General features: G+C 42.3%; 1 protein-coding gene across 1 annotated transcript; it reads right to left on the bottom strand.

The window, feature by feature from the left end:
* Positions 1 to 57584: 57584 nt before the first annotated feature.
* Positions 57585 to 120847, bottom strand: FNDC1 (fibronectin type III domain containing 1). The gene is made up of 20 exons (XM_090135549.1): positions 120719 to 120847; positions 95674 to 95877; positions 93743 to 93841; positions 92491 to 92605; positions 91997 to 92184; positions 91606 to 91713; positions 89408 to 89596; positions 86200 to 87993; positions 85349 to 85464; positions 83413 to 83524; positions 82102 to 82473; positions 77574 to 77642; positions 75575 to 75727; positions 72634 to 72864; positions 71284 to 71392; positions 64321 to 64400; positions 62401 to 62430; positions 60053 to 60214; positions 59083 to 59205; positions 57585 to 57798 (listed from the first exon to the last, which is right to left on the bottom strand). The coding sequence occupies exons 1-20, from the start codon at positions 120807 to 120809 to the stop codon at positions 57683 to 57685; spliced, it is 4461 nt and encodes a 1486-aa protein (XP_089991675.1). The 5' UTR covers positions 120810 to 120847; the 3' UTR covers positions 57585 to 57682.
* Positions 120848 to 133668: the final 12821 nt, after the last annotated feature.

Below are 133668 nucleotides of genomic sequence, written 5' to 3' on the forward strand. Positions count from 1 at the left end.
TTAACTCTTGTGAAAACATGGAGCACAGGCTATTTTTCATTCTTGCTGCTTGGAAACATCTTGGACAAAACCTCTTTAATTTAGACAGCATCTCCATTCCTGAGGAATCCTGTGACAAGGAGGACCATCTCTCTTGCTCTCATGAGACCAGAGGCTAGGAACAATGTTTTAAAGATTTAGACTGTCATCTGTTCAATCAAATATCTATTCGTTCTTTTGTATCTCTACAGTGACCACAGCAAACCTCAGAGGTGTGGAGATTTTTCCAGATTAGCAGCTTCAAGTGTGATTCCTTCCTTTCTGCTGTGCTTCATTCTCCTTTAGCTTAGGGGCACAACATCTTACCGAAGCAGACTTGTCAAAGCTGATCATTCTTATCTTGTTCCAACAAATATGTAACACAACCATTCTCCCACCATTTTGTTAATTCTAGTTCTGGTATTAGTATAAAATGAAAACTAAAAACTGTAGCTTTTTCAAAGAAGAAATCACCAGAAAGTTTACTCTAGGGATTCTTGAAACAGCCTAAGAGAAATTGAGTCTATTTCTTGACTGAACTGTGCAGTACTTAATTAGGAAAAGACATTAGGAAGAACTTTGCAGCATTATGGACAGTAAAGCAGATAGAACAGATTTCCTGGTAAGCCCATACATTTTCCATCAATGTAGGAAGAAGTTACACAAAAAGCAGTCAGCAATTACGCAGTTCTTCCTACTCAAGGGTAGGGCAATAGAGTGGATGGTCATTCTGTTCTCTGTCTGCAAGAGGACAAATGTTCAGCCAGAAACAAATAGGACAGCAATTTCATGTGTTGTTCTCATCAATGATCTCATTGCTGAAAAGGTCCTGAATAATCAAGAGGATTATTTAAATGACTGTTAAACATAACTTTTAAGTAGCTGAGCTAAGTCAGTAAGTATTCATTTAAGGTTGCTAGTTGCACTTTGTGTGATGAAATCCTCAGGGATACTTTGCTCACATGCTTAATTAGGCACCCTAAATGCTAAATAGGCTTTTGAGTGCCTTGAGTCAAAAATCATGCGGCATGGAGAGGTTAGAAGGGTGTTAGGGCCATATTTTATTAAGTGAGCCCAAAGTTTATGTAAGTGGCCAGCTAGTCTGAGGCAGCAATTCATCAGGTTTTCCCTTTGCCTCTCTCCTATATCCTTATGTGAGGAAAAAAAAAAAAAAAAGCTGATGTGATCCAGATGGGTTGAACAGGCTAGGCAGATTATCCCTTTGGATGCTGCTTGCCTTCTTTTACTTCTCGGTCAAAAAATCAACTGGCACACCCTGTCACATGCAGAAAAGAAGGCAAATGTATGTAGGGCAGTTATATTTGAACATTTTTTCCGAAACAAAAATATGCACAGTAGGTGACTTTTGTAGGTAAACATGATGATTGAATATTAACAACGATACCTAGAAAAGTAAAGTTCCATGAATTGCTATTATCTTAAATATAAAATATAAAAAATAGCTTTAAAAATATTTTTAGGTAGCTCATTTTCTATTTCCTTTGTTCAATCCTTCATCAAAGTGATGCACAATCTGAGAAGGCTGCTGCCTAAAAGAATCTTTGCGTGCAAATTTCTTATGGGCCCACAGTTCAGATTTTATCTTACTTCATGTGCTATTTAAGCTGCTTTCTGGAACTAAGCATTTTTTCTTATATCACCTCTAAGAAATGTTGATCAACTAGAAAGACAGACATTCCTTTTTTATTATTTATACACCGACAAAAGTAATGCCTTTAACTTAGGGGCAAGAAACCAGCTGTTGACTTTTCCTGATGAAGCAAACCCAGCTACTGACATTTTTTTTTTTTAAAGTGCCAGTAGAATCACAGAACTATCATGATTTGCACTGATTAAGCTGTTATCTACTTCACAAAGTCTGGTTTAGACAATTGAACTTTCAGCTGACCAACCTCTGTAGCTTTTGATGGAGCTACAGCATTTCACAGCAGTAAGGGACGTAAAAGAAATCCAGCAAACACTTTGTGCTTGTATTTGAAGGCCTGCCTTACAATGGGTTAAGCCCTGAGAACCTGAGGTTCTTCAGCATTACTTGAGTAGGTGTGTTTGTCCGGATCCACACCACATCACATTGCTGGGTATGGGCAGAGAGGTTCCTCCACTCCTCCTACAAGGCTGCCTCAACAGACTGTAGAAAAATTAAATCATGGACTGCTCGAGTTAAACACTGGGAGCAGTGGATCACTGAACAATCTGTGCAAGGGCTCTGGAGACACGCTAACACTGCAGAGCTGGGATGTTTTCTCCAGGAAAGGGCCTGGACAGCATAGCTGAGCACCATCAACTTGCACAGCCATGAGGTAGCTCTTCAGAGTTCAGCCCTGAGCAACATTCAGGGCCTCATATGGGCAAGGAGGGACTGTCAGGTCTTAAACACATCTTTAGTCACGTGAACAATCCCACTGACTTGCAGTTAGCATACATGGAGGTGCTAACTACATGGAAACCCACATAGCCCTGTTGAACTTACTGCAGTTCAGCTTGCAGCATACTGCTTTCCAAGCAATGAGATAGGAGGGGAAATAGTGCATCACTGATGCTGTTACTAGTTAATATCATAACTTATCATAACTTGGCTGGCTTCAGCATCACACACCAGTTGTATCGCCCTGCCTGCACACTCAGCAGTTTACAGGAGTGTTGCTGAAACAAGGAATCAATGTGGTGATTTTGTTTAAAACAAGCCTGCTGGCTAGAGCAAAAGCTGATCTCTCCTCTCCAGCATTTGTCTTTCAGCTGGAGGGAACCATGCCAATCAGTATGTTGTAGATTATTCAGATCCTGGCAGGAAAAGTCAAAATCAAAAGGCAAGTGAATGGGGGCGGGAAGGAAAGGCTTTGAATCAAACGTACTCTTTATTCTTTTTATTGGGTGCCAAGAGCTCTGAGTGATGTGTGTGGAAGCTGTAAGCACTTGAAACCCTCTCCTGAGAGTCATCCAGACCATTCTCTAGGCCCTGTGATAGGATAAGTGGGAGTCTCATCCCCTCCCTTATATACCTGAAGCTAATTATCTAAACCCAAGTCAGTCACCTTGAGTCTACTGGTAAGAAAAACCTCCTTCATGTGCAGTTCTTCTTGCCTTAGAATATCTGGATGCCCACTGGCTATAGAAGGAGGGTTGGGTGCCTTCATCAATTTCAAGCCACTGAACTTTGAAATGTCTGAAGTTAATATGAAAATTCCCTAATTAAATTCTGAAAGAAAAATATGAGTAAACACACTGGATGAGACCCAGAATCCACCTACTCAGATGGACTATCGCATGCCTCACTCCAACAGTAGGTGGCTGGAAAGGACACAGAAGTAGAAGACTATAGAATACTTGCAGGCATTAGTAATTTCTTATTTGGGGATTTCATACCACCAAAGAGCCTCAGTCTAATTTTTTATTTTTATTTTTTTGGAGGAATTAAAACCAGTAACTGCCAGCCCAAGATAGAAACTTTTTCATTCCAACTTTGCTTTCAAATATCTATATGCAACATCAATTCAGAGGTTTCACGCGCTGAACACTGCCTGCTAGAAATATTTGGGCTCACGAATGTCTGCAAACTGCCTAATTTAATGGAGATACATCACATGTGGAGATTTTCTTGTGTAGGTACAGATGTAAGCTAGTAAATGGACATTTAGTATTGCCTAAACTTGTGTTACTTTATGTTTCCTTCTGCATCTCATCTGCACCCCCTGTGCCACTCTATCACAGTGTGGGTCTCCTGTAGTTCTGCATTGTATCTATGAGCCCTGTGCAGTTTTCTCACATGCCTCGTAGCATCTCTGATGGCATTAGAAGATGTGTTTTGGCAACTGAAACCTGCTGCTGGTTAGCTGAAATATCAAGGTGCTGATTGCCATTTCAGCTCCATGAGTTATAATGGGACCTTAAAAGCATGGTGCATATGGAGAGACTTTCACTACAAACTAGATCCTATTGCAGCTGCCCACCACTTTCTCCTCTGTTTGGTGAATGTGATGCAATAATGAGAATGCTAAAGCCCATCTCTCCTTTTAGCTTCTTTGATTTTTAATGTTAACTAGGAAATTAAGATAAAAGTTGCACAGTTAAAAACAACAGCAAACAGAAAGATGTGTAGCAAAAAAAGGCTTCAAATAGTAATGTTAGCTTGACTAGGCTGCTTAGTAAGGTCACTTCCTTTCAATGCACAGATGCACCCCTATTCGTGCTAATTTAAATCTTGCATGATCCCTGTCTTTCCTGTCCAGTTTAATAAATAACTCCATATTTTAATGCTTACATACAAAGCACATTTATCAGCTGTGCACTGCAGTTTTCACACTGCATGACTTCCACACTGGTGTTTCAAGCTTTGCACTTTCTAGTGTGAGGAGATTTCAACTCCTTCACCTAATTTCTGTGCTAATACTTTCAATGGGTATGAGAGATATCTACTGTACCACATTCCTCTGTGTCTGCAATGCTTCTCCATGTCATAGAGTCTGAGGGCTGAAGCCAGCAGAGATAGGAGGCAGCCAGCATCTCCTTGAGGTCCAGTCCTGAGCACAGTTATTCCCAGACTGCACTCTCAGCAGTTCTATTTTCCTCTTCCATCATGTGGGGAGGTGGATCAGCTGGGACCCTGCGAGTGGCAAATTTCCTGTCCTAGCTTCCAGTCTGCCTCCCAGAACCGACATGATCCATCACAGTGCTAGCACCTCTTGGCCCACAGTAGCATGAAGGAAGCCCTACAGATTTGATTCTTACATATCTAAAGGACAACTGAGCTGCTAGTTCCAGTTATATGACCCCCACCATCCAAAAAGCTCAGTTAAAAGGGTGAACATTTTCCTCTTATTACCTGCAAGAGTCAATACTGAAAGTGTAGGTTTGCTTGCCAGAACTCCTTAAATTTTAGTTCAAAGCCAGACATGGGCTTTATTTTTCTTTATTTACCAAATATTCTTGGAATTTACCTTTTCATTTACCAGTTTTTTTTTTTTATTTTTTTTATTTTTTATTTTATCTTCCTCTCCTTTTCATCCTTGTGAAGGTTCTAAAGTCTAGTTTTATTGGTTAGGATCTAGAATCCATATTTTTTGTTGGATGACATTTCTTCTAGTTGGTATTATACTCAGGAGGATCATTTAAAGGTAGATCATTCAATGCAACAGAGCATGCCCTCTGACACAGAAGGTAATGTGTCAAGTTCCCAAAGAGAACTGCCAGAGTAGCACAAGCTGATGCTCTGTTTATCTGAGAGCGCTTCTTTTTCGTAAAGCTGAGGATGTTTGTGTGCATCATAAATATATGCATGTTATAAACATTCAGACATCTGCTGTGAAAAACACAAGTACATTGAAAGTGATCCCAATACATTCAGGATTCTGTTTCCATATCATCCCAGAGTCCTCAAAAAACAAGGACCTCTATACAACACTCTTCTGCAATATCCAGACTTGATGTCTGGAACTGAGAAGTTGATCCACCATGATCATTCCAACATACTAATTAATTAGCCTCCATTGAACAAAAAACAACAATTCTTTTAACTTCACAGGCTCACTCATCTGGAGCTCTCTCTCATCTTGTTTAAGTCTTCTTGCCAAGAGTCATGGGGAAAACTGTTGGAGTCCAAAAATATTATCCCAAAACAAAAACAATCTTGTATTTCCAACATTCCAAATCCCCCCAGAAGACCCAGCTAGCCAACCAACAATATTTGTAAAATTGTCATTACAAAATTAAACAAATCATGTTAATTTTTCATTTTTGGTCCTTCACAAGTAGGAAGGTTAGAGTGAGGGGTGGAGATGGAGTATCTACATGCAAAGGAGGAGAGGGAGAAAGAAATGTAGGTCATATGTCTGGAAACATTTTCTCGCTCTTTCAGTGAGATGTGTCAAAGAAGCCTTTCCAAGACAGAGAGCAGCAGAGGGATTTCATCTGTGAAGGGCCTTCTCCAGTGTGATGCTGGTGGAAAGCAGGGTTCTCCGTGTGTGGGCTGACTGCCTTCCCATACCCAACTTTCCCAGGTGGGATGTATCAGTGGGGTTCCCAGGGCTCAGCTGAAGTGGGGGACGCAGCCATAAAAATAGCATGACATTTACTGGCACACTCCATGGATGGCAGCAGTGTTGCTCTCTGTGGCATTGCATCAGTACTGGTTGTGCTACCAGCCCTACCAAGCCTGACCTCATGTGGGATGTCTGCACCTCCTTTGGCCAGAAGCACTTGGAAACCCAGCTCAGCCAGCACGGCTGGCACTGAGCTGAAAATAAGGCCAGCAGTAACACTGAGGTCTGTACCACCAGCCCTATGAGCACATCTGCACCTCTGTCTCTAGAGCACTCCTTGCCTTTCAGGATGTCAACTGCCAAAATGCAGTACTAATTCCAGGTGGCCCCATGCAGTCAGAGCTCATAGAGCTAGGGCAGACACACCAGTAGAGGATGTGATGCAGACAGCTCACCAGCAATGCAGGGGATAGCCCAGACCCAGTCAAAAGAAAACAAGAGTTGGAGAGTTTGGATGGACTCCAGATGCCTCGCTGCCACTGCATGGCATTCTCAACAAGGGCTGCATCAAAAGCAGGACAGCAGCCCTTCTCTCCTTGCATAACACAGAACAGACTGCACTGCCTGCTTTCTTTGCAGGAGCTAACTCAAGGCAACAATCTCAAGCAAGCATGGGGCTTACTACTTCTGATTATGGGGACTTCATGTACATTGATAGAGTGAGGGTAGATCCATTTCACCTAACAGCTGCACAAGCAGGTCAGGCTGCCTTTACACCTTGAGAAAAGGACTCCATTTAGCTTCCAAAATAGATTTGCTCTGTGCAAATGCAAGGTGGAGCAGGATGAAACCAGCTCCTGAAGTCCAGCTTTTCAGACCTCTTCTCCTGAAAAGTTGTAATTTACACACATTGATCTATATTACACTGAATCCAGTCACTCCGCTTTCAGCCAGCACAGATTCCAAGCGGAGGAAATTAGTTGCAACACCATAATCCAACATACACAACCTTTGCCCTTTCTTATTCTCAACCACTTAAGATTTTATAGACTATTATTTCAAACTAAGCATAGAGGAGCAGGAAAATGGGTGTCATTTCAAGTACACAAGATCAGAAAAGCAATAAAAGAAACCTCTTGCAGACCTTACTATTGTCTACAAGTAGATGCATATTTTTCTGAATTGAAGGTGACTGTTCATAAAAACAAATTTGTTTATGTGTGATCTCTAAGAAAACCATTGCCAGATATTTAATAGAAGCTACATATCTAGGATCGCCTTTCCTTCTTCCCTCTCACTTAGAAACATCTGTGATTTCCTCGGTTTGAGCTGCTGGCCTACAAAGTAATCTCAAAAAAATAAGTCCCCTTTACAATCCACCTACTTTTGCTATATGTGCATTATTATCTGAACACGAGTAGCTACTGTAGTAATCATGAAGTGCACTTGGAGATTAATTATTTTTAAAAAACACATCTTGTTAAAAGTGTACAGTAAATATTTGTGGAAATGTTTGCATTCTCATTTTTCCAAGTATAAATAAATTGGGTCAAAAGAGGCTATTGCATTAGCAGCCGGCAAGCTGCTGACTTAATCCATCTTGTCTGCAGAGCTCAGAGGGCAAGGACAGACACCAGACACTGACAGGCTTCCCCCTCAAACTGCTGTGATCTCATGTGCAAAATGCACACCCACAGATACAACCTTTGTGAAAGTTACATTTTGCTAACAGGCCTTCACAGAATGGCCAGGGTTGGAAGGGACCTCAAGGATCATGAATCTCCAACTCCCCTGCCACATGCAGGGCCACCAACCTCCACATTTAACAATAGACCAGGCTGCTCAGGGCCCCAAACAATCTGGCCTTGAACACCTCTAGGGACAGGGCATCCACAACCTCTCTGGGCAGCCTGTTTCAGCACCTCACCACTCTCTCTGTAAAGAACTTCCCCCTGACACCCAACTTAAATCTCCCCTCCCTCAACTTAAAACCATTTCCCCTTATCTAGAATTATCTACTCTTTCAAGGCGTCGATTCCCCTCCTGTTTGTAGGCTCCCTTTAGGTACTGAAAGGCTGCAATGAGGTCACCCAACAGACTTCTTTTCTCCAGGCTGAACAAGCCCAGCTCCCTCAGCCTGTCTTCGTAGGGGAGGTGCACCAGTCCACTGGACATCTTTGTGGCTCTTCTCCAGACCCTCTCCAACAGCTCCCTGTCTTTTTTGTACTGGGGGCTCCAGACCTGGACACAGTACTCCAGATGGGGCCTCACAAGAGCAGAGTAGAGGGGGACAATCACCTCCCTGTCCCTGGCCACCCCTCTTACTGATCTTGCCTGATCTCCTGAGACGAGCTAAGGACTGTGCTGGAATTTAATATGCACATTCTGCATCCAGCTCCTCTTCTCCACAGAATTGCACGGGATCACAGAATGGCTTGGGTTCCAACCCCCTGCCACCCACCAGATCAGGCTGCCAGGGACCCATCCAACCTGTCCTTGGACACTTCCAGAGATGTGTTCCAGAGATCCACAACCTCTCTGGGCAACCTTTTTCACTGTCTCACCAGCCTCTGAGCAAAGAATTTCTCCCTAAGAGCCCAGATCTCCTCTCTTTTAGTTTGAAGTCATTCCCCCTGTCTTATCACTATTAGACCATGTAAAGAGTCAGTCCCCCTCCTATTGGTAAACTCCCTTCAAGTACTGGAAGGCTGTAATGAGGTCTCCTCAGAGCCTTCTCTCCTTCAAGCTAAACAAGTCCAACTCCCTCAACCCTTCTTCATAGGAGAGCTGCTCCAGCCCTCTGCTCATCTTCATGGCTTCCTCTGGACCCACTCTAACAGCTCTGCATCCTTCCTTTACTGGAGGCCCAGATCTGGACTCAGTACTCCAGATGGGGATACTCAAGCCAAGGCCAAATAGCACTGAAGTCATTATTGCCAAGCGTGGCCCAGTGTCTCCTCAGTCCTCTTGTACCTCCTCACTCCTACTGAACTCTGTGGTTTGGCCATTTTAAGCTCCATTCCCAAAACTAAAGTAATTTAGATCAAGCAAAGCAAGAATGCTATGTATCTGAGCACCTGACATACTGCACAGTACAACAGTGTCCAACTTAATTCCCAGACTGGCTGCTAGTAATGAAGTTAATTAGCCAGTCTGTTATAGACAGAGCGTAGTTAAAGGGTCAGAGCAGTATACATAAAAGTATTGATGGAGAACAACATCAAGGCTTGTTTTAGTATTTGCCAAGAAAGTAGAGACAAATTTAAAGTGGTTTGAAACCCTGTGTGCTGTGAGAGGACAGATGGCTGAATCTAGCTCTCCAGGTCTAAAGCTATTGTGAGTGTCTGGATGTTAGCATGATCCTGCTGCCATGGGACAGCCTGCATCAGAGCTGTAAGAAGTCTCAGCATTGTCTTACAGCTAGGTGGTTCTTCCCTCTGCCAGAGGAGCTCTCTTCCCAGCAGCCAGCATCTGATAATTCCAGTCTTTAATCTTATCTTTGCAGATTAATGGCATCTGTAAACCAGAATTTGAAATGCCCATCCCAAAGACAGGCACCTCGAGGGCCTTATTTGTTCACAATGGTTTATTTAGATCTGCTGCTATAGGAGCAATGCTAATCTTGTTCTTCCTTTGTTCTCACCTGATATCACATTACACGCTCACCAAATAACAAAAGCTTCCAAGCAGCCATGCCAGACATACCCATCCCACTGGCCTGGCCAAAACCAGACAATGTTATATGTTCAGTATGGAAAGTAGTTGGCTTATTCTTAATTCTATATCTCAAAACAATTATAGATACCAAAATGGACATAATGTGAGATTATTTCTCTAGATTTTTCAATATGCTTAGGTTCTTCTAGTTTATTAATAAGCCAGTTCAACAGCATTCCAAAATGTTGTTGTTCATCATTTCTCTCTCTTCATAGAGAAAGATTTCCATAGAACTTTTCTGGGTACTATTTTATTAGAATAAAGCCTCAGGGTATCTCTGAGGACCTCACTTGCTTTCCTTTCCTACTGTCTAGGATCTCACAGATTTCAGACTTGATTAGCTCTTGTATCTCTGAGAATGCAAATAAAACACCCTCCAGCTTGCCTGCACTGACTTCCTTTCATTGTGATAATTCTTTGGAATGTGATTTTCTTTTTTCTTCCTTACCTTATATCCTAGGAAGCAGGTTTAAATAAGTTTTCTTGACTTTCCTTTTTTAAGTTTTTATTGGCTTTATAATGTATTTCAAAAGCCACATGTCCAGGTATGTTTGTGGCAATGCTATAGATCTTGCCCATTACATATTAACATAGCAGATGACCAAACTGGCATTGGGAGAACTTTGTTGAAAAAAATATATGTATTTTTCCCATTTTGTAAGTTTATGGTTTCACAGGTCCATTGAAGATCTTAACTCAGCAAGTGTTTGCAGTACTAGTTCTGGCATGGGAAGTTCAGAAAAACCATTCCAGTGAGACTTCATGCCAAAACAGCAGAAATACTGCACATGGTTTTCATTCCTTAGAGCTTTCTTGTTCACACCCAAAGGCTCTTGCAAGAACAATTGTCTCTGAGGTTGACAAGTTTCTTCAAGTTTGGTCTTAAAAATTACATCTGACTTCAACCTTCAAGCAGGAAAAATCTATTTCAATAATCAGATCTATGGCACTGGTGGATTCTCTAGAGATTACTTTCCCCGGAAAAGGAAGCTATGTCTAACTTAGGCTGGTTTGAAAACCATTAACAGCACTTTTCATATGCATTGCATGTGTTTTTATTCTGTGGGGAATTTTAAGGATACTCAGGCAGACCAATTACAGCTGTGTCCCTGGAAAAATGGCAGGAAGGAAACAATTATTTTGCCAAATTAAAAGGGTAATATATGCATGTTATGATAGAAATAATGCTTTGCAGCTTAATGTCCTCTTAATGGACACCATACTTCAGCTCTCTTAGCTGATAAGGCATATATAGCTAGGCTTTTGTCTTCCCTCAAAGAGTACAACTATCTTATAGATAATACACAACTATCTTATTTTCTACAGGGCTTCACAGCATCTCATCAGTAGAAAAAAGCAAGCTCAACTAAGTCCTGTTGAGTTCTCACATCTATTAGCAAAAGATTCCTACAGAATTCTCATTTAAATGACACTTTTCTTGGAAGTACCCACACACAAATACTTTTGCCCAGTAAAGGATTGGGTTTTGCTACCTCTGTAATTGCACAAAAAAAAAAAAAAAAAATTGATACTCAGTGACCAGTATTTATTTTTGTATCTTTCAGAGTTCTCACCAACAAAGATAAATAGAACAGATTTACTTAGTTTGTGCCTTTAGGTTTTTCTCACATAATAAGGCAAGTAGAAAACACATGCACACCCACACATACACTCTAAAATTGTCTATTCTTTTGGCTCTCTATTGTTCTTATTGTCCTTACACAGGTAACACAGTAAGTACTGTGAAAAAACTCACAAGCCATATTACGAGATCTGACCCGTTGTGCAAACACTATAGGCTGCAAGGATCCCATACTACAGAGTGCTGTGCAACTTCCTCCTACCACCAGGGTCAGAAGATAAAAACTCCCAGAATTAGGCAACAGCCTCACAGATCTATAAATACTGTGTAATGCAACAGAAAGCACAGCAAAGACAGCAGAGCAGTGAGGCCCAAGGCTGCAGCAAGCAAGGACTTGTTCAAACGCAACAACCACAGGCACAGAAATAAAGGAAAAAAGCTGCTTACCTTCAGAAGGCCTCAGGTAAGCAAAGATCTCAGAAAAATACCCTTGCCTCCACTGCCAACCCTTAAATGAGGCCTGGGAAGGGGTGGAGCGAGGATCTACCCCTTCCGGTCACTGAGGTACATTGCATGCACCTGAGCTCCCCTATGTTGGCCCTGCCTTCCCACCAAGTGTTCAATCACTGTCTCAGGCATTTCCACTACTTGGCATTTCCACTACATACTGTAACAGAAGTTTTATTTCTCACTGGATAAGCAGAAATATTACACCTATCCTGAAATGAGGATTCTGCTCTGAATGGAGGCATAGCCTTGCCCAGAGCTGCTTCCTCCCATGCTGGCTCAGAATCCTTCTTGGCACCTTCCTGCAGATCCAGGCCCCATATCTCATGTCAGCATGAAGATAGCACAAGGCTGGTTCCATCTATAGCCATGGCACAACAGGAGCTAGGAGAGCAAACAGCATTACAGTACCAAGGGCTGGAGAACACGTGCTGGGTGCAATGATCCCACACTGTTTATGCCCCTATCCCCAGTACCCTATCCAAATTTGCCAGCAGATGACACTTATTGTATATTGGACTTGTCCACAACCCATGGTGTACATGTTCCAAAATGCAGTGAACAGCAATGGGACATGCTCTGTCCCTGGGTGCTTCATGAGATGTTACCTTTAACTAATGGGTAGGAGCTACAATTTCAGCTAGGTCTGTACTCAGAGGAAAACTGCAAAGATAGTGGCCAGAAACATCCCTCAGTGACAGGATTGTTGCATGGGCTGCAGGGAGGCTGGGGCAGACTGAGGACAGGGAACTTTCAGATACTCCTTAGGCACTGGGGCAGGAGGTGGGCTGTGTGCGCTGCTTGGGTCACAGCTGTGGGCTGCACCACTGCCTGCAGGCCCTGAAGTCCTACCAACATTGCCCTTTAGAGAACCTTGCCAGGATTGTACGCTTTTCATCTTCACATTACTACTGCTGGCTTTGGTTTTATGCTTCACAGTTTGGAGCCTGCAGCTATCTCCCACCGTATCTGCAGCACTACAGCTTGGATAGTTGCTTTTGCCACTGTTTTGCATCATTGTTTCACTGGTTCCAGAGGAATGTAAAATGTAGCTGAAAAAGCATTTCTGTAAAACCATGTATCCATCTCCTTTGCTAAGGGCAGGATCAACTCCATCTACTTCTGACCTCTCATTCTGGAGATTTCACATCCTTCCTAGAGAATCCGTTTCAGTGTCTGCTGGCCTTTGCTGAGAAAACATTTCCTAATGTCTAACTAACCTCAAACCTCTTGTCCTTCAGTTTCCTTCAGTACTCTCAATCCTACTTGGAGGAAGCAGATGAAAGAGCAAATTCTCTTCCTCCTTGCAGTTTTAGATGTCTAGATACAGTTATTATTTTTCCTCTCAGTTTTTTCCTCTGACAAGACTCCTACCTTTCTTTTAACCTTCCTCAATTCTTCATGCCTTACAACAATTCTGGCTATTCATCCCAATAAAACATCTATTTTTTTTTTTTCTGCAACTGTCTGACACTGTTGATTCAGTCTATCACCATGTCTAATCCCCAGGTCTTCTTCTAAAGACCTACAGTCTTGCCAAATTATTACATCTTGTATTGAACCAGACATTTTTTTCCTATCCAAGCATGGCACTTCGCACTTTGTTTGCTGAGTTTTTCCCACATCATTTCAGACCTCTGCTTCAGCTTGTCTCTCTTTCAGCATTCTGGAAATTTGGCAGCAAATCCAATTTAATAAGCAGACTCTATTTCATCTTTACAGTCACTGAAACAGTGAATAGTGCTGTCGCTGAGTGTCCAGCTTGGTACCCAACATCCAATGTGATGCTGCCTCTGTAACAGCTACTCTTTTATTCAGTTTTCCAGCTGGTTTTGTATCCACTTTTTTCCTCCTTCCCAAATTCTCTTATAAGGATAACTTGCAAAATACTGGGACAAAACTTTACAAAGTAAAGATATATTAGATCTCTGCTTCTCCCTGATTCTTCATCTTTAATGAGACGAAGGGATGAAATGATTTGCCATTGAGTTATGTGAGTTAACTGTTCTTCAGCTCTTTTCATCTTCTAGGAATCTGAACATAAAATATTTGATGATTTTCAGGTCTTTCTCTGGATAACTAAAATATGCTGTTCAGTTTGTCATTCCCTCAATATTGTTCTCTAAGGGAAGGTCACTATTTTTTCCTCAGTCTCCAGGAACACAGACTGTCTCCCTCAGGCTCTGTAAGCTTGGTGTATCTCTGTCTTGCCTCATAGATTTCTCCAGATCGGGTCTGTGGCCTTATGTGCAACATAATCATTCTTGTTGGGATTCTCCTTGCCATTTGGAAGACTCATATAGGCTAGATTTATTCTCATCCTGGATGCTGTAGTTGCACTCCCATATATGACCCAGCTTCTGAAGATGGAAGACTTAATACCCTCAAATATACTAAAATACACATAGAGATGGCAGCCAGACTATAATGATAATTTCTGAACTTGCGATCCATTTTCATTTCTTTCTTCAGGGTTAAAAAAAAAAAGTCACGATTTTAACATATTCTGATACTGAATTCTGTTTCAAATCCCAACACTCCTGTGCTGCTATTTGCTCTTCTAAGGTGTTTCAAGTGTTTCTGCAAGTATCAATGTCTCATTTATTTCCCTGTCTTGCTGACTGTATAGAAAAGAGCTTTCCAAAAGAGCTTTCCTTTCATTTTCTTTAAACTGATTGCCCTTCTCAAATATCACCTTTGCAACTGGAATCAAGTATTGCTTTCATTGCATTCATGCTTTCAATTTTTTATTTTATTTTATTTTTTATTATTATTTTTTTTTAATCTTGAAAATCAGCCTTCCTGGTGCTCTGAGCATCACATACTGTCTATTCCTATCTGCCTCTTCTTTTGTCTATTCATCACAACCACATCCTTGCTGTGGGGTTCACCAGACTATTGGCTACCAGCAGCTTCATATACCATATGCTGTCAGACAGTGCAAGGGAATTTCCATCTTGCAAAAACTGAACTGGCTTTTTACTGAGACAAAAGTTTCCTGAAATGCTATGATCAAGCTAGCATTCTGAGCAAGTACATGCAAGCTGACTTCCTCGCTTCCCTATAAAATAACTCCATCTTGTCCCACCCTTGAAGATTCCATGCAAGCTATTTTGTTCAAGAATGATGGAGTCCAGAAAGCCCGGTGCAAGCTCTTTCCAGCCTGGGGAGGCTTCAGTTTGCTGTCCCTTGATTTGAACCAGCTCCTCTGGTATCCTATTCCGTGACTTGGTCCACGGAGGTGGTTGAGAGTGCATACAGACCCAAGACAGTCCTAATAAATCATATTATTTGCTGTGGAAACACTTGATGGCTGTGCAGACAACTACAAAGGAAGAGTATGGATTTGGTGCCTAAGTAAATAGCCCTCTTAAATATTTCACTCACTCAATTCCTTGGGCAGCTCGGTCTCAGCAGTGAGCAGTTTTACAGCCACTTCATAAGGGAGGAGGACGGGAAGCATTAATTAAACTATCTCCTTTTGGCAGCACAGCCCCTGTCACTCAACCTAATGGGGAAGTCTGGTGCCAAGAGGGAAGGCGCACTCAGAGTACAGGATCTGCAGCACTCCCTGAGGATGCATAGTCTCCAAAAATACCTTCTGGGGACAGACTGTACCTGAGTTCTGTTCAGCCCTTATTCTCCTCTCCCTGCCCATATGGGGAGGAAGCAGGTGCTGGAGCTGTAAAAAGGATGAAGTTCTTTAACATGTGTGCACACTTCCAGCTGTCTGGGCAAGAGCTTTGTGCAGTTATATTTTTGTCCTGGCTCTTCAATCTCACAATTATTTTGTATCATTTACAATACATCCAGCCTTACAGTTTTGCTTGGGGAGCATTTCTCTCAAGGAGCCATGGACAAGCTGGACAACATTGATCAGTTTTCCAAGTGCTGGTGTTCCACTCATACTCTCCAAGCTGCCGAAAGCCTGCTCTTGAATTAGCCAGGCCTTGAATTAGCCACAGCACCAGTAGTCATGGAGATGGTTTGACTGGGGACTGATGGAGCCAGCTCTCTGCACAGAGAGCTGCTGGGCCTCTCTAGGGATGCAGGTCAGCAGCACTTTAACAGGATTTGACTGAAGGGTGTTTGTACCTGAGATCATAACTAACATCCGTTATGGATGACAGCCTTCCCACAGGAATTTCTGTTCAGACTTTCCTTCATTCACTGTTTCTGCCTGGGAAGCTTGGGCTTTTGTCTTCAGTGTTACCCACTGAACCAGAACCACTGCACTCCTGTGAAGGAATATGCCCCCTTTCAATCACCAGTTCTCCCACTGACACATGGCTTATCTGAGCCTGCTATGCAGCCAAGCCTTGGACCCAGAAATAGTCAGTTAAGTTCATTTATCTGACTTATTTTGTAATCCTTTTTCAAAAATACTGTGTGTGATGGTTTTTCTTTTGCTTGCCTCCAGGTTTTTGAGCCTTCAAGACTGTTTTACTGGTCTGCATTTTTTCTGGATCATTTTCTAAAGGAGATCAAGGCTAGCATTCCTTGCTGTCATGGGACTGCGTATTGAAGAAATGTCACTGGATACCACACTAAAACTGTGACTGCTCTTTCTGCTTCCTACATTCATTTTCCACTGTGGAGTTGAGAGAAACACTTGTGGAAGTCTAGCTGCGTTCTTCTAGTCACCTGAGACCTCTGATATTTGTCATCATTAGCACAATAGAAAACCTGAATAAAGTTGGCACAAAGGAAAATCTTTTTTCTGAGATCGGCACCCCAGCTAACCTATCTAATTTACTGCATCTGGCTTGCCCATAAAAACACAAGACAAAGACATTTCCAGCATTTCAGTAACAAACTCATCCAAAAAGCACCAGCTAATTCTTACTTTATGAGACATTAGCTTGTCCATGACTATTTCAACACACCCTATCATTCCAACAGTTTGTAAAGCCTGGTCAACACCCCTGATTCCCTGAATGACTTCTGCTTTAATCCTCTTAGAGCAGGAATGCTGGCTTTATTTCTTGGCTCCAGTCACAGACTCTGTGGTTTTAGAGATATTTGAGTACCAATATTGGTTTTCTCTTTAACTGTTGATGCTTTCCAAAGACTGTATATGCAGTTAAACTGCCATTAAATGCCATATTTTTCAAATCTGTCTTGCTCATTACAGTATGAGATACAAGCTGAAACTGTAATCTGTATTAGAAGGCTGCGTGTCTTCTGGTATTGGGTAATGGAGCATTCTGAAGATATTTCCATGTTGCCAAAAACAACAATAAAATCAAGAGACAGCGTGTCGCATTTCCCTTATAGACAGATCCAGCTGTTCTCAAGTGCCTGGAAAATCACAAGGGTGATCAACCACAATAGTTAGTTCATCAACACTACTCATTTGGCTGCCAGAACCAGCTGATCTGAACCTTCAGTAGCTCCATTTTATAGGCAGTGGCCTTAACTGTCTTGAGAGTGCAGACTTTTTCTCCCATCTAACCTGAGCTTGTCTTGCATGAAAACATGGACAAGAAGGAATGAGCACCCACTCATTTTGTCCTGGCCTGACAGCTGCCTATGGGCAGCCCCAGATAGAAGTCCTTTTGGATTTTCCTGATGAAGAGCAACACGTGGTGGGCTGAGATTTGCTTGAGCCCTGAGCTGCAAGGAGTCAAGTAGTGCATGTGCTGTTCATACTCCTATGAAAGGACAGCTGAGTTTACACTGTGCACTTTCTTCAAGGCATATCCAAAACTGCAATTGAGATGGGTGTTCTCATCTCTGACCTGAATTTGAGTCTTAACCCATACCTAAATGCCATTTTTCTCCAGGGGCAGACCTTTCAAAATGCTTTTGTTTCAAAGATTGCCATGAATTGTGGCAGCACAAATAAACCGGAGAGTCCTTCTCCCCTCCTACACCAAGGCTCTTGTCAGTAATATTTTTTGTCTTACAGTGATTTTGCAGTCATTCAACACCCTGATTCCTATCCTGGTTGAGTGATCTAACCTGTGCAGAGCAAGTGATGCAGCCTGCTTTGACCCAGAGAAGGTCTCATTAAAGCAAATCTTCCATGCACAAGGTGAGGATACTCCTTCTTAATCTCAGTACCTACTTTGCAACCAGCTCTGAATTTCCTCGATATGGCAGATCTGTATGATATCGTTAGCATTATTTGGATATGCTGCAATTTCATGCTCTTAGAATTCTTCCTTCACCAATAAGATATCAAACAGCAGGAAGAGACAAGAAAAATAGCATGCTTTCCACACCCTTGAGTAAAGACAATGCTAGATAAATTCAAGCATAGTTAGCAGCACATCAAGGAAAAGCATATGTGTTGGAGCTTTTTAAAAGAAGCTAGTTCTTCATTTAGATTCAATTAGAGTTGGAAATCAATTCAGTCTAAACATTTTAGTTATGAATATAGTCCCTTAATGCCAGAAATTGCCTGTAAACAGATCATGACTTCTCCTGAAATACTATTAGCTGCATGTTTTCCACCAGTAAACATCTGTCTGTGACTAGCTCACAAGCTGTTCACCACAACGATTTGTTCACGTATTTGAGCTACATGATTAGTTAGTATAAGCCATATTGTATTGCTTGTCTTTTCAGCCACATCTGAATGTCTACAGAAGCAGCTTCAGCACAATGCTTATTGAAAATTCCACATTTATATGATCATTCACCACTGTCTTGCTGTCAAAAATAGAGGATCTGTCCCTTTCCTCTTCAGATTAGTCACCAGATTTATGCAAAAATAAATAAATCATAATACATTTAAGGATTTTCAAAATTCTTCACTAGGTTCTGGTTTCTGCTTAATTTGCCATACCTTTGTTAACAACACGTGCTACCTGTCATTTAAAGGCTTTGAGTCATGGATCCTGTACTGAAAGCTTTTATGAAGCATACACTTGTTGTTCTGGACCTTTCAAGTGCCACAAGCAGAAGCTGAAGGAATTTGGTTATAAAGCCATTATGACCTTGCAGTATGAATGAGCCCCAGTTATGTTTCAGAAATTGTGCTGCACATTTCAGTGAAGTGTTATGTAATTATCATCCTTTCTGGCTGTTTTTTTCTCAAGCAGATCTCATCTACTTTTGTAGTATAAGATCAGCCTTTGTTGTCAGTATAACTAGACTTGCTTTCAATAATTATGATTGAAATACATGATTTTACAGTCTGAAGGCAAGAAAGCATATTATTTCCTAAGTGGGAGAACTGAAAACAAATACTCATGTTGAGATGCGATGCAATTCAGGAAGGAACTGAGATAGATTCAGTCCAAATATTTTTGAAAACCTCACCCAGGCTTTTACAGTGTTATTTTATATTGTTCCAGTTTACTCACAAACATAGAATCATAGAATCATTAAGGTTGGAAAAGACCTCTAAGATCTTCTAGACCAAGCATTCACCTACCACCAATATTGCCCACTAAATCATGTTCCTTAGTACCACATCCATACATTTTTAGAACACCTCCAGGCATTCAACCACCTCCGTGAGCAGCACATTTTAGTGCCTGATGACTCTTTCGGAGGAGAAATTTTTCCTAATATCCAACCTGAATCTCTCCTGGTGCAACTTGAGCCCATTCCATCTTGTCCTACTGCTAGTTACCTGAGAGAAGAGGCTGACCCCCCACCTCACCACAACCTCCATGAAACAGCTTTTTGGCAATGACACAAATTTCAGGACCTCATGACCTAGAAAACAAACTGTTGAGCATTGTTAAATACTGCCTTTGAGGACTATGTAAGTTTCATGTTGAAATCTGCTGTCCTGGTTACCTAGTCTTCTTTAAACACCTATTTTTGACTTATATATGGTGCTACTAAGTCCTGCAAGTATTCAGATAGGACTTTTGGATGGTTTTGTTGGCTTTCTTTACCTCAAGTTCCTAGAATTACCAGTACTGCAGGCTTGGATTTCTCTGACCTTGCAAGTCTGTGTTCTGAAAACAAGAGTTTAATTTGGTTTTTAGGGGACAGAACTGTGACCATTCCAACCCACTAAAGTTAATGGGACAGTTAATAATAAGTGAAGGACTTGGCCCAGAACCTGCCTAATCGACAAGTTGTTTCAGGAAGAAGGTAGCTCATGTTTAAAGGCATTGTCAGCAGAATCATAGAGAGGCAGGAATCTCCCATTACAGTTATTCCAGAAAATGTATATGCCAATATTTGAGTATAAATTGGGTCTCCAGCTTCTTTAAAACTAAGTAATTAGGAGTGACCATTAGTAAAATTTCTGTTTGAAATATTAGCAATTTTATTTTGGAAGTTTTCATTTCAGCAATTCTGTGAGAAAGAGCCTGGGTCAGTTTACATTTACAAATTTGGAGCAAATCCTGGTGAACTCTGCTGAGACACATTTAGTAGTCTCCAATAGCAGATCTTGATGCTTTGCCTAGAGACATACTTTTTTATTTTGCTTTGTTTTTATTTTATTTTATTTTGTCTAAGTCTCCCTCCCATTCCCTCCACACCCATGATGGTAGTGGGCTGAGTCATTTTGAGAAGTCTGGATGTAAATTATTAGAAGTTTCTGTTCTTCATCTTCTGAAAGTTTTGCCAAGGTGTGTTGGCAGCCTGAAAACCCTAGCAAAGTCACGGCCAAATCAAAGGCCATCCAGCCATTTAAATTCACACTGCTGTCTAAGCTCAGCAAACTGCAAGTGTCAGGGAGTATTTTCCACCTAGAAGCCCACAGCAGTCCAAATTGCTTCTGGCAGAGAGCCCAGCGAGCTTATGGAGAGCACAAAAACAGGGAAAATATGAGGACTGAGATACCTTTATGTCACATGGCATAATACACCATTACAGGTCACTTACATATTTTCAGGGCTGGAGAAGGAGAACAGTCCCCATGAGTCTGGGGAGACGTAAGGGGTTCTGGGCTGAGTTGCGAGGGGCAGCAGCCTAGCCCCTAGCAGCTCTGCTGTTCTTCAGCCTTGTGCTCCACCATCTTAGGGACCATGAGCAAGACAAGCCTCCCCATTGAGCAAGATGTACAGTGAAATGGCTTTTGTGGTGAGCTGGGTAAATACGCTGTGCTGGAATGACTCAGAGCACATGTCATCTGTGGCACTGAAAATTGTGTTTACTGAGAAATGTCGTCCAAACCAGCATCCTTCTGGAGAGAAGTGCCTGGTTTGGAAGGACACTTGCAGTAAGCTTGGGATATCACACAAGAATGTGTCATGATACTCTCTGATCTTCTTCTCTTGAAGTGATGAAGCAGCCAGGATCTGTTTTTTATTAGTTTTGTGGTGCATGCATCATTCTGTCCCCTCCTGCCCTTTTGACAGGTGCTTCACCAGCATCTGTGGTTTTAGCCACAGAGCACTCAGACCCCTTAATCAAAAGACAACAGATACTCCTGTGCTCTTTAAATAAATCAAGCATCAGCATGATGTCCATGGTGCCTAGGTTGTTAACAAAACAATTAAACAGCTTAAAACAGTGAAATGATAAAAACCATCGGCATAATGTTATCAAGAGCCAACTGCCTCAGACTAATCTATCTTCTTCCGCTGAAGGGATAATTCTCCTGGAGAATAATGGAGAAGCTTGAGTTCTTGTCATTCTCTAGCCCAATTTTCTTATGCTAAACCAATCAAAACTGTCCAAGTGGAACCGCTCATACGTGGATATCTAACCATGTGCAAGCAACAGTTATCTGTGTCATGCCGTCCACCTCAGCAGGAATGTCCTGCAAAATCCAGAGGTCTACTCCATATCTTTCTCTTACGTGCAGTTTGAATCTGAGCATAGAGAAAACTTCTGTGAAACTTATTAGCAAGACAGAAATATAGGAGAGAACAGACATCAAATGGAATTATTTTAATAAGTCAGAGAGATGGTACCAAAAGTGTACTATTTTCTCTCTCTTTATGCTTTGTTTTATTTTGTTTGCACATAGCTGTTTGACCTTTCTCTATGACATTCCTGTCTGGCTGACTGTTTTCCTTTTTATGTCTGTGCTTGCAGATCTTCTCATTCCTCTTTTACCAGTTTCCTTCATAGTTGAAAGCGGAGGACAAGAAGAAATTTGCAGCAAAGGAAGTTTCAGATCAATATGAGGGAAGACTGTGACTTCTGGGATGAGGAAATACTGCTTTCTGGAAAGGAGAGACGATCGACTCCCCTCCACAAGAAGCTTTGAAAAGCAATGTGAGAAGCACCTTTTAGATTTGGTCTCAAAGTTCTGAACCAGACATGACTGAGGACTCTTCCAGCCCTGTGTTCCTAAGGTTAGCTTTAGGAGATGTGTCTCTTGAAGATACTATATACTTGAAGAGCTGTAAAATTTAAAAAATGTATAGCTAGGTTTTGTTGTAAAATACAACATTTCCAGTCTCCCCCCAGTCATAGGCACATTATGTGTACGCTTTTGAATTCTCCTTCACGCAATCCTCCTGTCACATCTGCTTGAGCAGAGCCCCACTGCACTGTCACAGCCCTTGTGGGAGCTCTGCTGGGACAACCCAGTCAACACCAGCTTCAGAAGCTGGGAACTAATTAGCCCCAAAACAAATGCTACAAATAGCATGATTTCCTGCATGTAACATGGTGCCTGGCTAAATTAAGGGCTTTCAAGTGCTGCACTACACTCTGGGAGAATGGTGTTTCCTGGGCATGTTCAAATAAGTATTTATGTTCACAGTGCAAGAAAATAGCCTTTAGAAGCATTATAAATCTCTGTATTCCTACAATTAACAAAAAACTCATTTATGCCTTAGAATCTTATGGATCTGTGAAGAAAAACAACTCCATCCCAGCTGAAACTAAGACAGCTTTCCATTAGCAAAATTCTCAAGAGGCCTTTTAAAAATGAGAACAAACTAACTGAAGGAAAGCATATCAGGTCAATCTCACTTATTAAAAATAAGTTTTCCTTAGAAAACGTAAAATCTCAAATACTCCTATACAATCCATTTTGGTATATGAGGATGCTTGCTCATTCATTCATGCTTAAGTTTTTCAAATAAACAAAAAGCTTAGCAGCAACCTAAAATGATCTAATTTGATGGCATTTCTTTCCTGGTCTGCCAGCACAACACTTCAAAAGGCCTATCCCTCCAGGGGTGTGTCTGAGGCTGACTGGATGTGCAAAGGGACTTGTCAGGAGGCAACAAGCGATCATCATGCCTAGTTCTCAGCTCAGTGCTGAGGATAGGTTTCCATAGCTGGAGCCACACCAAAAATGCTGAAGGAATGGTTTTCAAGAGACTGTATGGGATGTGTCAATCTTCCAGTAACTGTTAACTAAGTTGTCGTGGGAGATACTAACACAGCTTCTTGGCAAACTTGGCCAGCATGGATTGGTTGTGGTGCCATAGGCATCCCCTGCCTTTTCAGACTGCAGCAGTGCCTCTGCTCCTGCCCAGCTAAGGCCCACCAGTAATGGATACGGTGGTTCATGTGCACTGTTTGCCATCCACTTATCTTAATTTTGGGAGCCCCACATGCTCGTCTCCACCAGACTGTGATTTTTTACAAGATGGCACCATAAAGGACACTTAGAAGAAAAGCCAAACCCTGTGTGTCCTGGACAGGGGAGTAAGTTGTACAGCTTTCTTCTGAAACAACTGCCTTTTGCCCTTTCCTTTCTCTCTGTGGTTCTTTGCAGAAGGACAGCACGGGATTATCATTAAAAGGAAGGTATTTCTATTACCCATCTAAGCCACCTCCAGTATATCTTTATATTCCACCCCAGCTGCACCCTTTCTCTCTGTTATCTTTCTGGTATCAGCAAATGGAAATATTTAGAGATGACTGTGGCTGGACCCGATACAGAAGCTGGCTTATTTTAGCTGGGCTGCTCTAATTCTGTGGTTCGACACTGGCAGCCAGCCAGAGAGACAGAAAATGAGCATTATTATTTCCAAATGAATTCCCAAGAGTGCATTCAATTAGAAAGGTTGTTTTTTGACCTTTTGCAGGCTTCATTAAAACCCCTATCACTTTTCCAGAGAAAACAATTTTGAAAACAGATGGGACTAAATGAAAAATCTATGCTTGCAATGCCACGTGGCTGAAAATGAGCAGTCTTGAACGATCTCTGCTGTGTACCACAATGTGCAATTAAAAGGATGCATATAAAGCTTTTATACTCTGAAGTGCAAAGATTTGCCTATAATCTGCTGGGAATCGCCTCACAAGACAATAACATACACTCTATTAATGGAGCTGGTATGGAGTTTTGCATGTGGACTATAAAGTGACTCAGAAGCTGGGAGCTTGTGGAGGCTGGTATTAATCAGTATGTGATGATACAGAGCAAGAAAAAATACAGGAAAGAACTACTTCTTAGAAACAGCTTTCAAAAATACATAGGAAAACTCTGAGGAAAAAAAAAAAAAAAAAAAAAGCAGGAAATATGTTTGGGAAAGACCCAAGAAAGTCATCTAGTCATCTCAGGTGCCTAAACTCTAAGAAATGCTAGAGAGTTGGATGGTTGTTGGTCAGTCGTGCAGGACACTGTAACTAGCTGTAGAAGAGCTTTGGGTGTCAGAGCAGGACCAAAACAGTGTTATTCTTTGTTGAATTCAGAGCAATCATGCTAGGTGAACACTGCACAGAGTAGGGCTGCCAGGTCTTGCTGAGCAAGCTCAGAAGTTCAGTACAGCTTTGCAATAAAAACAGTGGGTTGTCCAGCTATCTTCAAAAAACAGTTTGGCCTTTGGCCACAAAAGGAGCATGCTGGTGCTTTTGTCGTTAAGACCACTTAGTATAGGCCCTCTGCCACTGAGCTTTGCCATTTTATTTTAGTACATGCACAGAGAGGGACCCAAGTGTTCAGCATCACAACTTACTAACAGTTCATTGGTATTTCCTCCAAAATTATTCCTATCCCTTCCTCTTTCAGAAATACTTCCTGATACCTATGCCCCTGGTTGGCATTCACACCGCACAGGAGAAGGGACCACCTGCTATCCATAGCAGGAGTGGTGACTTTGCTTCACCACAGGTGACAGGGCTCTGCATGACACTGCTGGGGGCTGTGAGCACCAGGTAGGTGAATCACTCCTGTCCTGCTGGGGAGAAAGGGAAGAGTTTGTCTGGTCTGCGAAGAGAGCATATGCTTAACTGTATGGAGAACATAAGAATCATTTTCCTTATACCCAGCTGCTTGCTTTGTTTCTCTGGAAATAGACTTTAAGAATCATTACTGTCCATATGATGGGCAGCAATGTGGATAAGCTGAGTTTTGTCTGGAATAAGATTAAAAAGGGCTATTTTACTATGCCAGTTGTAGTCTATTTATGCTGGCTAAGAAGCATTTAACAATTATTTTGTCACAACCAATGTTTGGTCATTCAGGCACATGACTTGACATTTGCAGCTGCGTATATGACTAAATGTAAATTCGAAATATTAATAAATAAATCAAAGACCACGCCTTCCTATGGAAAAAGACACCTCTTAACACTGGCATTATTAAAGATCTTTATTTAATGTGTGAACATTTGAAAATCATATCCTGACCTATGACATTTTCTTACAAATAATTCCTAGTTCTTCTTGACTGGGGATGACGGGACAGAGGGAAGAAGTATTTGAACCTGCTTCTGCCAAGTTGACATTGCAAAATTAGGCTTATTATGCTCATAATAATTTCCTGCTACAGCTTAGTATCACCCTGTAGTCTTTCTATTAAAAGGAAATAAACAACAATAACAAACATAAGGTTATAATTTATAACATCAGTGAAATCTGCTCCTCTGGAGATGCCACAGGCACGCGCTTCCTTCCCTAGCTTTGCAAGAGCTCAGAGACTGCCTGCCCCTCCTATCTGGCTGCACAGTGCTGACACAGAGCTGCCTAGGAGCGTGTTGCAGTGCTGTCAGCCCCCATGTGGCTCACTGCCAGAAGGCCCTGGGAGGAAAAGTGCTTTGTGTTGTGTCCCAACCTAGGTTTCCAAGAGGTTCCATAGCAAGAGTGCCTATACTCCTATGGGTTTACTACAGGGAGAAAAAATCTGCAGCTGGAAAGAGCAGCTCTAGTAAGAGACCCTTGCTGTCCTCCGTGTATATCTATCTCTAGACTTAGCACCTTTCTCCACAACTCTTTGGAGCATATGCCTCATTAGGCCTTTCTGAGTCAGAAGCCATCTAGCAAGGCAGGAAATTTGAAGAGAGGAACCAGAATATGCAGCAAGGCTTTAGATTAGAGGGTGCTGGGCCAGTATTAAAATTTTCACTACTAAGTGACTTCCCATTCTGTCCCCATTTCTTTGCAGAGCAATATGTTTAACAGTTTAAGATGGAGCATGAGCCACCACAGAGCATGAGAAGGAAGCTGCTTGCTATTACTTGGAATTAACAATTGAAAGAGGGAGAAGATTGAAGGAGTTTCCAGAGGAAATGTGAATTGCTTCTTGTTAGATTCAATTCCCCTCTGCTGCAAGAAGCTCCCTCTGAGGTAAGCAATGTCCCTCACCCATGGCTGAAGCTGTTTCCAGCACCACACTTTTCTGCAGGCTTTAGAAAGCCTATCCCAGTCTTTTCTGGGATGTAGCATGTTTAACCAGCAGAGATCCAAAGTTACTTTAAGAAGCGTTATACAAAGAGGAGAAAAGCTTTTCTTCTATGCATCTAGCCATCCTGCTTCTGTTTACATTGGCCAAGGCTTTGGAGGAATACCTAAAACCTGAGGTTTGTAAATGCATCAAGTCCAACATGAGCAACATAATGTAATTAACACTTTGTGCCAGTGTTCCCCCTCTACACGCTTCTTCCACATGATCCAGAAGCTTTGAGACAACTGTTGTAATATTTTTTTTTTTTAATGGATGACAGCTTACATGGCAATGATACTACACTCTTTATTAAATCCCTGAAGCTGGCCTGTTGCTTGCTGTTAATTCATTTAGTGACTCTCGTCTTGAACTGAAACAGATGGAATTAGCACAAATCTGGTGTTGTTAAGGTTCAGCACTTGGCAAACAAAGGTGCTTTGTTGCTAGGAAAGCAATTTCTAATAGCACATTTTTAAAATAGAAATTAATGCTTTACCCTTTGCTTGTGTGATCCAGTGTCATGTGCCTCTAGAAATTCATTTCTCTTCTTGGAGCAAAAAATTCCACTCCTTGAGTCCAAATTTTCCTGTCTGCTTGGGAGCTATGAGCATACAGTACACAGGAAAAAGTAAGGCTTATCCAGAAACAAGTTACTTCTCAGCGTTAAGAGCTGGATATTGTCTTCATGTTGAAGCACCTCTGTAAAACAAGCAGCCTTTGTTAGCAAAGAATTCAGGCCCGTGTCTCTAATCCATGGGATTCTTGCTGGGATAATTACTGGCCCATAATCAAATGTGGCCAACATAACATTCTTGTGTGGAGAAGTGGAAGAAGTCATGTTACTGTACTCAGGGACATTTGGAAAATGACCATGAAGCAGGCATGGATCAAGTCATAGAATCACGGAATCATAGAATCACAAATCTCGTTATGCTGTCTGCAGTGAAGCTGATGGAGGGCCATGACAGAGGTAGGACAGTGCTCTGTGTGCACTAGCTATGCTGAGGAGAGATCAGGCTGCATTGGCAGTGTCCTGGCTAGCACAGCTATGCCAAGGGCCTGCATCTGCCTGCTCCAGCAGTGGGTGCTTCAAATCCATGGCAGGAGCAGTACCCTGCTGCTGCTGTATGTCCTGGGCTGGTATGGCAGCTAGCAGAAGCTGGGAGAGCTGAGGGGGAGCTGCAGGGTGAGGCAAGGGAAGGGAAAGCTGTGTGGACCTGTGCAGGAGGGCGAGGAGAAGTCTGGAGCCAGACAGGGGAGCAGGCTGAGAAGAAAGTTGCAATGAAGACTCTGTAGGAGAAGAGAGGGTGCCCAAGAAAGGGGGTCAGTTTGGCAAGCAATATAAAGAACCTTTATTTTCCTGTCCAATTACTGGCTGCTTTTATAGTCCAAAATTAACTGCTGTAGTCCAAAACAATTATTTGCTTCATTAAAACCATGGGAAAATGAGCTGTCAGACTGAAGAGCTGTCAGGCCTTTCATCTATGGAGAGAGTGAAAGGCTGCAAGCTGCTGTGAGCCACGCTAAAGGCAGCCCCAGCAAAGGAGCAAGGCTTTCCTCTGGCAATGGGATGGTGTCCGTGCTGGAACGGCAAAGCCAGGTGGATTTGTGCCCAAAGTAGGCAACAGCTTAAGCTTCAAGAGCCACCAAGTAGGCAGGTTTGGGAACAGCTGCGTGAGCAGGCACTGCTGCTGCTCCTGGGCCCTCTTGGGGATGGGGCTCCCATATAACCTAGCAATGTCTGGCAAAGCCATGTCAGACAGCCTCCATTTTAGACATGGCACTCCTCCTCATGGAAACCATCCTCCAGATGCTCTGATTTCCTCCAGCTTGACAGTGTCACTGGCTGGGCAATGACAGGCTTCTAAAGAGCATAAGAACAGCTTTATGTAATTTGGGGGTGTGAAGGGGATGTGAGGACACATACTCTGCACCAAGAGTAACTGAGATATATGGCTCAACACATTGAAATGAGCATGCCATCGTTCAACTGGTCTCACATCAGCCAGATGGCAGGCTTGCACCTGCCAGACGAAATGCTGAAGAGTGCATGCTCAGTACAATACTTGTGATCGACATGGCATGGAGGACTCCTTACAGTCAGACCACAGGCCATCAATTCCATCTCCTCTTTCTTTCAAGTGTTAAACTTGTATACTTCCTCCTCTCTGGGACATGAAATAGAGCTTGAAGAATATTTAATGCTTAAAAAATTTGTGCAGCCGTGTTCTATTTAAGACAGCAGCTTTACATGGAAAATGTGTTGTTTTTTCCGATATGTTAACTTTTCACAGCTCCGCTTGCCAGCTGTGGATCCTTGCTTTCAAGCAACTGATGAGCCTCAGCATCTGTTCTTCTGGGCATCCAGGCCTCTTGCAGATCCTTTAAAAGCAAAGCCATGAAATATTCTTTTCATAAATTGACTGGATGACTGAATTGACTTTTCATAAACTCTGGATGTCTTCCAGAGTTGGAATGAATTAGTGAAATAGGCTCTCAATATATTGTTGACATACTATTGCAAGAAGAGGATTTTGAGGACTCATCTTTAAAGCTAATACAACCATCTCCTATACTAATCTGAGCAGCAGAGGACTCCCAGGCACTGGCATGGGAGTGGAGAAGTCAGTCCTCCCAACAAATGGAAAATTCAAAAACCAGTTTTGAATATGGCTGAGCCTATCTGCTCTTTATGTCCAAGTTACAACATGGTCTCCTTACGTGGAAAACAGACCAAACATTTAAAAAGGAAAAAGTGTATGCAAAATCTCTGATTAAAACTCTCATGGCATTTTTTTTTCAGCTAGCAACACCAGACCCGTATGTTTTTTGGCCAACAAGAAGAGTATTCAGCAGATGTCTGTGAATCAAGCCAAAGTTTTGTGACAAAGATTGTCACTTCTTTGCTGTCCAGCCAAGTTTTGGCTATGGAACATTTCAATAGTTTCGGCAATCAGTGACTCTCACACTTACCTTATCCATCACAGCTAATATCCAGGTAGGCAGTAGGGCCCAGACAGAGAAGAACGCCTTTTCCAAAGGTTCTCTGAAGGAGGGCTCATCATTTCTTATGGATAGATGAGCTGAAAGTTCTCCCAAGAGATGCACAGAGCTCCACATTTTTATCACTGCTGAGATGATGTGGAGAAGATGCCCTTTTTCATGCTAATGACAAGCCTGGGAAAGAAAAGTGCGGCTGGCACATTCGATGACTGAATGTGTTGCCAGTGACTGCAAAGTGGCTTTCATTATATCTTTTGCTGTGTCAGAGTTGTCTGCACATTCTGGGCCACAGTCACTTTAGGGACACAAGGAATTGTAAACTTTTATGTTGGAAATTGAGACAACCCCAATGTCTGTCTGTACTCTCATCCCCATGCACATCTCCTTCCCCTCCACCCGAACCTGTATCAAAATGGGAAATTATCAGAAATGAATTATAACTGTTTTCAGTGTATCTATCCCTTGGCCTAAACACAAGTCCATTAATCAAGATCTTTGTTTTTCTTTTTTTCCTTTTTCATCAAGTTAGTCTTCCACAAACATTTTGTCTCTCTCCATTTTTCCCTCTTTAATCATGGTGGTGACAACAGCCCTCAGACAAATGTGTTCACAGACTAGAACTGGACTGGTATCTGGAGATCCTCCTTGCTGCAGACAATTGTATGACTTCACCCACAGTAGCCAGCAAGGAGTTGCCAATGGGTGTTCTGTTGCACATATTGGCCAGGCAGCTCCTGCCTCACTCCTGGCACCCAGAGAGACCTCACACAACTCCATCCTCCAGTTTTCAAACTTGAAGGCAGAAGAAGGGCAACTTCAGTTGTTTTATAAACTGCTTCCTTACAGCTTTGGAAACAGGAGAAGTGCCTAGGTCTACTCCATCATTTCTCTGCTGTTGCACTAACTGAGGACATGGATGGTACCTCTGATCTTGTGTTCTGCTTTTCTGAGGCACATGCTCATTTTTGTGGCATCTGTTTTTTGTGTCTGAAGGCCTGGAGTTTGCAGTGCCCGTTGCTCAACAGTGCTTGGCCAGATGCGTGTTTTAACAGATATCACACAAATGCAGAAAACAAAGGGTAATAAATTATTGGTGAATCATGTCACAGTGTACTCTTTCTAGTACTAGTTGCAATGCTGCATGTGCTGTGTAGGAACAGAAGATAGCAGAGAACAAAAACTCCCTGCAGATGTGTACTACAAAGAAAGCCAAATCTGAGATGCAGCTTTACACAATCTCTCTCTTTTACTTCCATTACAAGCTTTTAAGTAACAAGAGAAACATATGTGCTTCCACCTGATAAGCTTGTTGTAGGGCTTTAAAATGGCCACCACTGAGCTGTAGAGGGACAGAACAAACACAGTTAATTGGGGCATTATAAAAGAGACATTTTTCTCTGCTCTGTTTTCCCACAGGAAAGGCGCTGCACATGAGGAATAAAGAAAAGCTGAAACTATGCACAAACAGATAAAGAAATAAATCCAAGGGAAACAGGTGCCTGGAATCAAAGAACTTTAGAGAGGACCGTGTGGTTTTTGACAGCACTGCCACCCACCAATGTGCAGAATCATCAGCTCCACCCACAAGGTCAGCCAACAGCGCTAACAAGTAGTTTCGCTATTAGGAACACAGCTCTCATGTAGAAGAGGTCAGATCCCAGTGTGAAATTCCTTGATAGCATGCTGTGATCAAAGTGAATATCTATATAAAAACGTGCATAATTCCAAATTGTTGTACAGGTCAGCATGTACAACTGCTGATACGCTTTTTCTGGTGCCCTTGGAACAAAATTTAATTAATAATTCAAAAGATCACTGCCATTTCCAGTCTGATCTCCTCAGAATTTTCTTCTCATATTAAAAAAAAATAAAGTGAAAATCTTGTCCACATGGTTGTTGGAGAGGTCCCAGCAGTAAGGAACTTGTCTGCTGTGTCCTTGTTTCTTGTAATTACAACGCTTTCTGGGACCTCAGACTTCAGTGTGAGGTCCCTAGTGAGCTTTGCACAGAAAGGAGTAGTATTATATTCACATACTAGCAAACATATTTTGTATCAGTCACATCAATCTCTTCCAAAAAGCAGAAGGTGGACAATGGGGAAGAAGCTGAAGGAATTGATATGGAGTGTGTTTACCCCACAGCCCACAGGGACATGGAGATGGCTGAGATGTTGCTGCTGGCTTCACTCTACCCAAGCCACACATCTGCAAAGCAGTCTGTGGGGAACTTCGTGCTGCAATGGCTGTACTATTTCTTGTACTTAGGTCACGTAGTTCAAGACAGGTTTATCCGTGCTATTCTGCAATCTGTTGTGTAAATGTTACCCTGGAAATCTGATTTCCCAATTAAGGAGGACAAAACTGAAAGCTAAATTTCTGAAACCTTCTCCTAGCTATATTTAGTTCTGCATTAGCTTTGCAAAAACTCAATTGAAACTTCAGTCACACACTACCATCCCCCTAAAGGAAAGAAATAAAACCAAGACAGAAGCTATCCCTTAAAATTTTTGTTCCATTAGAGGTTTAGCGGGGCTAGGTCTTGCTTGTGAAATGTAGCAGTCTGCCAGTGGGGGGATAGCTCACTTGTCACCACCTCCTCCTCCATGATGGTGGAACATTTATTAGGATCAGGAAAATTCAATTAATATCAAGATATGTATTTTTTTCCTCTGTGTTAATTTCCGGTTCTCCTTTCATGTGAAAGACTACCTGGACCAAGCACAGTGCCTGGTTGTCCTGCTATGCCTTTCCACATAATTGTAAAACATAATGAAACCAGAAGCTATTCAGGGAAGATTTTTATCAACCAGAATGAAAGGTTTACTGTGGAGAGACTCCAACAGAAATTTCCTTTTTCTCACCACAATTTTATATGGGATTAAAATCATATTCATCAGCCCTTTTGTAAATGTTTTTCACTGACATTACAGCTGCCAATTTCTGATGTTTTCACATATAAAATCTCGTTAAACATCTTGATCAATTACCAAGCATAAAAATTTCCCCATGATTCCATCTGTGTTGTAAGAAGCGGTGTATTTTACCAAGTTCTGGATATTTCTGTTTACCATAGCCATCTGTTTGACATAGCTCTCTCAAATTTGAGTCACAGTGGTTTGTTTGCTTCTTCGTTGGATGGCAGTCTGACCGCAATCGAGACTTTTTTGTTTGTTGCCCCATTGGTGCATGTGAGGACTAACAGTGCTTGTACAGATATGTGAAAAATCAGGGTTTGAAAAGAATGACAGACGAGTGAGGGTCCATCTAAGACTGCAGCACAGTATGTCCTCTGTACAGTGCTTGTGCACTAGATGGTTCACATGCAAGATTTCCCTCTCTGGTTCATCTTGTGAAAATGATCCTCTGTAGTCTGTCACTTCAGTGTGGGGACTAGTGTGTTGCTTCTAGGGAACAAGAATCCTAGAAAACATACTGTAATGGAAGCAAATGTTACAACAGTGAGTGAATGGCACATGTGTACACACTGGCCGTCTGGCCCCTCAACTCTGGTTCTCACCCACACCTGCAGTACCCTCAAGGTACTGTGGAAATTTGCACATGCATCCCAGTCTCTATTACCCTGTACAGGGTCTAGCCAGTCCAACTGCCAGTTTCCCCCACTATCCCACAAATCCACACAGGGCTTGTCACTGCAGAGCTTCTCCCTCCATACCTGACAGCTAAGAATACTCAGAGATAAAGGGTTTTACCTTACCTAAGTCACATGTCAGATTCAAAATCTCCTAAAACACATTGAAAAAAATAAGCGTTTAGAGAGGAGATGTTTTATTTCTGTGCAGAGCACAGGGTGGGTAATTTCCACAAGTTGAGTGCATCCAACTCATCACACTATCTGCTACTTAAAATCCAGAAGTTCTTAATACACACCTATCTAATACATGGGGCACACCTATTACATATTCATGAGATTACTGTGGTTACAAGGTTACACAAACATATTTGAAACTTCTATGCTTGTGTGGAGGGTCTCCACTTCCTTCAGTGATCATGTGGGGAGGTGTCCCCGTGCTCATTTTGTCCGTATTTGGGCATGCACAGGTTTTCTAAGGACACCTGGTTTCCACCTCATTTCTACTGATTGGTTACTGTTTTGGATTTGAGCCCCCATTTAGAGAATGTTGCTCTTCTTCTAGAAGCCTTGTGGTTAGGGAGGACATTTATCACAGATAAGCAATATATACAGAAACTACAGCAAGTACCTTAAATAGACAAAATTGTGGACCTTCAAGGACATTGCTCTAATTATCTTGTGCAGAACTACACATGGAAATCATAAGCAGCAAAAATGGCAAATAATTGTTTTTCAGACATCAAAGACACAATGAGTTCAGTATGTCCTACCTGGCTTTAATCTGAGACCTAAATTAAACTGACACTTCAAGGTCTGACCCAGCATGGCCTCTGTCTCATCCCACTCAGTGGGTTGTGAGTAAGGTGAATCTTACGAATCCCTCTGAATAGGACAGTCCCTACTCTCTGGGGATCATTGCCAAAGCAGCGGGGTCAGACAGTGATCAATACAAGGCAGTTTATTGAGATTTCTAACAACTAATCAACTACTTTGAGGCAAAATCAGTCAATTTTCCAGCAATTAGCAACCACTTTAAAGCAAATTTAGGCAATGCTTACTTGAAGAAGAGTAAGTGGAAGAAAACCTGGAGAAAAGAGAAGAGAGAGAAACAGAGGCAGAGAGATTTAGAGGTAGAGACTCTGCCTGAAGCCAGCATTGTCTTGAGTCTGGGATCTTTGGATGGTGGTCAACAAAGGCAAAGGTGCATGTTCACTCTTATATAGTCTAGTTGGTCCAAGACATCCCTTTGAGTTGGCATTTCACTTGTGTCTAGATTTGAGAGTATTTGATGAGGATCTTTGGTGATCGTGCACCCCCTCCTCCCTTTTCTGATGTTTATCTGCTGTGAGCAGCCATGAGAGGAACAGAAACAGTCTATCACTCTGCCCATGCAGAGTGATGTTCCATAGATCTTACAGCTTCCAACTTGTGTTGTTAAGGCTCCATTCTTTCATTTGCTGATACTTATTAAGGCTAACTGACAGTCATTAAGGCAAGTTCCATTCTGTCTAGTTGTTTGAGTCAATAAGTTGCAACAAGATCGTTGAAAGGCTCAGACAGCCTCACTATGCAAACTCAGAGTGCTCTTTCAAGGTATTAAGATCCCATAAGAGCTAAATCCTGGCATGAAAGAGTTTTGCAGTGTGGAAAAGAGCATGAACTGACCTAGTATAATGATGCACTTCTCTGAATGAATAATAGCTTAAACAGGTTTCCAGGGTAATTCTAACAGCTTACCTTCCATACTTTGGACTGAATTTGCAGAAATCCAATTACTACATCAATTTTCACCACGTTGCTTCCTTCTGCCACATCCACTGCAATTCTTCCTGTTCACAGTATCATGCCAACAGGTAACACATTTACTGTATCATCTCTTCCAGACCTAGGCAAACTCTTGCTGGTCCTTGAAAGACTATTCCCCAACGAACTCCTGTATATAATGGCTAGGAAGGGAGATTTCCATTAATCAAGCCAGTTCTGTTACTTGGCAGCTCATGCCAAGAAACAGCTTTGCAGTAAGTAACTGTGAATGATTCTGACTTGCTGCATGCTGAGTACTGGGCAGTAGCTTAACTGCCATCATCTCCTGCAATGTCTTTTGCAGTCAGGCTTCAGTCTGCATTGCCTCTTGCCAAGAAGTCCTCTTAGTGGCTCACCCTCTTGAAGGAGAGCAAGCAGCTATATATTCAGACCTGTGCTGTCTGATATGCAAGTTCTCTGGTCTGCTGGCAATTCTGGTACTTTGGGATGCATTTTCACCTTGAAGTGCACCAGAAGTACCTAATTCTTGTGAGAGGAAATCTCAAGAAAAGAAAAAGAAATACAGTTCTTGGGAAACTTCACATAGAGATTTTAGATTTCTATGCCCCCTTCTGGGACTGTATCCTCCAGTAACTGAGAGCTATTCCGTTCCTCCTGTCTTTAGACACTTCAGGGCCAGTAACAAACAGCAAGCAGAGCAGCTCCTCATGCATAGCAGTGAGACACACTGTCACAACCAGCTTATTCCATTGAAGTTTGGACAAAACAACAAATAGAAGAAAATGCAATGGGACCAGATCTCTGAATCCATGAGTGGTTTATTGTTTTCTGGCATTGTATATTCAGATGTGACCTCAAATTTTTGACCATTAGATGTAAACCAGAAGAATAGAAAAACGCCTAGCGATGTTACAAGAGCAGTTCAAAAGCAGTGAAGAAGGTTGTCATGATTATGTGTGGTCATAAACAGCCCAGAATTGAGCAGGATCACTCCCTGCTATATATAATAACCTTCTGAAGGAGAAATTAATTTGGCTTTTACTTCTTTACAGATACCTTCCTTCTCTGTGGACTCAGAACCCTCTATTACTTTTTGTCAGTTTTCCAAACATGAAAATAAATATTTTTGATCTTTAAATATGAATCTTGAAAGGCATGGAGCAAACAAATAGCTGGAGAATGTAGCATGAACATCTGCATGTATAGGTTCAGACATCATGGAAGAGGCTGGGGAATCGAATGTTGCTTCTGCATTAGAACAAGATAAGAATTTTCTTAATTTCATGGCCTCTGCTACCATTTGTGTCCCTTCTTAGAACTAATAGTTCTTTTCAGGAGTCTTTCTACTTCACTGGGGTTCTCTGATAGTTTTCATTACTTATCCTCTAGATAAACCTTCCCCAACAACACATACTCAGTAAATAAGTAATATATACATATATATATCCATTGAGAATAGGTAGATGGAATAAGTTATAAGCATGAGGACTGCAGCTCCTGTTTGTCCAGCCATCTGAAAAACTTCTGGGTCTTCACTTGAAGGTAAGCTAGATGTAATAAATACCTTTACAAATTAGAAATCTCATTGATGTGGGAAGACTACTAGTTTTTGGTGCTGGACAGACAGGACCTGAGTAATAGAGAATTAAAGGAGAAGTTAAATAATTGACAACATATATATATAAGCTAGCAACAACTTATGTATAGCCATAAATAACTTATGTATAGCGTGAAAATGTTATACTTTGTCATGCACATTGCAAGAATATCCTGCACAAATTAAAAGGATGAGTCAGGACATGCCTTAGGGAATTTCTGAAGGAGATATTGAGGAAGGCCTTAGGACAGCTACTGATCCCTATTATCCTGCACCTTTCAAAGTCTGAGGAATATCTGTCCTTTTCCCTCTTTCTCTGTGTTCCCCTTTCTGCCCTGTAAAGGCTGGGAGCAATGTGGAGGGTAGCAAAAAAATGATGTCCCAGCTGTGAAACTGGACTGCCCATCTGATTCCTTGTGCTGCAAAGGCAGTATTTATCTTCTCCCTTTCCAAGTAGACCCAGAGCGTGAGGTCATCAAAGATGCCTGACATGACCAATGAGACCTATGAAGGCACCCTGAGGGCATGGGATTGTCACCATGCTCTCCATCCCAGTCACCAGCTACTCACCGCTGTGTCCAAACTCAGGCTTCTACAGTAGAGATAGCAATGGTGCACATGGACATCAAGGACGTACCACCACTGCGGAGCAGGAAATGTAGGAGGTAGTGTTCAGATTGACCAGCTACAGAACCGTTTAAGCCTTCGTGTCCTGGCTGGTCATTTCTCCAAGGCTCCTGCTCACTCTCCAGTTGCTTGGAGCAACTCAGAGGAAGTTGACCACAGTCTGAACAGGCAAAAGCTTCACTTGAAGGTTTCACATTCATCAGTGTCCTGTTTCTTGTAGCACAGGAGTAGAAAGAACAGAAAGATCTGCATTTTTTACTGGCAGAAGAATGGGGATGATGTTTCTTGAATGCAGAAATAGTTATGAGTACAGTTATGATTTTGAAGAAAAAGATAATGAGCTACAGAACTGCTAATTACTGTTAGGTCTCATCTTCTTTTTGGCTGATTTGAGTTTTTTCCATTAACTAGAAGAGATAGGCTTAGTTCCTCCAGCATTGACATATCTGTAATCAAGATTATTATTACTATTATTATTATTATTATTATTATTATTAATGAAATAGTAATAAACACCTCTGAGCCAGTAGCTCTTCATGGGATACATTCTGCCATTACTGTCCTCATCTTTTCAGAAGGGCAGAATAGCAGAATATTATGATAAAGATTGGGGTGGGCTGCCCTTGCTTTCCCAGTCACAAAACTTTCCCGATTTAACATGCTATCCCCTCAAACTAAACTATTTTTTTTTCCTTTTGTGTGTGTGTGGAAGAAAAATATTCATTTGATTGATGGCATAACTCAGGCTCCATCAAAATTAAAGCCATAAATTCCCCATAGCAGCCAAAACCACTGAGCAAGGGAGTCTGGCTTGGAAGAATTTAGAGGAGAAATATTTTGGGAACTCAAAGGTGAGATGCCTGGAAGGTGCTTATAATGTGGTGCAATTCAATGAGAGTCTTCTGGCTGTGATGAGTTGTGCTCCAGAGAGGAAGAGCTAGAGAATCATTGTTTCTGATAGGCAAGTCAATAAAATTGAAATTTGTTAGTTTTACATATCAGTTTAAGATACAGTCCTAAAGCCAAGGAGCCCTATCTTGTGATGAGCTCCAAAAATCTTACATATCACTAAAATCCATTAGATATCTGCTTTTCCCCAAGAACTAAGGTCCTTTCTATGCATGGAGAGGTCCACGCTGTCTTACCAGTTTTTTCTCACGTTATAAAGTAGCCAGTAAACAGGAGCAGAGCATACAGAGAACACCCATCTCCTCACCAAGTGACTATCTGGGACATGGCTGAAAGGGACAGGAGGCAATACCAGTCTTTTAAGAAGGATCGGTCTGGCCAGAAGCAAACTGGGATAGGTCAGGCATGAAATGAGACTCAGGACCATGAGTACTCCAGCTGTCTTAGCTGACACGTACAGACAAGTACATATGGCTCATATGGCTTTAAGTCAAAACCTCACTTGCACGTACCTTCTACATGGAGTGGGAGACAGTTCAGTAGAGAGTGCAGGTCCTCGGGGCCTCTGCAGAAGCAGCCAGCAGCAGCCTGGCCCCAGCACCATGCCATGGGTAGAGTCCCCACCACTTTGTCTACTCCCATGTGTCACTGAGGAGCTGTTGGTGCACAAAACTCCCACACTCTTGTAGCATCACAGTGCAAAAAAAGGAAGTCTGGGTATAGCTGGAATATTTGGTCACTCCAGCATGCCAAGGACTTACTTTCTAACATTTATAATGGCATTTCCGTTTGAAAGGTTTGGGAAGTTATTTGAGAAAGAAAACAGAAAAGAATTTGGAAACATTTTTAAAAGGTCAAAATCAAAATAAACGTTTGGAAAATAAAGAATCTGCTCACCCAGTCTGAAATGTTCATTTCCTTTGGATTTGCAGTGCATAATTTCTTTTTTTTTCAAGGGCTTCAACATTTCTTCTTTTCTGGTCAGAAAAGAATGTCAGATTCTGACAGTTCCTGTGGGGCTGGAGGAACCTCTCCCACCCGGCCCTTCTGTGTGTGCAGTGTTCATATGAGAAATGGGCCCTTGGACTGTACACCAGCTGAGCAATTTGCTTCCAAAAGGAAACCACCAGAGTAGAAAAAGATGTTGAGAACAAAAGTTATTGTTTAATGTGATAAAGGAAATCAGTGTTGAAAACAGCTTCCACTGCATGCCATCTCCTACAGCTTTGTCATCTAGAAACAAAGATCCCACTCTCTCTCCTCTGCAGACTTGACCTAAAGCTTATCTTTCTCCTGGTTGTGTGTCACTTGAACTCTATGAATTTTATGCTCCCTGCAGTCTCTCTCTGACTTTGCTTGGCAGATCCACGGGCAGGATACTTTTGTTACACATTTTCCAAAGCACAGCAGGCTACTGCTCCCTGATGCAGGCACTATACCAGTACAGATAATAAACAAAGAGGAACGTGCCAAGCCATACAAGAATTAGAACTTTGAAGTTTTCCCTCTTTTCTGCTTTTCTCATTGCAATTTTAATGTAGCCATTGAGAAGTCAATATATTTCACCCTTGCTGCTCACTAAATATTCTCAGATCAGCAGAGACGTAGAGCTGTTGAACACACTAAAAGCAAGAATGAGAAACTGTTTGCCAAACAGATGTAGAACATTATTACTAGTTTCTTGTTTTTCATCATTCCTCCTCAGTCAAGAAAAAAAAAACAACAATAATTGAAGTCTGAAACTGGAAACAAACCTAACAGCATTTGGATTCTAAAGTAAAAAGAGAAATGCAAAATCGGCAGTTGTCCTCTAGCCTTCACGTGTTTATTGTCCTTGGTGTTATTTTTAAAAGATCTCTATGTCAAAAGTTATCTTCTGACAAGAGGGGATTTCTGAGGCATTGCTGGTGCCCTCTCCATAGCTCAGTGAAGGGAGTAGGTTGAGAACACTGTGATATCCCTGAGTATCACACACAGGGCTGTTGGTAAGTACAGACTCAATTATCCTAAATGCAACAGTGCCATGTCAAATGCTGTTCTCCCACTGTAGTGCAGGTTTCCAAATTCCCAGCAATGCTCCTCATGCACTTGGGATGCCACCACGCACAATTTCAGGACTCTTTTGATTTTCTTTGTCTTACAAGACCTTCTAAATCTATTCCCTATGTGATGGGGTTTCAGAGCTGCATCAAATGCCTAACATTCCCAGAAGCAGGGATCCCTTGTGCCCATCACTGGCACATCAGATGACCCTACAAGCTATTAGCTTTACTCAAAACGTGTGATCTCAAAACAATAAACATAGGGCTCTTTGTGCTTGGCCAGCCCCTCATACCCCTAGTCATTCATTTTGGATCATCAAGCTCTGATATCCAAGCAACAAAAAATGGACTGAAGAGAAATCGGCTTTGGCTTTGCAGTGATCTCACAGCAGCTGCTGAGAGGCTGTGCCCATGTAAGCTCACAGTTCCCAACCTGCAGCCTGAGTTCTCCCCAGGTGTGGGAAAGGGTCTGAGGGCAAGATGCCCCAGCTGGACCACGTTCATCACATGGTCAGCATTTCTCTAGGCCTGGATAAGGACCAGGCCCTGAACTCTTCTGAGTTCACTTTTGTAACCAATTTAAAGTTTCGTGGCTGTACACTGCTCCCTCATGTTGATGCTAAAGGCAAGTAGCACTCAAGCGAAATCTTATCCAGCCAAAGGTGAAGGAAAACCTCCTACTAACTTCACTATGGTAAGGCTTCACGCTTCATTTCTGTGGTCGAAGCATTTCTATGGTCTTCTTATCAAGTAGAGGGCCCCTAGCCAAGGGTGGATCACCTCAGGAACACTGAGCAGCTCGAAGGTCTCAAAGTGGATTGGAAATATCTTCAAATGCTGTGCACTTGCCCAGGGATGCCACAAGAGGTTCTGCAAATAGCAGCACAATGAGGAGCCAGAAGAGACTGCCAGAGGTGGAGGTGGTTTGGGAAGAGAATAGAGGAAGATGAGGCAAAGACTTTTCTCTAAACTGTGTGAAAGTTCAGCTTGAAAGTGGGTGAAAGTTGAGTGCTGTGCTGCCTTTATCCAAACCAGATTTCCTAACTACTTGTATCCATGTGCAGAATTATGTTTTTCGTTACCGTTTCCTTGCTTCCCTTTTGCTTTTTGCAGTTATCCTGAAGAATATTGAGGTATTTTTAAAATTTTGAGTTTCATCACCAAGGTGGGTTTTGGGGAAGGTCACATCTTTGCCTGCATCCACAAGCAGTGTGGTGCAGTTAGAGCAGATCTCTGAAGTGAGTTGGTGCTGAAGACCAAGCCTCAACCATACAGCTGCTCAGAGCTCCGTTTAGTCCAGCTCCAGCCTGGCTGGGTGCCCATGAGGACCACATGCACCAAGAGTGCTGCTGGGCATCACCTCTCCTCATGGGCTTGCCTAACAGAAGCCCAGCTGGAGCTCCTTGAGACCAGTCTACAGCACAAATCTCAATGGGTTGTACCTGGGGAAAGGCATGATCATTTCATGATTTGATGTAAACTGCAACAATTAGACAGGTTAAGGACTAGCTAAACTCTTGTTCTGATTTCTCTCCATTGTGCTTGTTGCCTCTGTTCAAGAGTGGATACTCAACAATGAGAAGAGTTCAAGACATTCATCTTGAATAACCAAAGTCTTTTAGTGGAGCCGTGAAGATATAACTTCTGGGCTTAAGTGGGAAATTTATTGAATAGAAAACAAATATTCCATGTTCTGATCCTGCAAATGACCATGAGTCAGTAGATCTGAGAAGGCTGCTCATGCACATAACTGTTTGCAGAACTGGGTCCTCAAAAAGGATCTTCATAGTAATGATCAACAAATAATGGATAGAGGTCCAGTGCAGAAATTTGGATGCTTATTATACTTATGTAAACCTTTTGGATTGACATCACTTGGCTGCAAATACACAGCCTAAGACAGCGGAAAGTGTTGTAGCACTTCCACTATTAGTCAGACCCCTGAAGAGCAGAGAGCATCATGGAGAAGAAAAAACACTGGAAATGAAATAAACCAAACTTTGCTGAAATGGCAATAAAAGCTTGTTGCAGATGGAAAGAATATGATATATTACCAGAAATTATTAGCCTTTCCAGGTCCATCCCAGCCAACACTTCGGCATGTTTGTAAGTTGAATGCTCTCATCTTCTGAATTTGAATGTGTCACTGTTCCAGATCCTGAGCACGGTCATGCTGCTGCCAGCATCGTACCAACTGGTGGCATCTGTCCTACCATGCTTCCAGGACACTGTGGCAGCTGACCTGCAGCTGGTGCATGTTTCACAGTCAGAACCATGACCATAGGTACAAAGCATATAAGGAAGAAATCACAGATCTAAACAGGCAGTTCAGCTTAATGAAGGAATACAGTATTTTCCTTTGACTCTCAATGACTTCATAAAGCCACCATTTCACTATGAGCCTGTATTTCCTTATCACTTTCTCAGTGCAGTTTTGGATACAGCTCCATCATGACAAAGAACTCTGTAGTGCATCTGGAAATGGGACCCCTTGCAAGGGAGCATATGGGCCCCTTACAGCAGCACAGTCGAGGAATCCTAGGAGAGTGATGCAGTTCCCTTAAGTGCCAGAAATTTCATAGACCATATCATGTGTATTGGCTGTGTGGTTGTACAAAAACCTGTAAAGAAGTTAAAGATTCAGGCTGCGAGCACTACGGACTTTGGTCTGGTGCTCACAGAGAGAAGGTGCCTGCCCAGCAGCCTCTTCATGGATTTAGCTGTTTGGTCAGATAAATCACTGTTTCGTTATTGGTTTTTGTGGTTTGACATATTTTACGTATTTTTAAAACAGGTTTCTACATCCCTCTGTTTCCCCCCTCCTCAGCTCACGACAGGAAACAAAACGCAAGTACTGAAGCTGAAGGCTATTTAGTCTGATACAATTATGCTCTCAGGTCTACCAGGATAAAATTAGTGACTAATTTAAGTACAAGCAGAGTATGGACCATTCTCTCTACCATTTCTGCCCAAACACAGTAGAGAAGGCCAGAGGGACCACTGCCTGAGCAGGAGCACAGCCAGCAGAATAAGGGAAGTAACCACTCCTCCTCAGTACTCAATAGCCCGCATCCAAAATACTGTCCCATTTTGGATAGTCCAGTAAAATAAAGAGATTAGTAATCTGAAGAAATTTCAGTGGAGGGTCATGGCCAGAGCTGAAATACTTTTCTTATGAGGTTGAGGGGCTTTCTGCAGAACAGTTTTGCGGAGAAAGAAGATGGAGCCAGGTGCACTATGGGAGAATGAGAGACATCAGGCATAAGTTGAAATAAAAGCGATCCAGGTTGGATTTAAGGAGAAGCCTTTTTACCCTTCAGAGAGTCAGGCAGGGAAAGAAGTTGCCCGGAGAGGTTGTGCAGTTTGGGAGTTTTGGGAGTTTTCAAGATCAGACTGGGCAGCCTGCTCTGACCTCAGCACTGCTCCTGCTTTGAGCACATGGCTGGGTTAGAGACTTCTTGAGGTCTCTGCAAGTCTGAATTTTCCTCTGATCCTATGACAAGGGAAGCCTGGTATTTCAAGTAATTCCCCAAGGCAAACCTGACCTCTGAACCTCCTGTAGAATGTATTTCATCATTCTGTCAATGGACTGACTGATATACAATAAGCTGACTAAGTTTATTGTAATGTATCAGTAAATATTTTTGGGCTTGTGAATGTCTGTTATTTTCCATTCTTTATGAAACAAAGTGGAGAATTTGTCTATTGCTAAGACTTGGAGACAGTTGGAGGAGCCCTTCTTTTCATGTCTACCCAACGCTTCTACATTAAAGCAATATCTATTTCAGGTACAGCAGCAAAACTTTTATGACTATTCTAGGGAGATCATTCTGAATTGATAATTCAGAATGGATAATTACTAATTACTAATTAATAACATCAACTGTTCTACAACCACCATCAGTGAGAATGACTTAAAAGAAATATTATCTTCCAACATCCCTTCATTGAGACGTTTTTGGAAATAGTTAGCTATTAAGACATTAGAGATTCACAAACATTGTAGATGTTAAAAGGTATATTAGATTGCCCACTACTTGGTAATTAAATGTAAAATTAATTTGGCCCAGACACATTGATGCATAATAATCTATTTGATTGATTTCCTAACTCTACCATAGGGTTCCTTTTTATTACACTTAGTTTTATTGAATTAAATTTCCTGGTACTGAAGCAAAAGAGAAAAATAAGAGCTGTTAGTTGTTAGTATCTGATTTAATTTTGTTCTGCCTATTGTAAACATAACTAAAGTATCTCCTTTAGAATTGCTGAAGGTCTTCTTTAGATGTAGAAGTGTGTACAAGAATAGAAGTATGGTACAGAAGTCTGAGAGTCAGGAACAGAATCATCTACATAATGTAGGAATCTATAGAAGCGACAAGGAAGCAGTCTGAGAGGAAGCCAGTATGAGACGGGCCTTAGTTGACTTTTTCAGATATTTTAAGAGAGCCAGCTGCAGCTCTCCTTTGGACACTTTATCATTATGTTAATTTTTTTTCTTCCAGTTTATACAAGATGCCAAAGCAGTTCTTCCGTTGGTTGCATAGAGATATTTCCAAGATCCTTGAATTTATAAAATCACAAAGCTTGGACATTCTTGCAAGAAAAATATATCTAAAAACATTGCCAAAACTGTGTCCCGTACCATCAGGCAACACAGAGAGGACTAGTTAAATAAATGTGATCATATTTGAACTGACAAGTCAACAGAAGGGGTGAAATGTGCCCACCACTAGTTTTTTTGTCTTTTGCAGTCTTATAGATATCCTAGGTATGAAGCAAGTTATCTTCTGTTCTGACCTCTGGAAGCATCAGGAACAGCTCTGAGGTGATTTACATGCATTTTGACAAATTATTGTGATGCACTCAACCCTGTAGAGTTCACCCCTAGAGAAGGACTCCATCACCCAGTAGAAATGACACCTTGGTCTGCAGAGTGCTTTTTGTGGGCTTAGTCAAAACTGGTAGTTGGTGCACTACTGACAGCTTGACACTACTATAAACAGAAGATGGGGTAATTTTGTTTTTGGGGTAATTTTGTTTTATTTATTTCAAATTTTTCCCACATCTTATGTTATTGATAAGAAAGCTGAATTATCTCTGTAGTTCTCACTGGAGTCTGCATCAAGTATAATGCTCTTTCATGGGGGATTTGGAACATTTATGATCTATTATTTGATGACTGAAAATGGATTGTTCCTCTTCTGCTACAGATGTGATTTGAAATTAGACTGGAAAGGTTGCTGAGTGTAATGCTATAAAGGAATAATTATAGCAACATCTTTGGCTACAGCAAACAAGAATAAGCCCAAATGCAGCAGCCGCAGATACAGAAATGAAGGAAAAAAAGCTGCTCACCTTTTGAAGGTCTCAGGTAGGCAGGGATCTCTAGCAAGATGCTCTCACTGCCACTGCCAACCCTTAAATGAGGTGTAGGAAGGGGTGGATCCTGGCTCCACCCCTTCCAGTCACTCAGGTACATTGCATGCACCTGAGCTCCTCTGGGTTGGTTCTGCCTTCCCACTAGTTGCTCCATCACTGTTTCAGACCATGACGTAGCATTTCCACTACACTGAGCACTGAAGAATTCAGAATTAGTTCATATTTTCCATGTTCCTGCCTGATCTGAAGATCACGTTCACTGTATTAATTTGTCTTAGACCACATTCAATTAAAAATCAGAAAGTCTAAAGGACACTGCAGGCACCTTTAAGGCATCCGGCCTTCCAAGGAGTTATTTCGTTCTCAGCAAGAGAAACAAACATTCCTCTCCCCAATCCTGAAGGACACATTGCATTCTAAAAGAATGCGTTCAGACAGCTCAGCATTTTGCTATCATAGAATGCTAACTTCATATCAGGTCTTTTGTATCTAGTGGATTCCTAAGTGAGACTTACAGGGGGTGGGAATGCTTGGGCTCTTCAGGGTGTTTAATGTGGGTCTACATTTCAATGGCATTCTAGCTTCTGTGTTATATCCATGAAGTGGAAAATGTACAACAGTAGTAGAACCTTTATACTTCAGAAAATCTACCCATGCTTCCAGAAGCTAACAGAGATCTGAGTAGGATGTCTTAATTGAAAAGAGAAGTGATGAGGCTTGAAAATCACAGGATTAGAGCTGCCCAGTACTGGTTTGTTTTGCGCAGCTGGCCATGGTCTGGATGACAAATGTAGGAAACTGCCTTAAACTTTCTAGCTTTGTTAGATCTTCAGCTTTTCACTCTCAACCCTTTCTTATACTTCATAGGTTTGAGAAAACACTTCAAAGTGTGGATGAGTGGCAGTGCTCCAGAACTGGCAGTACCAGGTGCTGTGTATTTTGGAATGCCTTTTCAGCACAAGCTGAATAATTAAACCACTGAAACTCTGAACCAAACTGATGACTTTTCATTTCCCAAGGACTTTGGAAATGGCAGGGCTTAGAAACATAACTGTTAAAATTTATTTTCGGTTTAAAATTTCCAAACACTTTTGCAGTGCTCTTTGGGAAAAAAATAAAGTCATTCAGACACTTCAGTTTTTAAAGCTTTATTGGTAGTGGGGAAAAAGGAGTGAATATTGGCATATGAATAATGTGTGGATTACAACAAGGGTAAATACAAATTGTTTAAAGTGTTTTTTTTTCTTATTTTCAACTCACTGTACTTTTGTCCTCTTTCCAGCTCAGCAGAACTTTTAGGCAGCTCAGATGTTTCCTCAGAGACCCATAAAAGCTCTACAGCCCAGAGCAAGCTCCATAAAATAAGCAAAATCTCCCAGTGTAATATTCTGTCTCCCTCCCACTCAGCAATTAACTCTTCCTCTCACTTACATACAAGTCAGCTTCCCACACACTTAATGCCAACTTTCCTGCTACTCGTTTTTCACACCAACCTCAGGAGAAGGGGAAGGGATTTTTAACCATCCTCTTCTTTGATTATTCTGTGTCCTTCTCATCTTTGGGTCTCTCCTGGGACATCTGCAGTCTGATACTGACTTGTCTTGATTTTCTTGGCCATAGAACACTCAAATCTACATCCTTTCAAGGACTTCTCAGATAAGAACATATCTTATCCAACCTACGTGCTCTATTCTCTCTGACTATCACCTATGCTGCTGATTTAGAAATAAGTGAACACTCTGGTTCCTGAAATCAATATTCAGGTGAAGGTCTCTGCATTCATTTGGCAGTGCCTTTGCCTAGCTCCAGGAATACAAAAGGTTATAGTTAAACTCCAGCTAACTCTCACATTTCCCTGTGATCCAGCCCCAACCCTTTTTTCTAGCTCCCATCCCTCCTTTGCTCTTGATGGCAGACCTGCAACACACCTCTTTGAACACATTAGCCTTTTCAATCTTTTTTTTTTTTTTGCCACTTTTATGTTCTGGAGGATGAGGAATGACTTCTCCTCTTCATTTCACTTTCCTACAATTCTAATTACTTAATGGCTGAGTTTGTTCAGAAAAAGTACAGTGCAGTTTGTTTTAAAGACCATGTGCAAGAGCAAAATATAAAATGTTGGTAACTGCAGCACTTATAAGATGAAGTTCCCCTTTTAGCATGTTCATGTGAAGTATTCATCACATAACATCACAAAAAAACATTTGACACTGACTAATTGTTTTCAGAAACAGCGAAGTCTCTTCTGTAGCTGGCTTTCAGTCCCTCTGCAGCTGGCTAGCTACTGCTGGTTTCACAGGGACAAACTGGATGAATAAATGGATGTGTCTGAATGCGGCCTATTTACACTCAGTATAAAAATCTAAAAGCTTTGGGAGACAAATCTCAGAAATCAAGACATGTTCAGATGTGGATGCACCACTCCTTGAGATACTGTCTGAAGTTCAAGACTGGGTTAAGCATCCCATGTTGACACAGCCAACACATGGAATATCCGCACAGCAAGGGAGCCAAATGTGAACCTGGCACCGCTCATCAGCTTCTCTGTGGTTGTTCCAGAAATTAAGATCCCTATTTCCTACCTAAGTGGAAGAATTGTGATTCATCTAGGATTTGACTGTCTCTATCCAACCATATCTGTGCATTACGCCATGTTTATTTCCTGCTAGATCTACTCAGATCTTGGAAAAGAATCACATGACAGTTCAGCATCATAACACACAAACCAACATAACAGTAGCCAAATGAACTTTTCTCATAAAATAGGATAAGACGTAGATAATGTGCATGAAAAGGCACAAGAACTGTGTGAGTAGAACAGACTCCTGAAAATCAGTCAGAACTGGAGGAAACAGCTTATGTGGGAAGCCTTTACATGCCCTTACATGGTAGCATTCATTCTTTCTAAAAGACAGATTTTCTTGTGGTCACTTCTAACCCTAAAAATTATGAGTTTCAGAGGTGAAGCACAACAGAGGCATCTCTACTGATACACCACGTTGGCATATTGACATGGCTACTCTGCCTTACTGGCAGCACATGGAGGCAGAAACTACAATGCAAACCCAAACACAATCATTTAGTTTATTGCATCTGTAAACAGTTTGTTGTCCAATTTTATACACCAATTCAAACTCAAGACCACTAAATGTTCTTCTCCTGAGGCTGACAGCTGATGTGAAACCATAATTCCAACCCTGTTCTAAGGGAAGCAAGTTCTCCTAATTAATGCCCTATTTCTACAGGAAACCTCAGATTTCAGAAGGCATATTTTGCGTTTTCAAGAAGTGAAAACATCTTCTGCTATCATCTAGGGAAGGAGGTGGAGATTATGCAGCTCTTCTGGAGCTTTCAGCTCCAGGCTCTTTCTGTGACTGTTAGCAGATGGCTGACCTACACTCCATGTCTCTAGGAGCCTGTGATTCTGGCTGTTAGTTGAATCCCTGCTGAAGGAATACAGATGTGTGTGAAACATGCAGATCCTGTACCGGAGTGGCTTCTCGGAAACATTTCAGGATTAGTGGCAATTAGAAAAACAAAAGTTGTGGAAAAGACACAAGAAGATTGAAAACAAGATCCAATACTAAGTAGTTTTGCTTGTAACTGGACTTTGCAAACAATGCACCAGTCTACCCGGAGAGGTGAGACTGAAAGAAACCCATAGACAGATTTTGATCCACTCTGAAGGATTCCCAGAATCATTAAGTCCATCCCTGTGAAGCATCTTAAAGTGATGGAGATTCTAGGTGATCCCTTTTATACTTCTCCAATTGCATAAAGCAACATTAAGACAGATATAGTATTTGCTGGGTGATTCTCTGATATAGGAAACCACCCAGCCATTAACATGATTGCAGTCTCCTTTGCTGTAATTCCTTGGTAATGTGAGATCCAAGAGGACCAAAGTAGGCTATGCTTTGTGTATTCTTATTCAATGAAATGCCAAAGTTGGATGTAGAAAGACCTCAGGTCTGGCTGCGTATTAAAGACATATATTGCCATCATAAAGGGACAAAAGAAGGAGTGATGACAAAGTCAGCAAAAAAATGGAGGTCAGCTGGCTATCATACTAACTCTTGTCTTTTTCTCTGTTTGGAAAGCAAATGAATGTCACATTTAATTTGGCTTTTAGCAGCGGATAGTCATAGAAAAATGAACATTTACCTTATAGAAGCATAATGCCTTCTAACAAAAATGGAGGCAACAAATAAAGCCTTGAATAGAGAGAAGAAGCTACTCATTTTAAGCTATAAAAGTTATAAAAATCCCAATATTTATATACTCTAGACATGAATCTACATTACAGTATTTTTACTTATTTAAAGAAAATAATTTTCATAAGCTTGAAGCTCTTACTTGGTGCTGTGATACCTCAGATAAACAGAATGTTTGTGTAAATGAAAATGTGGATGACAAGAATGGAAAACTGCAGTTAGGCACCAGGATGATAGGAATGCCCCTCAGCTTGGAGAAACTAGACACTTGTCTCCAGCAGCTTGCTTTTGCTATGACAGAGCAAAGATCTCTGAATCAGTGCTTGCATTGGCAGCCTGTGGTTCAGCCCTTCCTTTTTGCAGAGAAAGCCAAAGGCTTAGGAATCTCAGAAGTCTAAGGGATTGCAAAAAGAGCATCGAATTTTGATGACTTAGCTGTTTGGAATCACTGATAGTTGCAAGGGACACTGCGCAACCTCTTGAGAATGCCATAGCAGGCGGACCACTGAAAGATTCCCAGATGTTTTCAGAATTTTCCAAGGTCTTTCAACTTGAACATAGGTTGCATGTGCACTAGTCACCCTCCCTCTGTTGGCAGCTAGCTTATCTTTCCATTGTCTAAGGAGGATAGTTTTCCTCTTGCTGCTGTGGTTCTAAGGCAGGTCCAATAACCTTGCAAAGTCTGCAGAAATACATGGAGGTGGATCTTGCAGTAAACACAACTGGAAAATGGCTGGCCAGTTCTATGGATAGCTCAAAGAAACTCTGACCTAACCTGGATCATCTCAGTGCCAAAAGCAAGTGGGAAAACTGGGTATCAGAAATCTCACTGTTTCCTGCCAGTGGAAGATTTCCCATCACCTTGGAAGTCATGTCATGCTTGTCAGAAAGACCAGTTCTGAGCCTTTGCAGGCTGAGGAGTAGTAGAGTATCTGACAGGAGACCTGGCAGGCTACATGGATGCTCTGTGCAGGAGCCTGGGCTGTTGCAGGACAGCAGAAAAGTTTACTAGTGTACAGTATTGAAAAGAAAACAGAGCCAGAAAGTACTAAAAAAATTAATTGCAGAGATAAAAATAACCCATTAACTTCACAACTTATAATGTACAGACATATCCCCATTCCGAACAGTTGTTTTGTCAGATGATGCTGCCTAAAGGCAGTACTGATGGTATTATTCATTGTATAGGTTGCACTTTTCTCACATTCAGAGGGGGGGAATGGTAACATTCACAGCTTGGAATCATTTTCTCTTGTTTGTTCACTGCTGATTAGCAGTATAAACTGAATAGGACCTCTGCTGACTTGTGTTTACATACTCTGCTGTTGGGGTAGAGAACACAAACACACACACATCTACCCTTTGCAGCCTGTGGACCTCTTGTCCATGTGCTGGTGCTTTTAGGCAGCTCTTCCTAAAAGGGTGACCATATCACATGGGTTTGGGTTCTGACCCTGCCCTACCATGAGGGGCAGGACTGTCAGCATATGCCTATGGAAGCCTGGAGATACAAGGGGTGCAGCTCTGCAGATGGCCTCTCCCTTTCTCAAGGCTGTCCCAACCAGAAAGCAGAACCAGGAACTTCTGAGGAGCCATTTGGAATAGCCCCTTCCTTCCTCACCACAGCCTATTCAGGAATGCCAGCCTTCCAAGTCTGATGGCACCCATGGCATGGGGGAAGGAGCTGATCTGATGGTGCCTGATTGTTCTGCATGGGCTTGAAACATGCACAGAATGTCCTACACTGTAAGGAGACCTATGGATTGTGTAGGAATTGTTCACCCAAGGCAAGTTTTGCAATGTGGACCAGGCCCAACAGGGGCCAGAATGAAGGCAGAAAGGCCGGGTTGTATGGAGGAATGGGGAAGCTTTGATCCAAGGTCATGTCCAGTCTTTTATCACCTCCATTTAATTCCCTCTTGATGCCACTTGCCATAGTGAAGGTAGGAATGCTGCTACTGGGAGGTTTGGGGGACTTGCAGAGTTGTAGCATTAGCATCTCCTCTATTTATGGATGAAGTAACGGGTGGGCAAGGCAGGTTAAGCATCTGCTAGAAGATATCAAGTGGGACAATATCCATGGCTGCAAGGAGGGGAAGCACTGTGAAGCATTTTTGGACATACTTCACAACATAATTTTAGGACACAGTACTTCACTTATCTCCAAGAATATCCAGTTTCAAAAGGAAGAGGTCAAGGGGGGGGGAAATTACAAGGTTAATGATGTAGGATCAGAAAAAGCTTATGGGGGTTTTATTAACAGTTTAAATAAATACAGTCTATGCTTTTAATGGATGAAGAGGACCTGCAGCTCAGGGAACAAAGACAGCTCCAAAACGATGAACTGTTGAAAGCCATTCACTAAGCAGAAACACCACTGCGATCATATTTCAGAAGAGTTTGAAAGCACATTTTCCCTCCTAGAAATGGCCAGAGATGTTTTTGCTTCTACTGCAAGATAAACTGGTTCTTGCTGCCTACAGTACTCCAGGGAAAAATCACAGTGATGGCAATTTTAAGAGCAACATCTCCTGAGAAAACATGGCAAGAGCACACTGTCTATTTGCACTTTGGTTCTGCTTATAACCTTCCAGTACTGTAGATGTAACAGATCATAAATTTTGTGAGGAGTGGGCAATCTTTTTGAGATATTGTCTCTAAGGGCTGGGAATGGACTTTATTACACCTGAATCAAAACCAGGGTCCTATTAATACTGTTTTCTTGCTATGTATGTGCAATGCTGAATGTACATGCCATCTGCAATGCTTTCGCTCATCTCTCTTGTAGGGAGCTGCTGCAAGACCTGGCCAAATAGCATCTCCTGCCATCTAGAGGCTTATTGCACACGTGTGAGGGTATCACTAACACATATCACCTGCTTCCCAGAGGCAGTTGTGAGCTTGCACAGATGATATTTGGAGAAGCAGGTGCAGGAACTACTCATAGTGAGCAAGCCAAACTCAGAAATTCTTCACAGGAGTCTACAAGACTTCTCTCTTTCCTTCTATTCTGTCACAGCCTTCCTTACAAGCACTTAAGCCTTTATCTGGGAGCCACTTTGCAACTTACATTTACAAAAAAAAGATCAACAAAAAGTTTTTGTTTTTTTCTTTAATTAACAGTGTTGATTTCCTAAAAGAAAATAAATATGACATTATGGTCCTGTAGACAGATTTAAAGGCACTGGTTTTCCATAGCAAGGAAACATTTCCTAGCACACCTCTACGGAATGACAAAGCTACATTAAGCCAGTTACAAGAACCTTCAGGTTTGGAGTTCCCTTCACCTCTTTGGGCTGCTGCTCCTATGCCTGATCACACTCACACTAAAAATAGTTTCTTAAAACTTCACTGAACTTTCCCACATTGCAGTTTGTTTCTGTTGTCCTCTTTCCTTTCACAGTGTGCCTCTGACAAAAGTGTGGATCTACTTTACAACCTCATTAGGATGTTAGAGATATCAGTTAGATCCACCTCCCTGCCAAGCTTTCCCACCCCAAGACCAAATAACTGAAGTAGTCAGCATCTCCTGTATATCCTGTGCGTATTCTGCACTGAGTTCTCCTTCCCACCATAGCCATCCTTTTCACCAACAGTTATGCTGCAGTGGGTGTGGCAATGTGGCACAAGTCCTGTAGGAGTGCTCCTGACTATGAGACACAGAAGCACAATGAGAAAGGAAGCTGAAATACAAGGCATGGCTTTATTTTCAAATGTTGCCAGCTCTGACCCCTCAGACAGGCTGGCTGCTTTCCAGGAGTGGGATTTTTTAGACAGTTGCTGATGTCAGCTTCAGCTTGGGGGGAAGCAGAGCCACGCTGCTGCAGCACTGACCTCATTCCCTTTTGTATTTACCTCATTCTCTTCTGCTGGAGGAAGGCAGTTCTTCACAAGGAGAAGATATCTGCCAGGCTGCAGAAAAGGACATGGGCTTAGGGGATAGAAAACCATGAAGCTTCTTGTAGGGAGAAACCACAAGGAGTATTCTACATTGTTCATTGGGCTGGGTTACCTCCTGCCAAGGCCTTCAATTATCTTTCCAAGTGACGCCCAATGCTTCCTTCATCACCAAAGAGCTCTTCTGTTTGCATCCTGTGTCTGCATGCTGGGCTTTGGCTGCCCCCAAGAACTCTTGGCTTTTCTCACATGCTGACAATTGTTCCTGTTGCCTTCAAGGCAAAAATCCCAATTCTCACAAAAAAATACGGTGCAGCAAGCACAGATTAGAATCTGGAACTGACCAGGGTCAGACAATGCTTCAAGCAACTTCTCTGCCTGTCTCTTCCTCCCCACCCCTTCCCTGCTGTGTTTTCCTCCCTTTATTTGCTAGCTCTATAGAATTCCCCACCAGGCAGGACCCTTGCATCCTCCACCCTAGAGAGACTTGGACAAGAGACAGTGCCTGAAAAGTGTGTGAGAATATTCTCTCTGCAGGGATCCTCCCTCTTTTCCATTCCATTCCCTCAAGGATTGCTTAGAGGAGAAGAAAGGGTTGGTGCAACACCACTCAGAGCCTGTGAATGGACGTGGTATTCACCGGTCTGACGCCAAGGGCTTGGAGACCAGATGAAGACATGGATTTGCCAGTGGGAGGGGCATGGGAGAAGAGATGGAGGGAAAAACCCATCCCTCGTCCTTTAGCAACATCCAGAGCAATACAACATCCCTTTACAGATAGTGAAGTCACAAAGCTGTACAGATATTTTGATAGTGTAAGTTTTTACCTGGCACATGGGCACATCATCTGTAGGCTGCTTGTTCTGTGAAGCCTCAGGACCAGTGTGTCATAGGGACAGTGGGGAAAGGAGGCAGCAAAAGGGTCAGGGCACTGCCAGAGCCTGAGAAAGAGGACCTGGATGAGAAGTGGCTTTCCTGATTCATGTGTCTTCAGTTTCCTCCTTCTGATCTCACCACCTTGTAGATGAACAATGAGCAGTGTGCAGAAATACTATCATCCAGAAATAGTATTGTCTCTTCAGAGAACTACTTATTATCATAGTAATGTGTTACCTTGTTCATGGCACAAAGCATGCAAATGCATTGATCAGATCAACTCACACAGCACAGACAATTCATCCTGACCCTAAGATGAAGGGAACATATTGCATACTACAACTGCCTAAAGAAAGGTTGTGGCGAGGTGGGGGTCAGCCTCTTCTCCCATGTAACTAATAATAAGACTACAGGGAATGGCCTCTATTTGTGCCAGGGGAGATTCAGGTTGGACATTAGGAAATACTACTTTTCTGAAAGAGTGGTCAGGCACTGGAATGGGCTGCTTGGGGAGTTCATGGAGTCACTGTCCCTGGAGGTGTTCAAGAAATGTTTAGGTGTTGTACCAAGGGAAATGTTGGTGATAGATGGACGGTTGGACTGGATGGTCTTAGAGGTCTTTTCCAACCTTGGTGATTCTGTGATACCGTTGCATCTCATGTGTTTTTCTCTTGTATCCTGCTGCTGACTTTGTCCTGGCTGGCTTAGCCTCGTCAAAGATTTGCATTGGAGAGTAACAATGGGCAACGCCCTCCACCCTTTCTCCCTAGCACTTCCCAATTCTTTCTCAGCTGAGGCTGTGGGAAAAAAAAATTACACCCTGAGCTCTTCACTCTGAGTGGGACATCCCTGAATGGGACTGCCCCACCTCAGGAATATTTCCAGCAGAGGATGAAGGAAACAGATCTCTGTAGGTGAGGAAATCAAAACCTACCCCATGGTCTCTGAGGGTGAAAATGCAGAATGCATTGACCGTAGAAGAGAACACTGATCTTCAAACAGTAAGCCGGACCATGACTGGTGAAACCAGGCCCTTCCAAGTCAGTGGCACATTCCATTCACTCATACTGAACACTGGGCTCTAGGCCAAGGCATGATTTTGATTTAATAACAGAAAAACTATGTTTTATTATGGAATGTCTGCCTTAGAATCATGAAAAGTCACTGAATAATTTATATTGGAATGGATCTCTGCACTACTCATATTCAATCTGTTGTTCACACGGACCCCAAGTCCTCTTTAGGAGAGTTGCCGTCTAAAAAGTAAGCCCCAGCCCATGCTGCCGCAAGGAGATATTCCATCCCACACACCAGACTTCATTTCCCTTTGCTGAACTGAGACTCCTGTCAGCTCATTTCTCCAGTCTGCTAAGGTCTCTCTGAACAGCAATTCAGCTCTCCAATGTGTCATCCACTTCCCAGCCCCAGTTTAATATCAGCTGCAAGGTTTTTGATGGTGCATTCCCTCCCATCATCCAGGTCATTAGACTGTATGCTCCCAGTCCTGGCCTCGAAGGGGTTGTGCCTATTATCACCTGTTGTTGGGACTTTTTGATCACAACCCTTTGAGTTTAGTCCCTTGGAAAAAATCAATACTTCTCCCAAGAAAGACTTCAAAGAAGTAAATAATTTGTTACACTGTCAGGTTGCTTGACACAGCTGACCAGAAAGGATGGAATAGAAATGGAACGATTTATCATAGGTTTATTAGGGAAAGAAGGTATATTTCAAGACCATGTATTTGGCACTGTATGGAAGCAAATGTATCTGAGAACAATTAAAATGTTAAAACTCAAATCATCATGAAAAATAAAATGTTCTCTAATCACTTCAGTTCCTCTTCTCCCCGTACAATTTACAATAACTACTGGAAGGAACTCAAAAGGTATTAGTGCTATACTAAATGTAAGCTGGAAGGAAATCTGGGCTGTCAGAGCAGTGGAGACTTACTAATATGAGCAAAGATATTGAGGTGTTACAAGGAAATGGTAAGACTACAAAAGTTATTTGGTAAACCATTAGTGCTAGATTGCCCAGGACTACTCGAATTTTACATTATTACAAGCCTACAAATGCCTGCTAAAAATAATTATAGCTTTCAGTCATGTCAGCTTTTGCTTTCTGATCTGGGTGGAAGAGATTTTGGTAGCATTTTAAAGGAAGTGTATCCCGATTTGTCTTAGGATGGATCAGAGGCAGAGGAGTTTCCTGGTACTGGAGTCCTGTAATGGCTTGATGGCTTTGGCTTCCTTTTGGAAGACAAATAAGAACAGTTTCCCATTTGCAAGTTACCTGTCCCATGCCTTCACAAAGTGAAGTGAAAGATAAGGAAGGAACAAAGAAATAAATAACATACTCATTTGACAAAAATTGATTGAAGAAAGGTTGCACTAAACCTGTCCTTATCTCAGCCTACAAGCTTATTTTTTCATTGTATTTTTTCTCCCATACCATTGAGGAGGGAGAATGAGAGAGTGGTGTGGTGAAGCTTAGCTAGTTACTGGTGTTAAACGACCACAACTGTAGAGCACAGAAAGTTTAACTGATGCTGATAAACTGCTGGTTAAGTGTTTCCGCTGGAATATACATTGCCACTCTAATATGGACAGAGGAGTAGATTCCTCTTGAACATCCAGTCCATAGGTTGCCAAGGAAATGGGACACGGGTGTTTGATCAATAATTCGTATATCAGATCAAGAGCACTCACAAGAAGAATACAGATCTTTCCTTGGTTAATATATTGTTCATAGCAGTATCTCAAAGAATTAACAGCACCTTTTACATAAAAATTCCAAATATATTTATCTAGTGAACAAGAAAATCTCAGCATCTCTAAGCAGTACTTCTGCAGATGTACAGTACTGTATTTATATAGATATACATAGATATATATATCAAAGTGAATTTACACTGTGACCTGGTGATTAGTCCAGTAGCGAGTGAACCCACAAGAACCCACAGATAAGTCTTCAGGAAAATATACTGCCTTGGGTGGGTGGCCAGCTACAAGGCATGACTGCATAGGAGAGCCCTGGCAGCACCCGCTGCTGGCAGCGAGGGACAGTTTAGCATTCCATTCAGCAAGCACAGCATGCTTAGGTCATTCCTGCAAGATATAAGAAACTTCCATATTTTCACGGCTAACACAGTTCTACTTTTCACAGGTCGCACATGTTGCAACCACCTCTCTCTGCCTTAATGATCCAGAGGAGGAAGGTAGGACACCAAACCTAGATCCTGTCCATGCTTCCAAGTGGAAGTCAAACAGTACCAAAGATTTAGGCTCGTGAAGGTAAGACCATGTCTGGTTTCGCAGAGGTTTCTTGAGCAGATGGTCTTCACTGGTCACTCGTTTTCTTAATTTGTGATGTTTGTTTTTTTTTTTTTTTCCTTTTCTGACTCAGCTGCTCACAGTCCTCTGGTAGAAATCATTTGAAAATCGTGGTCAGCCTGTCCTGCCTAAGACTGCTACCATTTCCCTGGGATGGGCACACCGCACTCATACCAGCCCACATAGTAGTAGGGAGTTGTATATCCAATGCGTCCAAACGATACAGGCTCCTGGCGGTACTGGCGGTAATACCCTGTTGGGAAAAGACACAGGAATCTAACAGAAGTGACAGACACAGTGGGAGTCAATCCTGCAGTCCAAATTAAAGCATACAAGCTGCCTGCTAGTGAGCTTTATCAAAAGGCTATTTGTTAGGCCTGGTATTTGGCCTAGGTCTTTGTTGAATGATTTAACTCTGGTCTTTTATATTTCCTGAGTTTTGATCAGTTTTATTGTTCAAAATCTTTTCAACTATTGTGTAATGCTGTGGTCTGCCAAAGAGCTTCTGCATTTCACTCCAAAGGTGGCTGTATTTCAGCAGCTTTTATGAAGTTTGCAGACCAGTTTAAATATATGAAGTACTCTAGGGCAAAAAATACCATCAAATCGTATTATCTCATCGGGCTCAAGAGACTATCAATAAACATTAGCTTTTCACAAAATAAAAAGGTATCATTTCATGCAGTAAATATGAATTTAAGCCCTTTCTGCCCCATCTGATAGACTTCTTCATCTGTAGAAAGAATGCAACTGCTTAATGCGTTAGGGGAGGCTCAGCATTCTTCTCTGCATAGCTTGTGCACTGGAACATCTGAAACACTGATATGCTGTGCCAATAACGTAATTCCTGTGTGCTCTTTATCTCAGTCTCCTAGACCTACTAATACACAATTCTTCATTCTCCTTCTGAACACAGAAATGCAATACTTCTCAGGAATATATAAATATCAGTGAGTACTTCAGTTTCTTCCTGGTAACACCACCATGAATATAAACAAATAGCATGGAAACTATTAAAGCCAGCTGAATAGTTTATATTAACTGATTTTTTTTTGAAAGGACTGGCTGAATTTCATGATTGGTTTTCTTTTGTGGAGTAAGACATCAGTCTGTTGGCTGCGTTAGTTGAGCAGTGTCTCAGAGGAACTCTCTCAAGGTGAGAATTTTCACTTGGAAAGAAGTTTCTACCAGGCCAGAATAAAAGTGCTGCAGACTGACCTGACACACTCCTATGTGTTTTGTACTGAATGAATTGGTCAGAAACCATTTGCAGAACAGTCTGTTGAGTTGTAGCTGTCTATTGTGTTAAGTGGAAGAGTTTCTGCCCTTTGATTCAATAAAGCATGTCTTCAAATTGGGAAAAAAAGATTTCATAAGACTATAGAATTTCTTTTTCTGCTTTTGTAATCTGTTCCTGTAAATTATTTGCATTACATGCCCTTCTTTCTCTTTCTTCCTGTGCAATGCTCCCTACCCCTGAACCCTATAGATAGAGTGACAGGCACTTGGCCAGCATCCCACTCCCACACTGCCGTACCTCGGATGGTGGGCAGGGCTTCAATGTACGACTGAGGTCCTGTTCTTCCATCCAGGTGTGAATCCACAAACTGGCAGTGGTCTTCACCCCTTCCCCAGCTATCCCCAATGCTATAGAAGGTATCTGAAGAATAATAGAGAAACATTATTTGATTCAGCATTATTTTTGTTTGGGATGCTCTTCTACCACTGTGGAAACAGATGTAAAAGAAATATAGTTAACACGCAACATCACCTGTGAACAAACAGTGGCAGAAAAGAGAGAAAATCTACTTTCACATTACAGAAATAGAAATTATGGAAAACAAAAATGTTTTATAACTCAGTAAGGACCATTCTCCATTTTACATGTTTATGGACACATTGCACCAATGATGATGGATACAGAGAATTTCACTACAATACATGTAACACAACAGCAGCCACTGAGATGATCCCAGTACCCCAGATCAAAACAGGGAAAGTTTGGTTCATTATCTCTCAGCGAACAGATCCATACTGTTAACCCTTGGGAGTACCACTTACTCAGCCACTGTGATACCAGCTGCCTTCTCCTCCATTCCTATCTGAATCTGCCCTGGAGATTTCAAGGGCGTATTGCTCTGTTTGGCCATGTGCATCCAGCGACCATCTGCACATGGGGCAGGCATGAATCTTCCCAGGAAGACGTGTGGGGAGCAGAACATTGCTTTCAAGGGATAAAGCACAATGTCTTTACAATACAACTGTGTGTACACTTTTCAAGTGAAACTCTCTCCTGTTCTCTGTCCTCTGTCTCAAGAGCTCTGCTTAAAAGCTAGTGCTATTGTAGGAACAAAATGCAGAAGCAAGGCAGCCTGGCTATCATACTGGACCTTCCCGAGAGGACTCTCAGATAACCACCATACAAGACTCAGTGAGAAGTAAAGAAAGAGAGAAGCCAGAGACAATATCAAGTAATCATACAGCAGGAAAATAATCTCAGTGCCTACCTTTCAGGTCATCGCTGAGGTAAATCTTGTACCTTAAGGAGTTACAAAGAACCACTCCTACAAACTTGCGATACCAAGTTCGCTTCACATACTGCTTGCCACTACAATCTGAATAGGTGGGGTCATATTTGAAAGTGAATGGGATCCAGATAGGCTCACCACCTTGAAGTAAAAAAATATCAACATTAAGGACAGACATCATCAGTCTTAAGTAAACATTCCCACTGATTTTATTAAGAGACTTCTCTACCTACAGATTCTTAGTTTCTTTTCTGAACAAAGCCTGATGGTAGTTCTGACAGTGAAGCTGCCTAAATAGTCATTTGCGTTTTAACACAATGTACAAAGCTTAACTCCTTTGTTAAACAGATATTAAAAATTCTGTGGTGGCTAACAGCCTGTGATGTGAAGCAAAATCTTTTTTTGTTATTGTCTTAAAAAGATGAAATTGGAAACCTACTTTTCTATTTTGTTTTCTCACATTACATCAAAACAGTGGAGGTTCCAATAAAAGACAAGCGAGTCCTTTCGTGGGGAACTCTGCACAAAGCACTGTAGCAACAGTTTAATTATATCACAAAAGATTAAATATTCTATTGGATTGCTTAAATGTTTGCTTTATAACTTATTGAAATGTTTCTTGCATTAATGGGTACAGAATGAGATAAAGAAGTTCCAATGAGGTAATTGGCATTCTTCTCTCTACCTACAGAGCAGAGCCCTGTTTTTACTGTGCCGTTTTGAGGTCGAAGGTATTTCCATTAGTCATTCTTCCTCCTTTTCTCTAGGCACATGATTTAAATCCTGCAAACACGTGCAGGTGAGAAGCAACCACTGATCAGTAACCCTCAAAACCCCACCAGTATGAAGACAAATGTAACTGGACTGACTTTATGCATTTAGTCACATGGCAAAAGGATTGCAGGATTTTGGCCATAGATTTTTCTTTAGAACAAAGTATTATCTATTTCTTGAATGCAATGCTATTGCTGTGAATAGTCCACTTTCACCCATCACTTTTGCTCACTTCCTGTTAGAGATGAATATTAAATTGTTCTCTAAGAGCTTAATTCTCAGCTCTTTGTGCCCACAGTTCCCAAACCTCTGCTCTGGTAGATCTCTTCCTGGTTTATCTATCTCTACCATTGCAACAACATGAATCTTAGAATCAAAGAAGAGCGTGGGTTGAAAAAGACCACAATGATCATCTAATTTCAACCTCCCTGCTATGTGCAGGGTCACCAACCAGCAGACCAGGCTGCACAGAGCCACATCCAGCCTGGCCTTGAATGTCTCCAGGGATGGGGCATCCACAGCCTCCTTGGGCAACCTGTTCCAGTGCATCACCACCCTCCTAATATCTAACCTAAACCTCCTTGTCTCAGTTTAACACCATTCCCCCTTTTCCTATCACTTCCACCCTCGTAAACAGCCATTCCCCTTCTATTACCTTCCAAAAATCTCCCTTCCATTAACAGACCCACAAAATAAGAGACAGCAAAAAAACCTGGAGGTGACCAGGAGTATGGGAAGTCCACTATTCTTAGAAGCCTCCCATACTGGCTGCCAGAGACACAGCATATCTGTACATCATCAGAGACGCGTGGGCGGACATGTAAAAAACAGGCTAGCAAGCATAATCAAAATAGGAGAAAGGGACATGCTAGACATTGTATGAACAATGTACTTGAAAAGCCCCAGGACTAACCATTTAAACTGCTTAGGAAAGCTGACAGAGTGTAATAGCTGTGAAGGCCTTTTTCCTGCTTCCCTTACAAGAGCATGCACTACCTGGGGTTACACATCAGCAACGCTGTTCCTAGCACCAAAATACAAGCTCTTCTGATTATAGGCTGAATGTGCAATAAGCCACAAAGGATGCAAAGTAATAGGCTTGAAAACAGCAAGCAAGCTCAGCAACTTCATGGCATGTCCCTGTCATACAGTTCATTTATAAATCCTGGAATTTGTTATTATTTATAAGAGTATGACAAACAGTGCAGATGATCACAATAGCTACAGATTGGAAAAACTGGTTACGCTGTCCAAGCTATGCTCAGGCAGCTAAAGGACACAAAGAAGCAATACAGTTTAGTGCTTTTTACTAAGCAATGAAGGCTGACTCACCAGGCAGAAGGTGGGCCCAAATAAAGCTCATAATCTAACAAAACTTAGAATGTGTTTCTTTTCAAAGAGTATGGGGTCCTAAAACTAGCACAGTGAACTATTTCCCTCTCCTGCTTAAAACTGCAAATTCAGCTGTCTGTTGGGATGCTTCTCTAATATGTATATTCAGTTTTTCATAAATGTCATGCCCTTAAAGAAAAAAAAAAAGGGAAAAGACTTACCAGGTGGTCTGACAATAAGGAGGGGATTATCTAGAAGAAGGAAACAAATACAAAAGGAATCTCAGTATTTTATTCCAAATCTTGTTTTATCATATGAAACGTACAGTATCTCTCAAGAAATCAAAGATTAAGAGTAACTTCCATTAGTTATGCTGTGAGTGTGGGATTTATGTCTCACTGATTTGCAGAGCTAAAATGTATGACTAACACATACAGACCTAACTTCCAAAGGGAAAGGTAACTTACCTTTGGCATGCAAACCTTAGTCTCAGACATTTATCATGTTTAGCATGTTGTTTAGTGGTATTCATTAACATACGAAATTTGTCATTTTAACTTCTCACGTCACAATGGTAGATTTTCAAGAGCCAACTGGACAGTGCCGAGCTCTGTCCAACACATCAGGAGCTTCTGCTTGCTTGAAATTCTTTCTTAACATAAGGAGGATGGAATAGGTGTGGAATAAGGATAACACATCAACAGTATCTAATAAGTGAACTTCTTCTTGTTCATTACAATGCCGTTTCTGTTGTTTCTTAACTGGCTCTTATTATACACAAAGTACCTGAAGAAAAAGTATGGCTCTTATATACTTATTGGGGAAAATAAACTCTAGGGATTTTACAGTTTGATTAAAGAAAACAATTGTTTTCTTTTCTCTTCAGTACATTACTGAAGGTAAAATGTGATGCTTTCAGTAAGCTACTTAATCCTGTGATAGCATTCTTTATGGGATACTCTCATCAGCTCAAACCTTCCAATTGTACTCAAACAGCACTTAGAACCAGTAGTTTCTCACTCTCTTTTGATCTATTCAATCACTGTAACTATACCATTTGGCTTTAGTTTTAGCAACTGCTTTTGTATTTGTGCCAGCTGGAAAGCCATCTTTGGCCACATGACAAGTGCAGGAACAGTGCTGCAAATAAAACTTCAATGGATTTAACTTTTTACATAAAGTTCATAAGGTGGCTGATTTTGGTTGGAAAAACTAGGCATTCAGAACTGCATACTGGCAGTTAGCTAATCAGCAGAACTTCCTACAAGGCACAGCATGCTGTATTTGCCCAGTGCCAGACCTCTTGGGATTTATATTTGAGCTTCTGCTACTCCTTTAAAAAAAAAAACAAAAAACTCTGAACATGTTTTGCAGGACCATTTACTATTCTTGCATCTTTGTCTCCTTTCTATGTAGGCTTACTTTCCATAGTTCTTAATGGCTCTACTGATGTGAGCACTACAGGTTGAAGCTAAATGAGCAAAATCGGAGACCACATAAACCCCATGTTGTCAAAAGGGCAAAATTCGTAAGAGACAACTGACCCATTGCTCAAGTAAAGATTAAAGAATTTGCACTTTATTTTTCAGTGGAATCGTTGGCTTTTGGCTCAATGGAAGAAGAAATGGGTAAAAATAGCTCACTGAACACACTATTTTTAGAAGGGGGTGTTCCTCTTGAGCACACTATTAGCCCTGTGAAAGAGAAGCATGCTTTGTCAAAAAAGGAACAGAGAACTTTGCCCATTTGATGGAACAATTGTTTCCTATATTTCTTCCAGAGACAGCCACTTCCAACTGCTCAGCTGTTCACAATTAGGAAACCAACTCACCAAATGTTTGGTCAATCAGTGACATTAAACTTCCCATTGCTTCTGTATTTTGGAACATTAGTAATCTTTTGTATTTTAAATTTAACTTCCTGTTCCCCATAATCTTTCACATCACTTATATTTTCTTAGCGGCATTATGACTGTGTATTAAGTTCCTAGCTTTACTGAAAACAAATAATTAACCTTAAAAACTCTCAAAGTAGTAATTTCAGGATAATCACCATTACTACCATGTTTGTTTCAGTAACAGCCCTCCCACATCTTTTCTTATGAATTCAGTTCTGTGATGAAAATAAAAAGCAGAACGTACCAGACTCTGTGATAAATGAGACTGAAGAGCTAACAGGTCCATAACCAAAGGGGTTCTTTGCTTGGACTTTAAAATAATATCTGAAACACAATGAGAAGAAAAATAAGATTGAACCATTGATTTCACTGCAATGACTAAATTAGAAATAATATTAAAATAGGGAGACAATCAAACCAACACAATTCCAGTGAGTTTGAGTGCCCTTTCTATTGTATTATAGCATTGTAGAAAGGCTTGGGTAGGAAGGAACATTAAAGACACTCAGTTCCAGCCTTCTGCCATGGACAGGGAAGCCACCCACCAGATCAGGCTGCCCAGGGCCCCATCCAACCTGGCCTTGAATGCCTCCAGCAATGGGGCATCCATAACCTCTCTGGCCAACCCATTCCAGCCCCTCACCACTCTTTGAATAAAGGATTTCTTCCTAATATCTAACATAAATTTCCTCTATTTTACTTTATAACCAATCCCCCTTGTCCTATCACTATCTACCTCTGTAAAAAGTCTATTTCCCTCTTGTTTGTAATCTCCCTTTATAAAAAAGACTTGGACTTGGATACTCAGCCAGACTATGAGCTGGCTGTTACATACAAATTTCATCTTTTTGTAATTCTCTTTTATTTTTATCATCTTCATAATTACATCCACTTTATAAGAAACAACCAATAGCAGTAGGCTACAAGAAAAAGATGGCAAGGAAATAAATTCTGACCTCAGGAACCTTTATCTGGATTAGTTCCTAGGAAAGTAGCGGTATAAGCTGCAAAACTAAAACTGTATCAGGTTTATACAAGATCAGAAGCTAAGCTTTTGACCTTTCTCCACAAACTCTAGCAGCATCGAGATTATTTAAATCACATGCTTAAATTAAAGCACATGACTAGCCACTAGAACTCCATTCTTTGCCTGACAGAAACAAAATTATTATTCTGACTCAGGGAGAAGAATGCGTAAGCATATTTTTTACTTCATTTCCAAATATCATGATTTTTATTTGCTACCTACCCTGACATTTATTTTTAGGTTTTTATCCAGATCAGCAGAAACAAACAAGAGTGGAAGATTATTGTAAAAATTTCCAGCCCAACATTTTTAAGTGCCTGTGTAGGTCTCCCTTTCTTGTGCGCTTGCTCAATTACACTCTTGTAAATAAATTAGTAAAAAAAAAATTTAAAAAATCTCTGTAATATCCACACAGCCTAGAGCTAGCTTTTCATCCAAAAGCAGACATTTTCAAAACCACACTGTGTGACCCGCAATATTGGGCAAGCACTTACTCACAGGAATAGGTGCCACCAAGCATTGATGGGCAATGTCCCATCCAAGTAGCAGGTCTGAAAGCAAGCCCCATGAAAAGCATCAGGCTGCTCATGGTGGCAAAGGTCATCCCATCCTGCACAGAAACCCTTCAGCACTGCTGTGCTTGCATGGCCCAGCAATGGGGTCCACTGGGCTAAGACAGAAAGCTTCACAGCAGTTGTGGTCTGCCATCCCCTGGAGGTTTCTGCCACCAGGCACAGTCTATGTACAAAGTACAGACGCCATCTACATCAAAAGCTTTGCTCCCCTTCCTTCACTTCTGTGCATAAGAAATGGCAATAGTCCCTGCAATGGAAGTGTGTAACATGTGGCTTAGTGATGAGTAAGATGCTCATGCAAGCTAGCTGGAAGCAAGCAAATTCAACACCATCCAGCTGCAGGAACCTTGCTTTTTCCAGCGAGGAGTAAGGGGGCAGCAGGAATGGGAGTATTCAGGAACATTCCTGAATGTACACAAAGGGCTCGCAGTTTTCTTTTAAAAGACATACACACCATGGCAAAATGAAACCACATTAAATAGTGAAATTTAGCAAGGCTGTTTTTTTTTTTATAATTTCCAGCATAATTCTGATAAAAGTCTTGTCCTATGGTTTCAACTGTTGGCCTTGATGTCCTGACAACAGCTTGCGAGTGTTCAGTGTGGCTGGGGAAGGACAGGGAGGCAAAATCCTCCTCCATGCCCCTGTACCTTGGATCAGAGCATGAAGCAGAGGACTGCTTTAATTCCTAAGTTATCATTGTTTCCAAGGGACACTTGCACCAGTGGCCACACTCCATTCACACCTCCTTTGTCACTCACACCTCTATGATCAGGTGTCCTACTGTGCACATCCAAAATACATGATTGTTGGGGTAGCCTGATTCACTGTCTGGAAAAACATGTGATGAAGTTATGAGTACATTTCTCTTCACTAAATTGGAAAATTAGTTCCTAAGCCTTTAAATATAGAGGAAGACTTTCATAGTGCCAGAAAGAAAGCCAGGACTCATGACTTGCTGACCTGTGATTTAAGCATAGACCATGCTATGCTTGCTGTATTGAGTGCATCAATAAAATAATGAAGTCAGGATATATTTATTTCTCAGACATGACAAATAAAGAAGAAATTGCCAAAGTCTTTCTAGGCCAGGTGTCTGACATTTTCATTAGTCAGGATCTTATTTGCATTACAGTTGATGGATTTGCCAGGAAGTCTCAAATCAGTATCTCAACTGTTCTTCATCACATAAATACATGACAAAAAACTGTAGTGTGGAAGTTGATTGTGCTTTTATTACACTTTGCTCAGCCAGACTTGTAATAAATTGTTACCAATAAGCATATAAGAGTCTCCACTGAAAGAAATGCAATACTGTGTGTTTTTAACACATACATGAAGCCTTTTTTTGCTAAAAAATAAACCTCCTTTGAGATTTCGTATACCACATCTACTGACATGTAAAGAAGGCATTTAATAAACTGCAACAGAGCAATGAATGTGTGATATTTATGTTCATTTGACTATTCTTATCCATACCTGCCACTTGGAGCAAAATGATTTTATGACTTAATTCCAAGTGTCTCCCTCCTGCTGAAAATTAATTGCTGGAACTTGTAGCTACAAAGCATCACTCAGCAGAAGAGTTAGGGAAGCAGCCGTTGTTAGAAAGATTAATCATTCACAAATCTCTTCCCAGCTCCCACCAGCAGCAGCCTGAGATGATGGGACATGTAGGCTGTACCACATGCATCCCCACATGCAACACCACAGCTGCATGTCAGCAAGGGGTAAAAGGGACTGTGGCTGCTGATACCCCCTCAGTGCTGGAGGAGGGTGATGGTGGTTGTGCAGAGGCAATGTGGGGAACAGGGCCTACTCCTGTCAGGGAGGAACAGGCATGTGCACCTGACCTGGCTGCAAGGAGGAGACCCACATGCGGTGCTGTCACCACCAGAAAATGGCTCAGCACCACATATATCATGAGTATGTATACTAAATACATAATAATTCACTGGAGTAGGGCTGGAAGAGGGGTTTCCTGCATGGTTGTGGTCAGGTAGGCATGCATCAACAAGTCTACCGCTTGCTTGAGAAGAGGGCTTCATCCACATCTTACCTCTTTTGTGCTGCTCTGGTGACACAGAGCAGCCAGTTGTGGCTGATGCTTTGTTTAATGGAGATAGAGAAAGGAAACAGAAATTTTCAGCCCATTTGGCCCTCAGAGCCAGAAGGTCTCGCAATTGCTCTGTTTGCAATTGTGAGGCCTGAGTCTGAGAGCCTCCTGTGACATGCTCTGCAAAACACTAGAAGTAATAGCAGACATTCTGGGGTCAAAAAACCCCTGAAGGGAATAGAAACCACGTAGAAAGGGAAGGTTTGAAAATAAGCAGCAGAAGAGGTTGTTGGACATCACAGGGTACCTAATTCCTACTGTAAGGTACTGCACGGCTTTCCTGCAGAAACACAGAAAAGCCTAGCCATAGTCAAAAAGGAGTTTGAAATGTTTATGAAGAGAATAATGTAACTGAAAGAGATTGGATTTAGTGGCAAGTGAACGCTCTCCAGCCCTTTTCATTGCCCTTCTTCTGCGATGGCGGAGAATTAAGCTTAGGAAAGGAACATTGTCAAGACTGCCACTTTAAAGATTTAAGATTTAAAGTAACTTTAGCACCTATCTTCCTCTATCACCAGGAAGCAACTCCTGTACTCACCAAAGCTGACCAGAGTTTTGCAAATGGGAAGAACTTCTACTTCTCAACTGGAGGCCAGGCCAGGCCTCCAAAGAAAGCTTATCGCGTGGGCTAAATTTAGACTTCAGTTTTGTTTATAAAACCTGAACACCAGGCAGACATTTTCCAGGACATGTTGACAGCTTCAAGTCTTCTCTGGAGCTGACTTCTGACATAATACTAACCCCTTTCTGGTATTCTGCGCGCACCACAGATTGTACCACCAATAACCCTGCAAGGAACACCCACCACTCCGTAGCATCTGCATATAGCAATCTGACTTAATCAGAGATATCTCACACTATGCATTCCTAAGGCAAACACAACATTTTTAGACCAACTTCAGATACCACGCCATGTTTTCTTAATTAGGATGAGGTTCTTTCCCAATGGTTAGGGAGTTATTTTTAAGACTGAAAATATGCAGTCAATTCAGCCTGTGGATGTAGAGAATGTGAATGAGATTGGCTGATACGCACAAATTTTCTCTTATAAAGAACCCTACTTCTTCACCACAGACCCCACACAACGCCTTTCTTTCTTTCATACAGTATCCAGCAGAGGCCAATGGATTACCCTGCTCTTCAGAAATAACAGATGGATTTTGTTTGAATCTCTCTGCTTTGAAAAAGCCTTCATATTCAACAAAGAGTCCGTTTTGCGGGTATGCAAAAACCTTGCTATTTTTATAAAAATTCATTCTACTACTTGGATCTTCTGAAGCCTGGAGTTCACATACGTCTCAGCAGACATATCGCTGTTTGGCAGCTCAATTCCCACTGATTCCTCTGCTCAGAGCATGGCGGGGGCTCTATGGGATTTTCACTGCAATTGCTCATTTAGTGACAGAAAACTTTTGAGGTTTTGGGCACAAGAAAGACCTATAGTAGACATTTGATATTGTCCTTAGGACAGCAGGAGAAGGAGGCTTGAATGAAAGACTTTAAGAGGATGAGGAGCTGGGGCTAGAAGGTGGAAAGGCCAGAGAAACAAATGATGGAAGATCTTTCATAGGGAAAGCTGGGGCACAAGGGCAGTGCCTTCCTGGCCTGCACATGGCATAGTGAGAGTTGAGGAGTTGGGGAGAAACTATGGAAAACTGGTGAAAAGGATAAGGGCTGGGGATGTAAAGGAGTCTGGGGTGTGGAGGCAGGTACTAGAGGCAAGAAGAGAGAAGTTTAAGGAAGTGATGTCCTCCTGGAATGAAAATGTACACACAAAGGCAGGAGGGTCTGCATCTGCTTCTCTCACTATCTAAGAACAGAGTTTAGGTCATCTCAGATGTCATCTGTCTTGTTCTAACAGGTGAAATTTCTGGAAATCTCACTGTGCCCCACACCTTCCTCAATATTTTTATAAATGTTTTATATTAAGGGCACTAGCAGATGCAGAACATCCAGTTGTAGTTCTCTGCTGTACACATAATCCTGCTTTAATGCACCACGCGCATCTCATAAGGACTTGATTAAGACTTCTAGATAAATAACCCTTAATATAGGTGTAACATATTTAAGCAATTTAGATATACCCTTATTTCTTGAACACATTCCTGCAACAGTCAACAAGGATACTGCAAACTCTTCACAGCGCATTTCACAGCTGTTTCCTGCTCAGCATTACTCTATTGCTGACAAGGAATCTTGTACCTTAATATTGTCCCTGGGAGCTACAATAAGAGAATTGGCAATAGTTGGGCAAAATCACTCTGAAAAGCACTGTGCCATTGTCAGAAAAAATGCCAACTCACTTTTGAGACCCAAATACTACACTGCACTGACTTTTCCTAAATAAGTTAATTAATTGTTCAGATAAATGTTCAGATATCTCTTCTACGTTTTCCAAGTTGAGATTGATGGTTTTAGCAATTAACCAGAACCTTGAATAATATGAGAAGTTATACAGCAATTAAAACAAGTGGGATGTAAAACCTTACTCTCAATGCTTTTAACCCTCATACATAAACCATTTTGGAACAAAAATATCCTTTAAGGAACACTGTTTCTCTCTTCTATGCTGCTGTGGCTGTTCTAGAAATGACTGGTCTGATTTATACTTTCTCATCAAGTGAGGCATGCTAGTCCCCAGGTTCAATCCCAGTGCATCTCCCATGCTATCAAATACACGAGCAGCACATGACACCAGTGCTTAAGAGACTGTAGTCATAATAAAGTGAAGAATCATCATCTAGCAAACAGCAACAACAGAAGTCTTTCAGACTCAGAATGTGAGAGAATGGGATTGAGACATTGTGTATCTGTCAAAATCATGATTTTAATATATTCCCTCTGTGCCCGTTCACTTCCCACCCAATCACCATAAACTATTCCAACATCATGAACAGCAAGCATTCTTGTTTTTGTGAGATTTTTTGCAAGATAAAGAGCTACAGCTCCTGCCAAACTGACTTCTGAGCAAGTGTCATGGCCTCTTTATACCGTGAAGCCTTCTCTACTGACACAACTGATGTAAGCAGACAGCAAAAACAGGCCACAGAAAGCTGGCACCTTTTCCCACCACCCCATGGCTACTAAATTTTGAGTACGTTGATATGTTGGAATGGCCACATCACATTATAACAAGTAATACTTTAATATACTCTTTACTTTAATACACTCTTCCCACAAAATTTGATTCAATTATGCATATGACTAGAACGCAAAGTTTTTAAATGATGTTTTTTCTTACTGATAAGTGTTTTTATATACACAAACAAATATACTTGTACACACAGTATCTATTCTAGGATTAACATGGTAAATATGTCACATAAACTGCTGTGAGATTTACAAAACAATTTGCTGCCAAACAGAATGACTACAATCTATATCAGGAATAGATATTTATACTAAGGCCAAGAAAAAAAAAAGTTTGTAAAATAATCACATTTGTTTTACTTCCCTTCCAGAACTGAAAAGAATGGATCAAATTCTTACCGTGTGTTTGGCTTCAGGTTCTCAATTGGCAGATGAGTAGTACCTGCAGTCCTAGTTGACCACTTGTTCTTTAAAAAGTCATCGTAGGATGCGCTGTAAACCAGGTAGCCTGTAAAAAGGAAAGACAAAAAGCTGGGAGGATTTTGAACTTAATTGGTATCCCAAGCTTAGGTGCCATGTTAAATTTCATGAGTTGGAAGGAATGTAAGCATCTCTGAATTTGTGAGATAATGCTTAGCTCTCCTGGAACCTCCCAGGCTACAAGAATTTCTTGTCATTAGCCAATAACGACAGTGCATTGTATTACAGAATGGTACCAATATGCAATTACTGATTTAAAAGACATTGAAGACAAAAGGATGACAGATTCAACCTATCCGCTACTTTACGTTAGACACTGACTATACAGAAACATGAGAACTGTGTAGATGTTGCAAGGGATGTGATTTAGTGGGGAAATGGTGATGGTGGTGAATGGTTCGACTGGATGATCTTGGAGGTCTTTTCCAACAGTGGTGATTCTATGATATATATTCTCCACTTCAACACTGTGGTGTCTAATTTTTTTTTTATTTTTAGACAAATTGTGCTCTGTGAGGTACTGGATCTACAGCTTTGAAGAATTAAGTGCTGTAGGACAGACACGTGGCCTGTTCAGGTGCAGCCCAATTCCTTACAGATCTTTATTACTGCTTTGGCTCTGCTAGTTCCCATCTCCTTGCCACTGCTGCCATCCACAGAGGTGGCAGCACCAAAGCAAAGGCCTTTTCCATGATTTACTTCAGATATTCTAGGTCCAATGGCAAATAGGCTTTGATTTTCTTCTAAAAGTATTTCAGTAATTTATTTATTTCAGTGTTTTCTAACAAGTTTTGAGATTCATTTTTGAAGTCAGTTTGTACTTTTATGTGGCTCTCAAAAGGTCTGAGGTTGCCTTAACTCAGAGGAGGCTGAATGCAAATGTGAAAGATGCTCCAAAGGCAAATTTGGGAAGTGCTTGCAGTGGTGCTGAGAGTGCTACCCAGGAGCAGAAGTAGTAGTCAAACTAAGTGCTATCACAGGCACTGCACTGGTGAGAAGCGATGCCTTCAGAATTGCTGCCACAGAAGCAGAGCCAAAATCTGAAATATCTGGACTAGCACAAATGGATAACTCTGGCACTGAAGGATGACAAAAGGACCTTTCTCACCGCTAAGAAAGCAGCTCACCTCCCTCAGAGAACCGTTAATACAGAGAGAATTTAATGAGCAGTTGGCTCAATTTGATAAAAATGGTCATTCAGCAAAATCTTCCCCCCTCAGCAGAACAGCCCAGCCTACTCATGTGCTGGGGACACCAGCTCTACAGTACCTGTTACCATGTCTCCTCGAGCAGGCTTGGCCCAGTCCACGATGACAAAGGAGTGACAGCCTTCTACTGCCACAACAGTGATGTTGTGAGGGGCTTTGAGGGGATGTGTGTCTTTCTCTTTAAGGTCATTAGGGATGATCTCATCAAGGCTTTCCACTTGGAAGTGCTCCAGGGCCTCTGTCAAGGAGCAGGGGGCTGCTGGATCTTTATTTAGATAGGTCACGTAAGGTGCTGGAAGAGACAGGGAGGGGTGGCATTTAGTTAGCACTTCATAGATTTCAGAGAGTAACACGCAGGCTGACAATACCCTGTGTGATTCCTACACTTCTGACTAATAGACAGGGACCTCTGTGCCCTAGGCCAGCTTGGGATCACACCAGGATTTCCTGCGTTTCAGTTTGTGCCCATTGCTTTCTCTTTTCAGTGGGCACCAAATGAGTAGAGCCTGGCTCTCTCATCTTTACAGTCCCCATCAGCTATTTATGCACACTGGCAAGGTTCCACACTGTTTTCTCTTCTTCACATTGAAGAGCCCCTGCTCTCTTACCTTCTCCTCACACGTCTGATGCTCCAAACCTTTCATCACCACTTTCATGGCCCTAGTGGCTTCCTGCTTTTCTGCTTACCCTACCTAGCCAGTTTGACTTGGGCAACTCTGTCTGTCCAACCTCTACACATTTCTTTGTACTTTAAGGTGACAGTTCCTGAACTGGTCTCAGCCAAGACTTCCTTGAGCTATGGCAATAAACCTAACATAAAGGAACAACATAAATATATATCACGGTAGAAAAATGATTAGTGCTGCTTGTGGCCTCTTTAGCCTTTCCTTAGCTTACACCCCCCAGACCAGACTCTTGCACTTTACCAAAGGAATTTGGAAAGGAAAGCTAAGATTTTGGTGGCCTCCAAGTAAGCAAGCAGTGTACAAATCCCAACAGCTTTAGATTATAGCCTTGCCCTTGTCTGGCAGCCAGGAATCTTCTCGTGCATGTTTATCTCTCTCCATACAGAAGTCATCTGCACCAGGGAGATATGCAAGAAACCATTTACTGGTCTTTGTAATCAGAAACCTCTCCAGCAACAAAGCATGGCTCCTGCTCAATTTGATTCATAAGCAGGGGAAAGTGGGATGCCAACATTCAGGGTAACCCCACACTCACGACTGCACCTAATCACCTAAAGAGAGGAGGTCCATTTTTACTGCAAGAGGCAGAGGAGAGCAGTCTAGCTGCAAGAATCTCTGCACGCTACCTACAGCTGTTCTGGGATGCTGGATGGAAACATCACACAGATTCTTGGCATTTTACACATGGGAACAGACCCTGCCAGGGCCTTTGATCAATATCTAAGACTTCACCAGGTCCTATACAAACATTCTGAAACTAAGCTGAAACAACAGGATGAGCAAGAAGAATAATTCCAAAGTGAAGTCTGAACACTTAAAGCAATTAACAGAGTGGTCCCCTGGGTATTAAAGGATTGGGAGTCAGAGTCTCCATCTTCCAGGAGCACAACCTATAATCCCTAATTTTAGAATACTTATATTGACTGGAATTTCACTTTGGCTCAGTAAATAGTTTCGACTATCTTGTTACTTATTTAAATGTCACCATAACATTCAAAATAAGGACTATAACACTTGCTTTTGGAAATGTTTATTCAGTTGCAATAAAAAAAACCATTGAAATGGTAGTATTTTTTCCCTAGTGCCTTTAAATGCTCATAAACTAACGTTTCTTGGTTTACCTTATTGGATTTCATGCTCTTAGGAATTTTTTCCAGATCTTGCAATGAAGCTAATTTTAGCCCCTCTAGTTAAATGAATCAAGAAGCATTGTCAGTGAGAGAGCTGAACAGAAACATCATGAAATTGTTTGGACAGCAAAACTGAGGATGCACTGGAAAAAGTCTTGGCAAATACAAAAACAAATATTTCACTCCAGCAGCAGAGCTCCACTATAAGCCACGTGAAGCCTGCAGATGTTGGAATGGAAAGCAAGACATGATTCAAAGATGACTCTCCATCTCCTGAACTCACATCTGAAACACCAGGCAAGCTAACACATGACCAGACCTCAGTTAAAAGTCCAGACATTTGCAAAAGAGTGCTAGGGGTCAAGAAGCCTTGGCTGGAGGCTGGAATACAATGCCCTAGCACCTCAAAATCCCTCCAGTCTGATCTCAAGCTGCTTCTCTCACAGAAAATATCAAGCTGCTTCTCAAGAAGCAGGGCAGCTCTGAGATGAGAGCAGCAATGTTTATCTACACACTTGAATGGCTCACATATGCTGGAGCAATGCTCAGTCCTCCTGCCAGCATACTGTGGGTTCATTCCCTATGTTCCTTCTGCAGAGCAAAGAAATAGCAAAGGCAAATTTACGTCTGCAGGCTTTACTTTTTGGGAAGTTCATATTCAAATGTCATTCACTTACTGACTTTCCCATATGTCCTAAATGAAACACACCTTTGACATACATGGTGAAATCACAGGTGTTACATGGGGCAGTGAAAAGAACTAGGTCCTCCAGAGGATGACTCACATCTATGTGGAGACTTGTACTGCATGAACTACTGGTGTGAATTTAAAGTGATGCAGCTGAGCTTATTGGAGCACCAAAGCAGATACTCTCACTTTCTCACTGACTTCAAGTAAACTGAACATGATGCAGAATATAAAGCAGAGTACTTACATTACAAGAGTAGAGAAAGACTTGCGCTGCTTCAGCAGTATTGGTGTGAGTCCACATGCAAACATGCAAACACCAAAGCAATGAGCAAAGTACTGTTGTTTAGGTTTCCCTGGTGCCAGTCGTTACAAGGACCCCACACTAGTCTGTTGCTCATATTCATGAAATAGCCTCGGCTTAATGGCTGATCTTCCTAGAACAAGAATTACTTGCAGTACTAGCAGCAAGCTACTTAATACAAAGTATATCCTTACCCGTGAATCGTTTCTTCCCAGCAATGTCATATTCTGATACAGGGCCAGTACCAACAACACTAGTCTCTGGATAGACAATTTCTGATTCTGTTGTTGTAGTGGTAGCGACAGTAGTGGTGGTCGGTAGCAAAGTGCTCTCGAAAAACTCATAATCTTCAAAGGAAACACAGAATGAAAATGTCAGCCTGTTTTCACATTCACAACATTTCACAATGTTTTGGCTTAGATATGAGAAGGAAAACATTTACGTGACCAGCCACAATCCCAAAGAAGTTCTGTGTATCCTACTACAGCTACTGCATCTTCTTATGGGCCTCTAAGTCACAGTTAATCACACTTCAGCGTCACAAGTGTTTCCACTAAACTGATGAACAGCAAGCACAAAGCCTTAGAAAACTAATGCCATTGCTGACTAGGACCTCATTCACACAAGTAAAAAGGGTGACAGTAAACAAATGTATATTCTATATTTTAATATAATCTATATTCTGAATGTGCTTTATCTGCCATCTCCCCTTACCACCCCTAAAAGAAGACAGCACAGTAATTGAATCCATAGCCACAGCTTTTTAAGCAACCTCCATGTTACTGATCTAAAATCTTAGAACTGTTTCCTACTGCTTTTAAACCCTCCAGTAACTTATAGACATGGTGTCTTGTACTTGCTATTTGCAGTCCCATTAAGGGCAAGCAAATTGGCACACATGAACCTCCTGATATTCAGCTGTACTTGATATTCAGTACCATTAAATCCAGTGCTCTTTGAAAAGCCATCACACTACAAGACTGACACAGAAGTTGAAGGGAAAAAAGCATTTGACATCCCTGCCATGTCCCTGTGTGGGCTATGAAAACTCATCTGATCATTTGGATTTCTTTTTCCTAACGTTGCTGCAGTCTCCTGTAGGTGACCTGCCCCTACAGGGAGCCCTAGCAGAAGACCTGCATCCTGAGGATGTGGGGATGTAAGGAACACAGGCCATAGAACTTGTGCAGTTTTCAATTCATTTTCTCCTTAAATTCTAAATGTCAGCCTCAGTATGAAGCTTCTGGAATAAAAGTACAAAACTCTCAGCATTTTTTCTCTCAGCTGCAGCACTCTCTTTTTCAGAGATTTTTTTGACTGGTTGGTTTGACTTAAATTTCCAGGAGCACATCCATCAAAAGAAAAACTTTTTTATTCTAGAGCTGCAAATTATACTACTGATACTAAAAGCTATATGGATGTAGAAGCTGGAATATGAGAAAAAGAAGCAGAACATCAGAAACCAGCAGTGGTGTACAATGAATATTAGTCCCAGTAATTTATTATTTCCCTTCCTTCTGGACATCGATAATTAAATGCTAAGACTTGAAGTTTCCTCTTAAGCTTCATGTGTCCTGACTTATACCACCAAGATAGCATGAACATAACTGCAAAAATGTTTCCCTCTTCCTTTATCTGTTTGCAAATCTCTTTAATTTAAATTCTACAAGGATTCAGCAGACTAATTATTTTATACCTAGGTGATCTCATTCAGTGTGAAAACACTTTATAGTTTAAATGCAGACTGCACATCAAAAAAGACAAGAAAATATTCATAATGCTGGAATCATAATTCATTGGGACTCTAGTGCTAAAAACATGTGTTTCCAGGACTCAGTGTTTCGATTTTCTATTTTAAAATACTTCAGTGATCTTGGACTAGATGTTGTACCAGAGAATGTCTAGCAGTGAGTGTATGAACCAGCTCTGAATGTAATTTATTTCCAGAATAGGCTCCTGTTAGATGGCAGGACTGACAGAAGGGGACCCTCATGTCCATTAACAGTTGCATTTGCACCACTGTCTTTCATGTATGATGCAGAACTACAGAAGGTTTTTCCAGCTCACCATTGCTTGCTTAAGCTGCTGTGCATGTGCATCAATCTGCCATGCAAACTCAATTTCAAAGAAAGAAGAGGGAAAAAGCCAGCAACCCAAAATGTGTCATTTGCAATAGATATATTTAAACTGTACCATCATCGTATATCACATATGCCTCTGGAGTTGCTGTCACTTCTGAATCCAGTCCTGAGAATGTATCTACTGCAGGAAAAAGAAAAGAAAAAGTTGTAAAATTCAATGGTCTCATCCTCACCCTCCTATTAAAATAAAGTTTAAAATAAAAAAGTTTATCTAGTTGATTTATAAAGAAACAAGACAATCACCAAGTTTGCCAGAGAGCACAGCAACAGTTCACTCTGCATATTTAGAATAACAGATAGTAGCTAACTGCAACAGCCTTGAGTTCTGCTGGAAGAAAATGGTTTGAGAGCTGCTACTGAAAACTGAGAACAATACACCTTCCAGAGGCTCTGCCCTGGGCCCCAGGGCTCTTGGAGCAAAGGCAGACTATCTACAGCCACATAGCACTCATGTCAGGATTTAAAAATATTCTATAGTTTCAAGAGTTGCAAATATAAGAAATTCATATATATAAAAAAAAAGAAAAATTCAAAGCAATTCAAAGAAGTAAAGACTTCAATTCAAATATCTTTCACAAGGTATGAAAAAAATCAAGCAATCCACACCATCCATACCAATGCAGTCCAAAAGGCATGAATTTGTGCAGTGATGCAATTTGTGCTGGGTCTCCTAGTGTCCAGCACCCAGATCTTCTCTGCACTTCCTCTAGTCTGATCCAGTAGGCTAAAGGCCCATTACATGTTAGGGCACATACATGTAATTCTGAAGTACTGTTTCTGCCTTGGTTTCATCCAAAAGGAATTGAAATTGTTCACAGAATACTGCCCCATAATACAGATAAAAGCATGGCAAGTAGAGATGATTGCAAGGTACACATCAAAACCCTCCAATTCAAACCAAAGGCTAATGCAAATGCTTCCTAAATTCTCACTCATGTAAATCATCTTAATCTCTCTGCACATGAGGTATCCAGCACCTGATACACCATCAGCCAGGTAGCTCAACTTGTGAATTCTGAAGGCTTCCCAGCATGCCTGGAGAAATTTCTCCACAGTATTCTGAGTACACAAGGCTCAGATGAGCCATGAAAAGCAATGCAAAGAAATCAGAAGTGTGGTGCCGAAATCCACAGCAGGTAAAATCAGAAGTTTTCAATGAAACATTGGGTTTGAGGGGAGGGCAGCATGCAAACAGAAGAGACAGGCAGCAATGACCTCAGGGTAACTATGCTAAATTAGGAAAGTTCATACAGCACTTGATGTGAAAGAAATGTGATTTTCACTATGAATATTGGAATTTTTCAACTGTAAACATTAAATAAATTACAAATTTGAATGATACATTTTGTATTTTTTTAAATACAAATTTTTAAAAATTTAAAACCAATAATTATTGTAAAAAATGATGGATTTTTTTCTACTACATGAAGTTTCTTTTTAAAATGAATAATACAGCAGTAATTTTAATTCCCAAATAAGCTACAAAAACATAGGAAATTGGTTAATTCTTGCCAGACTTCCATAGCAATTCTGACATTTTCTAATGTTTAGGCTACACTCTTCAGAAGATCAGCCACTTGAAAGCCACTTTGACAGGCTAGATTTTCTGTGGAATTCTGCAGATCACCTTCTTTGATCCCATCGGAGTTATCAGGAGGCTCAGATAAGCTAGAAATTTGAAGTATTTTGTATGGTGGATTTCAACTCATTCACACCTACTAGCTAATCAGCTTTCATTCATATACAACGCATTTATTTATGGTGAATTCTATTTTCTATTTTTGTGCCTGTGCAGCCTATTCTACTTCACTTTCTGTGTTTTGTTGCATTAGCTGTGTAACAGAGAGGATGGGGTAGTACCCAAAAGACCTGTCACTATTTTCTCCTCATATACCAGCTGCATTTCTCCTGCTTGCTCCAAGCACCTGAGCTGCATCTTTTAATTTAACCCTACCTGTGCCAAGTAAGGCTAAGTCTTGTTTGCCATGGTCTTTTGCCATCTGTGAAGACAGCAGACTGCTCAACCACCACTTGATTTTATCACACAAAGCAAATGGTTGAGGTTCCACTTTTATTCCATGTGAGATCACAAAAAAACTAATTTCGCTGGCAAATTGCTCCAGTGTGGTCAACCCCCGTTCTGAAAGTTCAAGACTTTTGAATCTAGTGAAAAGTTGACAATAAATTCTGCTGGGTTAAGCAAAAATTCTGCCAAAGAGTAAGAGAATTTGCCAAAGCTTAAGTAGAACATGTGGCGGTGTTTTTTGGCGCTTGCAGACTCTGGCTGTTTAGGAGTAAAGCTCTTAGAAACAAAATAACAAGCTTTGGAAGAATAAGCATTTCATTAAATGAACTGGAGTGCATTCCAGATGCAGATTAAAAGGAAAGACAAAGTAGAAATATGATTTGGAAACCGTCAATGGAGAACAGCATGAAAAGTTTTGATAGTTCCAGTAGTAGTTGTTTATCCCTCTTGAAACAGATACAGCACTTGTTAAACAAACAAACAGCAATCATTAAGTAAATACTATCATCATGCTTTCTTTCCAAGGAGGCTCCTCTGTGAACAGGCAGGTTGTCTTGCTGCATTCATAAATTGCTGGCCACCAGGATGAAGGGAAAAAAGAAAAAAGATGCTAGAAAATCCTAATAATCACTCTTCAGACAAACTTTCATACTTGTTAGGTTGCTCAAGTTATGTAAGGAGTGAAAACCCAACATTATCTTGTATTTGTACACTTCAATCCATTTGCAGACTTACTGTTGAAATGCCAGACAGTTTAGGAATGACTTTGAGAGTGATTCTCACTGAACACACAATCTGTACAAAAATACTTTTTCTCATTCATGGCTCTAACAAAGTTCAAAGCATCATCAAGCTACCTGGTAGAAGGCAAAATAAAAGCCCCCAAATACACAGAATCACAGAAACGCCAAACAGAATGTTTTTATATGTTTGTAAATTCACAAGAAAACTCCACAACCCACACCTCTCCTAAAAATAATTTGTATTGTTCAGCTTCTGGAGCTGTTCTCAGATTTAGCTGCTCAGATTTAGCTATGCTTCACAAAATGTTATTGTTCTTATAATATATATCCTCAGAAGAGTCCTTCATGTATCAAATAGCACAAGTGTTAAGAAAGGAAGGGACGCTAACACAACCAAAAATTATAGTCCCATTCAGGCAACTTAGAAAATACCAGGCTGACCATGTACAGCAATATTTGTAACACTTTTGTAAATACGTAAGAGAGCAGTGAAAGTACCAAAAGGAAAACCAAAAATCTTCAAAGAAACATTTAATGACACAGACAACCATGGGGCTAAATATTAGATAAACATTAATGCTACAAATTATTGTAATTCCATCTGCACAAAGCAATAATGTCTCTAACTTATTACTTACCCAGTGTAACTGGTAAGGAATTTTTCTGTCTTCTTAGATCCTTTCCAAAGTTGCTGTCTTTACACTCGCTACTTTTGCTGAAGCCATATCTTTCCATATCTTCTTTACTCTTCAATGTGATAGTTCAGACTTTCAGGCCATGGTTACATGACCTACTAGTAAATCTACTTTGGCTTCAGAGATGTAGGTGTATAAGGGAAGGTAAAAGGGCTTAGTTACCCACTGAAACTAGCTACTCCAGATGGCAGATGTCTGACTGCCAACTCTTTCTTTAGGTTACAGCCATGCTTCTGCTGCCCCTGGGTAGACTGAGCTGGAGACTACCTATAAGTGGAAAGAATAAGGACTGCCATGGTGCTCCTTGATCTAATTTCATAAAATAAGTTGCTAACTGATTTTCAATGCAACATTCAGGTGACGAAAGGATAAAACCTGGTAAGAACTGGCTCAACATTCCACAACTCCAGTAAATTTGTATTTGTTCATTTTGGATTTTTGATTTGCACAACATCCTAATCCTGTATAACTGCATGAGAGAAATAATGTCATCTACCAACACCATTTTTGATCCTTAGAAGAGAAATATATTAATGTACAAATCTTTGCATTATCTGTGCAGAGCCAATGTTGACTTTCCCCAAGTTCATCCACCTGTGCTGCATTTCTGCTTGAAAATCTCTACCTCTGAGGTCTGTCGAGATAACAAGAATCCCATTTTTTGAACATTCATCCCACTATAGCTCAAAAGAGAGACTTTGCAGAACTTACTGTGAGAAACGAATGCAAAACAGATAAGTTGTAGAGACTCTTTTGGGTCCTTCTCTGGCCTGGAATGAGGACTTGATTCTAAGTGGCTGCTTTAGCCACAGAACTGCTGCCTATGTTTGTTCATATGTGCCGAACATATGTGAGAAGACTGGAATCAACAGAAGGTGAGTGTTTTTCTGAAATCAACATATTTCCATGATAAATTCAGCTTTGGGGCAAGCTGACGTTTTCTAGTGGAAAACCATTTAATACGCAAACCCTTCTCTAGCTGCTCTAATCTCAGCTCCTTACTTTATCATCAGGACCAAAATCTTCAGAGGCAGATTCTTTTCTGCTTTACATTTATGCAAGTGTGGTATACAAAAAGTACGACCGAACAAGTTCAAACAGCAAAAAAGAAGTTACCTTCTGCATTGCACTCTGGCAGGCCATCAAACCCTAACAGCAAGTTGCCTTCATCATCATATTGTGCATAGGTGCCTGGAGGACAGGTCGGGGGTGGTTTCTCAGTTGGAGGTTCAGTTGTAGTTGGTTCAGGAGTGGTAGTTGTAGTAGTTGTGGTGGTGGTTGTAGTAGTTGTTGTGGTGGTTGTTGGGAGTGTTGTTGTAGTTGTAGTTGAGGGAGTGGTTGTTTTCTTAATCATTTCAAGACCAATCAGAGGTTTCCCTCCAAGGCTTATTATTGGTTTATCTTGTGCACTTGCTACAGGCTTACTAAATCTGCCATGTCCAAACAAAGGTATTCCATCAGGACTCACCATTGGAGCACCCTTTTCATCTAGGAGAAAAGAACAAAATCAAAATATCTCAGTTATTATCTGTTGCAGACTTATAGTATGGTACTTAATAACCACATGAACGCTGAAAGCAATTACAAACTGCTGTAATTAATGTGGCAGAAAAGAATGTTGTTATCTAGAAAAGACACATGGCTAAGAAAATCAGTAAAAAGTTCAGAAGAATCTCAGGTAGATCACAATACTGTTCACTGATACCAGCTGTCTGATGAACGTTTATTGGGAAGAGTAGAGGGAGATTTCCTTTCAGAATCACAGTATGCAGACTGTGTCCACATTTAATCTAAATCAGTTTTTTAACAGATGAAAAGTAGGATGAATCCATATTCTGTTCCCTGTCGAATATGCTCAAGGAAAGAGTGGAATGAGCTAGTGAAGTGCTGTCACTGCAGATTAACTTTTGTGCCAAGTCCCAGATACTGCAAGTATTCACGATCACCATATAACTGCAGGCACTAAATCTGCATTTAAGAGATCTATTCAGATGGAGTGATATTCAGCCAGCAGTGTTTTCACAAATCATACACAGGGTTTTTTGCTATCTGTAGTCAGTTTCAGAAAACAAACAAAAAAAAAGCAGCACATATCTATGACTGGCACTGTGCAAATAGAAGAATAATTATTTTTATGTATAGAAATAAACAAGTATCAATCTCTATTCTGGCTCAGTTCTGCAGTCCCTTCTAATGCTGATACAAGTGAGACAGACTTGGGTGATTCGTTCTGCCCCATACTCAAGAACCTTGCAGGCATCCCCAGATCCTGCGATGTGCTGACTGTCTGATGTGACCTGAAGTATAGTAACTCTAAATGGCTTGTGCAGGACCTAGGAATGCTTGGAGCACCAAACAGCTCAAAGATTTGTACCATGTACAAAAAAACTTTAGATTTTTTTCTGTAAAATGGAAGCTGCAACTTACCAACAATTGTACGCCCGTCCCCTCCTAATTTCACTCGAAGTGGGTTGCCTTGAGAATCTTGGAGGTATTTTCCTTCAACATTTAACACTAGTCCTCGGTCAAGATCTACAATCTAAAAGCAATAGATAGACTCAAATTTAGCTAACATGAGAGATTATGAAAAGAAATTTCACAGCAGCAGAAATCCTATGGAAATTCAGATGTTAAGTGTGGTGAAGAATAGGTACAACACCTCCAGACAGACTTTTAAAAGTGAATATAGGAATCACTGATAAATTACTGCTAGAAGGCAAATCCCCAGGAGCAAGGCTTCAGTGTTGCATAAGAACCATATTCATATTGGCCTCTATAGTGCTGGCATGTACAGGAGCTACTCCCTTGACTTGCTGCACTGAGTTTTTTGGGCTACACTACTCCTAAGGTGGATTCATGTAATACTTATTTGAGTATGACCCCAACTCCTTTTAAAAACGGTATTTAAAAGTAGTCTGCTAATAAGAAAAAGAGAAATATTAAACTAGTTAATTTAGATTGAAATAGCAGTGAAAACAAAGTAACTAAGATTTTAATTGAGGTAGGAGACTGAAGAAAAGCCTCTGTCTCATAAAACAAATCTGTCTGAGAGCCTGGACTGAATTTTAAAGGTTACTTGAATTAAAATCCAGTCCTCATTGCTATTTCAACCCAAAACAGCTGAATTGTGTGCTGTTTTAACCTGGGTTACTACACACTGTGGCACAGAGCACAAAAATACAAAAGCTGCTAGCTGATGAGAACTGGGAAGAGGAAAAGAGCAGCACTTTCAAGTTGGCAAGAAAAACTTGAATTTGGTGTTGCAGAAAAGACTGTAGCAGGAGGAACAGTAAATCATGAGATTTGCCGAGGTCAGGCAGTCTCTGGAGGCCTTCAGGCCCCAGATGATGACAGATGACGACATAGGTCCTCTTGCTTCACAAGATGTTTAGAAGGTTCTACTTGCAGAAATGCCTTCCTCTCCTGCAGCAGGGAAAGATGCCCCACAGCTTCCCTTCCTGGGACCTTTCTAGCCCACTTTCTGAAGTCTATCTGAAGAGTCTTGGTCTGGCTTTTCAAAATGCCTTCCTTGAACGTGAGTTACCTGATGCACTTTTCTGTGCTCCTCTATTGCAATCAAGAAGACTGAAATGGCCATAAAATAACTGGCTTTATGCCCCTTCTTTTACTTGTATCATGTGGTGTTCTACTATATGAGCAGCTCTACTGACATCACTGAAGCTGGTCAGAGCCTTACCCTACCCAGTGTTTGAACAGGCATGCATGAAACATTATTTTCTTCACTGCAATGGTTGGTCTTTAAAAAAAGGACTTTAAAAGTCAAGTATTTAGGCACCTAGTAGGATTTGCTATTAATGGTGCCCAATATCTGAAAGTATCACTAGAAATTAGACTGAACCACAAAACACTCAAAAGTATCACTTTGAGGCCTGTCACCCCATAAAACCTACTGTGACATATTTGTTTTTAGAGCACCATGCCATTTATGGAGCAACTTCTCATGCTGACAGTCCTGTTCACGAACCTCTCTCTGGAGATGCATCTGGAAGAAGCATCATCACAGAGCCCATCTTTCATGGGAACTGGTCTGGACAATTTCCATTCACACTGTGCAGCAGTATCCTGGGGAGCATAAGTTCCACTGACCATGACAAAAAAAGTTTTGCTAAGTCTGTGGGAGTACTGATGCAGTTAAGCATTCAAGGCTTTAAATCAAACGTTTGAAATGTTTGAGTAATGAAATGGAGTATTTAGATTTAAACGAAACAGTGGAATTACATCATTAAAAATCACCTAATTTTACAGCTTCTTTGACTAGGGGCACTGTTTCTCCTCTATTCTCAAAGAAAAAGTAAGTAAAACAAAAGGCCAAAGCATCTGGAATTCGCAGAGGTCACCCTACCCACTTTGTTCCTTGTGGGCCATTGATTACTCTCTGTCCACTTGGTTTTCCATTATTACCAGTTAATATTTTTCCATTTCCATTCTTTGTTGTAAGGTTAGGTCGGCCATTGTAACCTGAAATAAGAGAAGGAAATACACTGTTCAGAAGAAAATTGTGCATACTACAAAGCATAGTAGTTTATAACATTAAAACATGCATTAAAATGCAGTTTAAAATGCAAAGGAATGCAAAATCTCTTAAGAATGTGCTGTTAAATGCAAATTCTGTGTATTTTACTGGCGAAGGTTCAAAGATGACTCCCACTAGCAACCCTTAGCTTTCTTTAACAGATGCAGATATTCAGGACTTTCTCATGATACATCTCAAAATCTGTAATCAATATTCAAAAAGTAAGCAACTGAACCAATGTGTAATATCATTGCTGAATATGAGAAGCCATATAAGACCCAGTTCAGCAGCCCACTTGGGCTGCCATGCATTGCAGCAGAGGTGGAAACAATGCCATCAAGATACTTTTGAACTTTGTAAACATCTGGGGTGTGTGTTGAGAGAAGAAATCTTATTAAACAGAACAATTTTCCTAACCTATCCTTACACAAAACTGAAGACCCAGAAATCACTATGGATGATGGAAGCCTGTGCAGATCAGACTTCAGGACCAAAGGCCTAGGGCACACATGGATTAGACAGTGTCCTCAAAAACTGGGCTCCCTGAGAAAACCCAAAATAAAAAAGTAGAATGTTATGCTAAACAACTGAGTTTGCATTCTGATAGAGAACTTTTCACAGGATTGCTGAACTTATGAAAATCTCAATTCAGTAACATTAATAGAACAAAGACAAGATACCTTGCCTATAAGGAGGTCTAACAAACTGCCGCTGGGAAGGGCTCCGTAGCCTGGAGTTCAGTAGTCGCTGGCGAGGGGACAAAGTGGAAGAGGAAACAGTTGGAGGAACAGTGTGTGTCGTGGTAGATTGAGAATAACGTGGCCAGATGAAGCTTGGTTTAGATGGGGTATGTTTGTTAGAGGAATGAATAGTTCGTGATGCTACAGCAGAGCTGCCTGGAGATTCAGGAGAAGATATTTTTAATGTTGGAGTTTCTTCCTTCTCTTCCTCTTCGGATCCTAGTTTGTGAGGTAGAAGAGTGTCCATAGATTTCCTCTTATTGCTAGCAGTGTCATATGTATTTTTATTACCTCTAGAAAGAGAAGGGGACCACTTTGCTGCCAAAGATGTAGGTTTCTCTTCCATCTCTTTCTGATCATACTCACTGTTATAATCATCCTCTTCATCAGAAACTGACTGACGAGATTTAGAAGAGGAGGAGGAAGGAACTTTTTGAGGAAGTTCAGTTTGGGACATTTTAGATGGTAACAGGTCATATTTTTTCTCTGTATGGGACACTATTCTTGTAGCAGCCCTTGACTGACTAGGTAATGAGGGACGAGTTTGTCTTGAAGAAGTGGATGACAACTTTGAATTATACTGATTGTCTTTTGCTTTACTGCTGGCAGAACTAGAGTCTGGCTTTGATTTGTAGGAAGGTACCTGAGAACCTGGCTGCTGTTGCTTTGATAGAGACAAACTTGAGCTTCCCTGAGAGAAAGATGTAGGTAATCCCCTAGAAGTGGACACTTCCTTAGGAAACACAGAGCGTCTGCTGGCTCTGTCACCATCTTCTGTTACATCCTCGTCATTATCTTCCTGCAATTCCTCATTACTCTGGGATGAGACAGGAGATGGCAGCCGCCTGCCCCTGGAATGCAGTAAGGAAGGACTGGTTTGTACCTTCTGCAGAGGTTCTGAGCGGGAGGTCTTCTGGGTCTTTTGTGATGGAAGATGAGAAGAGAACGTCTTTTTAGGCAAAGATACGCTTGGATGGCTTGGGTCCACCTCATGAGTTACAACAGACTGCCGATTTGATGGCAAACCCCAGAGTCCGGGCTCTGAAGTTTTAGAAGGCACTTTCACCAGCAAGGGATTTGGCTTTTCTTCCACACTGCCAGAGAGATCATTATTTTTAGCAAGCGGAGAATGGGAAGAGGCTTTAGGAGAAGGCACGTTAGTGTTACTTTGCCTCAGTTGTTTTGTTTCGTTATCTGAGTACTTAGGAACAGATGAGGCAGAAGAGCGTTGTGCTGAGGATGGTGACAACGCTGATGGCTCACGTTTCTCTGCACTAGTCTGCTGTGATGCCTCTGATGTGTGGGTTCGAACAGGGGTCCTCCCTGAGGCAAGAACAGGGTGGATTGTCCGACTAGAAGACAGGGGTCTAACATTCTTCCTGTGATCCTGGGCTTTTGGCAGTGTCACTGGAGCTTCTTCAGATGAATTATGATCCTCTGTCACTTCAGTTGACTGGAGATCAAGTTCCAGCTCTCCTGTCTTTCTGGAGGGTAACTGAGATTTACTTGGAACTCCTCGAGTCAAGACTTTATTCTTATATTCAGAAAGAAGACTCTTTTTATCACCAACACCAGGTGAATGAACAGATGACTGCTTAGAGGAAAGTGACATCTGCACTTGTGAAGAAACAGAGGAACTTTGAGAAGGAGATGAACCAGCATTCACAGGTTTTTTAACCCCTGAGTTGTCTTGAATCTTTGTTTGTTGCTGAGCAACTGAATCCTCTTTAGGAGCTGGAAAAAAAAAAAAAAGTGTTTATTCATAACAATAGCAGAACAAAATACAAGAAGAGAAACCAGTCAGGTAGCAAGAACAAGACTACTTAGGAGAACATGAGACAGTATTTATTTCTGTACTAATACACTTATGTGGATTTTTTGGTAACTTGAGTAAAACTTCAAGCAATTAAAATCAAATATCTATAAGTGGGGACTGCAACATTCGGTCAGCGGAACCAGATCTTTAGCAGAACTTAGTCACTTTTATGACAGCATGCTGCACTGTTCTGTCTGAGGCAGGACAAATTTTTAATTTAGGATTCAGCAAAACCCCACAACAGCACCTCTTTGGCAAGGAGGCAAACACAGAGATGTATGAAAGTAGGCCAATTTAGCTGACTTTAAAGAGCAGGAGTTGTCAGGAATAGTGCAATCAGAGAACCAAGTATGGTTTTATTTGGCCTTTGCATAACAAAAGCACATGTATTCATGCAGCATACCAGGAAATAGAGTATGATGTGCCTTTATTTAAAATATTACAGCGTTCATAATATTACATGTGGTAGAGCAATGAATGCTCATTTATAAGCTTATCTATTATACAGAATCACAGAATCACAGAATCGTAGGGGTTGGAAGGGACCTCCAGAGATCGAGTCCAACCCCCCTGCCAAAGCAGGATCCCTACACCAGGTCGCACAGGTAGGCGTCCAGGCAGGTCTTGAATATCTCCAGAGAAGGAGACTCCACAACCTCCCTGGGCAGCCTGTTCCAGTGCTCCGTCACCTCACCGTAAAGAAGTTCTTGCGCACATTGGTGCGGAACTTCCTATGCTCCAGCTTCTGGCCGTTTCTCCTTGTCCTGTCTCCACACACTGATGAAAACAGTCTGGCCTCGCCACTTTGCCCCCACACCTTAGATATTTATAGACCTGGATCAGGTCCCCTCTCCGTCTTCTCTTCTCAAGGCTAAACAGACCCAGTTCACTTAGCCTTTCTTCATAGGGGAGATGCTCCAGGCCCTTCACCATCTTTGTGGCCCTCTGCTGGACTCTTTCCAAGAGATCCCTGTCTTTTTTGTACTGAGGAGCCCAGAACTGGACACAGTACTCCAGAGGAGGCCTTACCAGGGCAGAGTAGAGGGGGAGGATCACCTCCCTCGACCTGCTGGCCACGCTCTTTTTAATGCACCCCAGAATGCCATTGGCCTTTTTGGCCACAAGGGCACACGCTTATCTGCTTATCTACAAGCATCTCTTTGGACAATATAATGATGAAAAGAGCTAGCAGAAATAGTGCTGAAGAAGTAAAATCCCGCAGGTTAGATAGAGGGAGCACAGGAGAAGTTAAGAAAAGTCAGAGAATGAGTGTAACTGGAACCAAGGCAAGAATAGACAGACTAAGCAATTAGTGACTGGCTTGATGCTTACCTGCTGGGATGGCGACACTGAAGGCTTTAGACTGAGGACCGGGTCCCCTCCTGTTTGCTGCACGAATTTTGAAAATATAGCGCTCCCCAGCCTGCAGACCATCTATTATGGCTGATGTTGTAGCTCCAGAGTAGGTGATGGACTTTGCTCCAAAAGGCTTGAGAGCAGGGGCGTATGAAAGAATGTATTCTGAAATGATTTGGCAGACGGTTGGAAGGAGGAAACTGAAAACAGTCCTGTTTCCAGCGGACAGACTGTATGGGTAGGATGAATTAGAACGTGCATTACTAAAATTAATACACTAGCAATGCACGTCGAGTCAACAGCTGGAGTACAAAGACATGATATATCTACAGATAGGTAAGTTAAATAAATATTTGTTCATCTTTATCGAAAGATAAAAACAAATCATTTCAATGATCTAATGACTGAGATGATTTAAGAAATTTGTCTTGTTCTCGTCTTTCAGATGAGGGTTACAGTGGTACACATGCACCCTGCTAGTTGTCTGTAGGAAGGGATAACTGTGAGCATGAAGAGGAGCTTAGCCACATGTAGATTTCCTTGTCTTTTGAAGCCTCTATAAGAGGCCAAAACAGGATTCTGAAAATAAATTCCAAATGAATGAGTGAAAAACTCTAAAACTCTAACACTACTTAGAACATGGAATTTTTTTTTTTTTCCTAAAAATTAGATTGTATTCAGTGCATTAAGAAATAATCCAAGCACTTGTCATCAAAACAAAAAAAAAGTCATGAATATGGAAACGCATTTGCTGCTTAGACAAAACAAACACCACATGGTATTAGAAGGTATAATGAATTTTGAATTAGATTTTTTTGTTTGTTTTAGAATGCAGAGGAGATGTTTAATTACAGAAAAACTGGTGTTACTCCTGGTAGCTTTCAAATGGCTACCAGAGGGCAGTTCTTTAATATGTGGTAGAAACACATGAAAGGGAAAGACTGCAAAACAAAAGGACAGAAAGACAAAAATCCCTGATTACACCATATACTATCAAAATGACTATGAAGTGCTAATCCAGTGGTTTCACTTAGCCAGTGTAAATATTATGTATGCTGTTTATTTAGTTTAAATATAAGGCCTCTCTTGTAATACTTCATAGCCAAGCAAAATGTAATGATACACTAAGTGCATATAAGTGTTCAGCCCATCAGTATACAGGTACCTTTAAAATAGTTCATCTAGTTGAATCATCTAAAGATCAGCAGCCAAATATGGAAGAGGGTTACAAACTGCTCAAAATTACAAGCAGATTTTAAATTTCAGATAATGTCACTGCATGATCTTATTTTAAAAATAATAATTCTTAGACAGAATTGCAGTTCTATTGAAGTAATTGGCAAAACTCCTTCTGAGTTCAAAGGGGAAAGAATTCCAGCATTGCCTGGAAGAATGAAGAATGCATACAGCAGATCTTTTATAGGGACACAGCACACTTCCCTCCAGGACTGGGACTTTTTAAACCCTGAGATGCTACAGCGCTGATAAGGCACTTCCAGAAACCTGTGTAATTGGAGAACACAATCCCATCAATCAGTGGGAATGAGAGAGGCCAAAAATCCGGCCTATTTCTTTTTGGAGGGAAAAAGGGGAAAAAAATCCAAGAAAGCTTTTTTTTTTTTTTTAAACAGCCATGCAAGTTAATGGCCACTGACAAATGAGCTTTCCACTCACCTATGACAGTGCTACACTGCACAAGCCTTATGTGTGAAATCTGTTGAAATCTCTATTTGTACTTGCTTTATAAAGCATAGGCTTTCCTTCCACAATAATCTAGAAATAAAACACAGTACAAACTCACTCACATTCTTGGCAGCCACTCAACGCTTCCTTAGTTTTTTTGTTTGTTTGTTTGTTTTGCCTAACTGTTACAAATCCTTTGGGAAAAATCCTTCCTGAGCTCCATTTCAACCTGCTTAATGATGGAAGAAGAGGTAAGTATGCATGTGTGATACCTCAGGAAGCTCTCTGATATCCTGGGAACAAGGTGATGGCTTCCCAGCAGTGCAGTACAAAATCTGGACTGGAAACAAGGAAATCTTGCTTGGGTGTGAGCCACTAACAACCAAAGAAGTCCCACCACAATCAGAAGTTTCAGCTTGCTGTGTAGTGGCAATCCGCTTTTGAGAAGACCAGATACAGTTCAGAGTTACAAACTGAGGATGATGACTTACCTTTGACTTTTCCTTCACTCTCTGGGAGAGCATCCCAGGATGCTGCTACAGAAGTTGGTTTACCCTTCAAGGGCCAAACATCTAAATTTTCAGGTGCACTTGTAGGAGCTGTGAAACAGACAAGCAATAGAAAAGGCAATTAAGAAAGCATGACCTACACGGTGTATGCTTTTTGCTTCTTCTTCTCATGGCAGAAATGCCTCTATGGCCATTTCAAAGACAAAGTACATACAGAACTCAGGTCCATGCATGCCCCTATTACATCTCCATCAGGCTGATGCATCCAAAGGAAGAGGCAAGTCCACACTGCTGTGCTGTTCCTCTAATATACCCAAACCACCTCTCCCACTTTCATCTCACTGCAGCGGTGCTAGATCTTTTCCATACATACCCGCCTCTGGGGTTCGCTGGAAAACAGACACACTCCATTTGCCTTCCTTTTCTCCCTCCAAGATTTGGACAGCAAACTCATACATGGTATCTGGTGCCAAGTCCTCCACCAGCGCCCGCCGGTTGGACACCTGCTTGTAATCCCACCTTGCTGATTCTCCCTTTTCCCGATAACGAACATTGTACTGTCTGAGATTAGACACACAAGAAAACGAAAGTTCAAACACAAAGCACATCAGCAGAGTGAAAGCAACAGCCCCCGAGGTCCCAGCCCCATGTTGCTGCCTAGTCCCCATTCCACAGCACTTACTTTTGTCTCCAGATGGTGAAGCACCCCTTACCAGCCACTGTCACAGGGGCATGCAAATTCCTGTGCCCTCAGCGAAACTGCTCCCCTTACCAACTGTTATTAAATAAATGCAGAACTATTCAGTACTGCACTGTCAGCATTTCACCTCCAGTATCCATTGAGAAAAGGACACATGAGATAACTACCGATTTGCTGCAACCTTCTGCTTTTCATACTGTGGGTCCGTCCAAGCAACAAGCACAGACTGAGAGGACATCACTCGAACAGTTATGTCCTGCACCACCTCCACCTCTTCCTCCTCTGAAATGAGAAAATAAAATGGCACATCAATAACAAGAATAGTGGAGATCTCATTTTAAATAAATAAATAAATAAATAAAATAAGACCCTAGTAATTTATTCTATAATAGGCAGATAGCATGGATGTATAGCAAAGACAGTAGTTGTAGAAAAGCACGTGCATTTGCTTACAAGACTTGAGTACTCAAATATTGTGCAGTCCTTTAATATTTTGCTCAAGCAAGCAGCTGCAAGGCACACTTCTTTCAAATGGGCTATTAATGCAAATGGTTCTCAGACAATACAAGATTTTCCAGTGTAAACAAACTCTCCTGCACAGCGGCAAAGAGTTCTCATCTACTACTCAAAAGTGGCTTAGAGGACTTACCCACAAAGAACACATATTTTTCACCACTTCTCATGATGGCAGTGTCTCATAAACAAGCCACAGAAGTGGAAATCTCTGCCTTTCTCCTGAAAGTGTTTGCTTGCAATGGGAGCATGTGAAAGGAGAAAGTAAGCATGAGAAATGGATGGCAACACCTCCACAGAGAAGATGGGATTTTAATAAGACACAGCTCCCAGTTCTGACAGAGGTATTTTCCATCATCATCGAAATACTTGAAACAAATCCATCCACCCTACACTGTTCTAATCATAATGCAAGGGAGCAAGAAGGTGGCGTAGGCAAGGAGATGACTCAGAAATTCACTCATCCTTTTTGATTCCATCTACAGTATATGTGATACTTTTCCTCCAAAGGAAAGTGAACACTTTCCTATGACTTTGCTGACTGGGCTGACTGGAAATCAACTCTGCAGAAAACAAGGCAGAGGTGTGACAAGAAGGCATCTAGTTGTGGAGGTGCTGGCTTCCATTTAATCAAGTCTTCTCATGGGATTATTGCAGTTCGTAATGTTTGCCAATAGCTACAGCAGAGGAGATTAAAAAATAAAGAAGAAAAAAACAAAAACTCAACCATATTATGGGATTCTGTTTTTTTATTAATACTGCTTGAGACACAAGCAAAGACAACCACCAAGCACTTTAACCCACACAGAAAAACCTATCTCTAGCATTTGCAGTCAAGAAACACAACGCTATCTCATTTCATTCAAATGTCTCCAGGAATTGACAGTTGATATGAAAGAAACATACCTATGACTTTTCTTTTAGTTAAAGATGACCTATAGACAGGTTGACTGCGTCCTTGGGTACTCCGTGATGGCAAAGAAACCACATGAACTGATTCAGAGGCTGTATGTGGGAGGCAAAAACAGACTTTTCTGTAAACTTTATAATTGTAAAAAAAACAACAAACATCTTTACAGGTAAAAATCCATTTTATTCTTTCTTAAGATACAAAAGGATATGTAATTTATTTGGATTCATATAATTTATTTCATAAGTTTCGGTATGCATACGGTAAGAACAATAAAGTTGGTACTAGAAGCAGGAAAGCACATTATTAACATGAAAAAAACACATTACAAGATTTCTATACTCTCGCTTTGAGTTCCTCTCCTGATAATTTGATTATTTAAAAAACATTTGTCCTCCACCTTGAAAAAACAGTAGTATAAAAGAATGAAAACAAGAAAAACCATGTTACATAGAATTCTCATCAAGATGCACTATGATACCGAATTCCCTCTAAAATCTCGACCAAAAAAAAAAGATAAAACAAAAACCCAAAATACATAACACCTAGAGACAACCTCAGCCTGAAGAAACTTAGAGTAAGGATGAAAGCATAAGAAACAGAAGCAGCAGCAGCAAACACAGCAGCCAAGCCCTACAGAGAAACTCGGACCAGAAGAGAACTGGATTGCCAACACAACATTTGCACAGATGTGGAAGAACTTCCAGCTACAATGAGTCTCTTTCCAGAGCTTGGCAGAAAGATGAAAAGTGAAGAGAAGGGATGAGAATAATTAGGAGATCCCAGCTAGGGAAGGCTGTGAAACCCTGGAATAACTGATAAAGGTGACCTAGTAGTTCTCTCTCCCTGAATAAACCAAGATAAATATGTTCTTTTGTACTAAGCCTACAAAATAAAAGAGGAAGTAGATACTTAGATTACAACGCCTGGAATTCTGGCAGTCATACGTGATTTTTGAACCATCACCATTCTTGTAATCCAAGACCAAACTGTCTGTGGGACAGGCTTCCAATATACAGGAGAGATTAAGAATTTTAACCTTAAGCAAATGCATCCAAGCAGTAAAGAGCAGCTAAAACTTCCAAGAGGGTTAAAGTGAGAGCCATGAGTGCAGACCTTGAGCCCACTCAAGGCAGAGAGCTTACAGGACAAAGACAGGTAAGAGGAGAATGACACAACACAAAAAGAAATGCTCTGCTTTTAGAGAAACAAAATTGCTGCAAACCCCATTGTTACAGCTAGCTGGAAGTCTTTTAGGTCAAGAGCATGTGATCTAATGAAGGAATGCAAATCATCACAGTATGGCAGGACAGGACAGGAAGCACAGCAGATGCCAACCTGACACAAACAACAATAGTGGCCAGGACCTCCCTAAGGAATTACTGAGAACATGGGCACATGAGGTTAACACTCCAGTATGGGTACTGTGAAACAGTTTTACTGGTAAACATGGATACCCTTAGTTAGTTTTTTATCCACAGGTCTGAAATAATGCAGGGGCACAATTTCTAAGAAGAGGAGAAGAAACAGCAGATTTGAGAGGTGCCCCACCACATGTGAGGAGACTGAGCTATGCCTCTTCTTCTCCGCCCTCCCTCTGCTATTCACACAGGTAACTTACACATGGTCTCTTTTTAATATATTTTACTGTGCTTTCCAGTTTGGTAATCACATTTTCATGTAACACCAAACACACTTACAGCAAACATTTTCATTTATAAGAGGAAATAATTCTGATGGCTACAATAACATGATCTATGGCCACGTAGCAGCTACAGGCAATGACAAAGATTGCTTTTTGCCAGGAGAACAGCCTTGTCGGATACGGCAAGAGAAACCAAAGACACAGAACGAATCGATGGGGTCACTGACAATGGCAGTCTGGCAGCAGTTGTCCCCCAGGTGGTATCATAAAAATCCGGCTTACCAAGTTTTCTTGCTTCCTGGTTTTGCCGTTCTTGCGGCAGCGGAGCATAGCTCATCCTTCGGCTGCTCTCTCCATACCCACGGATCTGCGATCTGCTGCGTGGACCCCTGAAGCCTGCTCCATAAGGTGGCCTCCACCGAAAAGAAAACCTGCCATCTGGAGACTGGGCACGAGCTCTCAGGGGTCTGCTTGGCATGTCCTTCTCTTCAGAAAATAAGCAAACACACACAAACCCCACCACAGTTATTATAAAGCATATGACATATATAGCAGCCCACATATATCTGTTGCAAGCACACGTATGAAATAACATCAGAACAAAGAATATAATTTTATAGTTTTTTTAATTTTGCTCTAAAACCCAAATGCAGAAAGAAGCTTTCCTAGCAGGATACTCCACAATGTCTTTTCTCTGGCACTTCAGACAGAGTGGTGCAGCACACCCAAAGTGAAAACACACTGTAGTACAAGAACTGCTGCCAGAAACCAGGATTGTCTTGCAGCTTTCCTGTTTAATCTTTCCCCATTTTTTATAAATCCCCTTTCCATAGTTCAGGCACACAAGAACATTACTTTTCTGGCAAGTGCTAAAGGTCAGTGTAAAATGAAGCACAGAGCAATTTCACTATTTTTAAACTTTTAGAAAGCAATCTACATTAAAAGCAGGTTCTCTTCTCCTTAATCCTTCACTAATGGTTCTGCTCACTGACAGCCTCGCATTTAACAGGTCTGTTCTACAAATGCCTCCACTTGACTTCACAAACTCCCACTAAGCGACACTTGAGCATTCAGTACTGTAGCAGGTACTTCATGTGAGCCATTTGGCAAGTTAGCAGTGCTCTTTTAAAAAGCAGCTATAAGGCAAGGATTCCTCAAACAGCTAATTTGCTTGCACTCAAACCCTCTCACCCATTGGCTAAGCCAGCTACTGTAACTACAGAAATGCCAGAACAAGAGCCTGGGACTGCACCAGCAGCCAGCTGCAGAGACCTGGCCAGACATCAGTGCAGTGAAGTACCCCCTGCCAGAGCAGCAGTGAAATCCTCTTTCCAGCATCAGCTTGGGAGCTCCTACTTATTTTCAGTTATGTTACCTGTGTATCAATGCCCCCATGTCCCCACATACTCCAGAAGCAGATTCTTTGCAACATTCCTGCTCAGTGACACATCTATAACCAAGCTTTTCATTAGGTCCTGATCTGCTGACAAAGTTTCACCTTCTCACAGTCTACCAATAAACTTTTATTCTAATAATTTATTCTTTGGAAAGGACCATAGTGACTCTCAAAGCTGTTTGAAATCTTTAAGAAATGCAAGATTTCAGTGCTAAACAGACATATAACACATGCAGAAAACAGCACACTCCCAGGGAACTATACTATTTTGCACTGAAAACTGGGCAGCAGCTCAGCACAGTAAACTTTGCTGAAATTTTTATTTCACCTACAGAAAGACAAGATCATCATTTTAAACACACAGACTTAACTGTGCCTCCCTGATGGCTGCTTCTCACCAGTCCAACAAAATGAAGCAGCTATAAACTCAGATTAATCAGCCAATTAAATCAGCACAATAAAGAGAATTGCTTTCATGAGGCTCCCCAGTCACTTTTCAAGGAATGTTCAGTCACACATACTGTTGAACACCTGCTCCCACAGAATTTATTCTTCTTGCTCTCCTGAGCAGTTGCTGAGCACAGATTTCGGAAGCTCACCATTCACTGATCATACAGGCAGAAGTTTTCAATCACAGCATCACCACGGAGAAACAAAAGACAGCAAAATCCAAGTTGGAAGGAAGCCACAGAGGTGCCTGCCTGACAGAGCCAGACCACCTCCAACAGTGTGCAAGGCCAGCTCAGTCTTCAAAACCCCATGGACAGAGCTCACACAGTCTCCCTGTGTGCCTGCTCCCGTGCTGCACCAGCTGCCTAGAGGGAAAGTTTTCCCAAATGTCCCACCCAAACTGCAACTTGTGGCAGCTCACAGCAGCCTAACAGCACGAAAGAGCAGCTTTCTTGTAACCCTGGTTCAAGCAGCAGCTGGCTGCTGAGGGATATCCCCCACTTTCCTCTTGGCCAGACCAGGCAAGTCCCACTTCCACAGCCTCTACCAGCAGCCCATGTGCAGCTGGCAGCCAAAACCTCCTCACATCTCAGCACCCCTCATAAGCCCCATCCTTGGAGATATTCAAGCCCATGTTGGATAGGACCCTGGACAGCCTGATCTGGTAGGTCACAGCCCTGTCCACAGCAGGCAGTTGGAGCACAATGATCTTTAAGGCCCCTTCCAACATGAGCCATTCTATGATTCTATGAACTGCGTCCCATTGGACAGCTGTTGTGGCTGTCCAGCTCTGGCCAGAAAGCAGTGATAAAAGCCCAGCTTTCTTCTCAGCAGTCCTGAACGTTGCTGAGCACTGAGAGCCTGCTGGTGGGGAGAGCAGGGAGTGACACTGCAGTGCATCAGCTCTGCTTCACCAGTCAAAGCCATGGCTTCCAACTGGAATTAAAACAGAGAGCGGTAAGTGACAAAGGATTCAAAATAAACTAGCCTAGCCAGAAAGCCATATGGCAAGAATTCAATTTAAAACAAATGTGGCTTTAAGCAAAGAGAATTTTACCGGTACTGGCGCTGAGTGAAGGAGATCAGCTGAGGTTTTAAAACCAGTGCTTCCTAAGGGTTCAGTTACTTTCCTCATTACAGCACATTTACTGCCCATTGTTTCTATTTTGCTAGTTAGCTTCACTCTTATTATTCTTCTTTCATTACAGTTTGACCAACAGGAAAGCATCCAGGACAGAGCTATCAAAGAACGGTTTAGATAGTCCTGATGGTAAATGTAGAACCACCAAAAACAGCATTTTTATGTGAAGCATGTGTCCAGCTAAGCAAGGAAGTTCTTTCTCATTAAGAACAAAGAGAAGCAGAATGAAATTTGTCCATGCTGCTGCAGCCCATGGCCTGGGAGCCATCGGCCTCATCCAGAACATGGCTGAAGGCCCTGACCTTGGACACAGAAAAAGACTGCTTCATCTTATATAAGCACCTGCAAGCTCGTCCCAAAGAGCTCAATTGCACCACAAAGCTGGACTCTCCATTCTCCACCTGTCAGGACATTTCCCACTCAGTAATTCCTCACAGACAGCAAGTCACTGCTTTCTGCTGTCACATCCCCCGTATCTGTGTGCTCTCTGCTCTGGTCTCTCCTCTCACATTGGCCTCAGCAAAAAGCATGGATTTCCACAGGAAGAGTAATTCTGAGACTGCAGTGGTTGAGGAACAAGAAAAGGTAACTTAATCCTACGGAGCATAGCCTGGTCCTGCTGGCCAGGCTCATTTGTCTTAAAACAAACAAACAACAACAACAACAAAAACAACACACAAAATTTAAAAAAAAAACAAATATTTGAATAATAACATTTTCCTAAACACCAGGTAGAAGGAATAAATAAATCTGGTGCATCATTCAAAGTAATTCAGTTCCCAAAGTAGTGATTCCTGTGGGGAGCCTGAACTCCTCAGGAACAACAGTCTTAAACAGCTCACAGTTCATGAAAAAAGAAAGGTCAAAGCACTACAAAGGTCAAATCCCATGATCTTCTTCTGTCACTAGGATCCAGGTGCTGGATGTGCACGTGGAAATGTCAAGACTTAGATTTATGAGAGTATGCAGTTTGTTTATTTGCCTTGCTGAGCTAAAGAAAACAAAAGAAAGCAAAACTTCTTGGGAAAAAAAAATAAGGCATTGTTTTCAGTCATGGACTAAGAGAGACAAGAACAGGTGCAAGATGGGGTTTGAAGGGGAGAGGCTGAAATGATGAAGAACCAGGGAAGTAACTACTTTATAGCAACAATATTAAATATTATAGTAATACTAAAGGCAAGATGGAAATATGAATACAAATGGAAATTTGGTGTAAACTGAGAAGAAACAGTGCTGAAATTGAGAAAAGGACAAGAGAGAAATATGGATGGAAATGAGAAATGGACAACTATAAAATGGATCCATTGGGGTGATGCTGGGCTTCGTCCACCTTCAACCAGACTTTGTACAAATTCTCTGGCTTCTTCCAAACAGTTAAAGTGACAATAAGAACTGGTTCACTTAAACACAAAAATCCAACAGATATGCAAGTACAACAACAAATGGTAAAAAGATTGGTAAATTAAACCTCTTTCTGTAGATGGGAGAAAAAGATGCATTGGATTACAACTAGGAGTTTTCATTTCCAATGATGCAGAAAGTAGTACATTTACCAACAGATCTAAATACACAGAAACTCCCATATCTTGCTCACTACCTGGCATAACATATCCCCATGTCATAGGATGGATGCTTTGCACTGTTGCTCACTCCCAACATTAATACTACAGGTCTGTCCGGGCCTGGTAAGTCATTCCCAGATAGATGGGCTTTTTAAAATGGACTTCTTAAAATGGACAGTGAGAACAATCAGTTTTAGGGTCCCTGAGGCAGTGGGGGCATTTCCACCACTTCCTTCGATTGCCTATAGGCTGATCCAGCCAGGCATCTCTCCTTGTCTTGTACAGTGATCTAAACATAGGCAAGTTGCTTGAATCTTCAGTGGAAGATAACTCCAAAAGGTCCAAAGACAAAACTTCAGATCAATGTGAAAACTGAACAACTGACAGCTATGACAGTGCCTGTGATGAGACACAGTAGATCTGACATTTATAAAAGCACACAAGCCTGCAGTTATTGTTCCTCAGTTAATACCTACTCTGGCACACCAGGAATTCAACTGGATTTCAGCAAATTCTTGATGAGGTTCCAAAACCATAGCAATGAAAAGACTAACACTGCAAATGCAGTCACTCCCGACATTTTTTTTCTAAATATTTTTTGGGATCGACTACCAAGCGATTGACTGAACTGAAAACTTATACTTGCCCATCTCCCCAAAACTTGCGCCTGTAAATACGACCAGACTTTTTGCCTGAAAACTGATTTAACAGTTTTGTGGACCTCCATTCTGGGCAAACTACGAAGATCAACTACTAACCATCTTAAGACCTCATCTAAAGTACTATCTGCAATTAAAACAAAATCAAGTCCTTTTCTACATTCAGGAAAATAAGAACGAGTGACTCCCCTGTGCTCTCTTCAGCACAGAAATATTAGCTACAGCTGCAGGAATTTGTATACTGAATCTTGGACCCAAAAATGCAGGGCTGATTAAAGCCCTGGTACTGACTTATCACAGTTGAAGCATTCACTAGTTTTGCCAAAGTTTCTGTGTGTGTCAGGACTGTGGGAGAACGTTTTAGAAATGATGTAAGCCCAGAGTTTGAGGTCTAAGCTGAGGATAAAACATCCTCTAAACAACCACACAAGGAGGCAGCTTGCACTTGCCAAATCACACAGATTCTTCAGAAGGCCTCATCAATTATCGAGCAATGGAAAAACAGATCAGCTCCAGATGAAAAGGAAAGTACTGACCCCTAGTAATCAATCTGTAACTGTGGGGAAAAAATATCCCAAGCAATTCAAACCAATTAGAATATGAATGTAAAAAGTAGCTGAAATCTGAGGCCACCAAAAAAATATAAAAAAATATTAAAAAAAAAAAAAATTGGGCGCTGTTAATTTACCACCACAAATCTAAGTGCAAAATATTTGCTTTTGCCTTTCGCAGTCAGCAAGAACTTTTCTGCATTTTCTCTCCATATGTCATTACTTTCAGCCCTGGAAAACTGGACCTATAAAATGTGCTCCACTGCAGAGAGAACACGTATTTGGCAGAGATGGTAGACAACATTCATACAGTCTATAAACATCTACCAATATTTTCATTCCAGGCAGAAGTTTGGGAGGCTAAGCACAGTGACCCAAACTAGCAAACTAACAGACTGAAAAGAGACATTGCTTGGAGATAATGAGCTCATCAGAAAGTGATCAAATGCACGTATTAGCAAAGACCAAAAATGCCAGCTGGGAAGGAAATCCTGACGTGGACAGCTCTGCTAAAAATCATCATGTCTACACTGTAACAGTAAGCTGGTGGAATTTTTTATAGATAGAAAAATATTTAATATGTTAGGTTTTCAGATAAGGCTGATTGATTCTGTACCCCAGATTTGAGACCAGTGCTCCTTTACCAAAAAATAAAACAAGGAAGACTAAATAAAATGTGCCAAACTGCTCAGTTCATTCACCCTCCTGAAAGAGTGGATCCTTGTCTTAAGAAGTCCTTAACTGCTCCCTGAATACAATCAATTGTCCTCTGAGATAATAACATTGCACCACCGCCAAATTGCAAGAGCTATCCAGTTTCAGAGCTCAGCGATTCAGTTTATGAACACCCTACAGCTTCCCTCCCAAGACCCACCACCACCGCTAGAAACCAGCTATGATTACTACACCTCTGAGATAATTCTTCAGGATATAACGCTGCTGTATACCATGCACGTCTAAATGTTCAAGCCCTGCTACTGTGGAGGAGAAGACATAAATGTATCAGTTGTATTAAAAAAAAATTGACAGAAAACAAGCAGAAAAGAGAGGCACTATATTTTGATTCTTTATTTCACAGCTCTAAAATGAATTCCATTTGTGAAGTACGACTGTTCATAAAACATTAGAACTCTATAGCTTATTATATCAACCTCCCCTAAATGCAACTGCTGAGAAATGTACATTTGGTGACACTTAAGTCTGTAATGTGTGGCAAATGCATCCACAGAAAGCACCAGGAAAGCCAAAGTGTGTTCATGCACGAAGGCCTGTATCACAGCCAGACCTCTGCCAGGAAAAGAGCTTATTGTTTTCAAAAACGCTTTGCAACATGATCTCCTATCATTTCTTCATGCCCGCAATGGGTGTTGTTTTCCACATGGCTCTCCATAGTCCTCCAGCAGGTAAACCACTTAATGCACTGGTTTTAAGGGTTGGGACAATTTGGATACATCATTTCATTTTTCCATCCAATTTGAAATGAATCTGAAAAAGGAGAAAGCAAAACTTCAGTAGCAGAGCCAAGCATCCAAAGTTCTGCAATTCTTTGTGTAGCTCAAGGCTTTCTATCCAGCAGCAAAAGAAAAGCCGCATTTTACCATCACTGAGAGGCAGCATGAAAAAGCACAGCTACCTTCCTCATCCAGCAGTCCACACAGGGGCGGCTGCTTTGTTCCCTGCTTTCACATGCTCTTGATGTTAGTTATCTTCACACGGCTATCCCAAAGCCACATCAGCAGAAAAGAAGAGAACAGACAAAATAATACAGGAAGCCATTTGTTTTCTACCCAAAAATTAATGCACCGTGTCACTTTGGCAGAATACTAATGGATTTTTCCTTTTTTTCTTTTTCTTTTTTTTTCTTTTTTTTTCTTGAGCTGATAGCTTCATCCAAGGTTCATTGAGAAAATGGGAGCAATTCCACTAGCTTCATCGAGGGCTGGACTGGGGCCATCCTGAGCGGAGTTCACTCCTCAAAGATATTTCCTGCAGTCAGTGAGCCAGCTCTTGCAGTGCTGATGTGGCCCTCTGAATCGAGATGTGCTGCCTGCTCCAACTGCACAAGAACTCGTCCTTGACTTACTTTAGCTCAGCCACATCACACAGTATGGCACTAACTCTAGTAGGGCTCTTCCTAGCATTGAGGCACTTAATGCAGAGAAAAGTGGAAGTATCCAATTAGAGAAAATAGGATTGAAATGGGAGCCCAAATCCAGCCTCAAGCTTACTGGGAAGTAGGCACCATCAACCTTGACCCTGCATGGACCGATTAGCTTATTTAATGCCGCTAATTCATATGCTAGGCATCAGATCTCCACCTGGAAATAAGCCAAACAGTTAAAGTAGCAGAGGCAAGTGACACACAAATCCTTTGTTTCACACAGAAAATTCATTCAACACATTTCCACACACTTAGGCTTGGCCATAGAAAGCAGGGACTGGAACACTTTAATTCCTGCAAAGCACAATAGAAAGTGTGCCATAATTCACCAGGCTCCAGCAAGGAGTTTTGGGCAGAGGACCAGTATCCAACGGTAATGTTTGATTTATGCAGAGCTATTTATTATACATCCGTAGAAGAGTTACCTAGCATCCAGGAGACATTCCTTAAATTGACAGCATTAACAGAAGTTTCCAGGGCTCCCTTTGAAGAGCCATCTGAATGCCAAGTAAAGTAGGACTTTGCAATTTGCAAACTCAACAACATACTTCTATGTGTTTAACAGACAAATTACAACTTAAGAACAGCAGAGAGCAAGTTACTGAAGGCTTCAGTTGAGGCATCTCCAGTGACCAAATCACCAAGGCCAACTTCCTCTAGTAAAACCCCAAAGTCCTGTAGGGGTTGCAAAATCGCACCCACAGCCCTGCCTTGGTCTGCAGGTGCCCACCAGGCAGGGCCACTTCCTCAGCAGCCCCAGGAGTGAGGGCTGGGAGAGCAGAGGGAAGGTCTGGAAGGAAAGGGGAATACATGCACACACACCCCACACTGCATTCAGAGCAGAGGGGTTAAGAGAATGAGAAGCACTTCTACCGTTGAAGAAGGAAAGAAAAGGGGCTACAAGTTTATTTCAAAATACTTTCCATTTTGGATCCCCTTTCCACATCCTTACCATTAGATCCATTCACTTATGTGAGCAGTCATGTTCAAAGTCACAATCTGTGTCCAGCTCTGCAAGCATCACGTCTCCCTTATCAAAAAGATGCACTAGAGTGAGACATTCTGTTCTTGGCTCTCTATCAATCAGTAAGTTTGGAAGAAAAGGCAGAAGATTTGTGAACGGCACAACTCTGTGTGACCATGGCATCCACGCAGATGACAGCTTCATTCCTGCTTTTTCCAAGGAATCCAAAATGACAGATGTACATACTTTTACTATGGTAGCATCCACCAGCAAAAACCATTCCAAATGCTGTTCCAGACTGTGAAAAAGAGCCAAGTCCATAAATCATATTATTAACATTTATTCTGAGTTGACTTTTTACTGCACTAACCACATAAGCAGACTTCCACAAGTTCTGCTGTGAGAGCAGTGCTAAGCTGTTCTGATACAGGATGAAAACTCAACACTCCCAGCTCCTGTGGGAAAGACTTCAGCACCACTGTGCAGATAAGACTGCAACTTCAACTTGGAGTTTCCTGAATTCAAAGCTTTCAACACCAACATTCATGAAAAATGAGGTACGCATATAATAATAAAGACATTCAAGTCATAAGTGTGTGTTTGCAAGTTTAACATTTCCCTGTGGTTATATATACACATGGATATAAATTGCAGACATATCTATATGCACTGACAAAATTTTTAATCCTCCAGTGTGTATTATAAAAGACATTACAAAGAAATAAACATGAATCAAAGAATACCGTGCAAAGCAGCAGCATTGTCGTTGCTCCCATATTGACCAAAGTAACAACACAAAGCCATAAAATAAATAAATAAATAAATAGATAAAAAATCAGTGCAACTACAATTGGTTGGAGATTATTCTAATCTGCAGTGCAATTAAGCCTTGCTGCTGTAAGAACTGTGTTCTACAGCCAGTCACAATGTTTTAAGAAGGATACAGGTTCACCAAAGAAACATAAAGTCATTAAGAGATCTAAAACATGTGACCTCAGAGCTAGAAGAAACAAGAAACATCACAGTGCCTGGGGACTGAGGCATGAAGTGCTGTCTCTGAAAATAAAGGGCCAAATTGTAGCTGGAATTCCTGTGAGGAGCACTTGCAAAACCTCCACAAGGGGCACTTCCTACTGAATCAGTATTTTCTGAGGAAATATCAGTAGTCCCCTATTCAATACAACACTCTATTAGATTATTATTTTTTTTAAGTCAATGCAATATATTCAGGGAGTTTTTTCTTTCTTTTTTTTTTTTTTTAAACAGATGCAAAAATATTTCCTTCTCAGTTGCTTGATTCCCTATTATCTACTGATAACAAGATCCACAGATAAATAGGTAGCTCTGACCAGATGGCTTGAACCATCAACACAGAAGATGGAGAAGCTTCAGCTGCCATCTGGAGCGTACCCTTTGGGAAGGGATTGCCTACAAAGATCCCAAAACAAAACCAATGTTATACCAAGCAAAGAAATGCAGGGATGGACTAAAGCTCACCTCTGATTACCTGAAGAATGACAATTACAAAAGGCATTGACAGCATCTCAGAAACAAACAAGGCAATGGGGTAAACACATGGCAGCTGGCAGTCTGACAAGCACTTCAAAGTATCTCTCTTTGAATTCTTTCATTCAAGACTTCATTCAAAGCTCTTCAGCGCTCTTCAAACTGAGACCGTGGTAGCACACAGCTTATTTTGTAAGCTACTCCCACTCTGGAGGGAGAGGAGGAGGCAGCAAATCATTGCTCCTTCCCATTCATGGTGCAGATAAAAAAAACTCACAACAGTCCAGCGAAGCTGAGCAGGAGAGCCCTGACCTCTCTTGGCTGCACGGCTCAGGCCCCAGGGCTCCCTGCTGCAACCCACACAAAGCGGGCTGCCTGGGCTCCAGAGCATATGGTTTATATCAAGCCACTGTTTCAGTTCCTGGAGAACGATGGCAACTGCTTGACTCAGCAGCCATGTCTGGGATTATAAAACATGAAACCCTTTCCAATGCCAGGTCTACTGAAAATTTCCAGGTGGTGAGCATGAGATGGAGATGGATGTAGCACAGCCTATAAAATCAGATATGATATGTAGAACTGTAACCCATCTACAGTAAAATCTTCAATTGCGAAAATAAAATGGAGCAACGTTTAGAGAATAATGTATGTCATAAAAACTTTAATTATTCTCAACTCCCTAATAGACAAGAAGTGGAAAAAGCTGAACATTTGACAGAACCATTTCAGAAGTGTTTTTAAAACCAACTGCTTCAAAAGCAGTACCGGAAAGTGGCTTTTAAATCCACCACTCAGGTCATTTCTTTATCCAGATACATCTCCTCCACCTGCTGTTTAACGCACATTGGTATTATTCTGTTTTCCATGCTAGAACCTTTCTAAGTTTGACAATGGATTCTCTTCAATACATCCTTCATGGTTGCAATATTATCAGCTTGCTTACATTTGAAATTCTTCACTTGGCAAAAGTAATCTTTATTTCTAATATATCATTCTCTTTGATATGGTTCAACCATATCAGCCAGAAGCACCATCAGAATGACTAAGAAGGTAAGAATTCCTTTTCCCCACAGAGGACAGAGACACAAATTCAACATCAATTGTTCTTTGCGAGTGCAGTTAACCATCAAAGAGTGCAAATCTAATAGGTGTTACCATCAACAGAATTAGGCTTATGACCTTCAGGTTTTTGATAGCAATTAAATTTCAAATCTCTAGTAGCCAAGCAAGTTTCAATTGTATATGCAAGTATCCTTTTAATCTTTGTTTACTGGCTTAGTTTAACCTTTTTCAGGCTTTAAAAGAGAAGCAGATAAGGAGTTTCTGAACTCTGTGATACTCCAAGTTTGACTCGATATTCCCTGACCTCAGGATTGGAACCTCTCCTTTATCACACCCGTCACAGGAAATTAGGTTTGCAAAAAGTGGAACTCACTGATTAAAAGAAAAGTTGGCAATGGACCTGATAAAGCCATCAATTCCATCTGATTCCCCCAAGCACATCTTTCAGTTGCCCATCCTTCCAAAGGAAGGAATTTGGTGTTTCTCATCTGCCATGCACCTGAGGTTTCCCAGCACTGACCCTGCACTGCTCCTCAGGATTCCTGGCTGCTTTAGCTGGGGGCTCTGATGACACTCAGACCCAACCAGATGGGTAAGAAATTCACACTTCTAGGCTTCAATGTACATCCAACTGCAGAAAGAGCACAAATATCAACTTACAAGCTCTGTTTCTGCGATAAATTAGAGCCTAAAGGCGCTCTAAGTGGTGAGGTCTGAATTTAGTCTGACAGCAATCAGAAACGTGTCAGAAGCAAAGAATAAAGATAATAGAGTTTGTTTTCCTCTAGATTCTTTTTTTCACAAGCTGTTTCCTGGCTCTAGTCAGAAATTCATTGACAGCCAGGAGATGTGCTGGAGGAAATCAGAACATGAATCCACATCAAGCTCCTCATGCCATGGCAGGACATTGTCTGGAACAAAAAGAGCTGCTTCAAAGCTTGTGTCATTCTACACTGTGGACCTGACTCTAGTCTGCACATTATTTACGCATCTGACCCATGGTGGTTTTCATAATCATATTCCCCTGTTACTCAAACCTGAGAGTAAGTTAACTTCAGTATCTAAATAGTCTAAAATGAAGTATCATAGAATGGTTTAATTTGGAAGGGACCTTAAAGATCTTCTAGTTCCACCCCCCTGCCATAGGCAGAGCTGCCACCACTGAATCAGGCTGCCCAGGGACCCATACAACCTGGCCCTGAATGCCTCCAGTGATGGGGCATCCACATCCTCTCTGAGCAACCTGTTCCAGCACCTCACCACCCTCTGAGTAAAGAATTTCCTCCTAACATCTAATCAAACCTTCCCTCGTTAGCTTAAAGCTGTTCTCCCTTGTTCTATCACTATCAGACTGCGTAAAGAAAATTGGTCCCCCTCCTGCTTGAAGGCTCCCCTCAAGTACTGGAAAGCTGCAATGAGGTGTCCCCAAAGCCTTCTCTTACCTAAGTTAAACAAGCCCAATGCCCTCAACTTTTCTTCATAAGAGGTTGCTCCAGCTCTTTGATTATCTTTGTGACCCTCCTCTGGAGCCACTCCAACAGCTCCGCATCTCTCCTATAGTTGAGCTGCAGGCAAGGACACAGATGGGGCCTCACAAAGGCAGAGTAGAGAGGGACAACCACCTTCCTCTCCCTGCTAGCCACCCCTCTGTTGATACTACCCAGGATACTGTTGGCCTTCCTTCCAGGCTGCAATAGCACACTACTGACTCATGTCTAGCTTTTCATCCATCAAGACCCCTAAGTTCTTCTCTGCAGGGTTGTTCTTAATGAGTACTCCATAGAATCACACAATGGTTTGGGTTGGAAAGGATCTTTAACATGATCTTCCAATCCCCATGCAATTGCAGGGACAGCTCCCATTAGACCAGGTTGCTCAAAGCCCCATCCAGCCTGGCCTTGAATGCCTCCAGGGTGGGAGCATCCAAAACCTCTCTGGGCAACCTGTTTTAGTGTCTCACTGCCCTCACAGTAAAGAATTTCTTCCTCATATCTAGTCCAAATCTACCCTCTTCCAGTTTAAAGCCATTTCCCCTTGTTCTGTCACTACAAGCTCACATAAAAATTCCCTCTGAGCTTTCCTGTAGGCCCCCTTCAGGTAATGGAAGACTGCTATAAGGTCTGCCCAGAGCCTTTTCTTCTCCATGCAGCCCGAGACATAGAGTCATTAACCACTCTGTGGCTACACCTATCAGAAACCTCAGAAACTCTGCCAAGAAAGCAAATACTGCCATAGAGCTAACAATCCTACAATTACATAGATGCTCCCTCCAGCACTGATGCCTGCACGATGCTGTTCTGCCCAATCTGGACCTTCATCTGGGCATCATTTCATCACAGCCTGTCCACAAATCTTTATCCCTGTCTGCAGATGAGTCAGTCTCTTTCTCTGGAGTAGGCCTCCAAAAATATCTGCAGGTCAGGTAACAAAAGAGAAAGGTTATTGTTTCTAGGCTGTCATGCATTCCCTCCCCATCCCACATCCCCACAGTTAGCTCTGAAATAGGTTGGCAGGGGACAGAGCTTGAGGACATACTTTCATGAGCCAAACCCCCATCCTGCTGCCTGCAGCCATGGCCATTGATCTCCAAGCAGTAAAATACACCCATGAAAATTGCACTGCTCATTAAGAGGCCAAGTAAACCATAGAAGCATCTTTGTGTTGCACACCTGGATCATGAACTTAAATCTCCATTCCATTGCTCTGTTTTCACATTAATACAATTTCATTAAAATCACTGGCACATTACAGAAGCAGTGGAGTGAAGAACATGGCCCTGCTCCTTCAAAGGCTGAAGGAAACATTACACATAATTATCTTGATGGATATATGGACAAGGCTTATAGAAACTCACAGCAGGCGGTACACCAGCCTACACCAGCTTTCAGTCCATCCCCACCAAGCAGTGGTTACTCACACACACAAAGCACAAGGCTTTATACCCTTAATTCACATTACTCATTTTCTACGCCTTGTTTCATTCAATGAAATACACCCATTCAAACACCTAATTTCTTTCCAAACTTTCCTCAGCTCTTGGCTGCTGGGATGTTTTATGGCAGATCCACAAAGCAGGAGACGAATGCTGCTCCTCTTGTACTGGTTTGGGATTCCATGTTAAGTGGGAATCGACACCTCTCTGCCACATTCACCTCTTTATGTCATTATCCAAAACCTTTGAAGAAAGAGTTCATCTTCGGTACCTTAACACCCACTAAATGGATTACCCTCATCACTTGTGGAAACAATACTAAGTGCTAACTAAGCTGTAACTATCCAAAAACTCATAGCTTCAACTGTTCTTCAGGTACCTACACCATAATATTGATCTCCCCTCTCAAAAAAACGATCAGTGAGACACTTCTGAAGCAAAGACTAGTTTTGGACCCAAAGTCTTGTCAATTCAGATGGTGTAGCTCTGGTTTTGTCTCATTTCTTTACGTAAATCACAGACTTCACCAAAATTTCCCTCCCTGTGAGCTCTGGAGAACTTGCATATATAGAAGGGCTGGCTTACTCCTCTCCCTAAACCCACCCCAATACATGCTAAACCTGCTCCCCTTACCATGTAAAGCATAGATTTTTTAATCTACCAGAGATTCACATGTTTATGTAAAGTTTTTCCATTCCATCTCTAACTGAAATGTACGTTTAACTTTCCACTAGAAATTGCCAAAAATTCCTCAAGCTCACAAAGTCAGAAAGTAGGAATTCAAGCTTCATCATGCACTGAAGGAAAATAAGTTAAAACTCTCCACATATTCTTCACATTACAAACCTTTCATAAATCAGAAGAGTTTGAGTTTTCCAAAGCACAGGTTTGCTAAGAACAAAACACTGCCTCTGCACTATCTCTGCTTTCATTAGAAGCTTTTAGAGATTAAGTTTCTTCAAAAAAAGATTAGAAAAAGTACATCCTAAAATAACACAATCAAACTTGCTCCTTCCCATTCACAAAAGAAGTGAAAATAAAAAGCATTAAAACATTATTTAATGACCTGTAATATACAACTGCTCACAATTCACATCTTGAATTAATACCAGCTCTGATTCTTCTAAATAACTTTACTACACATTATTTATTGTAAAAGATCTTTCAAAAAATGCATGCACAGGTTTGTACCCTGAAACAGGAAACTGGCTGCACATCATCCAAGTCTCCAAAAGTTTGAAACTCATAAATACTGGAAAAAATGCAGAATAATTTTACCATTGTCTTTCTGAACTCTACACTAGGCTGGACTCAGAGAAGAAATAGATAAGTACAGACTTTTCTTAGTGATAAACAACCTTCCTATTCCATTTCATTTTCAGAAAGAAAACACCATCAGTGAGATCCAAAGTAATGTCTTCGTGCAAAGCCCAGGGTTGTACTCCACATTTCTCTATAGCTAGTCCTATAACATCTGAGCACATACTGCCAAGACAAACAGCAACAGCCCCCTGCAGTCACATCAGTTTATGCACTGTGGTCTGCCATCTATTAGCTGGGGTGGCTCAGCAAAGATTTACCCAATTAAAACCATTGAAGAGCAGCTGAATGTAGTGAAGACACACATCTCTGCAGGTTCGTGAAAGAGAATCCATTGACATCTCCCCTGTTTTAGCCTAGGGATATCTACAACTTTATACACAGAGTCCTACAAAGCCATTTGTAGACTGATACACTATCAGTCTGCACAGCCTGTGGCCTGCTGTTATTACTGCACCCCTATTGCAGCTAATGTGGAAGATTTGGTAGATGGAGTGGAAGGAAAGGAGTTACTAATGCTACAAAGAAGAAAACAGAGGTACAGGACAGAAGATACTTTTTTATTCCTTGACATAAATGCCCTTCATAAAAATCTTCTTTTGTATTTGCTTTTGTAATGAAGAAAGTCCTCTCCATTCATTGCAGTAATCACCACCAACAGGTCTGCCAGCCAGCATCAGCTGTTTTCTATTTCCAGGACATGGAGCTGTGACAGCATCACTGCATCCTAAGCACAGAAATGCTGTGGCTCTGTAACAGCGTCCAGCAAGATCTTGCCTACAGCACAATTTTCTACCATTGTCCTCAGCAAAACAGTCACTGGCCACGCTGCTTGGAAGGGAAGTAGGGCAGAAGTTGGCTTTTGGGATACTACAGCAGCCTTCCCATGGGGGTTTAAGACTTTCCAAAGACACAGGGAGTTTTAAATATTCCAGAAGATAATTAATCATAGAGCTCTGCACCATTAATTGTCTTTTTTATATCTGGTTTCAGATTATATCTACTCAGTGATAGTAAGACTGTGTCCTGTTGCATGTACCAGCATTAGCTTCAGGGAATCTACTAACAGAGTAACTATCAATACGCATGATCAAATGTAGTAGAATCTGCTCTTTGCTCCCTGTTTTTGTTTGTGAACTTTGACTGTGGTCTTCAAGGAGTATTTCAGTAATTGTTGGTTAAATAAAACCACCCTGAGACAGGACAATCCAAGCCATGATTCTGGGAAAGAAAAACCGAACAAAAGGAGTAAAGAAGAGGGAAAGGAACAACTGGGGTCAGAAAACTCAGAAAAAATAAAATGGTAATTAATAGCTGCTCTTACCCCAGTGTCAAGCTAGAAAACAAAATGAGCTCCTGTTGAAAACCATCCCCAAAATTCCACGTCAGGAAAATTCACCATCACAGGACTTTGACCGAAGCTGCACGACATGCAAGATGCTGGTTCAACATAGTTACAGGCAGCCTGGATTGTAAAGTTCTGTATGCTCAACACTGAGGAAGCAGCAAAGGCAGAACCCTACCTTGGGTCCCTCTGACCAAGGCTGCACCCTACTGGCAAGGCAACAGAGTTTGCACTGCTCTACACACAGTTTAAGCAATTCGTGTCTGTCATCTGGGTTTGTCATCTGCTACCATTCAGAAGCACAAACGTTCTGTTAAAGAAGTGAAGCTTCCTGAAAACACAGTTTTCACAGCCCCAAATACTTAAAGGCTCCTGCAGACAGTTCAAAGTTGTAATATTTACACTCTCCATTTTTACATAGAATGCTTGTAGAAATAATAAAAGTTTAAGAAGAAAATAAAAATAAAACCTAAAAATATTTATACAGCACAAACAGCTTAAGATATAAATTCTGGAAGCCCCACTAGGAACCAAACATGTCCTTCATCAGTGCCAAAAATCTTGCAAACCTTTTGGCTAATTTCATGGGAACTCTTTTACATTTTGATTGGAGTCTGTTTCTGCCACCCTTATTGCAATTATTAACAGCATGTTCTGCAAGACGCTGGCCTTAGGAAAAAGTCTTCCTTCTCTCCAAGGGCAGCAACAGGTTGAATGGTGGCAATGTGCTAACATGACTCACCACTCTCTTCAGGCATCCTGTCTTTCAGAAACATGATGCTACTCAGCAGCTACTCTGATGCTTGTCCTTACCAGAACAGGAGGTCCTTCAAATGTCCAAACTCTCACTTCTGCACTCTTCACTGCACTGACATCCTTACTTCTGGATGCTCAGAAATGAGCCCATGGTTCGTATATGACTGCCTATGAAGATGCTTGTATGCACACTGCAGTTGTGTTGCCTGCCTGAATCAAAAAATAAAAATATAAAGATCCTCACCCTTCTTACCAAAAATTCGTGATGGAAGCCCAGTCCAGAGCCATCCTCACACACAGGATATCTCTGCAGTGGGGGACAAGCATCCCAAAAGAGTCTAAACCCACCTAATCATGGAGCATCTCCAGGAAATGAGTCCTGATGAGAAAAAAAGAGACAGCACTACAAAAGCTATCAGAATGCAAATATTAGTACTAATGCCAAACTTTTTTTGTTCAAAATCATCCTTTTACCTTCTTTGTCTTAAAATGTATGCTCAAGAAATCTCCCCTCTCCTTTAGGCAAGTCAGCTAAGCCCAAACAGAGAAGTGCCCTGCAGTGCTCCCAGTAAGGCCATTTCTCCATGGTGCCAGCTCTCAAAACAAATGTACTCTTCAGATCCACACAAATCTCCTACTGTTCTGAGACATCAACATACTTTGCTCTCCATATGCCTTTGCCCAGGACACCCATATCTATCACACGCCCTCATTTAGGAACTGCTTTTCTGCTTCCCTCCTATCCTCTCTGACCATAGACCAATAAGACTCCTGAACAAAATCATCCCCAAACCTTTTCCCATCGCAGCCAACCAAGCAAGTTAGCTGGACTCATTCATTCAGTTTCTCTGCATGCAACCTTCTCCTTGTATTATCCTCTCCCATCCCACTGCTGGTCCTGGAGAAAAACTTGTTTTCTCTTTCACTCCCTCTTGCCCTGACACAAATATGGGTGTTGCTTCCTTCAGTCCAATGGAGAGCATAGAGACCATACTCTCCTGGAAGCTCTCTCAGTGCACGGCTGTCCAGACACTGCCATGTCCAGGGCAGCCTTCCTGTGCAGCACAGTGTGAGACAGCCCCCTAATCATCACCCCAGGGAGGGATGTGAGAAATACAAAACCATTTCTGCTTTAGCTTTGCTATAGTGGTGATTTAAAAATCTATTTCCACTTCTCCAAAGTTTCACATTCATTCCCATCTACCTCACACCATCAGCTCAGCCACTCAGACACCGGTCTGGAAAGTCTGTCACTGAGATGCACACCATGCCCACTGCATTCCTGACGTGGCATATCCCAGGGCTGCCTCGAGTGGCAGCCAGGAGGAGCGAACAGCAGAAGCCCAGAGCTCTGCCATGGGCAACACCGCACTGCAAACAAAACACTACATTGCTTCGCACAGCTAACGAGAATATTTGGCTTCCTAAGATTGTTCACACTTTCTAGGTTTTCACTGCTGTAGCTGTGCAGCCAGAGAAGAGCCTACTTTTTCTGTTGCATTTCATTTTCTGTTCTTTTCTGGGTGAATTGATCCATTTTTTGAAGGGGGGATGCCATTCAGGACCTCCTTGGTGAACCCACCACAGGGGTGAAGATATTCAGGTCCTCACACCATGCATAGCAAGGGCAGCTCTTTCTCTCTCCTCTGGTACATACATTCACTCTGTAACTGAGGAGAGGGCTCTAGCATCACAGAGATCTCTAAGATCCTACAATACCACCAATACCTAGATCAACAGTAAACCATCTCACTCACAAACCAAACAAATTAAGGGCCCCCCAGAGCCTTCTCTTCTCCAGGCTGAACAGCCCCAGCTCTCTCAGCCTGTCCTCATAGGGGAGGTGTTCCAAACCATTAGATAATTTCTGTGGCCCTCCTCTGGATGTGCTCCAACACATCCATGTCTCTCCTGTTCTGAGGACTCCACATCTGGACACCTCTGGACACACCAACACAGGGCAGAGGAGCAGGATCACCTCCCCTGACCTGCTGGCCACATTTCTTTTGATGCAGCCCAGGATATGGTTGGCTTTTTGGGCTGCAAGAGCACACTGTTGGCTCATATCCAGCTTCCCATCCACCCCCTAAGTTCTGTGCTCAATCCTTTCATCCCCCAGCTTGTATTGGTAGTGGAAGTTGCCATGACCCAGGTGCAAGATCTTGCACTTGGCTTTGTTGAACTTCCTGAGTTTCACCTGGGCTCACTCCTCAAGTCTGTCTAGATCCCAATCATTGTGTTGACTGCGCTACATAGCTTGGTGTCATCCGCAAATTCGATGAGGGTGCACTCAATCTCAATGTTGATGTCATTGATAAAGATATTAAGTAGCACTGGTCCTAGGTCTGATCCTCAAGGGACACCACTTATCACTCATCTCCATCCCACATTGAGCAGTTGACCACCACTCTCTGGATACAAACTTGCAACCAGATCCTTGTCTTTCAGCTGTGCCTAGGACCACTGCTTAAGCAGATAAGCAGGTGTGCAAGCACTGAGTAAATCACAGCATCCAACAGAGGGAGTTTACAGTAGGGACAAAAATCACAATCTGCTTCCTAAGACACAGAGGGGAACCTCAATCCCTGCACTATTGTCCTCCAGGGAGTGTTCCAAGCGGAAGAGAGCAGAGGCTGAGGCTGGGCATCTCTCAGGCACCAGGTCTTTAGAACAGGTAAAGTGGAGCTGAGGAAATATGAGATATTACCCTGAAAGTTTGTCTCTGAAATAAATACAACCAAATCTGCTGGTCTCCAGCCCTCTGCCCCTGCAATAACATCTCAGACATTTAGCAAATACACATATAAAAAACATACGCAACTCAAAATCACATTAAAGCCCCAGTCCATCTGAGCCAGATGGAGCCTTTCTATCACTTCCGTTTGCTCTTTAATTGTTTATAATATATTCACTTTGGGAGACTAGAAACAGCAAGCTGATGGCACAGCTCTGAGAGAAGCTGATACAGAGCTTGACTGATGCTGATCATAGCACAGCAAACACATAACTCAGAGCACTTACTTCTGTAAGCACTTAGTGCCCTCTGCCAAGATGGCATCAAGCTGCTGCAGCCCCTCTGTTCTTGAGCTGAGGGGCCATCTGCAAAGGATCCAGCTCTAAAAACCCCACACAATTACGTCACCAAACTCAGCACGGCTTCAAAAGGTGATGAAAGGGAAAGACATTCAGACTATGTGAAAGCGCTGCTCAGTTGTTCAGGCAGGGCATGATACTGGTGCTGTGATGTATTTCAGTGGGGCTGCCACGTGAAGCAAGACACTATCCAGCAGGAATAGCAGCATCCAAATCTGGCCCTCCATCTGCCTGGATAGAAAGATGGAGCATGCCCTTACAGAACACCCAGATAAATGATGTTGACTATTCAGTTTCTCTTACTTTTGTCTTTTTTTTTTTTTTTTTTTGTCTTTTTTTTTTTTTTTTTGAAACAAATGAGAAAACCAACATTCCAGCTCCAGCAATTCCGTACTTTCTTCCAAACAAGAATTTCAGCCAAAAATATTGCAGCCAACTATACAGTAAACATGACGACAAATATCCATTTGAAGAGTTGCCTCTTACTTTACAGCAGACATATATATTAAGAATGACTGACTCCTTTACTGGAAAAATAATCAGTATAATGCCAAAAGAATACAGCAGTCGGAAAGATTTGCTGGAACAGAGACTGATGCAAGATGCCCAAAAAGACTTGATGAGTAGCAGTGAAATAGCTATGCTGGAACGATGAAGTAGGAACACACTGTATAGTCCTCAAAGGGTAATTTGTTCTGTTTAATGAAGAGCTGATTTGATGATCAAGTTACTCATTGAACTGGGGTGATGTAAAATGCTCACTTCTCCAGACCCCATTCTAACAGGTTCATATGTAATTTGGACACATATGTTAGGTTTCCCTCCAGAGCAAGGAGAAGCTTGGATTAACTTCCTTATAGCACCATTTCAGTATTTACTCTGCGGTAATCAATAATAACCCATTAGTTTAGCACAAACTCTTTACTTAGGATATACAATTTCTACATGACTAGGATCACTCCTTCACCTTTCTTAACTTTCTCCACTATTCAGGGCTGCTGCCTGTTCCCGGTATAACCCAACTCTGCCAAAGACAAGCCCTGCACTGAAACAGAGCTATATACACAAACCGATTGCAGGGGCAATGCAGGTTGCACAGGCTCTTTTACCACAAGGACTTGGAGAACCAGGAAATCCAGGGCCAACAGGTATCCTAAAGGCTCTGGCTTTTACAGCTCATTTCTCTTCATTTGTGGTAGCTCAGGTTTATGTCCTGTTGCCACTACACAAGCACTGGAGAACCCTTGCCACTGACACAGTTGTTATCCCTGTAACAAGCCATAGCACCATCCTGGGCTGTATAAAATGTGCCAAAGCCCGGGCATACATTTGCAGAAGCTTGGAGGAGCAAGCAGAGAGAGGGCCCCATGTTACATCCCTGAGAGCAGACCCTGGAAGCTGGGGAAGAGGAATTGAAGTTGGCTGAGCTGCACGAGTCAGAGAGCCAGCAGCTGCCTGCCATGGGAGAGAGGGACACGGGAGGAGAGGTCCACAGAGATGCATGTACCAGAGAGAAAAGGACCCACAGCATGGAGGGGTAGAGGGTACTCAGATGCCATCAAAGTCCCACTGGGGATATAGTGGCAGTCACCACAACCTCCCCACTCCCCAGGCTGCCAATACCACAAAACAAAGGAGTCGCCATGAAAACACCTTTGATGTTGTCCCTGATAGCAGCTGAGTGCTCAGGCACACGGTCCACTTTATTATAGGCATCTCTGAAGTATACCCATGAAATCTGATACTCTCCAGGTGCCTGTTTGTCTCCAGAGCACCTGAGCGCTACCATCCTATGAGAGGGTGCTGCCAGCAAGCACCACAGCTGAAAATAAATCAGGGCTGGGATCAGAGGTTCACGGAATTCAGACAGACACCAAGCCAATGCAAAACCCCATGTAAGTGCCCCTTTAGTGCAGAGGCAGGTTGTGGAGATGCTGGCTAAGCTGCCAGCCCTCTAGATCCCAAATATTCAAGGGCGTGGAGAAAAGCTTAGGAACGTGTGTCCCTGAGACCCAGAGAACAGACAGCAAAGCAAAACATCTCAGCCCTTCTCAATTTTTAAATCTTGAGCTTTCTAAGCCACTGTCTTGATCTTGGCAATGCTTATCTTGGCATTGCAGCCTGTGAACACTCAACACAAGCTGCAGGCTTTCTGAGCCAACAGCACAGAGAAAGTATAGCAAACACATAGACAAAAATGTAAACCTGAGATCAGCGGCTTCACGCTGGTCATGCACAGCAGACAATCTCCCAGGCCACCTCCTGGTGCTTCAAGAGCCCCACTGCTCCTTTCCAGCCCTAAAGACATGAGTCACACTCCTCCTCAGGGGAATAAAAAGCACTTTGTGGTGTAACATCAGCAAAATAGCTGCTGCTTCACAGCACTGAAAGCAGAAAAGATGAGTGGGACTTTCAGGGAGGGAACTGCACCAGTGCCATCTTAAAAGACACAACACCTGGTAGCAGTGCATCCTTATGCCACCTCAGCCACACTCCTATCTCCAGTGATAGCGAGAGCTGGGTGACACTGGGACCAGCTATCAGCCAGAAAAACCACAGCCCCAGAACACCAGGAATGGAGCCTGGTAAAAATACCGCTCTGCTTCAGTGTTCTGAAGACAGCAGAGCACCTGCAGGCAGCTCTGCACCACCTGGAGCAGACATAAAGTCCAACCTCAGTTATTTGGGAGCTCAGAAGCCACATTGACCACTTCAGTGCCCTGCATGAGAAATGCCAACATCAGGCACTGCACATATATGAGGGGGAGATGTCTGTATGAGTGCACACTCAGTACACCAGGTCATACAGACAGGATCCCATTCCTTCTGCAGGCACAGTGTACATCTTTTTTTGTGCCATGATCTTCTGCTTCCGCAAGTATCTCCTTAACCACAAATCAAGACAGCCTGCAGGGCTGGAATTACACACTTGACCAGCACCAGGGCTTTCACACCTCTGCACACCTAGAGGCTGGTACGGAGCTACACAGTCAAGACTATTACAACATCATCCTCAATAGCTGAGAAGATACACTGCATTGAGTCAAATGAAGTTGAAAGTTCCCTTTGAGACCTCACAGCTCTCTGTGTGTATGTCACACAGTCTGGACAAGGAGGGAGCACGAGAGCTGCTTCTGCTGTCAAGTAAGGCTCTCCATCTGAACTCAGCTTCGTAACGTTCCTCCCAATTTTCTCTCGCCGTCCACCACGGACGGCGCTTCAGCGTTCTTTGTATGAGAGCAACCAAGGAAGGGTTGTTCCCACAGGAGGACAGCTTTCCATCTGCCTGTCAGTAAGAGCTCGGCACCTTTCCACACGCGGGATTTGGCAGCGGGCAGCGAGGGTGTCTCAGGGCAAGCGCACAGCCACATCTCCCGCAGCCCAAATCTGGAATCTGCCACGACGCCCCTCTCTGTCGCCTCCTTGGCCCGAGGGGCTGCCCGAATTCGACTGCGGCGCCAGTGCAAGGCCAGAGCTCACATGAGAAAGCCTTTTCTTTCTTCACAGACAAAAACGCAGGGCTCCTTCCCTCCCTTTGCCACGGTGCCCCCCTCGCTGAGCTCGGGCAGCCTCCCCGCCCCTCGGGCACAGCTCAAGGCAACGGCTCACAAACGCGGAGTGAATTTGGGACCGGTTCCCAGCAGGGGAACACCAAAGCGAGGGAGGGGGAACAGGGATGGAATTACTCCCACAGGCTTCAGCCTCCCCCAGAACCACTTCAGACGTTGCAGTCGGACGAGCAGAAGGCAGCTTTCGGCAGCTGGCTGCCTCCCCTCCCGGGCTGTGACACTTTTCGCAGAAATCGCCCGTGCCCCAAGCACACCAACTCCCCGCTCCATCCCCTTCTCACGTTCAGGAGTCTCGGTGACGGCAACCGGGCTCTCATCAGGGACCCTTCCTTTGGCTCGGGTCAGACAGAGCTCTCCGTCTGGGCTGGGATGGGGCAGGGAGCAGGGCCGAGGAACAGCGTCAGTCCCCGCCCGGCGACGGATTGCCCCTCAGGACCCCCTGCACCCGCCCCGGACCGCGCTTCGGGCACGGGACGAGAGGCTGAAGCGGCTCCGCGGGGCCGACGATGTCGGCAGAGCCGCACCGCTGTGCGCACCCCCAGGGGAAGGCTGGAGGGGATCCGCAGAGCGAACCTCCGGAGCGCCGTCAGTCACACACCGGGAGCCCGAGGGTCGCGGCAGCGCTCCCAGCCGCGCTCATTGCCCGAGGGCGCGACCCGCGGGGCCGAGGGAACGCACCGCGTTTCTTCCGCCTCTCCTCCCGGACGGACGTTCGGCGCGGGGCTGCCCACCCGCAGCCCCCTCGCGCAGTTACGGGACTGCGAGAACGCGCCCGGGCTGAGGAGCGACAGAGACGCGGGGCGGCGACAGGTGCGGCCCCACGCGGGGCATCGATTCGCCCGTGCCTGGGTGCTGCCTACCTGTGGCGGCAGGGAGCAGCGCGGCGAGCAGCAGCAGCATCGGCAGCAGCGCGGCCCGGGGCTGCGACGGGGCCGCGGGGGGCGCCGCCATGGGGCCGGGGAGCGGCGGGGCGCGGAGCTGCCGCCCGCCCGGCGTCCGTCTCCGCGGGGTTGCCCCGCTCTTTCCTGCGCGCCCCGCCGTCTCCTCCTCCCGGGCTGCCGGGACACTGCAGCGGGGCGGCCCCGCGGAGGCGGGCTTCTGCCCTCCGCCCCCCGCCGGCCCTAGCTCCGGCCCCGGCCCTCGGTCCGTCCCGTCCCGCCCCGGGGCGTGCGGGCAGCCCGACGCCTCCTTCTCCCACCCGCAGGTTGGTGCTCATCCCTCCCGACTGCACCCAGAGGAGATCCGTAGTGCCGTGGCATTCGTTAATAGGTAGTCTGCTAGGGGGAACTAAGGAAGAAAAGAAAAAAACAAACAACCAAAAATGGTTGAGAGGGGTGCGGATCTCACAGTCCTTGCCTGCTAAGCACAGAGCAAAGCAGAGCAAACCAAACGCCCCGCTTCGCACCTGCTCACGTGCACGCACTCGCCGGGAGTGCTGCTGCAGCGTGTGCAGGATGGGCTTGGAAGGCGGCTGCGGGGGCCACGCTGCCAAACCGCACCCGCACCTCTGCTGTTTGGGGTACTGCTCCAGGGCCCCGTTCTGCTTGCTGCTCAGTGCTGAGCTGCTCGCAGCCTTTGCCCACGGGAGCGCCGCGGCGCGGTCTGTGTTGCCGACAGCAGCACTCGGTTCCTCTCAAGCCCCAGGTGCCAGAAATTCAGTACAGACAGCAGCGTGTGGTTTTATGGCAGAACGCTGCGAGCTGTATGCCTTGGTGACACTGCACTGCTATACTGGGGGTGGTGCCCACTCATCCTTGCTGGGTTTGGGGGCATACCTGCAAAGAACCGTACCAGTTTGCTTCCCAGCAAAGTGACTCCTGTGCCCTGATGCGGCCACGGTGAGGTGGGAGATGCAGCTGAAAAGTGAGCTGGAGTCCCAGACTGTGTTAGCATAGGCACAGCAGTACTGACCAGCCAAGGGACAGCTTTTGGCTGTGGGGGTCTTCAGAAAAACACCTTTCAACACTCCTGGAGTATTTCCTCCAGAACCTCACTGCTACAACACAGAAGAGACTTTTATAAGCAAAGCTGCCTACCAAGCAGGAAAGGAGCCTCCAAGTGACAGAATTCAGGCAGCTGGAGGTAAGGCACAAGTACCACCTCCCATCCAGATCCCAGAGTCTGGGATCTCAGCATTGGAAAGACCAAATCCTGCCTGAGACCTGCAGCAGAAATGTTCGTTTGTGAAGGTGTTGTTGGACAAGGCAGTCATCTGGGAGTTGCACCTGCTGGATTAGTGCGCAGAGCTGGGCGTTTGCTTTGCTTTGGTTTGTGCTTAGCAGACAAGGACTGTGATACCCACACCCCTCACTCCCATTTTCCTTTTGGCTGGGTTTCTTTTTTTCCTTATTTCCCCTAGCAGAGGACCCATTATGAATGTCACGGCTCCACAGGTCGATTGGGATGGGTGGGCAGATACTTGCCATCAAGAGCAAATGTGATGTTCGGTAGCTGGCAAGGCAGGCGTACAGCCTCAGCACTTCCTCAAGCACTTACATACCCACTGAAAGGCTTCGCATTTCTCTTCCATCTTTCTTCACCGCCTGCCCAGTGCAAGTGCATCCAGCGCAGACAGAGGGCAGCAGCGACGCCATCTGTCCCGATGGAAGCGCCCTCCCAGCCCACCTGCATGTGCAGTACACCAGAGAGCTCTTTCACTTAAAAGGCAGAATTGCACTGAGATGGTGAATAACTCATGAATCAAGCAGGGTGACGCGTTTTGATGAGTAGGGACTTGTTCCTATGGTAATGTGGAATTTGTTTTTCTGCAGTAAAGGTGTTTGCTGTAATTATCCATTTACCCCAACTGACATCTGTGTAAGTTCTGGGATTAACATATAGCCCAAACCAAGACAAGGGATATTTGGAACTGCTGATTCTTCCTCTCTTCTTTATGCAAACATTTCTCTTCCAAGCTATGTGCAGCCAGGCAAATTATCAATGAAAGCCCCAGAGCAGCAAAGATACAGCACTGGGAGCCTGCTTTCTGAATTTCTGAAAAACTCACTGGAGCAGATCGTTTGCTGGCAGAGCTTAGCTTCTAGCAGAGCTTCTTGTCTCATCTCCTTTGATCCCCTTTTGCGCTCCACTAATTATGAGGTAATGAAACAGCTTTGTGCATTTGGCAAACAAATTTCTTCACCGCTGACTTCCAGAATGTTTGTCATCAGTGTAAAAGAAAGATATCTGCAGCATCTTTGGGTAAGAGTGGTAATCCCATGGGATCACAGAGGCAAGTTTAGAAGCAGAAGACAGACAGAGGCACATTAAAGAAAAAGCTTAATGAGCAAAGTTGCCTGATATTTACTGGAAACCTCAAGGGTTCTGGACAGTTTGTATCGTGTGCAATCCAGAGCATGGACTTGGACACAACCAAGCAGGTTTCAGCCCCAGCATTGGTGTGGGTATGGAAGTGGCAGTGTGGGCTGTGGGATGGGCATCTGGCAATTGTCTGAGAGCTGGCTTCCACACAAGCTGCAGTCTCATCTCTGGATGCAAGTGAGAACACAGCAGCTTTCATGTACTACAGTAACGTTTCCTTTACTTACACATATGAAAGTATGACTGCTATATTAAAGGAGTTTCTGAGCAGTTATTCTAATGGTTTTCATCACAGCATTGAGAAAATTTTTTGAAACCTGCAAGAAGTGCAAGAACTACCTGTACGTATTAAGCCTAAGCACCTATTTCACTTCAAGACGAATAGAAAGCTGATGTCAATCACTTAATGCTTTTGAGTTGAAGTGCACAGTTCTTTTGGAGGCTAGCAGCTGCAGTGGAGAGAAACAGGATGAAAGAGAGCCAGGTATTGCCTTCTAGCCACATAACACTCCTGTAAGTACCTGGTAACCACCCCCTTCCCTGCAGATGGTCCTCCTTCATCATCAGTGTACACACAGGTGGTAGAGGCACAGGCCTCTGAAAAGTAAAATGTTAAAGTGAAGTGATTGGTGGAATGTCAGTGTAGTCTGGGTTCCTGTGCCCATCTGGTAGACTCATTTAAGCAGAGATGAAAGAAGAGGTGGTTGTGTCAAACAATGTCTGCACGTGGACACACAGTGTGCATGGTTTTTCAGACAGCAGTGGAGCTGGCATTTCTTGCTCTTTGAGTTGTTTCTGTCTGAAACCACGTCTTCTCTGTGCTGTTCTGATCACAGAAACCCTGATGTTTTGATGCAGGGCCCAAATGCCTGGCACTGCTGCTGTTGTGCTCCATTGGATGCTCCTCCTTCCCATGGCTCACAGCTCTACCCTGACTCTCCTCTTGCCTTCCCAAAGCACTTTCATGCAGCATTTCCTTTCAGTCTTTTTTTCAGGGAAGAAAGATTCAAAAAGTATTCTCTGTAGCTGATCTGAAAAAATTCCAATTTACTGTATTGACAAAGACACTGAAAAATTAGTTATTGCTGTAGGCCCAACCCAAACTCCAGTCACAGATCTAACATAACAGCTCTGCCTTCAGTGTATTTCCTGAAGTTCATTATATCAGTTTGCTTATTCTAAGCTTCTTTCGTTTGGTTCTTTTTCTCTCTTTTTTATCAATCCATTTAAGGAGGTGTGTCTCAGTTACTGCTGCAGCTGCCCCCAAATCTCAATTCTCCTCCTTCTCCTCCCAGTGCTCTATCTGCACAGAGACTCGTTATCCAATACAGTGAGAATGAGTGGTAGTAAGAGCATGCTGCTCCTCTCTATTAAACAGCTTCTGCTCCTAGAATAAAGGAATGATTACCTTTCAATGTTTATGGATAACACCGTATTATTCTACAATGTAATTTGTCATAACAGTGAGCATAATGTGATGACATGGTTCCCCATTTCTCATCTCTTGGTGATTTTCTTTACAAGATTGTGTTGATGTAATTCAACCATATAGAGTTATGATCTTTACTACTTCACAAGATACCTTTCAGCACTACAGTCAGCAGTAAAATACACAAGATCTGTTTCTGAAAGTGTTCACAGAATTTATGCTTAAAGCCTCAAGAACGCGATTCCTTTGCTCTGGCAAGGTTTCACAAAACCCAAATCTAGCTCTGGGACTGATTCAGCTCAGTCAAAAATTAGATGGGTAAATGCAGCAAGCCCTAACTGTTGCTGTTGCCTGCCTCAGCATACAGTACTCAGAGGTATAGGACCTACGCCAGAGTGATGCCTGGAGAGGAATGTTCACACCTTGGGGACTATCAGGAGAAAAACTGACTGATTTGAAATCCAATGACAGGCATCATGAGAAAGTCAAACTTGGCCAACTGGGTTTAAGGTTATTTCAGCTGCTGAAACTCACAGTCAGCACAAAGCATTGAGTATTGAGTCCAGTAAGCATTGTCTTGGCAAGCAGAAGTCTAACAAAAAATGTGTCACCTTGGTGACTCTTACTGTATGTTGTTCCAAATTAAATACAATGGTAGCTGCTACTAAAATGGGAGAAGATGCCTTATACTTCTGCACTGAACCCTCAGCAACAGAAGATCACTTAACTGAAGAGGCACTCTGAGTTTCAAGGCTGTGGTTTTTGAATGGCTTTCATATCTCCACAATGAAGCAGGTGATGACATTGAGACAACACTCTGAAGAAAAACCTCAAGGAGAGACAGAGTTTAGGGCTCTACACAAAACCCCAACTTTAGCCACTTCGCCAAAATAAACTGGTTTCCATCACAGCCCCAAGGGAGCTCCCCCTAAGTCCTACAGAAGGAGCTATGCATTCTGCCATAAATTGGTAGCACTGAGGACACAGAAGGAGCTGCCCATATTCACCACTCTTTTCAGGGCTGGCAACTCAGAGGGAGCCAGCCCAGAGACAAGGAGCTCCACTCTTGTGAGGAATGGGCTTTCTCCAGGCTTGGACCTCATGGGGATTGTTCTCTCCATCTCTTCAGGCTCCATATTTGTAGGGATTTTGTGAAGATTAGCGATGCTTTGTGAAACTGAAAGTCTCAGAGGACTTATCTCCCAACTCCCATAAATGTCTGCAGGACCCATGTAAATTCTGTTAATTTAGCAATTTGTCCACGCTCATTTTCCCTAACTGTCCACCCCATCAGAGAGCAAGTGACAAGCCCACTCCTGATAGGCACCCTCTAAGAAACTTTGGAATACAAAGCCTCTATTTTTTACAATAATACCAGACATGACTTCTCTTTAATTACACAGAAAAACTTTTTTCTGGCTCTTCACAAAAAAAAAAAAAAAAAAAAAAGTCCTGAAGTCATGCTGTTGTATTTATTTTCAATTCAAGGTTTTCTGAGGAGCTTCACATCATGTTACATGGTAACCATAAGGAAAAAAGGATGATTCAGACCTATCAAACTACGCACAGCACAGGCTGAATATCACTAGTTTTAAAGGGGGATCGTGACCAGGGCTATTCACTTCCATGCAGTTTGTGCATGGGACTTAGCCACAGTGCCCCTGATTCTTCACACAATTCAGCCAAATCTTCTGCAGCACTAAGATGCTTGTGTTTTCCTTTATTCTTCAGAAAGAGTCCCCCTGGGCAAACAATAAGGAGCTCCATTGCCTAAATCTTTGTGTCAGCCTAGAGACTGGAAACAATGCTGCTATTGCATAAGCCAACCCCCCAAACATTGACAAGTTGTGCCCGATTTCTTCATGAATGGTCTCTCTGTCACCAGGACCATGAGGAAGGCCAGATCCCCACCCCCAGCTCTGGCTGCCACCCTACAATAGCTGGGTGTTATTGCTAAAGTGCTAGGCAGCAAGCACTGCTGGCGTTCAGCTGTTAGAGCTCAGCACCGATTAAGTTTTCCCTGGCCAAGAGGTGCTGTCACTGCCGGATGCACAGCTGGGAGGGCAGCACACCCCACAGGCACAGCTGGAGTGCAGGGTGGGGCTGGAGAGCACTGCCACAGGCTTCAGCTCTGCCCATGACACAGAAAGAAGAGGGATGCTTGGCTGGCATGTGAAGTTCCCTGAGCACAGAGGAGACAGCCCTGCTGTTACTGTCTTTGGAGAAAGATATTCCTAACAAGCAATATTTCCACATAATTTAAGGGCTGGTTTGGAAACAGGGCACAAGGCTACCCTGGCAAAACTCTTCTGCAGCGTTTATCTTATTCAGGAAGCTTTATCCTTCAGCTTTGCATGGATTACATTCTTTCTCTGCTTCAGGGATTAGGTACTTTTATTAAGATACCTGGCTTGGGAGTGTGGACTACAGACTATTGGTATCCAAGTACTGTGAAGGGAGTTGAAGCTCAGCCTGGCAACAGGAGCCAGTGATGACACTGCAGTTTCAGAAGCTCTTCTCCTGCTGTACCCACTGCCCTTTTCTTCTCCAGCACTGTGGTTTTGTCATATCTCATTTTTCCTTTGCCTAGTCAAATTTTCTCACTTTTCAGTTTTCATCCCTCCTCCTCAGATTATACTATATCACTGTTTCCTTCTACTTCTTCCTTTTCCCTCTTACATCTTTCTCAGCAACCAGGTCCAGTCCTCTGCCCCAGGGAGACAGAAGCTGCTGGACTTTTCTTCTCATTATAACTGATTTCAGAGCTTGCCCGCTCTTCCTCACTCTTTTCCCATAATCATCACTCATCCAATGCTTCTTCCGGCCCTATTCTGGTACTTCTGTCCCCTGATAACCTTTTGGTGTTCTCTCTTGAGCTTTGACTTTCCTTTACCTCATTACCTCCTAACTCACCAACTCTCACCTCCTCACTGATGTCCATTTGATTACCTGGCATCTTTGCCCCTTTTCCTTTGGTTTGCCCTGCATCTGCATGTTTCAGACTCCCTGAAACAGATCTTGCTTTTGCCATGGACTACTTTGCTACTAGTCTGTTTGGCTGTGATGATGGCATTCACTTTAGCACTGCCTCCTGTGTCTGGCAAGTCACTAAAAGATTCCACTAATTCCCCTCACTCCTTTACATGAAAGGAGTGCTTCTACCACTGGATAAACCTGCTTCTGTGTCTCAGTTTTCTTCACCTTCTGCAGTCTCTCTAAAATCTTCCTTAACTCACATCATTTCATAGCCCTTCTCCTTCCCAGTTTTGTTTGCTCTTATGCATACTTCCTCCAGAATGCTACTCTAAATCATTTTCTCTTCATTTCTACCCTTTTGCTTCCTAGCACCTACTAGCTCCTCTTTTCACCTTTCAGACTCTCCCCTAGGTGACCATTTTTAGCGTCTCTCATCCCTGAGCCTTTGACATTTCCTTGCTTTCTGCCATATAAAACTTCTGCATGTGAAAATTTGCTGTGAAGGCTGTTCTCTGTCTCATCTCTTAAAGAAGGGACTCAACTCCCTGATTTCACACCCTGTCTAAGCAGAATGACTTCCCACCTGCAGCACCAGCATGGGAAATAGTTGTACTATGGCCAGTGAAGTGAAACTAGCTTGATAACAACAGCTCATTCAGTCATTCTCACCTTGATGGAGAACAACTATGCAGATGGATGGAGACAGGATTTAAGTAATCCACGTAACATTTATACTTCCAGGTAATCTAAATTACTTCTGCATGCATCCAAGTTTAAAAATAAAAAGACCGCATCATGGTTGATGCTTAGCAGTTTCTGGTGCCCAGCTATTGTATGTCTTTCTCTTTTCTCCTGTAGGCACCTCTTGGCAGGGTTCGTCTCATTTCTCCTGCTGTACAACAGCCAGAAGAACACAGCCTCACTCTCAGTGGGGCTCTGCTAGCGCCAGAACTGGGTGGCAGTGCTCCATCTAAACAGCACTGCAAAGGCAATTGGCATCAATTTTCTGGTAGAAGAGACTGCCTGAAGGGAAACTGCTGTTGCAACAGGGATGCAAAACTCAATATTTCCTCATACTTGGGATGTTTGGCACAGAAGTTATGAAAATAAAGGACAATCAACTCTTTTCTAGGGAAGTAGGTACAAAGATAATTTTGATGGAAATTCTTCTCATAAACCCATTTCCCCCATGAGAATGCTGGCAATGAAATGCATTTTAAAAGCAAAGAAAAATGCTTAATTTGTCCTCTGCTGCCAGACAGGAACACTGCATTTCAGATTTGTCTCAAGAACTTCCTGAGCAAGTTAGTTTGACGTGCTAACCTCACTCTCAGTTGTGGTTAACTTCACCTCAGTGCCAGTACTGCTAGGAGTTTATTGATTGCTGAAAAACAGCAATGTTTTAAATATCCAATGGGATTTCACATTTAAACAACTACACACTAGTTGTAATAGAGATAAGACCATCGTAGACCAGACCTTTTGGAATGATGGAACATTTGGATGTGCAGAAAATGATTGCTCTTTTCCTTTTCACAAAAGGACACTGAAGCATTGATTCAATATATTGAATTCCTGGCTTTTGCTGTCTTAAGTGAATGGTTGATGAATGATGAAAACTGGAAAAACTAGATCTTTACTAATCAATGTAGCCAGTACCTAGGTGGTTAACAAAAGGAATCTGTTGTATTTAATGCTAAGTTGATTTCCAGTGTGTCCAATAGAGCCAAACGTTTTTCACAGTGTTTCTAAATTGAAGTGGTGGGAATTCAGACATGGGACAAAGAGGAACCAGGAAATCTGCCACCAGAGGTCCTAAAAATCTCTAAGAGGTCAAACAAATATAAAGATGTCACATCTTGTTTGGTGAATCCCTCAGCTGGAGATCACTGATGAGTAGTGCAGGAAACAATCACTCTACACTGGCTCTATTTTCTGTCCTCTTGCCTAGGTTCTGTCTTTGGCCATTGCCAAAAATCAGACACTAGCCTAGTGAAATTAGTGTGTGATTCAAACCAGACTTTTATGTGGCTGTGATATAAGTTGCAGCTAAGCAGAGTAGCTGCTCTGGTCACCCAATTTCAGTAGAAAGTATTTTGTTGTTAATATGCAGACGGGGAAAGAATCTGTGCCTCATCTCACCCATGTCCTCCAGGAAGATTGTCTAAATGAACTTGCCCCAAAAATATCTGAATCCAAATTGCATCTTTCTGGTTTGTAAAGAGGATCATGAAAAATGCTATTCTGACTCAACCCCTGCATCATCCAGAGAGGAAAGCTTTCCTTCCTCCCAAACTACCACTGAGGAAAGCTGAGGGAGATGCTCTGGCTTTAGTCAAGTACTGATCAGGATGAAGACTTAGTCCGAAGCACATATATAAAGCAACTAGCTAAAGATTGCCAACTTCCAGTTACCTACCTAAGCATGATCTAACATGAACATGAATAGATTCAAGCAGCACTGTGCATCTAAGGAGAAAGCACTGAGAAAGCTCCTTCTTGCACAGATCATTGTTGTGCAGCATCCTAGTAACACGTCACTGTAGATAAACTCACCCATCCTCTGCTTCTCTGTGGCAGCCCCACAGAGAACTGATTCACATTCAATATCTGTGACACTTATTCCTGAGGCACTGTGGGGGTCTGGATCCATGCCATCCAACAGCCTTTCCACTGCCGCAGTGTGATTGAAGTTGATGAGTTAATGCCTTGGTACAGGAGCTCTTCCCATTGCCTAGTCAGCAGTGAGCACCAGGCAGGGCATTCTTGAGAGTTCGTGTGACACCAAGATTCACACAAACATCACAGTTGGCCATGTGGGGATCAGGCCAGCTGCTTCATGATCCACAGATCCACAGTGTGCCTAGAGCCTGCTAACACTGGGGCACAAACATGAGGCAAAAATCTTCTCTTTCCATTCATTAATTTCCCAGTAAACCTGAAGAGAATTGGTAGCATCTCCTGTGACACAATTGTTTGTACTCTTGGTACAAATGTTCTGGACTTCAATACATCTTTGCATCTTAGGTGATAATATTTTTGCATAATTAGATCGTGCTGGGATTAGACAAGCTGACACTATTTAAGACTCCTGACTCTGAGGCTTAATGGTCCAGTGAAATGATCATCCAGAAGGATTTCCTCTGCAAAACAGGGTGGAGAGAAAACAGATTTCAAGCCCTCATATCCAAAGGACTTAGTAAAACCTATTATAATTGTAGTACACTTACAAGACATTAAGCCCCACCTTCTGGTGAATGGCTAAATAGCAGGATGAGATATGGCTCTAGGTTAAATAAAATAGAATTTTTACAAGACAATGGTATTCAATTAGCAAAATGCCTTAAGTATTCTTGCAGTATTTTAGTAAATACATTGATTTCCACCAAAATATCAACAAAAAGGTTTTAAAAAACATCACAGTGTTTTATTGCAAGAGCTTTTAATGTCTTACATTCCATGTTCATCATTTGGTATAAACTGTCATGCTATTAAATAAACTTTATGTTTCAACTATTTTAAACAAAACAATTTGAAATGCCCTGCTGCACAAAACCTTTCAGTATTTTGTCTTTTTATTTTGTTAAAGTGAATAAAAATACACATTGAAATGTTAAAGTTTCTCCAAGGACAGCGAATGCTTCCCAGGCAACACCCCATAGCCTCAAGTCTCATGTTGCTCACTGTTTTTTCTGCACTTTTCTGCACCACTTCTCTTTTCTGCATACTGTAATATAGATGCATAGATGCAGCCCCAGCAGATGTTACTGATGTGGTGTTCCCTGGCTCATCAGCAAACAAACAGTAAACATCTGTGAGGTGATCTTACTCCACAGGCCTCAGAAAGGAGCTGTGTGCATGTACTGGGAAGAAAAGTGGGGAAAAGCAGGAACTGTGGCAGCTCTTCTTCAGATTATTACAAATGAATATTTTAAGGAAGAATTGGAATCTGAGAGGAGACATTAATATGACAGGGTTTTCCTCTAGGTGCACGGGACAACAAAGGAGAAATCATGATGGGAGAGTAATCTTCCCAGTGGGTACAACAATCTTAATGTGTTATATTGGCTAGTTGGAAAACAAAGGTAAAAAACAGCATGACAAGAGCTATGGTTGCTTATGAGTGCTTGAGTTCTGCTATCTGCAGTGCTGATCCTTGTCCTTTTCAAGTTTGGCTTCTGGCACATGCTTGTTCCTGGCACATCCAACAAGTTGCTGCAGTGCTCTTAAAGAAGGTGAGGGGGATTGTTTGTAGGCTCTTCACATCCACAAAACATCCACACAGTGTGAAATGACAAACAAAGCCACATCCTTGGGAACAGCATGTTTTCGTGAGCCACAATTTACAGTGTCAAGAAAACAGATTTTCAAGACAAACCAGTTTTCCTTCAGTTAGCAAATGAAAGATAAATATCTGAGGTGTGCCAAGATGATGCTTGGAAGCAGTAGCACTTAAAAATATTGTCCAACTGTTGGCCCAGTCTGTGTATAATGTACATGTATATACACACAGTGTCAGTCCATCATGAGGTTTTTTTTCCACTGCTTCTCAAAGGCCAAGGACTCTCTGTTTTTGTTTTTTGTTTTATGCTGTGAGAGAGAAAATAATGAAAGTTAAACTGTTTCAAAAAGCAATTTGGATGTGTTTTTTGGGAAAGTAGGAGAAGGGCTGGATCCAGTCACCCTATGGGACACTGAGCCTGTCTTCCATTACAGCACACAGGCTGCAGGCTGCATAGCCTGGTGCCATGGAATGGTCTTTGCCCTCACCACTTCTCTCCTTCTCTTAGTGCTCTCTCTCCCAGCCACAGCAAACCCATGTTGAGGGGAAATATTTCCTTCTGGCTGATCAGCCTCAGTGGCTTTCATACTGACATCTTCTAACTGCTCCAGTCTCAGAAGAAGGCCACCTTTCTCTTTAAAATCATGCTTTCCTTCTTGGAGAAGCTGGCAGATGTGGGCAAATGAGTCATGACTCTGGGAGGAGCTGACAGATGGTCCTGCCATTGCGGAATTTGCGTTTAGCTCTGTGGGACTGGGGGTCTCACTGGAGGATTTGGGATGATCTCCTGGGACACCACAAACACAAAAAGCAATTAGAACTGCACATTGTTCATCAAGTGACTATGGAGGAAAATTCAGTTCTGGAGAGTCTCCAGCCTGATTTATGATTCTTGTGCATGTGTATCTCACAATATATATTTGGAATTCATCTGGAACTGCAGTCTTCCCCAGATTATTCCTCTGGGCATCTGATACAAACCAGTTGCTTGCTGACAGCTCAAAGTAGAGCAATTAGTCATAGGCTAACAGGCTTGGCCAAAGTAAGTTTGTTTGTTTTTTTTTTCTTTCTCTTCTAACATCATTGAAAGATGGAAACAGAGGTATCAGCACCAGGAGCTGTTGCTAGGCTGAGACATCAAGCAGTAGCATAACACTGCTAATGCTTGGAATGCTATGCTAACTGTCTGCTAACAGAAAAAAGTGAGATGAAAAACACAAGGCAAAAGACAGAGTAAGAGAAGGGGTTACATGAGAATTGTCCCTAGGAAAAGCAGAAAGAAAGAAATGTGGAGAAAAAACAGTCAGTCATTTGACTTTCCTCATGCACCCAGTAGTACCTCAGTGGGAGGCAAATCAGAGAGGGCTCAGCTGGCAGGGGAAAGAAACAGGCCAGCAAAAGCTGCAGCTGCCCTCTGAAGTGTGAAGCTCTTCCCAACCACAAAAATTCACAAGATCAACCATGGTCTTCCAGGTGCCACAGGTTGGGACTCAAAAGCGGGATACAAGACTTCATGAACAGAGATGACAGGCCAGATATAAATCTAACCCAGAGAGATAATAAAGACTCTCTCTAGAATTCAGTGGGAAGCTCCAGGTGAGATGTCAAAAGCTGAATAAGATCCGGATCCAGATGCCCAATAGATTGAACACCCAAGTACCCTGCTCAGGTTGCGAAGTCCTAGCCTGAAAGTAAGCAGAGTGTTACAGGGCCTGTAGCCTTGCATTGCCCCATATCTTGACATTCCTCCAAGTCAGTCATCCTGTGCTGCTGCTGGGATACCACAGTCCTCATTGCTTTCT

The sequence above is a fragment of the Phasianus colchicus genome, chromosome 2 (assembly GCF_987193195.1).
Source record: "Phasianus colchicus chromosome 2, bPhaCol1.hap1.1, whole genome shotgun sequence".
Taxonomy (NCBI): Eukaryota; Metazoa; Chordata; class Aves; order Galliformes; family Phasianidae; genus Phasianus; species Phasianus colchicus.

Excerpts from the sequence above, each read along its gene's own strand:
- FNDC1 (XM_090135549.1), bottom strand. The coding sequence starts at position 120,809 with ATGGCGGCGCCCCCCGCGGCCCCGTCGCAGCCCCGGGCCGCGCTGCTG. Across the intron at positions 72,865-75,574 it reads TGGGAAGAAACGATTCACGG|CACCTTACGTGACCTATCTA; the intron begins GTAAGGATATAC and ends TGTCTCTTCCAG. Across the intron at positions 64,401-71,283 it reads AACCTGAAGCCAAACACACG|ATATTATTTTAAAGTCCAAG; the intron begins GTAAGAATTTGA and ends ATTGTGTTTCAG.